At 43.4% G+C, this 144,179-nt stretch overlaps 4 protein-coding genes across 15 annotated transcripts; 1 reads left to right on the top strand and 3 right to left on the bottom strand.

Moving 5' to 3' along the window:
* Positions 1–14,742: 14,742 nt before the first annotated feature.
* Positions 14,743–26,464, bottom strand: LOC139575680 (BTB/POZ domain-containing protein 1-like). 3 transcript variants are annotated; one of them, XM_071400884.1, is made up of 9 exons: positions 25,875–26,440; positions 24,336–24,492; positions 20,426–20,531; positions 19,335–19,532; positions 18,751–18,943; positions 17,910–17,997; positions 17,288–17,434; positions 16,666–16,857; positions 16,556–16,634 (listed from the first exon to the last, which is right to left on the bottom strand). In XM_071400884.1, exons 1-8 carry the CDS (start codon positions 26,291–26,293, stop codon positions 16,699–16,701), a joined length of 1,467 nt encoding a protein of 488 aa, XP_071256985.1. In that variant the 5' UTR covers positions 26,294–26,440; the 3' UTR covers positions 16,556–16,634; positions 16,666–16,698. The 3 variants fall into 3 exon arrangements, with proteins under 3 accessions (XP_071256984.1, XP_071256986.1, XP_071256985.1); XM_071400883.1 differs by having other exon boundaries at positions 14,743–16,857; positions 25,875–26,464; XM_071400885.1 differs by having other exon boundaries at positions 14,743–16,857; positions 18,751–18,880.
* A 3,086-nt stretch (positions 26,465–29,550) lies between these two features.
* On the top strand, positions 29,551–43,800 carry LOC139575679 (transmembrane 6 superfamily member 1-like). Of its 3 annotated transcripts, XM_071400881.1 has the most exons (11): positions 29,551–29,691; positions 29,970–30,074; positions 30,299–30,402; positions 30,836–30,937; positions 31,200–31,299; positions 33,089–33,171; positions 33,379–33,497; positions 33,953–34,057; positions 34,372–34,464; positions 40,321–40,440; positions 42,448–43,800. In XM_071400881.1, the coding sequence occupies exons 2-11, from the start codon at positions 29,983–29,985 to the stop codon at positions 42,640–42,642; spliced, it is 1,113 nt and encodes a 370-aa protein (XP_071256982.1). In that variant the 5' UTR covers positions 29,551–29,691; positions 29,970–29,982; the 3' UTR covers positions 42,643–43,800. The 3 variants fall into 3 exon arrangements, with proteins under 3 accessions (XP_071256982.1, XP_071256981.1, XP_071256983.1); XM_071400880.1 differs by having other exon boundaries at positions 29,551–30,074; XM_071400882.1 differs by lacking the exon at positions 34,372–34,464 and having other exon boundaries at positions 29,551–30,074.
* Positions 43,801–43,881: 81 nt separating this feature from the next.
* Positions 43,882–60,252, bottom strand: hdgfl3 (HDGF like 3). Of its 6 annotated transcripts, none has more exons than XM_071400906.1 (8): positions 60,139–60,252; positions 59,455–59,555; positions 58,523–58,599; positions 51,364–51,502; positions 50,594–50,761; positions 47,349–47,480; positions 47,024–47,103; positions 43,882–46,706 (listed from the first exon to the last, which is right to left on the bottom strand). In XM_071400906.1, exons 2-8 carry the CDS (start codon positions 59,536–59,538, stop codon positions 46,694–46,696), a joined length of 693 nt encoding a protein of 230 aa, XP_071257007.1. In that variant the 5' UTR covers positions 59,539–59,555; positions 60,139–60,252; the 3' UTR covers positions 43,882–46,693. The 6 variants fall into 6 exon arrangements, with proteins under 6 accessions (XP_071257007.1, XP_071257008.1, XP_071257009.1 ...); XM_071400907.1 differs by lacking the exon at positions 60,139–60,252 and adding an exon at positions 59,889–59,907; XM_071400908.1 differs by lacking the exon at positions 60,139–60,252 and having other exon boundaries at positions 47,349–47,477; positions 59,455–59,963.
* A 7,752-nt stretch (positions 60,253–68,004) lies between these two features.
* Positions 68,005–142,766, bottom strand: bnc1 (basonuclin zinc finger protein 1). Of its 3 annotated transcripts, none has more exons than XM_071400879.1 (5): positions 142,617–142,766; positions 76,369–76,471; positions 75,244–75,479; positions 72,031–74,093; positions 68,005–71,699 (listed from the first exon to the last, which is right to left on the bottom strand). In XM_071400879.1, the coding sequence occupies exons 1-5, from the start codon at positions 142,623–142,625 to the stop codon at positions 70,898–70,900; spliced, it is 3,213 nt and encodes a 1,070-aa protein (XP_071256980.1). In that variant the 5' UTR covers positions 142,626–142,766; the 3' UTR covers positions 68,005–70,897. The 3 variants fall into 3 exon arrangements, with proteins under 3 accessions (XP_071256980.1, XP_071256977.1, XP_071256978.1); XM_071400876.1 differs by lacking the exon at positions 142,617–142,766 and adding an exon at positions 100,262–100,654; XM_071400877.1 differs by lacking the exon at positions 142,617–142,766 and adding an exon at positions 95,714–96,070.
* Between the last annotated feature and the right edge of the window lie 1,413 nt (positions 142,767–144,179).

The following is a 144,179-nucleotide window of genomic DNA, read 5'->3' as shown; positions in this document are numbered from 1 at the left end:
ATCCTACAATCTAAGCTTGATGCCCTCAATCTCACTCAAATTATCAATGAACCTACCAGGTACAACTCCAAATCTGTAAACACGGGCACCCTCATAGATGTCATCCTAACTAACTCGCCCTCCAAATACACCTCTGCTGTTTTCAATCAAGATCTCAGCGATCACTGCCTCATTGCCTGCATCCGTAATGGGTCTGCGACCAAACGACCACCCCTCATCACTGTCAAACGCTCCCTAAAACACTTCTGCGAGCAGGCCTTTCTAATCGACCTGGCCGGGGTATCCTGGAATGACATTGACCTCATCCCGTCAGTAGATGATGCCTGGCTATTCTTTAAAAGTGCATTCCTCACCATCTTAAATAAGCATGCCCCATTCAAAAAAAATATTTACTAGCGTGTTCAACCTCTCTTTCGTATCGTCTAAGATTCCCAAAGATTGGAAAGCTGCCGCGGTCATCCCCTTCTTCAAAGGGGGTGTCACTCTAGACCCAAACTGCTACAGACCTATATCTATCCTACCCTGTCTTTCTAAGATCTTCGAAAGCCAAGTTAACAAACAGATTACCGACCATTTCGAATCCCACCGTACCTTCTCCGCTATGCAATCTGGTTTCAGAGCTGGTCACGGGTGCACCTCAGCTACGCTCAAGGTCCTAAATGTCATCATAACCGCCATTGATAAGAGACATTACTGTGCTGCCATATTCATCGACCTGGCCAAGGCTTTCGACTCTGTCAATCACCACATTCTTATCGGCAGACTCGACAGCCTTGGTTTCTCAAATGATTGCCTTGCCTGGTTTACCAACTACTTCTCTGATAGAGTTCAGTGTGTCAAATCGGAGGGCCTGTTGTCCGGACCTCTGGCAGTCTCTATGGGGGTGCCACAGGGTTAAATTCTCGGGCCGACTCTCTTCTCTGTATACATCAATGATGTCACTCTTGCTGCTGGTGATTCTCTGATCCACCTCTACGCAGACAACACCATTCTGTATACTTCTGGCCCTTCTTTGGACACTGTGTTAACTAACCTCCAGACGAGCTTCAATGCCATACAACACTCCTTCCGTGGCCTCCAACTGCTCTTAAACGCAAGTAAAACTAAATGCATGCTTTTCAACCGATCACTGCCCGCACCTGCTCGCCCGTCCAGCATCACTACTCTGGACGGCTCTGACTTAGAATACGTGGACAACTACAAATACCTAGGTGTCTGGTTAGACTGTAAACTATCCTTCCAGACTCACATTAAGCATCTCCAATCCAAAATAAAATCTAGAATCAGCTTCCTATATCGCAACAAAGCATCCTTCACTCATGCTGCCAAACATACCCTCGTAAAACTGACCATCCTACCGATCCTCGACTTCGGTGATGTCATCTATAAAATAGCCACCAACACTCTACTCAACAAACTGGATGCAGTCTATCACAGTGCCATCCGTTTTGTCACCAAAGCCCCATACACAACCCACCATTGGGACCTGTACGCTCTCGTTGGTTGGCCCTCTCTTCATACTCGTCGCCAAACCCACTGGCTACAGGTTATCTACAAGTCTCTGCTAGGTAAAGCCCCGCCTTATCTCAGCTCACTGGTCACCATAGCAGCACCCATCCGTAGCACGCATTCCAGCAGGTATATCTCATTGGTCACCCCCAAAGCCAATTCCTCCTTTGGTCGTCTTTCCTTCCAGTTCTCTGCTGCCAATGACTGGAACGAACTGCAAAAATCTCTGAAGCTGGAGACTCATATCTCCCTCACTAGCTTTAAGCACCAGCTGTCAGAGCAGCTCACAGATCACTGCACCTTTACATAGCCCATCTGTAAACAGCCCATCTATCTACCTACCTCATCCCCATACTGTATGTATTTACTTATCTTGCTCCTTTGCACCCCAGTATCTCTACTTGCACATTCATCTTCTGCACATCTACCATTCCAGTGTTTAATTGCTATATTGTAATTACTTCGCCACAATAAAATAAATGCCTTGACACACCTACAACTTGTTTATTCATCAAAACTCAACCCTTTCACGCCACCACCAGCTACTGCGCCCATAACTCTGCGCTAAGATTTCCCATTGTACGAGATTTGTTCAAATAGAGCCCTCAGACTTTTGCATAAATAATGCAATGATGTCAACAGGAGATTTTGGCATAAAATCCAGTTAGGCACAACGACCTCCAGATTTGGACCTCACTGACCCTTTGTGCTGGGAATGTGGCTGTGTATTCTCCTATGGTAAATCACCATGTCTGTCTAAAAAATGGCAACCTATTCCCCATTTAGTACACAAAGAAGTGCACTATATAGAGATGAAGGTGCTATTTAGGATGCAGCCCATCTTAGCTTTCAACAATCACAGACCCTGAGTTGCCTAACATTGGGAGCATGAAGTTCACTGGAAGAGGATTTGTATGTTGTATTCACTATCAGCACATTGCTCCTTGAGGAGAAAATGTGCTCTGCTGTTTTCGACTGGGGTTATCCTCCTATTAGCCTTGTATTTTGTCCTCTTGCCCTACTTCACTTGTACCCTGAGGATTGTGTATGTGCATGTATGTTTGTGTATTCGTTCGTATGTGTGCATCAGTCCATTCAATACTGTCCTTGCCCATGAACTAATCTCACCCTCTTACAGTAATTTCCTCTCATCATGGATTCCCCAAGATTTGACAGCTTTCAGATTTCCATAACGTTTAGCAGCCTGCGCCTGTTGACAGAACGACCAACAGTTATCACATATTTTTGCATCCAGTATTGTTTACTTGCCAACACACACAAAGGAGTCAAGCATATTGAGGAGAAACAGCTGGCTTCTGGTGAACGACCAAAGGGCTAAGAAGTCTTGACCTGACCAGAATAACTGTTGCTCATGTGCTGGTGGAGAAACGCCACGTGTCCCACTGCTGCTGTTTCCCATCACTGCTACTGTTTCCCATCACTGCTACTGTTTCCCATCACTGCTGCTGTTTCCCATCACTGCTACTGTTTCCCATCACTGCTACTGTTTCCCATCACTGCTGCTGTTTCCCATCACTGCTACTGTTTCCCATCACTGCTACTGTTTCCCATCACTGCTACTGTTTCCCATCACTGCTACTGTTTCCCATCACTGCCACTGTTTCCCATCACTGCTACTGTTTCCCACCACTGCTACTGTTTCCCACCACTGCTACTGTTTCCCATCACTGCTACTGTTTCCCATCACTGCTACTGTTTCCCATCACTGCTACTGTTTCCCATCACTGCTACTGTTTCCCATCACTGCCACTGTTTCCCATCACTGCTACTGTTTCCCACCACTGCTACTGTTTTCCATCACTGCTACTGTTTCCCATCACTGCTGCTGTTTCCCATCACTGCTACTGTTTCCCCATCACTGCTACTGTTTCCCATCACTGTTACTGTTTCCCATCACTGCCACTGTTTCCCATCACTGCTACTGTTTCCCACCACTGCTACTGTTTCCCATCACTGCTACTGTTTCCCATCACTGATGCTGTTTCCCATCACTGCTACTGTTTCCCCATCACTGCTACTGTTTCCCATCACTGTTACTGTTTCCCATCACTGCTACTGTTTCCCCATCACTGCTACTGTTTCCCCATCACTGCTGCTGTTTCCCCATCACTGCTACTGTTTCCCCATCACTGCTGCTGTTTCCCATCACTGCTACTGTTTCCCATCACTGCTACTGTTTCCCATCACTACTGCTGTTTCCCATCACTGCTACTGTTTCCCATCACTGCTGCTGTTTCCCATCACTGCTACTGTTTCCCATCACTGCTACTGTTTCCCATCACTGCTACTGTTTCCCATCACTGCTACTGTTTCCCATCACTGCTACTGTTTCCCATCACTGCCACTGTTTCCCATCACTGCTACTGTTTCCCACCACTGCTACTGTTTCCCATCACTGCTACTGTTTCCCATCACTGCTGCTGTTTCCCATCACTGCTACTGTTTCCCCATCACTGCTACTGTTTCCCATCACTGTTACTGTTTCCCATCACTGCTACTGTTTCCCATCACTGCCACTGTTTCCCATCACTGCTACTGTTTCCCACCACTGCTACTGTTTCCCATCACTGCTACTGTTTCCCATCACTGCTGCTGTTTCCCATCACTGCTACTGTTTCCCCATCACTGCTACTGTTTCCCATCACTGTTACTGTTTCCCATCACTGCCACTGTTTCCCATCACTGCTACTGTTTCCCACCACTGCTACTGTTTCCCATCACTGCTACTGTTTCCCATCACTGATGCTGTTTCCCATCACTGCTACTGTTTCCCCATCACTGCTACTGTTTCCCATCACTGTTACTGTTTCCCATCACTGCTACTGTTTCCCCATCACTGCTACTGTTTCCCCATCACTGCTGCTGTTTCCCCATCACTGCTACTGTTTCCCCATCACTGCTGCTGTTTCCCATCACTGCTACTGTTTCCCATCACTGCTGCTGTTTCCCCATCACTGCTACTGTTTCCCATCACTGCTGCTGTTTCCCATCACTGCTACTGTTTCCCCATCACTGCTGCTGTTTCCCATCACTGCTGCTGTTTCCCCATCACTGCTACTGTTTCCCATCACTGCTGCTGTTTCCCATCACTGCTACTGTTTCCCCATCACTACTACTGTTTCCCATCACTGCTGCTGTTTCCCCATCACTGCTGCTGTTTCCCATCACTGTTGCTGTTTCCCCTCACTACTACTGTTTCCCATCACTGCTGCTGTTTCCCCTCACTGCTGCTGTTTCCCCTCAGTGCTGCTGTTTCCCATCACTGCTGCTGTGTCCCATCACTGCTACTGTTTCCCATCACTGCTGCTGTTTCCCATCACTGCTGCTGTTTCCCATCACTGCTACTGTTTCCCATCACTACTGCTGTTTCCCCATCACTGCTGCTGTTTCCCATCACTGCTGCTGTTTCCCCATCACTGCTGCTGTTTCCCATCACTGCTACTGTTTCCCCATCACTGCTGCTGTTTCCCCTTACTGCTACTGTTTCCCCATTACTGCTGCTGTTTCCCCTCAGTGCTACTGTTTCCCCATCACTGCTGCTGTTTCCCCATCACTGCTGCTGTTTCCACTTACTGCTACTGTTTCCCCATTACTGCTGTTGTTTCCCCTCAGTGCCACTGTTTCCCCTCAGTGCTACTGTTTCCCCATCACTGCAGCTGTTTCCCATCACTGCTGCTGTTTCCCTGTCACTGCTCAAAACTACCCAGGCATTTAGTTAACCACACCAGTGGCTGTTTGGGAGCTAGGTCAAGTTGTTAACAGAGTGCAGAATTTATATTAATTATAGGCTATCTGTCTATCTCCCCCTATATTGAAGAGTATCTGATGGTTTAACCCTTTGTACAACAACACTAAATATATTGTTTCTGTGCAACACTCTAAATATATTGTTTCTGTAAAACAACAAGCTAAATATATTGTTTCTGTAAAACAACAAGCTAAATATATTGTTTCTGAACAAGAACACTCTAAATATATCCTTTTTGTACATCAACACTAAATATATAGTTTCTGGACAACAATACTCCAAATATATTGTTTGGGGCACATGGATTGTTGCCTTTGATTATTTGATAGTATGACATTTAAGAAACATTTTTTTTATGCCGGTCCAGGGCCCAAGGGATAGTACTTGGTTTCCTAGGTGATCTAATGACCTGCCTAGCTGATAGAGAGACGGGTGTTCTGAGTTATTTTTAATGTGGAACCTATATGAAGGTGTGGGGCAGTCAGACCAGGGTTCAAATGCATGTATATTAAATCAATACTTATTTTCTGTGTATTTGAGTATTTTCAAATAATGTGGCGGAATCAACTACTTCTAATTTAAGTATAAGCAATTGTTTTCTAACAATTTCCTATAAATACTATTTTCAAACTATTTTCAAATAGTTGTTTCCAAATAAGTACATGTACGTGACTGTTTGGCTCAGTTAACAGAGCGTAGAACTTGTAGGTTCGATCACTAAAGGGGTACAGCGTATCTGAAAAGAACACTCTTTGGCCAGACTTTGCATGCACTAAGCCCACTGTAACTAGCTTTTGATGAAAACCCATGTTGAATTGCTAAAGGCCTATTAGATGACACCTGAGAAGTTGATTCTCTGAGCGGAGTTAGACCAACCTATATTTGCTATACACTAATATTGTAGAACAGTGTAGCCTGCATGTGAAAGTTGACACTTGTTTGTTTTGTGCATAATATCAAATATTTCCTAAATAGGCAATAAGAATATCAAAGAGGATCATATTTATTTGCCTCTTTTCTCAAATATCATATCAGAAAACTATGATACAAATCATCACTGATCAAGAACTTAGCAGTAGACTACTGAGTATCAACAAGTTCCACCAAGTAGGCCGATGTTTGACTAATAGAATTGTATTTTGAACTGCCAACATTGATTTGATTTCGGTTTAGTTGCTTCACCAAATAAAAAGGAGGTGGGCGATTTGCATTTTAATAGTTGATTCTTTAATTAAAATCAGACTGATAAATAATATGACTTTATAATATTGAGCATGGAAAAGTGATACCTCTTGTTGGTATTCCTTCTCATGGTTCATACATGACAGCTCTTTCCACGTTCATTCTCCACGTAGCCGTATAATCCATCAGTACTAATGAACCGTCAGTATCACCACACCGGTCCGGGCAGACTAGATCTAGACCAATCAACACGCAACCATTTCTGGGCCAAATCAAGTCCGGACCAGCCCCGAAAATATACCTATGATTGGCCCATATTTAGTCCATCCAGGCTGGCCTTGTTTGGGGGCGGAGCTCATTAGAATAATACCCAGTGTTCAGTTTACGTAACCATTACTGAGAATATTGTTGTAGTTAATATGTTCTGTTGGTTATTTTAACATGATCACTACCTGTTCTAAAGCTTTTGAAAAGGCTACCATAAGTGCAAGTGACGAATAGGAGCAATAAAATATACTTCAACTTTGAACTTGACACGCAGTAATGCTTTCTTCATTGACATGTAGAAAGACATTCAATTATGTGGGGTTGAAATTTGGCCGTAGAAACATTGACCAAAAATGTTTCACCAGTTACTTCAAATGGTGATATAGTAACTGGTGAAACCTTTTAGGTGGATGTTTCTACGGCCCTAGACTAATAAGGAGAACATCCAATGCTTATACTATATTCTTCGATAGACATAGAAGTATGCTTTGTAAGCTTACTCTGTGTTCCTCCCAAACAGGACCCTATGCCCTATAGCAGAGATGCACAATTGGCGGACCTTGGTCCGGGTCCGGACCGAGAGAAGGTTTTATCTGGACCTCGACACATTTCTCATAAATAATTGTTAAATTAAATAATGATGAAGCAACACTTTTTTTCAATGTACACATACTGCACTGGCTCAGCGCAGCTGGGAAGGTCCCAGAGAGCGCCCCATACTACTGTGTGTTGTCCACTCACGTGCGTTATTTAAATCACTTCACGAAACTCAGCCAATGTAAGCGAATGTTTACAATGCATGTTAGGAGACTGATGTTGTCAGAGAGAGAGAGACAACGAGAGAAGCAAAAGCGGAACGAGAGGAGAAATTATAGAATGGCGTGCGCAAAAGTCAGGAAAGTTGATGCAGAAAATCAAGCTTTCAAAGAGGAGTGGGCAGACAAATTTGACCATGTTTGGCTCCATGTACAGTTGTGAGTCTTATTTCTCCACTATGAATGATGTATTCAGAATAAGTACCATTCTAGACTCACCAATGAGCACCTACATATGTGCATGAGAATGGCACAGACTCCATTCCAGCCAAGGTTCAAATTACTGGCAGGGCAAGAAACAGCCCATTTCTCTCACTAAAGAAGAGAGATGGAGAAGTGAAGTGTGAGAGAATAGGAAACCTGTGGTTTCTTATGTGTTCAAAAATCAAAGCATTTTTTTCAGAAACAGGCACTTTTGTTATTTTTGTGTGAAGATGCGGCCTTGTTTTGCTTGAAATGAGAACACTTGTGATAGGCCTACTTTTATGTATGATTTGGCTGCATATTTATTTTACCTCATGTTTAATGTGTCTGCATTGAAAATGTGCAATAAATATTGTTGAAATGTTATTGAAATGTAGTACTTTGTTGATTAGCTATACAGCTATAAGAACTACATATGCCACCAAATCATAACGCACGTTAGACATTTTAATACTTTGGACCTTTGGGGGGAGAAAATGTTAGTCGCTGGACCTCTTTGAATTCTAATTGTGTACCCCTGCCCTATAGGGTTCTGGTCAATAGTTGGCCTAGTGCACTATATAGGGAATAGGTTGTCATTTGGTGATGGAAATAAAGGCCATGGGTTAAGCTCTGTTGAGAAAACGCTCAGTCCTCTCCCCCTCTGGAGCTCCAAACATGAAAGGCTACTTTAATCTTTCAGAGCACAAATTCATTGTCTGACCCCATTTGTCTTCTCTGACACTCCATCCTTACCCATTCTCCTTACAAGCCTATTTAGCCAGCGCTAACATCCAAGCATAGCATATGAATCATCACTCAGTGTGACTTTTATATCTTTTTCAAGCTACCCGTGCTCCTCAGCTCATTGTTTTCTCTGCACTGGAGACAGGTTACTCATGACTGCAATTGCCCAGAACCTTGTTCTTGATGTGGCTGTGTCGCTGTGTGGAGGTGATTACTGCTCTACAGCAACGGCAGTATGGCTCCGCGGTGACCCATTTCTCAGACCGATAAGCGTGTATGATTAGGAAACTTTCCGAGGTGCAGCATCATTCTGGGTGTGAGTCGCAAATCCACTTCTACGGAGACGTCTGGCCCCATATAGGGAGGGAAGAAGAAGGGGATAGACGTTTCCTTTTGATGGACCTCCCTGTCTTTCCAGGATAACAACAAAGTGTAGATCAGTGTGATATCAGAGAAGATTGGTTTCTGTTGCAAAAGTGCCTTGTCTAGACATGAAAACCACTATATAGTTCAGAATCTGACTGATCGCATCAGTTCTTTCTGTGTACTGACACCTTATGTACCAATCTGTTGCAGACTACCTGACTGCTAGTATGATGAATAGCTTAATTTGACCTCACACACTCTTAAAACAGTAAAACAGTAAAAACACTTTCTTTGGACTTGATAAAGGTGTGATAGTCTTGTGCAGGGCTTTCTCCTATAGAGCTAAGTAAAAAAAATATGGAATGTTCTGCCAGGGCAAGAAACAGCCCATTTCTCTCACTAAAGAAGTGAGAGAAATGTGACAGATTCAGATTTGGTCTCAACCTTTAAAGGGATACTTCAGGATTTTGGCAATTAAGCTCTTTATGTATACTTAACAAAAATATAGATGCAACATGTAAAGTGTTGGCACCATGTTTCATGAGCTGAAATAAAAGACCCCAGATATTTTCCATACGCACCGAAAGCTTATTTCTCTCAAATGTTGTGCACACATTTGTTTACATCCCTGTTAGTGAGCATTTCTCCTTTGCCAAGATAATCAATTCACCTGACAGCTGTGGCATATCAAAGGCTGATTAAGCAGCATGATCATTACACAGGTGCACCTTGTGCTGGGGACAATAAACGGCCACTCTAAAATGTATAGTTGTGTCACACAACACATTGCCACAGATGTCCCAAGTTTTGAGGGAGTGTGCAATTGGTATGCTGACTGCAGAAATGTCCACCAGAGCTGTTGCCAGAGAATTTAATGTTAATTTCTCTACCATAAGCCGTTTCCAATGTTGTTTTAGAGAATTTGGCAGTACGTCCAACCGGCCTCACAACCACAGACACGTGTAGCCACACCAGCCCAGGACCTCCACATCCCGCTTCTTCACCTGCAAGATCGCCTGAGACAAGTCACCCAGACAACTAATGAAACGGTTTGTTTGTACAACCGAGGTATTTCTGCACAAATTGTCAGAAACCGTCTCAGGGAAGGTCCTCACCAGGGTCATCGTTGTCCTCACCAGGGTCTTGACCTGACTGCAGTTCGACGTCATAACTGACTTCAGTGGGCAAATGCTCACCTTCGATGGCCGCTGGCATGCTGGAGAAGTGTGCTCTTCATGGATGAATCCCGGTTTCAGCTGTACCAGGCAGATGACAGACAGTGTCTATGGTGTCGTGTGGGTGAGCGGTTTGCTGATGTCAACGTTGTGAACAGTGCCCCATGGTGGGGGTGGGTTTATGGTATGGGCAGGCATAAGCTACGACAAAGAACGCAATTGCATTTTATCAATGGCAATTTGAATGCACAGAGATACCGTGACGAGATCCTGAGGCCCATTGTTGTGCCATTCATCCACAACCATCACCTTATGCTTCAGCATGATAATGCACGGCCCCATGTCAGAAAGATCTGTACACAATTCCTGGAAGCTGAAAATGTCCCAGTTCTTTCATGTCCTGCATACTCACCAGACATGTCACCCATAGAGCATGTTTGGGATGCTCTGGATCGATGTGTAGGACAGCGCGTTCCAGTTCCTGCCAAGATCCAGCAATTTTGCACAGCCATTGAAGAGAAGAGGGACAACATTTCACAGGCCACAATCAACAGCCTCATCAACTCTATGCGAAGGAGATGTGTCACGCTGCACGAGGTAAATGGTGGTCACACCAGATACTGACTGGTTTTCTGATCCATGTCCCTACCTTATTTTTAAGGTATCTGTGCCCAACAGATGCATATCTCTATTCACAGTCATGTGAAATCCATAGATTAGGGCCTAATTTATTTATTTAAATTGATTGATTTCCTTATATGAACTCTTAGAAAATGTTTCATGTTGCGTTTATATTTTCTTTCAGTGGACTTCCCCAGAGTCAGATGAACTCATGGATACCATTTATGTCTCTGTATCCAGTATGAAGAAAGATAGAGATAGTTTTGTGAACCAATGCTAACCAGTGTTAGTGCAATGACTGGAAGTCTATGGGAAACACTAGTTAGCAATTTCGCTAACACTAGTTAGCAACTTCCTTCAACCTGCTTGCAGAGACATAAAAATGAGTTCATATGACTATGGGGAAGTAGATGAAGGGCTTCATTGCCAAAATCCTGAAGTATCCCTTTAAATCTTTACTGAAGACGAATTAATCTCTTCAGTAGGTCCTATGATTGAGTGTAGTCTGGCCCAGGGGTCTGAAGCACGAACCACCCTTGCTGTCTCTGCCTGGTAGGCTCACCTCTCTCTACTGGGATTCTCTGCCTCTGACCCTATTACGGGAGCTGAATCACTGGCTTGCTCACGCTCTCCCATGCCGTCCTTAGGAGGGGTGCATCACGTCTAGCCAGGCTTTTTCGCTATACTTGACCTGAGTGGGTTGAGGAACTGACGTGATCTCCCTTTCTGTCCTCAGGCTTGTGCAGTGAGCGAGATTTTTGTGGGCGATACTCTGCCTTGTCTCAGGGTAGTAAGTTAGTGGTCTGTTGATATCCGTTTGGTGGTGTGGGGTATGTGCTTTGGCATCGTGGGTGGGGTTATATCCTGCCTGGTTGGCCCTATCCGTGGATAACTTTGGACGGGGCCACAGCGTCCCCCGACCCACCCTGTCTCAGTCCCCAGTATCTTTGCTTCAATAGTCTTTGCTTCAATAGTCTCTCTCTCTCTCTCTCTCTCATCATTCAAGTCCCCCACATACGCAAGGTAAGTAGTTTTGTAAGTTATGAGACTCTGCTATTTCTCTCTGAGATGTCCTCCTCTTCTTCACAGCCTGACTTTCCATTCCAGCCTCCTCTTCTCTCGCTCACGTATGAATCAACTGGAGCTTTCAAATCCCCCTCAGTGAACCCTCGGAGGCAGATAAGCATTTGAAGGAAGAAAAAGACCAGGGATGTGGAGAGCTGTGCTGAATTCTACAGAGCTATAGCGTATATGCTGGAGACACACACTCACTCATGCATGCATGTACATGCTCGCACACACACACAGGTGGAATTAGATCCCCCCCCCAAGCCAGACTGAGATCTGAGTCTGTGGGTACCTCAGGTTATCACCTACCAGCAGCACAGGGGTAGTTGGAGCTATCGCTCATGCTCCCAGAGAGGGGAAGTACTCAAGACAAGTCGAACAAGGCAAACGTGGGCTTAGCATGATAACAATAACTAAGGTGGTTAAGTTTTGAAGAATTAAACTTTGGAGAAAGTAAAGTTATGTGACGTTATCTGGAGGGATGGATTCCAAAGTTGCTAAACAAGATAGGAGTAGTGTAATATGGTAATTTAGCAGATGATTCAAAGTGATTTACAGTTGACACATGGTATTCAGTACAGTATTTGTATGGCAGCTGCCTGTGGGCATTGCTTGGAGATAGGGATGGGGAAATCTAATCCTCAGGATCTGAATTCCTGCTGTTTTTCTGAAGTATTCGTGTCACTGATTGGCCAGAGAGTTTTCTCACCTGGGACATGTTCAGAAGTAAAACATTGTTGAACGTTGCAGATAGAAATGTCATGAATAAGAGACAAAATGATTCATTATTCTACATGTCATAGTCAGGCATGTTTGTTCTACAGTATATATTTCTACCCGAATGTTATGCCCCTGATGTCCCAGGTCTCTGACGCAATGGGAAGGGTGAACACCAGCAATGCTGGCGACTTCGACATCTAAATTAGTGTACCCCTGGCTTATGTGATAGCCTACCATACCTTTAGGCTCACCTCTATTTCCCTCCTACCGGCAAGTTGTAAAGATCCCATCCTCTTTTGTTCTGTCCAGTCTCACAGTCCCAAAGGAGGCGCGAAGACACTGTGCTTTCTGAAGCAGAAAAACCACAGTGCAGAAAAACCCATTACCTTTGGAAAATAAGACGCCGCTGGTCCACAGAGCAGAAATTGCTTGAACAATCCCCCCTGATCTCAGTCCCAGAAAAATAAGTAAAGACGATTCTGAAAGTCAAAAACATACCAGGTAAATAATAATGTGAGAAAAGGGCGAGAAGAATGCCAGCCAGGCAGTCCCCATGTGTCCATGTGCAGAGAGGGGCTTTAGACCTTACATACCCCAACAGGTCGGGGGGGGGGGGGGGGACATGCAGAGATCAATGCATTTCATTTACAAATGTCCTGGATTTATTCTGGATATGGATATGGCTCAGTTATGGATAGCCAACATTCTCTACTAATATTCTCATTTGGATTGCTGAGAATTTGGTAATAAAAGGAATACAAAGGCTAATTACCTCATGCATAATCATCTTTAACCATAGGTGGTTTTTATTGTCTTCTGAATATAACAAGTGCAAACAAAAGGTCAGAAATACACATACATAACTTCCTACATTTGGTTATTGCTTTTAATAGTCTTTGAAGACTCATCACAAACCCCTAATGTGCACACATCTGTTTCAAAATAGCTATTCAGGGAATCACTGTTCAACCAAAGTGCTAACTTATTCAGAGATAGCACACTGAATATTCATTAGGAAGAACACAAGTTGGTTGGATTTTGGTAGTTTCATAATTTTGATCAAATAAGCAATAGTTTGTCTATGGATATTTGTGTTCAATAGGTATACTGCTACTTACCTCTCTGCTACTGTCCATGTTGTGTGACAATGTGTTTGCAAAATATTGATATTGATATTTAATGGGTCTACTATTCAACAATAGCTGCCTGGAATAAGTCTACTATAACTATTACTTATCTGCCTTATTCAAGAGCTATGTTGTGTTTAGATGTTTGTAAGAGACAGTAAGATGATTTATCTTTGCAGATTCTGAGAATTCAGCATGGTGGAATGGCAACATTTCTTCACCAGCCCAGAGAAGAACCTCTCAAACCCAGCCCCAAGTATGATTCTGGAAAATATTGCCAATTTTTACACCGTTTGGCAAATTGTTTTTCACAACATTTATTTTGCACAAAATATATTTATTTCAGTAAGATTATTTCCTGCGCTTGACAATTGAACACATTTCTTTCCAGTAAAGTATGCCTAATGTGGAAGTGATGTAACTTTTTTTTCTCACAGGCCAATGTCTTGCCGGAGTGGCATTTCGCATTTAACAACAACAAAAAACAGCCGCTGCATCTTTGACAGTCTAGCAAGCAACCAAAGCAATTCAGCATATGAAACAAAAAAACAAGCACATCCCTTTCTCTCTCCTCCATTACCTACAAGGCAGGCCAACTTGTCCAGCATGTTATCTGATGTATATTACCTTTGATTTTGTAGAAAACATTTGAAAAACCCTATTTCCATAGCATGGACAAGAGAGACCAGAGGTGACTGGTTTTAGATCTGTAACTCATGCAGATACAAAGCTATTTAAAAGTATGCCTAGAAGCAAAACACTTGATTCAGTTAATCAACTATTAATCAAAGCCTTTGGTTGGTTGAATCAAGTATTAATGCTGGGATGGAACAAAAGCCTGCAGCACAGCGAGTGGGTCCAGGGTCCCTATGAACTGGTTTGAAGATAAATTGGAGCAGGTGTTGTTGGAGAGCCATTGATTTAACTTGGAGTTCCACCTACAGGAACTATTGTAGTATTACAACTACTTGTTACATTGCCATTCCCCCCCATCTTTCTGTATAGTCCTACATTATGTATGAGAGCATTAAATCTGAAGCATTAAAGCATTGTTGAACAGTTTCCCAGAATATAGGTGTTTTTGAGAGCATTAAATCTGTGATGGATTGTTGAACAGCTTCACAGATCCCAGACTGTAGCTTTAATGACACACTACACTGAATCATTTCAGAAGGTATCACACAAATACATCATTGGTGTCAACATACTTTATTGCAGAGAGATAAAAATATACATTTCCACTTGTTTCAGCAATTAACAGTCACAATATTATCCTGTCTTATTCTTAGATGACGTGCTAAGGAAACAAATTAAAGCATGTAACATACATTGGCAAACTTTCACATACGCACAAATACTCAGACGTCACTAGTTAAGATTTGCACATGAAAAATCCCACCTGCAAATATAATCAATGAAGGTTATGCACGAAAATGGTGGAACTTTTTCCACGTCAGCATTCAAACTACGAAATGACATTGATCGAACGGTGAAGGGCACTCTGCGATTTTACACTACATGGGGTGTATTCATAAGTGCACACCATAGCTAAACGTTTTGCAATGAAAACGAGTTTCTTACTGGACAAGTTCAGGTAGTCCCTTCCCGTTTCAGTGTCTAGTGAATACACTCCAGACAACAGCACTGTAGTGGGTGATTCCCTGATGAAGGTACGGACCACAAAAAGCCAGTAGAAGATAGAACATTTCCAACTGTGTCATTGTCTACCATCACCCGGATTCCAGCCAGTCCACAGTCCTATTATACATCTCTACATGTAACAATCCATTTAGAGTTCCAGTTCTATTACCTCAAATGTCTCACACAGTGGAGGCTGGTGGGAGGAGCTGTAGGAGGACAGGCATACATTTAACGGTATCAAACATATGGAAACCACATTGACTCCTTACCCTTTATTCCATTCCAGCCATTACAATGAGCCTGTCCTCCTATAGTTCCTCCCACCAGCCTCCACTGGTCTCGCACACATCCGAGTTCACAAACCAGCAGACTAGACCTACACTACTCCACTCCTTTTGGTTTCCGAAAGTCTTTGTATCCATTCCTGAACAGCAGAAGGCACATTCCCTCTAACCCGGGTGTCGGTCTGTTTCTGCCCTCTTGCCAACTCCTTATGGAATCGTCTTAGACAACGACAGCAATGGACTCAGCCAGAGCACAAACAGATCTGGGACCAGGCTACAAACCTTCCTGAAGTCTGCCATTCCATTCCACTCTCAGGCTTACCCAACCTCATAGGCTCATTAGAGCACACCATAGCAAAACATTTTGTAACAGAAAATAAGTGCTTCTTATTGGACAAGTTCATGTAGTACCTCCCTGTCGCACTCCATTTTCCTCCATTCTATGCCTACAGAACATGGCCACCTGGTTTAGGTGTGGTAGATGGTGTCTACCTGATCCAGGGCATTGATCAGCATGGCACAACATTGCGGAACGTTCAGATAGAAATACATTATCTAGAAAAAAACATGCCGCAATGAGGCATCACGTCATCTCTATTCATGACGTTTCTAGCTGCAACATTCTAAGTTTGCCTACTGAACAGAACCCAGTCGTGGTTACTAGGGAGTCATGTTTAATAGTGCAAGCAACGGATTTTTTTTAATTTTTTAAGTGCTGCAACGGAAACCAAAATGCAAAAATGTTTCACGGACGGGTCCTGGTAGGACCGCCCCAGTTTCTACAAGACCCAGGTGTGGACCGCCCCAGGTTCTACAGGACCCAGGTGTGGACCGCCCCAGGTTCTACAGGACCCAGGTGTGGACCTCCCCAGGTTCTACAGGACCCAGGTGTGGACCGCCCCAGATTCTACAGGACCCAGGTGTGGACCGCCCCAGGTTCTACAGGACCCAGGTGTGGACCGCCCCAGGTTCTACAGGACCCAGGTGTGGACCGCCCCAGGTTCTACAGGACCCAGGTGTGGACCGCCCCAGATTCTACAGGACCCAGGTGTGGACCGCCCCAGATTCTACAGGACCCAGGTGTGGACCGCCCCAGATTCTACAGGACCCAGGTGTGGACCGCCCCAGGTTCTACAGGACCCAGGTGTGGACCGCCCCAGGTTCTACAGGACCCAGGTGTGGACCGCCCAGATTCTACAGGACCCAAGTGTGGTGAGGAGGTGTCTAGGTGTAGTAGATGATCTCTGGGATCTGTCCGTCCTCCACTGACGTGCCGTTGTTGTTCCCAGGAGAGCTGAAAAAGAAAAAGGTGGTCTTGGTCCCCGTGGCGGACTCCTGGCTCACTTTCTTTAACCCTTTAGTGCCGTAGTGAGAGTCCGGGCCCTACAGGACACCAGTGGATTGTTAGGATAGAGAAATGATGCACAAAACTCAGTTTTTGCTATGTACTGAAATGATCCACCTTGAAAGCTTGACATAAAACATTCCTAAAAAATTGTAACAGTGGACTAATGGACATAAATACAAAAATACTTGTTTATAGTTTTGTTTGAACAATCCCTTTAAGATGAGCTGACGATTAAAATGTTCATACAAAGTCAACTGTGGTCACACACAGGGTTGATGATCTAGTAGAATACAGACCAAAACTAGTTTGCATCAACATTTGATTCAAGTCTACAATAAACATGCCGCTGTTAGCAGCAGAGGCAAAGTTCAAACCCAGAAAAATAAGACACAATAGCCTATTTGTTTGTAAACATGCACCAGAGTACTCAGTATCACAGCTTCTGTCGTTATGGGGTGAGCGTACCTTTAAGGTTGCACAAGCGGTGTAGCTAACGTTGGGTAAAATCTCCACAGGCTCCTTGAACATGACTCTGAACGTGTTGGCTGTTCCGTCACAGCTGAAGCCCGTGTCGTTAGTTGCTAGCGTTAGGCTTTTGTCACTCTCAATAATCTGAAAACAATGATGTAAATAGGACCATGTCTGTTTCTGTCCTTTGACTCCTCCCACTTACACAAACCTTGTTATAAACAATTATTGTCAATTACTGTTTGCACTATAGCTTAAAAAAAAATATATATATATATTTTTTTTTTAAGGTTTTCTGAACAAATTCACTATAATGGCCTGGATCGTGTTCAGTTGGCACCAAACAGGGGAAAAAACATTTTGAAACAGAAAGGTACTACCTGACCTTGTCTAATAACAACCCAGGTTTTTGCTTTTCCATTGCAAAACGTTTTGTTACTATGTGCCCTACTTGACACAACCCTGGTGACCAGATCTCTTAGTGCTTCATACAGAGATAGGAACATTGGAGAAGTTATCGTGTGACTGAAGCACTAACAGGACACATTTGGCCTGGCTACCAGGCTGATAACGAAGCACAGGAGATAACATCATGAGCTCATCATTATTAAATGCTTACCTGTATATTAACCTGATAGTCCGTAGGTCCGTGGATCGAGCCATACAGTCCGAACCCCACCACTGATATTCTTCTATTTACATTAAATCTACAGGAGATGGAAATTACAAGATACTTTTAGAAATCTTAAAACGAACAAACACTGCCTACATTAAATCACATGCAATAGAATATCCACCAATGGGAGACGAACACTGCCTTTATTAAAACACATGCAATCATCTCCACCAATGGGGGTGTGGTGAGGAGGTATGAGGCTGGAGGCTCCTTTAACAGCACACGTTGCAATAGAAGAACAACCAGCTCAAACTTTTCTGGGGGTGTTGATTTGCATTGAAATGTTCCACCACTGTAAAACAGTGATATGGCTGTTTTTTATGGCTCTGCCAGAAGCAAACCCCCTCCAACAATATGTTGAACCGACTTAATATTTGTACATTTTGTCATTTATCAGACGCTCTTATCCAGAGCGACTTACAGGAGTAATTAGGGTTAAGTGCCTTGCTCAAGGGCACAACGACAGACCCTTGTCGGCTCTGTGTTTCGAAACAGCAACCTTTGTTACTGGCCCAACGCTCTAACCACTAGGCCACCTGCCGCTCATAAGTGTTCCTCTCCACGAGGTCTGTAGAAAAAGGCTTATAGGTTATTGAAGGACAAACCAGAGTTGTATGGAGGCTGCTTTTGACACACCATCATCTGAATAATTTGCATGTCCAAAAAATAAATACGAGCCAAATAAAAAGTAATTTCTGTGCAAGGGCTTTTAGTCATTCTAATTGTATAGTGTGGGGCCGGTAGGACATTGTCACGTTGTAGACAAGCAGGTACACAGTCTCACCTGATCCTGTCACTGGTGCCACTGTATCCCCAGCGACTTTCAACCTGCTGGAACCTACTAATGCTGCCCTCCTTTCCTCGGAGGCAGCAGCGGGGCCTGTCAATGTAGTCTACCCGCGGCTTGGGGTTTACTGTAAAGTGTAAAAACAGATTTACCACCTCCCGATCGAACAATATTCCAGACTGGGCAGGCCCTGTTGCACAAGAAAGAATATCAAACTGGTTTCAGACTGGGCAGGCCCTGTTGCACAAGAATGAATATCAAACTGGTTTCTAGAGCTGGGTTCATTGGACAGCAGAAACACAAACACATTTATAAAATGATTATACACCGTTATGTTCAATATGAATTCTAGGTTACAAGTATGTTCAAGTATTTACATTATACAAAACTGAGCTTGATGAAAAGCAGTGCTTACTCGTATTAAAAAGTAATAACATTTAGGATATGTGAAATCTGACAAAGCAGAGTCCTAACTTATTTAGCATTTTAAACTACAACTTTAGAGTGTATGTGTGTTTGTCTTTCTGTTCACGTGCATCTGTCTCTGTGTGTATGTATGTCTCAGACAGAGAGATGCCCACCCGCAGCAAACTCCTCCACAGTCATGAGTGGGAAGCGGATCAGGGTTAGGGCCTTGCCCAGAACCTTCTGTTTGTTCTCAGAGGTGAGGGGAAGCTGTTGCCTGTAACACTCGGCATCCGCCCAGCGCACCACCGCACCAAATAGACGGTTTTCGCGAATCCCCAGGGTGTCTCTCTCCAGCACTGCACACAGCGTATCTATAAAAACAGGCTCAGTGTTAGGCCTAGTCTACACAGTATGACAAAAAGGGAAGGGTTTAGGCTCAAAGGTTAAACTCAATTGCCTCCAGAATGCACCCAGAAACAAACATACACTTAAAGTAGTGCATTTCTTCTACTACCTCGATGATGGGGATCCTAATAAAATACTGATGGATTCTATTAAAACGTAACATGTTTCAAGTTAAACTGTAGTTTGTATCCTGTGTAGTGAATGATTACTGTGAGTATTAATGGAGTTTAGGTCATGAAACTGTGTGGATGCTCATTTAGAAACCGACATAATGAGCAGGGCCAGGCCCAGAACAGAAGATGGGACGGGGTGGGATTCTGACATCTGGCTAAACAAAGAGGACCATGGACATCCCACAGGGGAGCCAGAGGGAAACTCATTGGGGTCAGAACATGTATAGCTGGGGAGGTGACGCCTACAAGGGAAGAGTATAAAATGTGTTGTGAGCTTTCTAAATGGATGCACTCAGCTGACTGTATCCTTGGTATTAAACACTTGAAACTTCTCTTGAGCTTTTGGTCTCAATTCCTTATTGCAATAGCATTTTTCTAAGTTTATTGGCGGTTCATGAATAAACTGAAAAGATACATAGCACCACATACTGTGCTGAGTGCGTTGGTCTTAACAGGTATAAAGCCACGGTTGGTGACGTAGCTACTACCACCTGCAGTTATGGGATGTTTGCTCAGGAGTCATTTGCTGACCCCTCCTGTTGTCCTGGAAGGAATTATGTTCTTCCCACCCAGTTGACTACATCAGAAGCACGCATGATGGCTAACCCCCTTCGTTTACCCAAATCATCCACTGTATATCATTGGGATATGTTCCTGTGTGAATAATAAGCCATACTGATGCATACCTAGGTCAATGTCAGTGAATCCTTCTGCGTTTATGGCATCACCGGTGCTTTTGTCTATTGTTTCCAAACAGAGGCTGGCAAGCTGAGGCTCATCGAATAGTCTGGCCTGCAGAAAGAATGAGCACGGTACAAGATGACACATCAGCATGACATGGAGAAGTTGTCTGTTCAAGCACCGCCTCGGGAATTTCCACCTGATTTGATAAAGGCATAACTTGATATACAACATTTTAGGATCAAACTTGCGCGCTCAACAGAACAAAAACAGGAAACGAGAACTCTTTAATATACCTTACATTTTTTTTAATATGTTTTGTTTAGGAAGCACATTGGCCTACGCAAATACTTTTGACAGTGGACATGGACACTGTGGGATGTGACCTGTGTTTAAGCTAGTTTATTCTGTAGTACTACCCAAGTCATCTAAGTCGGTGTATTATCTTCAGTCATGGCTTAGTTTTGCGGGTTTTGTATACCCTGTTCTGAATTGTTACCCAAGAGGAATTGGCAGAGATGCCATCTTGGCTATTCTTTCTATGTGATGAACTACAGTAGTCTATTCTATTTAGTGAAGAGCTGGCATATTCTTTAGTACCCACATGAGGGTTTTATGTATTATAGTTAATGCTACCAGTTCTATATACTACCTGAGTGAGTAGTAGTATTATAGTTAATGCTACCAGTTCTATATACTACCTGAGTGAGTAGTAGTATTATAGTTAATGCTACCAGTTCAATATACTACCTGAGTGAGTAGTAGTATTATAGTTAATGCTACCAGTTCAATATACTACCTGAGTGAGTAGTAGTAGTATAGTTAATGCTACCAGTTCAAAATACTACCTGAGTGAGTAGTAGTATTATAGTTAATGCTACGAGTTCTATATACTACCTGAGTGAGTAGTAGTATTATAGTTAATGCTACCAGTTCTATATACTACCCGAGTGAGTAGTAGTATTATAGTTAATGCTACCAGTTCAATATACTACCTGAGTGAGTAGTAGTAGTATAGTTAATGCTACCAGTTCAATATACTACCTGAGTGAGTAGTAGTAGTATAGTTAATGCTACCAGTTCAATATACTACCTGAGTGAGTAGTAGTAGTATAGTTAATGCTACCAGTTCTATATACTACCTGAGTGAGTAGTAGTATTATAGTTAATGCTACCAGTTCTATATACTACCTGAGTGAGTAGTAGTATTATAGTTAATGCTACCAGTTCTATATACTACCTGAGTGAGTAGTAGTATTATAGTTAATGCTACCAGTTCTATATACTACCTGAGTGAGTAGTAGTATTATAGTTAATGCTACCAGTTCTATATACTACCTGAGTGAGTAGTAGTATTATAGTTAATGCTACCAGTTCTATATACTACCTGAGTGAGTAGTAGTAGTATAGTTAATGCTACCAGTTCAAAATACTACCTGAGTGAGTAGTAGTGTTACGTAGAATAGTTCATGCAATAGGAGTTATATTACCAGCCCTATATACCTGAGTGAGTAGTAGTATTACGTAGAATAGTTCATGCAATAGGAGTTATATTACCAGCCCTATATACCTGAGTGAGTAGTAGTATTACGTAGAATAGTTCATGCAATAGGAGTTATATTACCAGCCCTATATACCTGAGTGAGTAGTAGTATTACGTAGAATAGTTCATGCAATAGGAGTTATATTACCAGCCCTATATACCTGAGTGAGTAGTAGTATTACGTAGAATAGTTCATGCAATAGGAGTTATATTACCAGCCCTATATACCTGAGTGAGTAGTAGTATTACGTAGAATAGTTCATGCAATAGGAGTTATATTACCAGCCCTATATACCTGAGTGAGTAGTAGTATTACGTAGAATAGTTCATGCAATAGGAGTTATATTACCAGCCCTATATACCTGAGTGAGTAGTAGTATTACGTAGAATAGTTCATGCAATAGGAGTTATATTACCAGCCCTATATACCTGAGTGAGTAGTAGTATTACGTAGAATAGTTCATGCAATAGGAGTTATATTACCAGCCCTATATACCTGAGTGAGTAGTAGTATTACGTAGAATAGTTCATGCAATAGGAGTTATATTACCAGCCCTATATACCTGAGTGAGTAGTAGTATTACGTAGAATAGTTCATGCAATAGGAGTTATATTACCAGCCCTATATACCTGAGTGAGTAGTAGTATTACGTAGAATAGTTCATGCAATAGGAGTTATATTACCAGCCCTATATACCTGAGTGAGTAGTAGTATTACGTAGAATAGTTCATGCAATAGGAGTTATATTACCAGCCCTATATACCTGAGTGAGTAGTAGTATTACGTAGAATAGTTCATGCAATAGGAGTTATATTACCAGCCCTATATACCTGAGTGAGTAGTAGTGTTACGTAGAATAGTTCATGCAATAGGAGTTATATTACCAGCCCTATATACCTGAGTGAGTAGTAGTATTACGTAGAATAGTTCATGCAATAGGAGTTATATTACCAGCCCTATATACCTGAGTGAGTAGTAGTATTACGTAGAATAGTTCATGCAATAGGAGTTATATTACCAGCCCTATATACCTGAGTGAGTAGTAGTGTTACGTAGAATAGTTCATGCAATAGGAGTTATATTACCAGCCCTATATACCTGAGTGAGTAGTAGTATTACGTAGAATAGTTCATGCAATAGGAGTTATATTACCAGCCCTATATACCTGAGTGAGTAGTAGTATTACGTAGAATAGTTCATGCAATAGGAGTTATATTACCAGCCCTATATACCTGAGTGAGTAGTAGTGTTACGTAGAATAGTTCATGCAATAGGAGTTATATTACCAGCCCTATATACCTGAGTGAGTAGTAGTGTTACGTAGAATAGTTCATGCAATAGGAGTTATATTACCAGCCCTATATACCTGAGTGAGTAGTAGTATTACGTAGAATAGTTCATGCAATAGGAGTTATATTACCAGCCCTATATACCTGAGTGAGTAGTAGTATTACGTAGAATAGTTCATGCAATAGGAGTTATATTACCAGCCCTATATACCTGAGTGAGTAGTAGTGTTACGTAGAATAGTTCATGCAATAGGAGTTATATTACCAGCCCTATATACCTGAGTGAGTAGTAGTGTTACGTAGAATAGTTCATGCAATAGGAGTTATATTACCAGCCCTATATACCTGAGTGAGTAGTAGTGTTACGTAGAATAGTTCATGCAATAGGAGTTATATTACCAGCCCTATATACCTGAGTGAGTAGTAGTATTACGTAGAATAGTTCATGCAATAGGAGTTATATTACCAGCCCTATATACCTGAGTGAGTAGTAGTGTTACGTAGAATAGTTCATGCAATAGGAGTTATATTACCAGCCCTATATACCTGAGTGAGTAGTAGTGTTACGTAGAATAGTTCATGCAATAGGAGTTATATTACCAGCCCTATATACCTGAGTGAGTAGTAGTGTTACGTAGAATAGTTCATGCAATAGGAGTTATATTACCAGCCCTATATACCTGAGTGAGTAGTAGTATTACGTAGAATAGTTCATGCAATAGGAGTTATATTACCAGCCCTATATACCTGAGTGAGTAGTAGTGTTACGTAGAATAGTTCATGCAATAGGAGTTATATTACCAGCCCTATATACCTGAGTGAGTAGTAGTGTTACGTAGAATAGTTCATGCAATAGGAGTTATATTACCAGCCCTATATACCTGAGTGAGTAGTAGTGTTACGTAGAATAGTTCATGCAATAGGAGTTATATTACCAGCCCTATATACCTGAGTGAGTAGTAGTATTACGTAGAATAGTTCATGCAATAGGAGTTATATTACCAGCCCTATATACCTGAGTGAGTAGTAGTGTTACGTAGAATAGTTCATGCAATAGGAGTTATATTACCAGCCCTATATACCTGAGTGAGCAGCATGAATGCGTTGTCTGCCCTGAGGTGTTTGGTAAGGAACTCCACACACTGAGTCTCTAGAGCAGGAACGGCATATTTCTTCGCCGTGTACAGAGTGGTCATCACCGTCTCTGGTCCTATGTGGACCTCGTCAGAGTACAGGAACCTGCACACACACACACACACACACACACACACACACACACACACACACACACACACAGTAAGTGGTCAAAGAAGGTGGGAGGGACAGGCTTCCAGAACACCAAAATGTCTGTCTTCTAAAACAAAAGCTTGACATTGCATATAGAAGAGAAATACATTTCTTTTTTTTTAAAGAAGAGGTAATTAGGCATAGTAATTTGGAATAGCTCAGGCAGGAGCCTTGTTTGATATCAGTTTCATCAACTCACATCAAATCAAATGTTATTGGTAACATACACGTAATTAGCAGATGTTATTGCAGGCGTCACAAAATGCTTGAGCTTCTAGCTCCAACAGTGCAGTAATATCTAATAAATTACACAACATATACCCAATACACACCATTCTAAGTAGGAATCAATTAAGACTATATACATATGGACGAGTGATGACAGAGCAGAACGGACTAAGATACAGTAGAATAGTATAGAATACAGTATATACATATGAGATGAGTAATGCCAGATATGTAAACATTATTAAAGTGACTAAAATACAGTAGAATAGTATAGAATACAGTATATACATATGAGATGAGTAATGCCAGATATGTAAACATATAGAATACAGTATATACATATGAGATGAGTAATGCCAGATATGTAAACATTATTAAAGTGACTAAGATACAGTAGAATAGTATAGAATACAGTATATACATATGAGATGAGTAATGCCAGATATGTAAACATTATTAAAGTGACTAAGATACAGTAGAATAGTATAGAATACAGTATATACATATGAGATGAGTAATGCCAGATATGTAAACATTATTAAATGAATGAGATACCATAGAATAGTATAGAATACAGTATATACATATGAGATGAGTAATGCCAGATATGTAAACATTATTAAATGAATGAGATACCATAGAATAGTATAGAATACAGTATATACATATGAGATGAGTAATGCCAGATATGTAAACATTATTAAAGTGACTAGTGTTCCATTCCTTAAAGTGGCCAGGGATTTCTAGTCTATGCCTATAGGCAGCAGTCTCTAGTGTGTCAATAATACATGAATATTATCATACAGCAAATGCAATGTCTGCACTCATAACATAAGGGCAACAATATAACTAACTAGTATTTATTTTACCTTTATTTAACTAGGCAAGTCAGTTAAAAACAAATTATTATTTTCAATGACGGCCTAGGAACAGTGGGTGAACTGCCTTGTTCAGGGGCAGAACGACAGATTTGTACCTTGTCAGCTCCGGGATTTGAACTTGCAATCTTTCGGTTACTAGTCCAATGCTCTAACCACTAGGCTACAACACCTCGCTATAAATATATTAGATCGCAATGCAGTGCATGATCGGTCAATAGATGTTACCTTAGCAAGGCTAGGAAGGCTGCAGGTTCCACATCAGGTAACTCTATCTCGGCCGAAGTGGTGGCCATTCCCCCGTTGAACATGGCGTCAAATACTGCACTACCAGCAGCTAGGACGAATTTATGCGCTGGTATCCTCTGCGCCTGTCTACCTTTACCGACAATAAACCTAACGTCACTGAGCAGTTCGTTATTGAAGAGAAACGCGAAGCGCTCTTTTACTGAGCTCTTCGTGGCCTGCCAGTTGTACATAGGCTCCCGGTGAAGGCCACCCGACGGGGGTGAGATTGGTGCTGCGACCACGGGGATTGGCATATTCGAGGCCACTCCAGCATTTCTTCCCGCTCCAGAATGTGCGAAATTTGATGCTCGTCCTTCAAGATTGGACGGTGGGCCGATGCCACCACCCCCAGTCGCCATTTCGTACCGTTGTCCTTATTGGCTTTTACGATTGATAACCGTGGAAAATATCAATGACGCATATTTGCGTTTTATTGCGAATTTTTCACCAACGAACGGGCCAGTGTTTGTTACTGCTTTCTTTCTCGCTCTCCAGGAATGACGCACACTTCCGCGGTTTACGTCTCTTCCTGTGAATCCTTCTTGTTGTTTTCTTTTAACCCTTTAGGTGGCGCTGTTTTCTGGTGTCACGTCAAGCAGACAGCATCGCTGAATACCTTTATTTTGGAATTACCACAAATCTGTCTGGACCATGCATATTAGACACTAGACACGAAACACGACAGCACACAGTTGATCATTTCCACACAATCCGAATGCGGCAGAGCAAAACTGGTTTGCAACAAGCCAAGCATTCTTGAATAGTTTATATACTCGTTTTTTAGTTAATACTTTCCAGCTAACTTCTGGATAATTGTCAAATCTTTGAAACAAAGCTCCACCCCCTCCTTGCAGATAGACAGCCTCTGGTCCCATCCTAGACAAAATGTACATTTGTAGTGCTTTTAATAAGTTAGGCTTCAGCTGGCCACCTGCTTGAAAGGATAGTCTCTGAAAGAGGTAGTCCTTTAGTCGCCTCAACAGATTGTAAAGAATAATGCTCTAACAGACTCACATTTGATATCTGTGATGTACTAAGAGCCTTTCTAAAGATCGATGTAAAAAACATCCACAGGTGCTGATTCACTTGACCCCTTCTTATTACAGCTCTCTGTCCATAGTCGCGGGAAGTAGGGTTGCTGAGGGTGTTGCAGCTCCCCCTGAAAAATCTGAATAAATATATATGTATATATTAATGTAATATTCATCTCTCTCTCTCTCTCTCTCTCAATCTATATATAGATAGATAGATAGATAGATAGATAGATAGATAGATAGATAAATAGATAGATAGATAGATAGATAGATAGATAGATAGATAGATAGATAGATAGATAGATAGATAGATAGATAGATAGATAGATAGATAGATAGATAGATAGATAGATAGATAGATAGATAGATAGATAGATAGATGTGATGGTGTCAAGTCTAGTTTTCTCAGTATTACGAAAGGTGAACAGCAGGGGTCGGTATTGGGACCTGTTCTTTTTAATGTTTATATAAATAATATTGGTCTATGTATTAAATCCTGTAATATTCATCTGTATGCAGACGATATGGTTATGTATGCCATTGCACCGACTGTTGACCAAGCTATGTTAGAGCTGCGATCTGATTTTGTTGCATTACAGAAAGCCCTTGTTGATTTAAAACGTGAACTTAATGCAGGCAAAACTAAATATATGTTGTTCTTTAATTCACTGAAAAATGTCTCAGATCGGCTACATATTCACTCATTGGATGGCTCTCTCTTCAACCAGGTTCCCGCCTATAACTATCTGGGCTTTGGATTGATAAAGATGTCACTTTTAAAAACATACTGAGGTTAGTTAAAAAGCTAATATTTAAAGTGGGCATATTTTTTAGAAATAGATCTTGCCTCTCCATGAACAGCAGGAAGCAGATTGTACAGTCAACTTTCCTGCCAGTTCTTGAGTATGATGACACCATTTACCTGATTGCAGCAGCCACTACTCTTAGTCTTAAACCTTTGGATGCCGTCTACCATATCACCCTTCACTTTATTACAGGTGACAGTTTTAATACTCATCACTCCATCCTTTATCAGAAGGTCGTCTAGACCTCACTAAAATCCTGTAGATCACTTCATTACTCCCTTCTTGTTTACAAAGCTCTGCTTCACAAGCTTCCAACCTACCTCACTTTCCTGTTGAAATATAAAAATATGAGATACCAAACCCATTTGCAACTCGAGGTTCCACTTGTCTCCACAAAGTTGGTGAAATCTGCCTTTAATGTGAACGCACCACAGTTATGGAATAACTTACTAAACAAATTCCACCTGGATTCCCTGGTACCAATAGGGCAGTTTAAAAGTCTGTTGTTAAATGAGTTCGCTGAAGTGTGCAATTGTTCCAATTGACTATTATAACTTGTTGTAATAACCTGATGTCATGTATTTATATCTGTCTTGTAGTTTATTTTTTATCTTTTGTTGTTGTGTTGATGGGTTTTTGTCCCCGGGGCACCATTGCAAATGAGTCACTGGTCTCAATTGGGCTCTCCTGATTAAATAAACGTTTTTTTTTTAAATTGTAGGCCATGGAAATATGTTATCTGATGGATTTATATTACCATACATAGAGTAGGCCTATGGCATTTAAATAGCCTATATTCAAGATGGCCATATAGCTCATCATCACTTTGCTCAGTGGTTTCCAACCTTTTTCAGTTACTCTACCACCAACTGAATTTTGCTCTGCCAGGACCAGGGGTCCTAGTATCTACAAGCATTGAAAAGAAAACACTAGCCTGCTATTCAGTGGAGTGGCTGTGTGGTCCCAAATCTGGGATTAAGGGGCTCTTTTCCAAGTTTAAAATGATAAACATTCAACATTGGCCATGCTGTCAATGAATCATGATTTGTGCCACGTACAAAACAAGAGTTAACTTGGAACTGCTAAAACTTGACTTCGATGAATTCAAAAAACCTGGGAAATCGGGATTAAATGAGCTCCGACTGGGAAAATACGTTTTGAACGGTCATCCAACTCGGAGTTGTGAATCTGGCCTCTTTCTAGAGCTACGACCTTAAGATCATTGACGTCATCATGATTCAACCGTTTTTTTCAGAGTTCCCAGTTGTTTTGAAAGCACCATAAATTCAGTGAATGCCAGACTTTGATGACAAAATTTGCCCACGAAGGACCATCGCGCCACCTTCCTCTTCAGGTGAGCACAGCACAACAAGGTGAGTCCAAAAATATAATGTATGCTGCTGCATAAATTATGTAATATGCCAGGGAGATATGTATACTGTAGCTAAGAAAGTAATACTAAGTGTATGTTGTGTAGTAAGATGTTAGTAGCCCATGTGCCTCAGCCTAATTATTTGGTCTATTTACCCCTCTTAATTTCACCTACTATTCTGACTTGGTTGTGCACATGTGGCCTATAACCTGTTTTAGAGAAATGTAATCATAGAATGTTGTAAGAGCTTTCATTGTCTGTTTATATACCCCCCTTATTTATTCTACAGTTCTGCCTTGGTGTACAGGGAGAACACAGCATCCCACTTTTTTTTGTTTTGTTGCCCCAACCAAGATTTACATGATAAAATGCCATTGATCACGTGTCATGTTCAGGGACGTGAACTCCACTTGTGGGATCATGCGTCGACGACAGCAGTCAAAATAGAATTTAGCGCCATAGGAAAGGGGATTTCAATGCTTTCCAGTCGCTTCCTCTCCTTGCTTCCTTCTCTTCATCCATACTGACCTGTGACACATAGACAGGTAAAAGCAGATAACCTAAGCCTAGGTTTCCCTACTTCTGCATTGTCAATTAGGCAGAGAGAGAAGGAAGCCTTATTATACGATTGAGATGCGCACACGGTGCTGGCAGAATAGTAGTACGGCGCAGCACGCGCCCAATAAAAAATGCATTTGCTAGTTCTCTAAACATTTTCCTGTATCACATGGTCTGAATGGAGCAACATGTTCTAATGTTTTTTAGCAGATATAATTTTGTGTTTTATTTTCAGTAACAAATAATTATTTATGCGCGTCGACAGTGTAAATAGAGCAATGAACACGTCTGCTGGGACGGGAGTTTTTATCTTGTCCTTGACATCAATACCCATTTCCTTTTTCTTCAACTCTCTGATCTACACTAACAGGTGAGTAGGGATATTGTCGATAATATAGTTGTCATGTGTTTTATTGTAGCCGTTAATAAACCTTATAATGCTAGATAGTGGATGATGCTATAGCCTAGTAGTTTTGTATGCAGTCTTGTATGCAATCTAGTTTAAAGGCATTAGTAATATGTATCCTAGTTGATTTGATTCTTAGCAGGTTATTTCTGTTTAGGCCTAATTAATTGAGTATTTTTTATTTCTAGCATTGAGACAGTCTTTTTCGCTGGATCTACAACTGTTCTTATCTTGGGTATTTCTGCATGCTTTCTATTCAAGAAGAAGGCACCCAGAGACCCTCTATTCTATGGTGAGAGTTTACACTGGTTTCCTATACATTCACCAGTGCAGGTATCCTCTATTTTAACTAAGACTTGTAGGTTTAGGCTAGTTTTTCTATACATACAGTATATCCAAAGTGACTTACAGTAGTGCATACATGTTGATATGGGGGGCCCAGTGGGAATGGACAAGCGACGGTCCTGGACCTGGTGTTACAGGCGCTATGCTCTACCAACTGAGCCACAACGGGCTCTAACTGCGCTGTTGTACCTGTCTTTGCTACGCACACTATACCACTCATTTTGCAGATTTTTGATGAAGGTTTTACTTTGCTATGATTTTGTTATGTGTTTGTTAATTGAAGGAACTGATTGTAAGCGCGTCTGCTAAATGACTAGAATAACTAAAATAAGTCAAAGTAAAATGGAACTGTATTATTCAGTGTTCTCTTGTTCTGCCAGTGTTTGCAGTGTATGCATTCCTGAGTGTGGTAAACCTGATCATTGGTCTGGAGCAGGACAGTATCATCGATGGTTTCATCACCTTCTATCTCAAAAATGCAAGTAAACATCCCTGTGGTACACACACAGACGGACGCACACACACACACACACACACACACACACACACACACACACACACACACACACACACACACACACACACACACACACACACACACACACACACACACACACACACACTACCTACAGTCCATGCCAGTGAATACAGAAATGAAAACTGACCCATGGAATGAGGAACCCAATGAAAGCAGACTTTAACAGTGTTATAGTAATATATCTTTATCATGTCCATTACAGGCAGACCCCTACATTAACACGGCCCATGGACACATGATCTCCTATTGGGATGGATGTGTCCACTATCTCATGTACCTGCTCATGGTTGCAGCTATAACCTGGGGGTATGTGCTTTACATGTAGCCGTTTATAGCCGTTTAGGAGACACATCCAAAGAGGTTTAGAAAAATAACATTTAAGTGAGTCTGTTAAGACTGTATAAGTAAGTTTAATGGAGTCTATTAAGACCGTATAACTAAGTCAGTTCAATGGAGTCTGTAAAGACTAAAGTCAATGGAATCTGTTAAGACTATATAGGTAAGGAAGCTAAAACAATCAGTTTTTTATTTATTTAACCAGGCAAGTCAGTTAAGAACAAATTCTTATTTACAATGACAGCCTGGGAACAGTGGGTTAACTGCCTTGTTCAGGGGCAGAACGACAGATTTTTACCTTGTCAGCTCGGGGATTCGATCTAGCAATCTTTCAGTTACTGGCCTAATGCTCTAACCACTAGGCTACCTGCTGCCCTACATACATTTACATTGATAGTAACTACCACTCAACTGTATTTATCTGGGGGTAATAACTCCTAAATAAGTCCTTATTAGGTTGTCTCAGCCTTTGGCTCATGCTCACACAAAGTTAAGACCATATAAGTAAGTTCAATGGAGTCTATTAAGACCATATAACTAAGTGCAATGGAATCGTTAAGACTATATAAGTAAGTTTAATGGAGTCTATTAAGACCATATAACTAAGTGCAATGGAATCGTTAAGACTATATAAGTAAGTTTAATGGAGTTTATTTACGCAATAAGGCTTGAAGAGGTGTGGTATATGGCCAATATACCACGGCTAAGGGCTGTTCTTATGCACAACGCAACGCATAGTGTCTGGATACAGCCCTTAGCCGTAGTATATTGGTCATATACCACAAACCCCTGAGGTGCCTTATTGCTATTATAAACTGTTTGCCAACGTAATTAGAGCAGTAACAATAATTGTTTTGTCATAGCCGTGGTATTCGGTCTGATATGCCACGGCTGTCAGCCAATCAGCATTCAGGGCTCGACCCAACCCAGTTTATAAAAGGTCTTTAAAGGTAAGGAAGCTGAAACAATCATACATTTACATTGATAGCAAATACCACTGAACTGTACGTATCTGGGTGTAATAACTCCGTAATAAGTCCTTATTATGAGGTTGTCTCAGCCTTTAGCTCATGCTCACACATTAACAGACATAACCCATGTCAGTATCAGACATGATGACTTGGGGTGCCATATTATATACAGTGAGCTCCAAAAGTTTTGGGACATTTGACTAATTTGTTGTTGTTTTGGCTCTGTACTCCAGCAATTTGGATTTGAAATTATACTCTGAGGTTAAAGTGCTGACTGCTAGCTTTAATTTGAGGGTATTTTCATCCATATTGGGTGAATTGTTTAGAAATGAAAGTACATTTTGTACATAGTCCCCCGATTTTAGGGGACCAAATGTATTGGGACAAGTTAACTTTTGGTCCCATATTCATAGCATGTAATGACTACATCAAGCTTGTGACTCTACAAATTTGTTGGATGCATTTGCTGTTTGTTTTTGTTGTGTTTCAGATTATTTTGTGCACAATATAAATTAATGGTAAATAATGTATTGTATTATTTTGGAGTCACTTTTATTGTAAATAAGAATAGAAGTATGTTTTTACCTGAATGTGGATGCTACCCTGATTACGGATAATCCTGAATGAATGGTGAAAAATTTTGAGCGAGAAAGTGATATAGTGTAGTGCACTAATTCTGACCAGTGCTCATAGAGGGCCTAGTTATGGGCTACAACAAGGAGCCACAGTAATGATGTGTGATGTCTGTGTTGTGTGTGTTGGGATGTGTGTGTTGCCTGTTTTTGCAGGGCAAGCTACAGAGCCACCGGCCTGTACTGGGTGGGGTCCATTCTCATGCGCATCATCGTCTACATTCCTGGAAATGTTGTGGGTGGGTACACTCAAACGAATGGATAAAATTAGACCGTTACTTTATTGAACATGCATGGCTGATATGCTTTATCCCTGAACACAATGCAAATCAGTCTCAGCACGGATCTAGTGAGATTTACACCTGGACAGACGGACACAACATGTATTGTAAATCCTCAGAGAGGAACATTATTTTCACACATGCTTTTTGATCTCTCCCCACCAGGGAAGTATGGTACCCAGCTGAGCCCTCTGTTCCTGGTCCACATGCTCTACGTCGTGGTGTCGGTGTGGGCCTGCTTCCGCGTCTTCAGCCAGTCCGCCACCAGACAGGCTCGGACAATGGTAAGAGCCCAATCCTTCAGGGTCAAAGGTCATACGATATTGCGTTGTAACCAGATGCCATAATGCAACACTGCAAGTGACATAGTCACTCTCCATTTATCAGTAACAGGGCTACTTGTTTGAGCAATGATACATCCACCATGATTGACCACCAGGGAATTTGGTTAAAGATGCCACAGTAAAAATAGATGTTCCCAGATATTATTAGACAATTCAATGGGAATTGGCTCCTCTTGCAGAGGCCAAGCGTTTTTTGACAAAATGTTTTCATGTCAGTCTGAAGCATTTCAATCTGAAGCAATTTTTATTTTTATTTTGTTCACTCAATCCTGCAAAGCTTTTTTGGTGTGCACACATCGAGCTACAAATCCTGACTTGAGCAATATCACTATCCATTAAAACAGAGAGACATTGCTGATGTTGGTGTATTTTTCTATATATATTTTTTCTGTCAGAGTATCAATGAGGCCCAGAGGACTACGCTGGTGGAGAGGCCCCTAGACTTTCTGTTTGTCATCTACCTCGTCCCTGCTACATTTTTCTGTGTCTTCAGAGGCCTGGTAAGAACCACAGAGACATTGCCAAACTACAGATGCCAGCCAGTTGTATTTCGAATGGATCAATGGGTTACAGTGGCAGCTGCCATGTCCCCCTCGTAAAAGAGGGTTAAATAAAGGTCAAAACTACATGAGAAGGATGATGGATGAAAATGTTAGAGCATGGTACTGAATGTCACTCTGAGCTGAATAAAAGCTTCTCTTACAAAATGACCTCATCATTATAGTTATACTCATTGCTGAAGAAAGGTTTGAGGCCCATTTAGCTGTTTAGAACTGGGTCTGATGTAACACTCATTGAACAGTGTCTGGCCTAGGTGGCCCTGGACTGCCCGACAGAGTGGTGTCAGGAGTACACACAGCTATATGAGCCTTACCTGAAGGACCCCTCATCTTATCCTAAAATACAGGTAAGGAATGAAAAGACCAAGCCATGGAGCACACTGTTATATGGATGATGGACTCATACGTTTGTCATGTCTAAAATAGAGGTGATATTTTCCTCTCACTAAAACAGCTGTGCCATAAACCAAACACAACATTCTAAATAACGGAAGCTTTGATACTTTAACTCTTGATTGCATTTGCATGTGGTGCGTGTCGCGCGCTGTTTAATACTAAATGTCTGTTAAACTTAACTTTTTCCTCACGGAAATTGTTAAAGAAAAGTTACAATTTATTTTCACTTATGGGAGTTAGCTAACAAAGAAGGTGTCTTAGCAAGAGAAATATAGCACCGTCTTATCATTAGATCGGATGAGACGGTGTCAACCTTTACATTCATATGGGATGGAGGCCTGCTGATTTCTCCTAATGCTTTAGTAGGATCTACACAGCAGATAGACTAGCACATAGAATATATAAACAGCTTGACTTTAGATCACTTAGTAATAGGGTATGGAAATATCTCAACAGGTTTGAGGGTTTAGGGATGAACCATCCCTTTAAGAGGGCCCAGGTAATTATAAGCATGAGTAACTCCATACTTGGAGTGTGTCTGAAAGTGGGCGTTGCAAAAGAAGTGGGTGGATCAACAGCGATGGGCGTAACATCAGTAGGTGGATTAACAGCGATGGGAGTAACATCAGTAGGTGGATTAACAGCGATGGGTTTAACATCAGTAGGTGGATTAACAGCGATGGGCGTAACATCAGTAGGTGGATTAACAGCGATGGGTTTAACATCATTAGGTGGATTAACAGCGATGGGTTTAACATCAGTAGGTGGATTAACAGCGATGGGAGTAACATCAGTAGGTGGATTAACAGCGATGGGTTTAACATCATTAGGTGGATTAACAGCGATGGGAGGAACATCAGTAGGTGGATTAACAGCGATGGGAGGAACATCAGTAGGTGGATTAACAGCGATGGGTTTAACATCAGTAGGTGGATTAACAGCGATGGGTTTAACATCAGTAGGTGGATCAACAGCGATGGGCGTAACATCAGTAGGTGGATTAACAGCGATGGGTTTAACATCAGTAGGTGGATTAACAGCGATGGGAGTAACATCAGTAGGTGGATTAACAGCGATGGGAGGAACATCAGTAGGTGGATTAACAGCGATGGGTTTAACATCATTAGGTGGATTAACAGCGATGGGAGGAACATCAGTAGGTGGATTAACAGCGATGGGAGTAACATCAGTAGGTGGATTAACAGCGATGGGCGTAACATCAGTAGGTGGATTAACAGCGATGGGTTTAACATCATTAGGTGGATTAACAGCGATTGGCATAACATCAGTAGGTGGATTAACAGCGATGGGTTTAACATCAGTAGGTGGATTAACAGCGATGGGAGTGACATCAGTAGGTGGATCAACAGCGATGGGTTTAACATCAGTAGGTGGATTAACAGCGATGGGTTTAACATCAGTAGGTGGATTAACAGCGATGGGTTTAACATCAGTAGGTGGATTAACAGCGATGGGTTTAACATCAGTAGGTGGATTAACAGCGATGGGTTTAACATTAGTAGGTGGATTAACAGCGATGGGTTTAACATCAGTAGGTGGATTAACAGCGATGGGTTTAACATTAGTAGGTGGATTAACAGCGATGGGTTTAACATCAGTAGGTGGATTAACAGCGATGGGAGTAACATCAGTAGGGGGGTTAACAGCGATGGGCGTAACATCAGTAGGTGGATTAACAGCGATGGGTTTAACATCAGTAGGTGGATTAACAGCGATGGGTTTAACATCAGTAGGTGGATTAACAGCGATGGGTGTAACATCAGTAGGTGGATTAACAGCGATGGGTTTAACATCAGTAGGTGGATTAACAGCGATGGGCGTAACATCAGTAGGTGGATTAACAGCGATGGGTTTAACATCAGTAGGTGGATTAACAGCGATGGGTTTAACATCAGTAGGTGGATCAACAGCGATGGGTTTAACATCAGTAGGGGGATTAACAGCGATGGGTTTAACATCAGTAGGTGGATTAACAGCGATGGGTTTAACATCAGTAGGTGGATCAACAGCGATGGGCGTAACATCAGTAGGTGGATTAACAGCGATGGGTTTAACATCAGTAGGTGGATCAACAGCGATGGGAGGAACATCAGTAGGTGGATTAACAGCGATGGGCGTAACATCAGTAGGTGGATTAACAGCGATGGGTTTAACATCATTAGGTGGATTAACAGCGATGGGTTTAACATCAGTAGGTGGATTAACAGCGATGGGAGTAACATCAGTAGGTGGATTAACAGCGATGGGTTTAACATCATTAGGTGGATTAACAGCGATGGGAGGAACATCAGTAGGTGGATTAACAGCGATGGGTTTAACATCAGTAGGTGGATTAACAGCGATGGGTTTAACATCAGTAGGTGGATTAACAGCGATGGGTTTAACATCAGTAGGTGGATTAACAGCGATTGGTTTAACATCAGTAGGTGGATTAACAGCGATGGGTTTAACATCAGTAGGTGGATCAACAGCGATGGGCGTAACATCAGTAGGTGTATTAACAGCGATGGGAGGAACATCAGTAGGTGGATTAACAGCGATGGGTTTAACATCATTAGGTGGATTAACAGCGATGGGAGGAACATCAGTAGGTGGATTAACAGCGATGGGAGTAACATCAGTAGGTGGATTAACAGCGATGGGCGTAACATCAGTAGGTGGATTAACAGCGATGGGTTTAACATCATTAGGTGGATTAACAGCGATTGGCATAACATCAGTAGGTGGATTAACAGCGATGGGTTTAACATCAGTAGGTGGATTAACAGCGATGGGAGTGACATCAGTAGGTGGATCAACAGCGATGGGTTTAACATCAGTAGGTGGATTAACAGCGATGGGTTTAACATCAGTAGGTGGATTAACAGCGATGGGTTTAACATCAGTAGGTGGATTAACAGCGATGGGTTTAACATCAGTAGGTGGATTAACAGCGATGGGTTTAACATCAGTAGGTGGATTAACAGCGATGGGTTTAACATCAGTAGGTGGATTAACAGCGATGGGTTTAACATTAGTAGGTGGATTAACAGCGATGGGTTTAACATCAGTAGGTGGATTAACAGCGATGGGAGTAACATCAGTAGGGGGATTAACAGCGATGGGCGTAACATCAGTAGGGGGATTAACAGCGATGGGTTTAACATCAGTAGGTGGATTAACAGCGATGGGTTTAACATCAGTAGGTGGATTAACAGCGATGGGTGTAACATCAGTAGGTGGATTAACAGCGATGGGTTTATTATCAGTAGGTGGATTAACAGCGATGGGCGTAACATCAGTAGGTGGATTAACAGCGATGGGTTTAACATCAGTAGGTGGATTAACAGCGATGGGTTTAACATCAGTAGGTGGATTAACAGCGATGGGTTTAACATCAGTAGGTGGATCAACAGCGATGGGTTTAACATCAGTAGGGGGATTAACAGCGATGGGTTTAACATCAGTAGGTGGATTAACAGCGATGGGTTTAACATCAGTAGGTGGATCAACAGCGATGGGCGTAACATCAGTAGGTGGATTAACAGCGATGGGCGTAACATCAGTAGGTGGATTAACAGCGATGGGTTTAACATGAGTAGGTGGATCAACAGCGATGGGAGGAACATCAGTAGGTGGATTAACAGCGATGGGAGTGACATCAGTAGGTGGATCAACAGCGATGGGTTTAACATCAGTAGGTGGATTAACAGCGATTGGTTTAACATCATTAGGTGGATTAACAGCGATGGGTTTAACATCAGTAGGTGGATTAACAGCGATGGGTTTAACATCAGTAGGTGGATTAACAGCGATGGGCGTAACATCAGTAGGTGGATTAACAGCGATGGGTTTAACATCAGTAGGTGGATTAACAGCGATGGGTTTAACATCATTAGGTGGATTAACAGCGATGGGCGTAACATCAGTAGGTGGATTAACAGCGATGGGAGGAACATCAGTAGGTTGATTAACAGCGATGGGAGGAACATCGATAGGTGGATTAACAGCGATGGGTTTAACATCAGTAGGTGGATTAACAGCGATGGGCGTAACATCAGTAGGTGGATTAACAGCGATGGGAGGAACATCAGTAGGTGGATTAACAGCGATGGGAGGAACATCAGTAGGTGGATTAACAGCGATGGGTTTAACATCAGTAGGTGGATTAACAGCGATGGGAGTAACATCAGTAGGTGGATTAACAGCGATGGGAGTGACATCAGTAGGTGGATTAACAGCGATGGGAGGAACATCAGTAGGTGGATTAACAGCGATGCGTGTAACATCATCGCTCCATTATCGGTTAGACCGGCCATAGCCAGGCGCACCGCGGGTCAGTTTAATGTTTACATAGCAGGATAGGTTAGGATAATTAACGTAGCATGTTAGGAGAATTAACGTGGTGTAACAACCTTAGGCGTAGTGGGTGCGGAGTCAGGTGCAGGAGGCAGAAAGTTCTGAATAGCGCTTTAATCAGCACCGGGCAAAATAGTACATACAACGAAACTGAGCGTCATAAAACAAAATGCCCAAAACAAGAAACAAACCCAGATTGCACTACCCCACATACAAAGTGGGAATAAACAAGCCCGCACGAAGAGCAGGCGGGCCTACCGACTTAAGTATCCAAACTAAAAGTAAACTAGAAACAGGTGAAACAAATCAGACCAAACCAACAGAAAAGGGAAAAAGGGATCGGTGGCAGCTAGTAGGCCGGTGACGACGACCGCCGAGCACCACCCGAACAGGAAGGGGAGCCACCTTCGGTAGGAGTCGTGACACGTGGCAGGTTAGGAGAATTAACGTGGCAGGTTAGGAGAATAAAAGTGGCAGGTTAGGAGAATTAACGTGGCAGGTTAGGAGAATTAACGTGGCAGGTTAGGAGAATTAACGTGGCAGGTTAGGAGAATTAACGTAGCAGGTAAGGATAATTAACTTGGCAGGTTAGCAGAAATAACGTGGCAGGTTAGGAGAAATAACGTAGCAGGTTAGGATAATTAACTTGGCAGGTTAGCAGAAATAACGTGGCAGGTTAGGAGAATTAACGTAGCAGGTAAGGAGAATTAACGTGGCAGGTTAGGAGAATTAACGTGGCAGGTTAGGATAATTAATGTGGCAGGTTAGGAGAATTAACGTAGCAGGTAAGGATAATTAACTTGGCAGGTTAGCAGAAATAACGTGGCAGGTTAGGAGAAATAACGTAGCAGGTTAGGAGAATTAACGTGGCAGGTTAGGAGAATTAAAGTGGCAGGTTAGGATAATTAACGTAGCAGGTTAGGAGAATTAATATAGTAGGTTAGGATAATTAACGTGGCAGGTTAGGATAATTAACGTGGCAGGTTAGAATGAGGTTAAGGTTAGGAAAAGGGTTAGGCTTAGCTAAAATGCTACAGTTATCAACAATCAACTCGTCGTGCCGCCCAATCAGCCACACAAAACGGTCTTGAGTGGCAACAAATCTGCCCTATTTGCTGATTCGCTTTCCACACACCCACTTCTGTTAATTCTCCCACTTCTGTTGACACGCCCACTTTCAGACACACGCCATGTATGCAGTTACCCATGACTCACTACTTACCTCAAACTATATAGTAGGACCCCTTTTAACCTCTATAGCTGCGTTTACACAGGCAGCCCAATTCTGATCTATTTTCCACTAATAGTTTTTTTTGACCAATCATATCAAATCTTTTCACATATTTTTCAGAGCTGATCTGATTGGTCAAAAGGCCAATTAGTGGAAAACAGATCAGAATTGTGCTGCCTGTGTAAACGCAGCCTATTATGTCTCTGCTGTGTCCTAGATGATAGTGAACATGCTTTACTCCGGTCCGTACTACATCATTGCGCTCTACGGGCTGCTCGTGCCTGGGTGTGAGTGGATGCCTGACCTCACTCTGGTCCACTCTGGGGCAATAGCACAGGTGAGTGGGGAGCTTAGAAATATAACTGGAATGAAATTACTATTTTTATTCTAGTCGTTCTATTTCTATGTTGGGGGAGTAGACCTGGTTTAAAACAGTATTTGTTTGCTTTTAAAATTGCTTTCATAGTTTGATTGAGCCTACCTGGAGTGCTAGATGAGTGGGATTTGCACTTATGGGACTGTGGCTTTGGTTTCATTGTCAGGGAAGTTCAATGAAGCTCAATTTCAGTTTGACAGGTGATACAAATACTATTTGAACCCAGGTCCTATGGTAACTATTGCAGCTTTGAATATTAGCCAGTTTTTCTCTCTCTGGCACAGAAAGCAGTGACAATTGCCCGCTCTGTGCTATAAAAAGAAGTAGGTTCCCCTTCCTACATGCTGATCTTGGGTGAGAGGATCCTAGAGCTATACCTAGGGGATATTTCAGCTATACAAATTCCAGTGTTGTCTTAGATAAATTATGTGAATGACTGTGGCTCTGCCCATGGTTAACTCATCTGTATTCCTGTGGACAAGCTGTAGTACTGCAGAGGCCAGTGCACGCACACACACACACACACACACACACACACACACACACACACACACACACACACACACACACACACACACACACACACACACACACACACACAAATACACACACACACACACACACACACACACACACACACACACACACAAATACACAAATACACACACACAAATACACACACACACACACACACGCATACGCACGCACACACACACATACACACGCACATACGCACACACACACGCACACACGTACGAACACACATACACACAGACACAGACACACACACACACACACACACACACACACACACACACACACACACACACACACACACACACACACACACACACACACACACACACAGAGTCTGATTAGTGCTATAAATACCTGGGACAAGGGCTCAGGGAGCGCGCTGTGTATGGCCGGTACTGATGCATCCCCAAGGACCGGTGATATTTGCTGAAGCAACTGACCCACAGTGTGCAGGCTTTTGTTCCATTATTGTGCTAAACAACACACCTGATTCAACTGATCAACAAATCATCACACCGTGTCTTGATGAATTGAATCAGCTTTTAGTCACACACAGACATTGGACCGACACATTCTTTCTCAGGTGGATTTACCTTGCTTGCAGACCTATTTCCCTTCGGGTACAATACATTTTGGTTGGTTGGTTGATTGATTGGTTGATCGCTCAAAATGTGTGTATGTGTACCACTAAAAGCTTATTTAAAGATCACGTGTGTAGTTGGAAGCATCAAACAAAACAGTGAGTGGCTGTCATTGCTTTGTTGTGAAGCCAGTAGGCTGTCCTGTGCCATCAGTCCCAAGAGAGACAAAAGCTGAGGCCATCTTTAGACACAGCAGGCACGTTGCCTAGCCAGGCTAAATATAGAGGTAGAGAGAGGCCGAGTGTACGTACAGACAGACAGACAGTCAGACAGACAGACAGACAGACAGACAGACAGACAGGAATACGGGCAGGTAGACAAGCAGGAAAACAGGCAGACAGACAGACACAGACAACCAGACAGACAGACAGGCTCATACATCTTGTTTCAATGCCTCTCCATGCTAGGAATGACAGCAGTAGGCTAAAGGGAAATAGGCCCGGTACAGAGATTGATAGTGGAGAGATATTCCACTCATGATACTGACAGAATATGACAGTGAACAGCTCAGGAGAGTGTAGGTCTATGCTATGGTACAGGGTTCATAGAAGACGTATGGTATGCTTGTACAGTATATAGAAGAAAAGTTTCTGAATTTATTCAACACCAGATGCGTACCAAGAAATCCAGCTATTCTAGTGTATCTTCCAGCTTTCATGTTGAGATTGTCAAGCGGATCCTTCATTTTTTCCCCTTCTTTCTCTTCCTCATCTTCTCCCTCTTTCTTTCTACCCCTCCACTTCTTGTTCTTATACTCTCTCTGTCTTATCTTGTCTTCTCTCCTCCTCAGGCCCAGTTCTCCCACATCGGTGCATCTCTCCACACGCGGACGCCGTTCTCCTACAGAGTACCAGCTGACAGCCAGATTGTCTTTCTATTAGTCAACGCCCTGTATGCCATCGTACCCCAAGCCTTCTGCTACCGCTGTGTCACTAGCCCTGCCTTCTTCTTCAGAGACCAACAAAATGACAAGAAGACTGGCTGACTGACCAACTGGCTGACTGACCGGCTGGCTGGCTGGCTGGCTGGCTGGCTGACTGGCTGACTGACCGACTCAGGCCCTGACTACACAGAAACCAGTCCAAAAGTATCTGTCACGTTCTGACCATAGTTCTTGTGTGTTTTACTTGTTTTAGTGTTGGTCAGGACGTGAGCTGGGTGGGCCTTCTATGTTGTGTGTCTAGTTTGTCTGTTTCTATGTTTGGCCTAATATGGTTCTCAATCAGAGGCAGGTGTTTTGTGTTGTCTCTGATTGGGAATCATATTTAGGTGGCTTGTTTTGTGTTGGGGTTTGTGGGTGGTTGTTTCCTGTCTTTGTGTTCGTTTCACCAGAGAGGACTGTTTCGGTTTGCCACGTTTGTTATTTTTGTATTTTGTAAGTGTTCACGTTATTCGTCTGGATTAAATCATGTTGAGCACAAACTACGCTGCGTCTTGGTCCGATCCCTGCTACACCTCCTCTTCAGACGAAGAGGAGGAAGGCTGCCGTTACAGTATCTCTCTGCCTAGCATAACCTGGTGGCCAGTTTGTTTCATGTTCTGCACGGGCCAACTCCAAGTGTAGTATATTCAATACTCACAACTGTACTCTTTAGTGTACACTACTGTAGTCTCACTGCTGTACTCTACTGGCAGCAACACAACAGAGATGAGACTTAAAACAGCATTCAAGCATATCTTGCTCAGTGGTACATTCCTTTACATAGAAAGAAAACTTGATACCTTTACTCTTCATTTCTGTTTATCAGTGACTAGTCTTAGCTTATTATGGAACTGATTTAGGATCAGTTTAGCCTTTTAGATTGATAACAATAACATGGACGGGGGGACCTGACCCTAGATCAGCAGCACTCCTACTCTGGGATATGTTATGAATACAGAACTGTTCTAAATGTGTTTTTAGCTAAATTACTTCTTGTATTCTCTGGTTCTGTCAAGCATTACAATGTTTACTTTTAAATAAAACAAAAGGTTTGTTGTCATAAAATGCTATATGGTGAATCAAAATAGATTGTGTTATGTTCAAAGGTGTTTGGAGAGGATTCAAAGACTAGTTTTGTGGACGCAATATTTTGATATTTGTGTCTAATTTAAATTTTCAAGTGTTAAAAACCTGAAATAAATCTTGATTTGTAAAATCTGATTTGTGTTTTCTGGCTCTGTTGGTGCTCTTGCATGTGAGATGTCTGTGTTATCCAAATAATACGTGTTTGCAAACACTGAGTGCATTCCAATGAGTTTATTCTGTAAAAGTCTTGTCCATAAACAGCAAAAAACAGTTTACTTTAAACTACAAACCTTTAAAATGTAAAACATGTTCTAATTCCGAGCATTAACAAAGATTGAAAGGTTTAAATAAATGTTTTTAAATGTATGAGTTTACATTTCACACAGTATTATAATCAACTATCATCAAAAAAATAAATATAATATATTTTTCATAAAGACATAGGAAGGAGAGCAGGCTACTGGCATACCATTGATGGGAGTGTGTAACAGTAAGTTTGGATGCTGAACCAAGGCAGAAAACACAATTTTCCAGCATGCCAGACGCCAACTTTACACCAAACACTAAAGCTGCATTCATGACAAGTCGGAAACTCTGAAAATATGACTTGTAAACTCGGAGCAACGAGTTGTGTGCATTCACGTGCCTTGAACTCGTTGAGAACGCTGATTGCTCAATGGCAAACAAGCTGCGCCAATCATAAACGAAAGTACAGCTATCAAGTTTGTAAACAAATTATAGTGTTAAAAAAACAACATAAATAGCCTGTTTAAAAAAATAAAATAATGGTTTGTTGTTACATTTAACTGCCAAAAATGTAGTTATCGAGGTAATTTCCTTAGTAGGTGATGTCAGAGGTCAGCACAGGAATGATACCCGAGTTTCCCACTTGTAAATAGTTGGAGGGTAGTTCAAATGTTGTTTTTTTCACTCGGAAGCTTGTATTTCTGAGTTTCCAACATGTCATAAATGCCTCAGGATGAATATATCGTCTGAGAAAGGTGCTTGCAAACATGGTTGTGTTATGTCCTTTTTTCTCCTTCACTGCACTGTGGAAGAAGTGTGAATGGAAAAAAAGCAGGAATACTGAACAAATATATAAACGCAACATGCAACAATTTAAAAGATTTTACTGAGTTTATATAAACGCAACATGCAACAATTTCAAAGATTTTACTGAGTTACAGTTCATATAAGGAAATCACTCAATTTAAATTAATTAATTAGGCCCTAATCTATTGATTTCACATGAGTGGGCAGGGGCGCAGCCATGGGTGGGCCTGGGAGGGCATAGACCCACCCACTTGGGAGCCAGGCCCAGCCAATCAGAATTAGTTTTTCCCCACAAAAGGGATTTTTTATAGACAGAAATACTCCTCAGTTTCATCAGCTGTCCGGGTGGCTGGTCTCAGATGATCCCGCAGGTGAAGAAGCTGGATGTGGAGGTCCTGGGCTGGTGTGGTTACACGTGGTCTGCGGTTGTGAGGCTGGTTGGATGTACTGCCAAATTCTCTAAAATGACGTTGGAGGCGGCTTATGGTAGAGAAATTAACATTAAATTCTCTGGCAACAGCTCTGGTGGAAATTCCTGCAGTCAGCATGCCAATTGCACGCTCCCTCAACTTGCGACATCTGTGGCATTGTGTTGTGTGACAACTTTTATTGTCCCTAGCACAAGGATCACCTGTGCAACGCTAATTTAATCAGCTTCTTGATATGCCACACCTGTCAGGTGGATAGATTATCTTGGCAATGGAGAAATGCTCACTAACAGTGATGTAAACAAATTTGTGCACCAAATTTGAGAGAAATAATGTTTTTGTGCGTATGGAACATTTCTGGGATCTTTTATTTCAGCTCATGAAACATTTTACATGTTGCGTTTACCTTTTTGTTCAGTATAATTGAAAACGTTAAGAAAATAACTAGGTAGTTGTGTACAACAGTTGAGCATGCCACTATAGAAAGCTTTTAAAATATACCATAGCCCATTCTACTGACACACGTTAAAACCGATTCATCACTTCCCATAGAAAGATGAAGGCAGCATAGTGCACTACAGAATGTAGGTGGTAGGGTTCCATTTGGGATGCGGACGAGTAGTTAGCTAGATCAGTCAGGTAGAATACTGGCCCTATACTCTACAGCCAAAGTCAAATATATAGATAGAGAGATAGAAAGTTAGAGAGTCGGTTTGTGCACAACACTTCATACATTTATCTATGTCTTTTTCCATTCATCTTTTGCGGGTTACATAAAAGAGCAACATACAGTGCTGAGTGATATGGATATGTTATACAGTCAGTTAAACACACATTTCAAATTTCCAGTAACTTTCCCCAAATTCTCAGGTTTCCCATGAATTCCAGTCGTATGATCACCGGATTTCCTGCTTATTCCCTCCTGATCGCAGGAATATTCCAACCAGGATTTCTGGAAAACTGGACATTTTTGAAAATGTACTGGAAATTTGCAACCCTAAGCATTGTTTTATAAAAGCAAATCCAAGATACAACTAGTATGATCAGAACACTGCAATACCCAACATATATCAATCATCATAAACCACAAGGGAGTATATTATACTGTATATTCATAGAAGTTTTATCAAACATAGCTAACATGTTTACCTATAATGACATCATTGATGGATTAATCAGATAGTGGAGGCTAAGGGTCAATATAAATATTGATTGATGCTTATTTTACACTGTTTTGATATGAAATGTGGTGTTCTGATTTTGAAAGAGACGGGGACACAAGTGTGTGTGTATGTTGTTTTGAAGCTAGTTACCTTGGCTCTAGTCTAGCCTGGGCGCCTATTGGCTGAAGCAGAGATGTACAGATTTAGTGATATACTGTAGTAGATGTGTGTTATTTTCTACATAGAGATAGACGTGAATCGCCCATTACAGTTAGTGCTAGAGGTGGTGATTATGGGAGTTTGACCATTCCAATATCACGTGACAGCAACAATGAATACCTTCCCTTCCCTCTGCAGGTGTCCACAGCACCTAATGTTCTTCTCTCAGCAACTGGTTCTGGAACAGAAGGAATACAAATATTCGAATTGAAAAATATCCTATTAAACAATTAGAATACACCTCAGAAACATAAGTATCTGACAGTGACACAGGACACAATGAAGTGATATAATAATGCTGTTTGAATGATACAAGAGAATCAGAACAATAATTTTGCTACCATGCCCCCTGGTGTCAGTATTCATGCATTGAATTAACAATATCTGCAACATTTTCACCTCCATTTTAATCTTTGCTAAATCAAATAAATTAGTAATCAAGTGTTGATCATGCAACACTATCACTTTGCGGTACTAAGGAAGGAATAAACATACCTGTGACTGAAATGTGTCAGCAATGTCTTGTCAACTAGGGTCAATGTCACGCCAAGCATACAAACAGATCTGGGATCAGGCTACATCCACCATGGTTGGGGTCAATTCAAATTGAAGACAGTCAATTCAAGAAGTAGACTGAAATTCTGACTTAATTGTTGTAATTTTTTTATATTTTATATATATATAATTTTTTTTATAAACTGAAAAGGAGAACCTATTTATTTAAAAAAATATATATATATTTTAAATTCAAATCTTTTCCTGATTTAACTGACTTTAATTAAAATTGTCCCCAACCCTGACACCTCCCCGGGCGGCTCACCTTGCTGTCGGCAGTGTTCTGGATGATGCCGTTATCGGGGTCTCCCCCCTCCGATCCACTCTTCTGATCCTCCTCTTTCCCGTCCTCCAGATCCTCCTCTCCAGACGAGATCCTGGACAGCTTGGACGACTTCTGGGGACAACACACACAGATCAGCACTATTTATTTATTCAGTGAATGCAAAAAAATGTGGTGCATTATTTTCTCCACCCCACAGGCCATAAGGGGCTTGCTTTTATGCCCCATCGCTGGAGGTTGGCGAGGCATGGGCCGTGGCCAGTTCTGAACCTATTGAGGACCACTACTTCCTGAGGACGTTGAAACCAGGGAGTTGTTGTGTGCAGGTAGTGATAAGGTGCTTATTTGTCAGAACAGCACTCACGCAACACTAAATGGACGTGCTTTGCTAGTGGATAGCTAGAGTCCATGATACTGTATCAATAAGTATTTCATAACATTTCACAGATATGATTTGCTGTCTTGCAATATGTGGGAAACATAGAGTCTCATTGAACAATAAAGTAAGTACTTAATGAAGTTTAATGAATGCATCCATTGTCAACAGTGTGCGCAACTGGTGAACTGAAGTCAGGTGCAGGAGAGCAGAGGTGAGTGAACAGGCACACTTTATTTAGCAGAAGGAAAACAGTCGGACGCAAATGCGTAACGACACTCCCGCCAAAGGCAAAAGCGAATAGCGCACTCGTCACACAAATAATGTACAGCATACAATACCATGGGTTCCAAACAAGACCCGGCGAAAAACCAGCATGAAGCGTGACACATGACACGTAACGAACAATTACACACACAGACATGGGGGGAACAGAGGATAATATACACGTAGAGTGATGAGGGGATGTAAAACAGGTGTGCGGAAAAACAAGACAAAACCAATGGAAAATGAAAGGTGGAGCGGCGATGGCTAGAAGACCGGTGACGTCGACCGCCGAGCGCCGCCCGAACAAGGAGAGGAGCCGACTTCGGCGGGAGTCATGACATACATTATTCTTTGAACTGGACAATTTTTTAAATAATTTCTGGCCCCAAAATGTTCTGTAGGTATCTGAAAAAGTGAGCATGGCTAATGATGTTTCAACCAATCCCCAGTCAGGCTTCATCAGATCTGCTCCTTGTTAGAATGTCATAATGTATTAACATCTCTTTTAGAGTATCATAATGTATTAACATCCTGTTAGAGTATCATAATGTATTAACATCCCTGTTAGAGTATCATAATGTATTAACATAACATCCCTGTTAGAGTATCATAATGTATTAACATCCTGTTAGAGTATCATAATGTATTAACATCCCTGTTAGAGTATCATAATGTATTAACATAACATCCCTGTTAGAGTATCATAATGTATTAACATCCTGTTAGAGTATCATAATGTATTAACATCCCTGTTAGAGTATCATAATGTATTAACATAACATCCCTGTTAGAGTATCATAATGTATTAACATCCCTGTTAGAGTATCATAATGTATTAACATCCCTGTTAGAGTATCATAATGTATTAACATCCTGTTAGAGTATCATAATGTATTAACATCCCTGTTAGAGTATCATAATGTTTTAACATAACATCTCTTTTAGAGTATCATAATGTATTAACATCCCTGTTAGAGTATCATAATGTATTAACATCCTGTTAGAGTATCATAATGTATTAACATCCCTGTTAGAGTATCATAATGTATTAACATCCCTGTTAGAGTATCATAATGTATTAACATCCCTGTTAGAGTATCATAATGTATTAACATCCTGTTAGAGTATCATAATGTATTAACATCCCTGTTAGAGTATCATAATGTATTAACATCCCTGTTAGAGTATCATAATGTATTAACATCCCTGTTAGAGTATCATAATGTATTAACATCCCTGTTAGAGTATCATAATGTATTAACATCCTGTTAGAGTATCATAATGTATTAACATCCCTGTTAGAGTATCATAATGTATTAACATCCTGTTAGAGTATCATAATGTATTAACATCCCTGTTAGAGTATCATAATGTATTAACATCCTGTTAGAGTATCATAATGTATTAACATAACATCTGCTCTGCATAGCTCAGTTCAACTCTGTGTGTGATGCTGATCTGTTCAACTTTCACTACACCACACTACACATATAAAGAACACAGGTCAAATGATATGTGCGTTTAAACAAAACAGTAAAAGCATAGCCAGCACTTTGAAGGACAAAAGCAAGAAAATGTTAATCTGTGTAATGCAAGCACGAGTTAGACTATTCCAATTTGAGAGGCTGAGGTCGGTCTTCTGGAATGCTACATTCCATCGAATAGATGTGCGTAATAGAACCCAGTTGCTAGGCAACAGTGGTTGCTAAGCGAGGATGGGGTGGAGGGGGCTGTGGGTGACTTTTTCAACCCAGGCCTCAATGGACACCACAGTAACATTACCTACAACCACCCTGCCTCTGTATGGGCCCATAGGCTTTGTGTTGTCCTGATGAAGGAAATACCATTCAAATGGAACTATCAGCGTTTCTCAACCCTCCTAGTTCACTTCATAAGCATTATTTTTCAAGATATGCTGACGACTTGGAATGTATTGTATCAGTAGGCTCATGATAGCGCCCCCCCCCCCCTCCCATTGCTCACCTGAACATACGCACCTGCACTCTGACCTCTCACCTTTAACCTATAGGTTAGCTACAGCTCCGGAGAGACTAGAGATAGAGCTCAATAGTCTCACGTGGCTTCCTCTCATCTTATCGTTTGCTTCATTTAGCTGACATTGCTAAACAAGTGAAGACAGATACCTGGTTGGAAGGCATCCGTCATATTGCTTTCACCTTGTCCGGTCAGTGCAGATGAAGGAGAGGAGGCAAGGAGAGGAAGCCTCTTGAAAGTTTTTAGATGCACTTTAGAGATGCCCCTGAAATGACCCTGTTGGCAACCATCTCATAAAAAAAAAAAAAAAAACACAAGACCATCGTGCCACTTATGTTAAGCCAGTGTTCTTCAACCCTGTTCCGGGGTTCCCACAGGCTGGGCAGGCTTTTATATAGCCCAGCACTAACACAACTGACCAAACTAATCATCTATCAAGTCTTTGAACCAGCTGCGTTAATGCTGGGTTGGAACAAACATCTGCACACCCTGTGGGTCTCCAGGACTATGGTTGAGTTCTACAGGTTTACAGTGTGATAGAGTGTAATAACAGGTTTGAGTCTGATAACTAGTTTGTGATAACCTGTACCTTAGAGGAGGCGGTCTTTTTCCGTTTGGACCCGGCCCTGTCTTCCTTCAGTTTGCCTTTGTCATCTTCCACCTCCTCTATGGAATCTCTCTCCTCTCCTTCACTGCTCCCGTCTGCCACGTCTCCTCCTTCTCCCGCCGTCTTGGAAAAGCTCTGCTGCTGGATGGCCTGAGAACGTAGGATAGAGTAGAATAGAGTACAACTTTATTGTCCACACAGAGTGGCAAATATACCTTTGGCTTCATAGTGACATGAGAAGAATCTACAGAACAGTACAGTGAGCAGACACTATTCACTGATGTGATATTGAGATCAACTGAGAAAATATTGAGAGCAAAACAAATAAAAAGGAAGTCTCTTCTATAAGGAATTCTCCAGGAGAGGACTGCACCAAGGTCAAGCAGCAGCCCATAATATGTAGACACTGGACTATGACAAGCAGTTATGAGACATCAGCAACTAAGAAACAACTCTTGTGTGTGTGTGTGTGTGTGTGTGTGTGTGTGTGTGTGTGTGTGTGTGTGTGTGTGTGTGTGTGTGTGTGTGTGTGTGTGTGTGTGTGTGTGTGTGTGTGTGTGTGTGTGTGTGTGTGTGTGTGTGTGTGTGTGTGTGTGTCCTTGTTGCTGATGGCTTAGAAGTTATTAGTTATGAGTTTGGCTTATAAGTTATAACTGCTATTCAGAATGCACTGTCCACATATCTTGATTACTTTTGTATACTTCTGTATGTGCCGGCCAATCCACAAAAATGGACTGAGGAGCACGACGGACCTGATAGCCGGTGAATTTGACCCCTGCGTTGTTCTCGATCTCCCACAGACCCTCGTTGAAACCTTTCCTCTTGTTGGACTTGCCAAACTTGTCCTTGTACTCCTTGTATGGTAGGAGATCCCTGGGGCCCAGGAAGGCCCTGTGGTGGGACAGAGATGGTGAGCAGTAATACCAACATGACCAGAACCAAACCACTAACATTCATCTGTCATCACAAAAATGAAACTTACACTGAGTGTACAAAACATTAAGAACACCTTCCTAATATCAAGTTGCACCCCCCCTTTCCCCTCAGAGCAGCCTCAATTCATCGAGGCATGTACTCTACAAGGTGTTGAAAGCGTTCCACAGGGATGCTGTCCCATGTTGACTCCAATGTTTCCCACAGTTGTGTCAAGTTGGCTGGATGTCCTTTGGCTGGTGGACCATTGTTGATACACACGGGAAACTGTTGAGCATGAAAAACCCTGAAGCGTTGCAGTTCTTGACACAAAGCGGTGCGCCTGGCACCTACTACCATACCCGTTCAAAGGCACTTCAACCTTTTGTCTTGCCCATTCACCCTCTGAATGGCACACATACACAATCCATGTGTGGGTTGAGTCACTGACGTGATCTTCCTGTCTGGGTTGGCGCCCCCCCCTTGGGTTGTGCCGTGGCGGAGATCTTTGTGGGCTATACTCGGCCTTGTCTCAGGATGGTAAGTTGGTGGTTGAAGATATCCCTCTAGTGGTGTGGGAGCTGTGCTTTGGCAAAGTGGGTGGGGTTATATCCTTCCTGTTTGGCCGTGTTCGGGGGTATCATCGGATGGGGCCACAGTGTCTCCTGACCCCTCCTGTCTCAGCCTCCAGTATTTATGCTGCAGTAGTTTATGTGTCGGGGGGCTAGGGTCAGTTTGTTATATCTGGAGTACTTCTCCTGTCTTATCCGGTGTCCTGTGTGAATTTAAGTATGCTCTCTCTAATTCTCTCTTTCTCTCTTTCTTTCTCTCTCTCGGAGGACCTGAGCCCTAGGACCATGCCTCAGGACTACCTGGCACGATGACTCCTTGCTGTCCCCAGTCCACCTGGCCGTGCTGCTGCTCCAGTTTCAACTGTTCTGCCTGCGGCTATGGAACCCTGACCTGTTCACCGGACGTGCTACCTGTCCCAGACCTGCTGTTTTCAACTCTCTAGAGACAGCAGGAGCGGTAGAGATGCTCTTAATGATCGGCTATGAAAAGCCAACTGACATTTACTCCTGAGGTGCTGACTTGCTGCACCCTCGACAACTACTGTGATTATTATTATTTGACCATGCTGGTCATTTATGAACATTTGAACATCTTGGCCATGTTCTGTTTTAATCTCCGCCCGGCACAGCCAGAAGAGGACTGGCCACCCCTCATAGCCTGGTTCCTCTCTAGGTTTCTTCCTAGGGAGTTTTTCCTAGCCACCGTGCTTCTACACCTGCATTGCTTGCTGTTTGGGGTTTTAGGCTGGGTTTCTGTACAGCACTTTGAGATATCAGCTGATGTAAGAAGGGCTATATAAATAAATTTGATTTGATGTCTCAATTGTCTCAAGGCTTAAAAATCATTCTTTATCCTGTCTCCTCCCCTTCATGTACACTGATTGAAATGGATTTAACAAGTGACATCAATAAGGGATCATAGCTTTCACCTGGTCAGTCTATGTCATGGAAAGAGCAGGTGTTCTTAATGTTTTGTACACTCAGTATATGTACTACATATACTCCGTCATGTAATTTATATACTCAAGTTGTGCTACTGTTTTGTGAAGTGAGCGCTCATGTTTATAACTAGAGTGTGTGTGCGAACAATAAACATATTTGCTATAAAGTACCCAAGTTAAGATAGTGTTATATTTAAGCAGTGAGGCACAAGGGAATGTAATATATGGCCAATATACCACGGCTAAGGGCTGTTCTTCCGTACGACACAACATGGAGTGCCTGGGCACAGCCCTTAGCCGTGGTATATTGGCCATAAACCACAAACCCCTGAGGTGCCTTATTGCTATTATAAACTGGTTACCAATGTAATTAGAGCAGTAAAAATAAATATGTTGTCATACCCGTGGTATACGGTCTGATATACCATGGCTGTCAATCAGCATTCAGGGCTCAAACTTTCCAGTTTATAATAGGCCTATATTCTCTGCTGATCACTATAATACAGTGTTATAACGGGTTCCCGAGTGGTGCAGTGTTCTAAGGCACTGAATCGCAGTGCTAGCTGTGCCACTAGGGATTCTGAGTTCGAGTCCAGGCTCTGTCGCAGCTGGCCGCGAACGGGAGACCCATGGGGCGGCGCACAATTGGCCCAGCGTTGTCCGGGTTAGGGGAGGGTTTGGCCGGCAGGGATGTCCTTCCCCCATCGCGCACTAGTGACTCCTGTGGCGGGCTGAGCACAGTGCACGCTGACACGGTAGCCAGGTGCACGGTGTTTTCTCCGACACATTGGTGCGGCTGGCTTCCGGGTTAAGTGGGCAATGGTTGGGTTGTGTTTCGGAGGACGCACGGCTCTCGACCTCTCCTGAGTCTGTACGGGAGTTGCAGCGATGAGACAAGACCGTAACTACCAATTGGATACCATGAAATTGAGGAGAGAAAGGGGTAAAAGTACAAAATAAATAAATAAATACAGTGCTATAACAGTATAACAGCATAGGCCTCAGTGTAATAACATAGGCCTCAGTGTAATATCATAGGCCTCAGTGTAATATCATAGACCTCAGTGTAATAACATAGGCCTCAGTGTAATATCATAGGCCTCAGTGTAATAACATAGGCCTCAGTGTAATACCATAGGCCTCAGTGTAATACCATAGGCCTCAGTGTATTACCATAGGCCTCAGTGTAATATCATAGGCCTCAGTGTAATAACATAGGCCTCAGTGTAATACCATAGGCCTCAGTGTAATACCATAGGCCTCAGTGTAATAACATAGGCCTCAGTGTAATACCATAGGCCTCAGTGTAATACCATAGGCCTCAGTGTAATATCATAGGCCTCAGTGTAATAACATAGGCCTCAGTGTAATAACATAGGCCTCAGTGTATTACCATAGGCCTCAGTGTAATAACATAGGCCTCAGTGTAATACCATAGGCCTCAGTGTAATAACATAGGCCTCAGTGTAATAACATAGGCCTCAGTGTAATAACATAGGCCTCAGTGTAATAACATAGGCCTCAGTGTAATATCATAGGCCTCAGTGTATTACCATAGGCCTCAGTGTAATATCATAGGCCTCAGTGTAATAACATAGGCCTCAGTGTAATATCATAGGCCTCAGTGTATTACCATAGGCCTCAGTGTAATAACATAGGCCTCAGTGTAATACCATAGGCCTCAGTGTAATAACATAGGCCTCAGTGTAATAACATAGGCCTCAGTGTAATAACATAGGCCTCAGTGTAATATCATAGGCCTCAGTGTAATAACATAGGCCTCAGTGTAATATCATAGGCCTCAGTGTAATATCATAGGCCTCAGTGTAATAACATAGGCCTCAGTGTAATAACATAGGCCTCAGTGTAATATCATAGGCCTCAGTGTAATAACATAGGCCTCAGTGTAATAACATAGGCCTCAGTGTAATACCATAGGCCTCAGTGTAATACCATAGACCTCAGTGTAATAACATAGGCCTCAGTGTATTACCATAGGCCTCAGTGTAATAACATAGGCCTCAGTGTAATACCATAGACCTCAGTGTAATAACATAGGCCTCAGTGTATTACCATAGGCCTCAGTGTAATACCATAGGCCTCAGTGTAATAACATAGGCCTCAGTGTAATAACATAGGCCTCAGTGTAATATCATAGGCCTCAGTGTAATAACATAGGCCTCAGTGTAATAACATAGGCCTCAGTGTATTACCATAGGCCTCAGTGTATTAACATAGGCCTCAGTGTAATAACATAGGCCTCAGTGTAATAACATAGGCCTCAGTGTAATAACATAGGCCTCAGTGTAATAACATAGGCCTCAGTGTAATAACATAGGCCTCAGTGTAATACCATAGGCCTCAGTGTAATACCATAGGCCTCAGTGTATTACCATAGGTCTCAGTGTAATAACATTGGCCGCAGTGTAATATCATAGGCCTCAGTGTAATAACATAGGCCTCAGTGTAATAACATAGGTCTCAGTGTAATACCATAGGCCTCAGTGTATTAACATAGGCCTCAGTGTAATAACATAGGCCTCAGTGTAATAACATAGGCCTCAGTGTAATAACATAGGCCTCAGTGTAATAACATAGGCCTCAGTGTAATAACATCGACTTCAGTGTATTACCATAGGCCTCAGTGTAATAACATAGGCCTCAGTGTATTAACATAGGCCGCAGTGTAATAACATAGGCCTCAGTGTAATAACATAGGCCTCAGTGTAATACCATAGACCTCAGTGTAATAACATAGGCCTCAGTGTAATATCATAGGCCTCAGTGTAATAACATAGGCCTCAGTGTAATAACATAGGTCTCAGTGTAATACCATAGGCCTCAGTGTATTAACATAGGCCTCAGTGTAATAACATAGGCCTCAGTGTAATAACATAGGCCTCAGTGTAATAACATAGGCCTCAGTGTAATACCATAGGCCTCAGTGTAATACCATAGGCCTCAGTGTAATACCATAGGCCTCAGTGTAATACCATAGGCCTCAGTGTAATACCATAGGCCTCAGTGTAATACCATAGGCCTCAGTGTAATACCATAGGCCTCAGTGTAATACCATAGGCCTCAGTGTAATACCATAGGCCTCAGTGTATTAACATAGGCCTCAGTGTAATACCATAGGCCTCAGTGTAATACCATAGGCCTCAGTGTATTAACATAGGCCTCAGTGTAATAACATAGGCCTCCGTGTAATAACATAGGTCTCAGTGTAATAACATAGGCCTCAGTGTAATAACATAGGCCTCAGTGTAATAACATAGGCCTCAGTGTAATACCATAGGCCTCAGTGTAATAACATAGGCCTCAGTGTAATATCATAGGCCTCAGTGTAATAACATAGGCCTCAGTGTAATAACATAGGTCTCAGTGTAATACCATAGGCCTCAGTGTATTAACATAGGCCTCAGTGTAATAACATAGGCCTCAGTGTAATAACATAGGCCTCAGTGTAATAACATAGGCCTCAGTGTAATACCATAGGCCTCAGTGTAATACCATAGGCCTCAGTGTAATACCATAGGCCTCAGTGTAATACCATAGGCCTCAGTGTAATACCATAGGCCTCAGTGTAATACCATAGGCCTCAGTGTAATACCATAGGCCTCAGTGTAATACCATAGGCCTCAGTGTAATACCATAGGCCTCAGTGTAATACCATAGGCCTCAGTGTATTAACATAGGCCTCAGTGTAATACCATAGGCCTCAGTGTAATACCATAGGCCTCAGTGTATTAACATAGGCCTCAGTGTAATAACATAGGCCTCCGTGTAATAACATAGGTCTCAGTGTAATAACATAGGCCTCAGTGTAATACCATAGGTCTCAGTGTAATAACATAGGTCTCAGTGTAATAACATAGGCCGCAGTGTAATAACATAGGTCTCAGTGTAATACCATAGGCCTCAGTGTAATACCATAGGCCTCAGTGTAATACCATAGGCCTCAGTGTAATACCATAGGCCTCAGTGTAATAACATAGGCCGCAGTGTAATAACATAGGTCTCAGTGTAATACCATAGGCCTCAGTGTAATAACATAGGCCTCAGTGTAATAACATAGGCCGCAGTGTAATAACATAGGTCTCAGTGTAATACCATAGGCCTCAGTGTAATACCATAGGTCTCAGTGTAATACCATAGGCCTCAGTGTAATACCATAGGCCTCAGTGTAATACCATAGGCCTCAGTGTAATACCATAGGCCTCAGTGTAATAACATAGGCCGCAGTGTAATATCATAGGCCTCCGTGTAATAACATAGGCCTCAGTGTAATACCATAGGCCTCAGTGTAATACCATAGGCCTCAGTGTAATACCATAGGCCTCAGTGTAATACCATAGGCCTCAGTGTAATACCATAGGCCTCAGTGTAATAACATAGGCCTCAGTGTAATACCATAGGCCTCAGTGTAATAACATAGGCCTCAGTGTAATACCATAGGTCTCAGTGTAATACCATAGGCCTCAGTGTAATAACATAGGCCTCAGTGTAATAACATAGGCCTCAGTGTATTACCATAGGTCTCAGTGTAATAACATAGGTCTCAGTGTAATACCATAGGCCTCCGTGTATTACCATAGGTCTCAGTGTAATAACATAGGCCTCAGTGTAATATCATAGGCCTCCGTGTAATAACATAGGCCTCAGTGTAATAACATAGGTCTCAGTGTAATACCATAGGCCTCCGTGTAATACCATATGCCTCAGTGTATTACCATAGGTCTCAGTGTAATAACATAGGCCACAGGAGATGCTTTTGGTAATATGCTTAACAAAAAAAAGTTGCAAAGAAAAGGTGTGCATGTGTCCCAAATATTCCCTATGTAGTGCACTACTTACCCCATTGGTGTAAGTAGTGTGTAGTGTGTAATACCTCAGTGTAATACCATAGGCCTCAGTGTAATACCATAGGCCTCAGTGTAATACCATAGGCCTCAGTGTAATACCATAGGCCTCAGTGTAATAACATAGGCCTCAGTGTAATATCATAGGCCTCCGTGTAATAACATAGGCCTCAGTGTAATACCATAGGCCTCAGTGTAATACCATAGGCCTCAGTGTAATACCATAGGCCTCAGTGTAATACCATAGGCCTCAGTGTATTACCATAGGTCTCAGTGTAATACCATAGGCCTCCGTGTAATAACATAGGCCTCAGTGTATTACCATAGACCTCAGTGTAATAACATAGGCCTCAGTGTAATATCATAGGCCTCAGTGTAATACCATATGCCTCAGTGTAATAACATAGGCCTCAGTGTAATACCATAGGTCTCAGTGTAATAACATAGGCCTCAGTGTAATACCATAGGTCTCAGTGTAATAACATAGGCCACAGGAGATGCTTTTGGTAATATGCTTAACAAAAAAAAGTTGCAAAGAAAAGGTGTGCATGATCTGATCAAAGGTAGTGCACTATACAGGGAATAGGGTGCCATTTGGTACATAATAGTAGTGTGTTGGCTTACGTTTCATGCGTGCCAAAGAAAAATATGGGATATTTATTAGCAGGTGGCTTGACAGCTCCCTCTGGAAGTTCATCAATCTAATGGGGGTAGAGAGAGAGAGTGATGTAGAGTGCATGAGAGAGAGAGAGAGAGAGAGAGAGAGACTGTTATAACATGCAAGTCAGATGTATCTGTTCATGGGATCTCAAAAATTAACCCATAATACAAACGGCAACAGTGTATGTGAACTGCATTGTTAATTAACACACTTTAATATTCCAGTAAACAGTAGCATCATATCTTCCATGCTGTATATTGGCTACATATTCCAAACAACAGAAATAAGAGTGTAAAGTGTCAGTATCTTGAAAATGTTGCAGATGCTAGAACACTTGAGGCCAACAGTGTAATCAGAACGCTTACAATGTAACATTGTTGTTGGAAAGGGCTCACGCTCACCCGGTTACCTCAGGTCAAGTCTGACTGACTATAAAGGCTAGCTCTAGTAGGCTATACCAAATCGCTGCTACACTAGCTAATTACTCTATAGGCCTATACAATTACAACCGCTTTGCATTCAAGGGAATTTGTGGAATGTTGAAAAGTAAAAACAGTACGTAAGGAAAAGACGGATTCAAAAATAGACGTAGTAGCACACCATTCAATAGCGCCCTCATTTCCTGACTGGGAAACACAGGGAAAATGTAAAGAATGGTAAACATAAGAATGACTGGTTATTGTGGTTTGCAGCGTATCAAAATAGCGACCCGCAATAGCTGAATATGTGATGAAGGAAGGTACACTGTGAACTAAGCACTTTGCTGCGAAAGACAAACACGCATGGTGAAGAAGGTGGCGGCAAGAGCCCATCGCATATATCCCAAAGCATCGGCGTTATTGTCTCAGGCAACCCCGCCTCCCTGCTCTTCAGCTCGGCTGCATCACCTACTCACCCTCGCTGGCCAGTGTGGGTATCCCTTCATCTTCGCAAAAACCAAATCTCCTGCCTTGTACTCCCGCGGCCGTGGACGAGCCATAATGACTGTGTGCCAGCCTACTCCAATTTGAGATGAAAATAAATTAAGGTGTTTTAGTTCGGCCCTCAACAGAGATGGGAATTATCGACCATCAATGTTTTGATAGCAAGACTGCAGTTTACACGTAAATAAATAATTAAAGCAAAGAATAAGGCCTGGAAACGGTGCCTCATGCACGAAAATGTGTAGATCAGCGCAAGAATACAGGTACAAAACCTAAATCCCAACGTCGAGAAGCTGTCACTGTAGTCCTTAGAGAGCGTTAATAATAATAATAATTTTAAAAACGTCCTCAATAGTGGATGTATTAATTTAAAAAGGACAGCGGCATGGAGAACATGGACTCTCACCCAAATTATGCTACTCCTCAAATAGAGACAGAAAATATGGGTAATTCCTACTACATGACTAATTTCTTGCCTGTCCTTGCAAAGAGGCACAATTTAAAATGCTGTATTGTTTTCAATTACAGCCTACATTTTGAGTAGCCTGCAGGCTACTTAAATATGCTAAATAAATTATGGCAGAAAATAGGTCTGCCAGTGCCATAGGTGTCAAACTAACTCTAATACTGCCAAAGTATATGCAGCAATATACTACCTTGTGCAAAGAACACCGCGATTAAAGAGTCTGTAAGGAACTTTTGCTTCTGGGGAAGCTATTGATCCAAAAGGGGCCACTTAAAGAAATTCTGCCCAGATTATCTCATTGGATAGAAAGGGGCACACCTTCCCATGTACATGAGCAAAAACTACAGTATATAGAGTGCCACAGTATGAGTCATAATACCCATAAAACCTAGCGGTCAAACAGGGAAATGGCTCCAACAATTTTCCCACCATTTATTTTTCCCTTGGGGTATGTAGAAACACTTAAAATAAGGGCTGTGTAAATCTCTCTAGGACAAAGTGACTTTTATCAATATATTTGCCTGTATTTACCCCCAAAAATGAAATGCTAATTAGCTATCATAAGAACTACAAATGCCATGATTTGTAAGTCGCTCTGGATAAGAGCGTCTGCTAAATGACTTAAATGTAAATGTAAATGTAAATGATAATCTGGACAAGACTGCCGAATCAAGGTAAAGGTACGAATCTCTGGATTAACTATCTAATGTTAGCTAAGTGTAGTAATGAATAATTTAGCTACATTTCTTTAAATGGACAATTCTTTGAACTGTTTTGTGCAAGTTTTAAATTGACACAATACCTGTTAGCAAAGGTGTCAGCTAGAGATGACGTGCAGGAGTTTGCAGGGATTTGTAATCTTGCATGACGTCTACTTTGATGCTAATTAGCATGTTCAAATCTGAGAGGAAATAGAGCCCCAAAAATATATTGATAAAAGTCACCTTGTCCGATAGAGATTTACATGGTTATCAAAACGTCACGCCAGGGTAAGCCTACACAAAACACAGCCCTTATTTTAAGTGTTTCTAACATCCCCTATGGAAAAAATGAATGGTGGAAAAACAATTGGATCCATTTCCCTGTTTGACCGCTATGCTTTATGGGTATTATGACATCTCCACTGTGGGGCTCTACTGTTAGCATAAATATTCAGATTTTATGAGTTAATGAACCATGTAGACAATACTAAGGCCAAAATTGAAGGTTCACATTTAGCCAGCAACTTCTGTATACCCTCTTTTAACAGATATTGATTGCATTTATCTGATTCAGGGGCTTGTTTTAGTTTTTTTATTCCAGATTAAAATTATCCTGTGATTAGGTTGGGTTTTTGGTTAAAGCATGTATTGTGCTTCGGATTTAGGCCTATTCTGAATGGTTTAAGTGCTATAAAGAAAAGTGTTTATATGTAGAGTTTACAATGAACTATAACATATGTCCACATATGTTGTGTTTAATGGGGAAGGCACATGTACATCTAGCCATATAAAGATTAAGAGAGGAAGTCACACTCATCGAAAGATGTTCACTACAATCCAAGGTTACATAAATTCATGTTCAAACTCAAGAGGAAAATGTGAATCATGTGCATATATGTTTCAACCAGCAGATGGTGGTAAAACCTAAGCAATGCCAGAGAACCAAACCCTCATGGACAGCCAGCGCAGTTTCCCAGGAGTGTTTCAGTTCGATTCAACATTTACTACGTTGCGTGACGGTTTGTACTGAACGACACGTTTCCCCAAAACGTTCGTCAACTTTCTTGAACATACTTTGAGGTATATTTGCTCAGTTTGGTGGGTGTATCGGAGTGGGGCTTGAAACAATGAGTGACGTATGCCTATTTAAAAGGCAGCGGTGCATTTTGAACCCACAACCCAACCACTCCAGTTTTTTAACTGGCCATACAGAACAGTAACGTTTCCGTTTAATTGAACGTTGCACTACGTTTTTTGTACTGAACACAGCCCAAATGATAACGGCGCGGTTCCCGGACAGATTAAGCACAGTCAAAGATTGTCTATTATATTGACAAGATAGTTGATTGAACACTCTAACAATGGAAATACATGTCCTCAAATATGGAAGGCAGGTAGGCAGGAGGCGAGATCTGGTGGGACCATTCTAGCCAATGAGAGGGCAGATACGTGTGCACACAGTCAATAGAGATAGAGGAAACTGAGCTGCACTTCCTAACCTCCTGCCCAATGAATGACCATATTAGAGACACATATTTCTCTCAGACTACACAGATCCACAAAGAATTCGAAAACAAACCCGATTTTGATAAACTCCCATATCTACTGGGTGAAATACCACAGTGTGCCATCACAGCAGCACGATTTCTGACCTGTTGCCTCAAGAAAAGGTCAACCAGTGAAGAACAAACACCATTGTAAATACAACCCATATTTATGCTTATTTATTTTCCCTTTTGTACTTTAACCATTTGTACATCGTTACAACACTATATATATATAATATGACATTTGTAATGTCTATATTATTTTGGAACTTCTGTGAGTGTAATGTTTACTGTTAATTTTTATTGTTTATTTCACTTGTGTATATTATCTACTTCACTTGCTTTGGCAACGTTAACATATGTTTCCCTGCCAATAAAGCCCCTTGAATTGAATTGAGAGATAGAGGACTCATGTTTGTATCTGTGTCATTATAGCGTCTGTGACAGCATGGGCAGCATCATTGAGGCTGTCTTCATTTTATAGTACTCAGTTTTCTTCTTCTTCATTGGCTGATTGCGCCCAACTCATAGGAATCCCCACCCATTTGACTAATTCAAAATGGTCGAAGCCCTCAATGGCAATGGCAATATTAAAACAAGTTATATCAATGACGAATCCTCTATCTCAGGGGTGTCAAACTAATTCCACGGAGGGCCTAGTGTCTGCAGGTTTTTGTTTTTTCCTTTCAATAAAGCCCTAGACAACCAGGTGTGGGGAGTTCCTAACTAATTAGTGAAGTTACTTCATCAATCAAGTACAAGGGAGGAGCGAAAACCCGCAGACACTCGGCCCCCCGTGGAATGAGTTTGACACCCCTGAGATAGAGTCTATCTCTATGACAACAGGCACAATTCTGATATAAAGTTGTTTTTCTTAAAGTTGCCAGAATGCCACGTGCGTCCACTTATATCAGTGCATTCCTCGTAACAACCTAACCATAACAAAACGTATATTCGATCAAATAAGCCATACATAGCTAAATATATATATTTTAACCAAATTCGGCACTCTCTCATTGACCCCCATACAAAAATGTCTCACTTCGTGGATTCATTTTTCGTGGACAGATTTTGGGCAGAGTAAAACCTCTCATGTCTCCTCTTCCTCTCTGGCATAGTCCTGGACCAACCCTGGAAGTGTTGTTTAGTCCATAAACTAGGTGTAAACTGTGACTGTGAAAACGGCTCCAAATGTTTAGCTTTATACTGAACAAAAATATTTACGCAACATGCAACAATTTCCACAATTTTACTGAGTTACCGTTCATATAAGGACATCAGTCAATTGAAATCAATTCATTAGGCCCTAATCTATGAATTTCACATGACTGGGTAGGGGCCCAGCCAGTCAGAATGAGTTCTTCCCCACAAAAGGGCTTTATTACAGACAGAAATACTCCTCAGATTCATCAGCTGTCCGGGGGGCTGGTCTCAGACGATCATGCTGTTTCATCAGCTTTCTTGATACGCCACACCTGTCAGGTGGATGGATTATCTCGTTGAAGGAGAAATGCTCACTAACAGGGATGTAAACAAATTTGTACACAAAAATATAGAGAAATAAGATTTTTGTGCATACGGAACATTTCTGGAATATTTTATTTTAGCTCATGAAACATGGGACCAACTCTTTACATGTGTTTATATTTTTGTTCAGGAGAGTTATCACATTAAGCCTCACACATGTACTGTATACCACATTCAATATTGTTTTAATGGTTTATACTTGATCATTTAATCAAATATTTTGTTCCATGTTGTGTATGGTACATATATGAAGACTTAAGTTAGTAAAATATTTTGGTAAGGCTCTTGGCAGGCTATAAACTGGTTAAGGTTATCATACTGGAAAGTGGAAATAATAAAATATTTTAAAAAAATAATAACTTCAAAGGTGTTTTAATCTATTTGGGTTCAAAATTATTTTCCTCAAAATACGTGTTAACATGTGGATCAGGTTTTGTTACATAATAATACATTGAATTATAGAACCTCTATAGTGACAGTCGGATAAGGGTTGTCATTATAAAAAATAGAACATGATGTAATTTGGTGATTATCAATGTAAAGCCATTTTCACAAAGAAGACAGTATTTTACCTTTAAAAAGAATGTTATTACTATATGACCTCTATTCAAACAGATCGTTATTCGTTTGTTTTTCGCAGCTATACCCCTTTTTATACCTATTAGTGCATAACTGGCAAACTGGGAGAGGTGGGAAGTGGGGTTGTTGTTCATCCACAAGGGCTGTTTGCAATTCAAACTAGGTTGGTGCTAAACCATATGGAGTTGTTAAAGGTCAATATCAATGTCACGGCTGTCGTCGGAAGGAGGTGAAGACCAAAACGCAGCGTGGTAAGTGTTCGTCATTTTAATGGTAAACTGAACACTACAAAGCAAAAACAACAAAGTGACAACCGAAAACAGCTCCGTCAGGTGCAACACACACTAAACAGAAATGAATCACCCACAACACAAAATGGAAAACAGGCTACCTAAGTATGATTCTCAATCAGAGACAACGATCGACAGCTGCCTCTGATTGAGAACCATACCAGGCCAAACACAGAAATACAACAACATAGAAAAAAGAACATAGACTGCCACCCTAGTCACACCCTGGCCTAACCAAAATAGAGAATAAAAAACCTCTCTATAGCCAGGGCGTGACAATCAAATCATTTCTGGGTAACAATTAAGTACCTTACTGTGATTGTCTTCAATTAAAATGATGTATTTTTTTTACAAAAATAGCTTCTTAGGAAAGAGCAATTTCTCAAGCAAGAATTTTGCTTGGACTGTCTGGGAGGGGTCTGAGTGGGGAGGGGAAAACTGAAAACGATCTGTTATTGGCAGAGATGTTTGGAACTCTTTCTTATTGGTCTATTAACTAATTTACCGCCTGGTGATGTCACCAGGCAGGTCAAAACACCATCCCACCAAAACAGGCTGACATTTCAGGCGGTCTTTTTAAACAGCTCTTACACTACCATGGCATTATCATCATTTTCACAATTTCACAGTATTATTCCAATCTCATAGTGTGGAAATATCTCAAACTGTGTTTTTAGTCGTCAAAATGTGCCATGTTTTTTACCCTCTACCCCTTTCAAATATACTAAAAAGGTTACATTCATTTTTTTATTTTGTTGGCATTACATATTTTTATTTCCTACATACAAAATTGGCCTACTTACTCCTAATACACAAGTTTTAGAATCCTTTACCTAAAAACACTATCAATGTCTGACATTGAATTTCTGTCTTTTTACTGTCACTGTTCTGCTGTAGGTCTTGACTAGAGGACAGAGAATATGGTGCTATCCCTGAGACAGAGTGGGTGATGTCAGTTGTCCAGCACTCCAAAATGTTCCTTCTTCCTGCCCCCCCCCCTCCTCCCACGCCTCCCCAGACTAGAGTATTAGTAGGAACAAAAGTCATCTGCTGTCCATCTGGCTGCAGTGCCGGTGTGGTAATACCCCATCATATTCAACAGCTTCCCAAGCCCCTGTGGACAATCAATTTTACCCTCTGCCTCACCCTCCTTCTTTCTCCCCCTCTCCCTCTCTATGGCCTCCTCCTTTCTCCCCCTCTCCCTCTCCCTACCCTCCTCCTTCCCCCCCCTCTCCCTTCCCTCCTCCACCTCCCGTCTCCCCTTCTCCCTGCACTCCTCCATAGCCCAAGACTGTGAGGTGGGATCTAATGTCAGTGCCCCCAGAAAATCCCCCCCCCCCCTCTCTGGAACATGTGAGGCTCAAAAGCAGCAGCAGTGCTCATGAGGGTCTGTTGTTACAGTGGTTGGACTCATAGTGGTGTAGTAGGCTATAGAGCTGAAGAGAGAAGGGAGAAGACTATAATCTAATCACAGGAGGCTGCTGAACGGCTCATAATACTGTCCGGAACATAGAAACCACGTGTTTGATGTATTTGATACCTTTCCACTTATTCCGCTCCAGCCATTACCATGAGCCTGTCCTCCCCAATTAAGATGCCACCAACCTCCTATGAATCTAATGTAGAAAGAATATGTTGATTTGGTAAACAACAGTTATCTGTAGTTGTCAGTCATGCAAACTATTAACTTTTTTTCTTCTAATAAATCATTATTTGGGAACATACGTCTCTTTGTGGATATGGTTTCTGCTGCAGTTGTTCCTAAACTTATGTTGTGCCATGATTCATCACCTGAAGCTGATGCATAATTTTCATTCCAACCTCAAGATAAACAGAACAACGTTTCTAGCTATACCGCCTAACCTTCGGTTGCGACTCAGTAGGAATTGGCTGCGATCCACCAGTGGGTTACATCCCACCAGTTGGGAACACAGGATACCAGAAACAAAGATTCCTCCTCAGGCTATGTAGCCAACGAATATCACTCCATCACCACTTAAAAAGTTGGATACAAATGTTTAAATTCTGCTGTAAACAGTGTGTGGAGTGAAATGAACAAGTGATCCACCTCCTACAAGGTTTTCTATGGTTACTGTCGCCTACATACAGTGCACTGAGGGGACGGAAATAACCGTCGCACCCCCTTTGAGTGGTACTACATTCCCACACCAGCAATAAAGGATCGAGGCACTTGTCGGAACTGGGCTTTTCAGCAGCAGCCAAGTGGTAATGGCCAGCTCTGTGTAAAACATGTAAATGCAAGCTGTGGGTTGACTGAAAATGAAAAGTTACGCAATCAGCGCTTTCATCCTCTGTTTTGCAGCATTAGTTTTAACGTACACTTTGTTTCATTGCGCAACAGATTCATCCTCCTCACTTGGGAGTGTGGACGTACTGGAACTACTCCTACCATCAGAACTACTCCTACCACCAGAAATACTCCTACCATCAGAACTACTCCTACCACCAGAACTACTCCTACAATCAGAGCTACTTCTACCATCAGAACTACTCCTACCACCAGAACTACTCACCAGAACTACTCCTACCACCAGAACTACTCCTACCATCAGAACTACTCCTACCACCAGAACTACTCCTACCATCGCTGGTCCATTTCTGTCTATACCCTCTGACAATGGCTACCTGCCACCCCAAGTTAAGGTTAGGGTTAGGTTAAAATCCCATTTTAAGAAGATCAATAGAAATAGGCGTGGTTTATGGCTTTGTGGCTGTGGTAACTAGTGACGACCCCTCATAATCAATAACAACACACTGCATGGTGACCTCACAACAGTGAATCTTTTTTTATTTGACCTTTTATTTAACTAGGCAAGTCAGTTAACAACAAAAAAGGTGCCAATATGTCCCAAATGGCACCCTATTCCCTATATAGTGCACTGCTTTTGACCAGGGCCTATAGGGCTCTACTCAAAGTAGTGCACTATGTAGGGAAAAGAATGCTATTTGGGACACATTCAGTGTTCTACCTGGTATGGAACACTAGTAGGCCTTAGGAGATAGACGGGGGCACAAAACGGGAGAAAACGCTTTGAAACAGAAGAGGTCCAACAAGAACATTCATTTCATTTGTACCGTTTCAAAGCGTTTCTTACCTACTGAACATGATTTTACTATGCAGTCATTTCTATTATGTAGTTATGTATAAAACAAATACTCCTGTAAGTGTAGCTTTTATATAATTGAGGATGAAGTAGTGTTTTTTAATTCCCAGCACCACAAAGAGAAGACAATGTAATAACTGTGTGTTAATATTACTAGAAATTGGCACTGAAAATATTGTGGATAAAGCAGATTCATATTTTGTTACAGGTGGCTAATCGTATGATAGTATTTACTTGAAGAAAACGAAATAGATAAATATTATATATGAAATGAGACCAAAGCGTGCTAACAGATATGGCTTTTTATTGAGTAGGAACGAATATTGTAACATTAAATCAAAAAACACATATTTTATTTTTACAAATCCATACAACTTCACAAAGAAATTGATATTTTATCTAGCTCAATGTAATTAAATACATAAGGTCAAATATACACTGAGTGTACAAAACATTATGACAGACTGACCAGGTGAATCCAGGTGAAAGCTATGATCCCTTATTGATGTCACTTGTTAAATCCACTTCAATCAGTGTAGATGAAGGGGAGGAGACAGGATAAAGAAGGATTTTTAAGCCTTGAGACAATGGAGACATGGGTTGTCTCTATGTGTGCCATTCAGAGGGTGAATGGGCGAGACAAAAGATTTAAGTGCCTTTGAGCGGTGTATGGTGGTAGGTGCCAGGCGCACCGGTTTGAGAGTGTCAAGAACTGCAACGCTGATGGGTTTTTCACGCTCAACAGTTTCCCGTGTGTATCAAGAAGGGTCCATCCCCCAAAGGACATCCAGCCAACTTGACATAACTGTGGGAAGAATTGGAGTTAACATGGGCCAGCATCCCTGTGGAATGCTTTCGATACCTTGTAGAGTCCATGCCCGACAGATTGAGGCTGTTCTTAGGGCAAAAGAGGGGGGTGAAACTCAATATTAGGAAGTTTTTTTTAATGTTTGTACACTCAGTGTATATGCAGAATACCTAAACCAAAAAACTATTGTGAAATAATACAAGAACGTAACTTTGGAGATCTTTTCCCTCCCAATAAACATCTCTTAGGATGCAGAATGAGTCCAGTAGAATTAGCATATTTGATACAGTATACGTGTTTTTTTTTTTTTTAGATTACAAATGACTATTCACAAAATATACAATTCAATAATTATTTAGGTACCATATGTTTTGAAGGGTGTGTGTGTACATTGGGCCCTGGCTACTTATCTTTCAGTTAGGTTTTGTTTTTCTCAGTGTTTGACTTGTTCACAGTACAATATCATATGATCCAACTCTTGGAGACAATGACCGTCTGTATGTCTAGAATGAGGCCCTCACCCACTCTAGTGCACAAGATGTGAGCAGACTTTATTACAAAAGACCATGAAAATATATAAAAGTTCTTCCAATAAATGTTTTCTTCCAAGAGTTGTAATAGCTTTTTAACAGCCCAAGTCTGAATACGGACTTTTCTGTCTGTGATGCGTTTTCAGATAAGAGCGTCAAGAGAAGGCTGTTTTAATACTGCAAGCCTCAAATATACGGTGTCCATATTAGGACAGCCTCAATCTCGGCCCAAGACTGAGGCTATCCTAATAGGGACACCGTACTGCATGAGGCGGTTGGATTCGTATGCACCTCGGGACTGAGAAATCTTTGGTCAACGTTATCACGCTAGCATAATGCAACATCCAGAAACAGCAACGATAGGAGAGGAACAGAACCACACGTACAACATCAAACAATAACTTATATCGATCAAGTTCACAATACTTATAAAACATTTTTTTTTTAAACAAAGATCTTTACAGACCACAGTCCAAAGAAACTAACGTACGCCACACTTAGAATGTCACAGACGCTTTTGATTGGAACGATACGTGTAAACTCACAGGGAAAGTCGACGATAACTACCAAGAAGAACACCGAAAATATTTAACTTGTTATAGTTGATAACCAGTGGTGTAAAGTACTTACGTAAAAAATACTTTAAAGTACTACTTAAGTAGCTTTTTTGGGGGGGATCTGTACCTTAATATTTATATTTTTGACAACTTTTACTTTTAATTCACTACATTCCTAAAGAAAATAATGTACTTTTTACTCCATACATTTTCCCTGACACCCAAAAGTACTTGTTCAATTTTGAATGCTTAGCAGGAAAGGAAAATGGTCCATTTCACGCACTTATCAAGAGAACCTCCCTGGTCATCCCTACTGCCTCTGATCTGGCGGACTCACTAAACACAAATGCTTAGTTTGCAAATTATGTCTGAGCTTTGGCGTGTGCCTCTGGCTATCTGTAAATTAAAAAAAAAACAAATGGTGCCCCCTGGTTTGCTTAAGAGAAGGAATTTGAAATGATTTATACTTTTACATTTACTTTTGATATTTAAGTATAATTAAAACCAAATACTTTTACTCAAGTAGTATTTTCCTGGGTGACTCACTTTTACGCGAGTCATTTTCTATGAAGGTATCTTTACTTTTTCCACCACTGTTGATGACTGGAGATAAGTGTCACTTGAACAGTATGTGATTTAGAAACTGGCAGGTGATCCTAAACTGGATGTGAGTGAATTATACTAGACTGTAAGGCAAACTATTAACTATTTAGAATTAGTGCATAGAAATAAAAGAGCTAGAGAGAGGGGTTGAGATGCACAACGTTTTAAAAGATGATGCATGATTTTTAAGTGTTTTAAATCAAGACAAAAATACATGATAGGAAAATGACTTGTCAATTTCGTGTCCAAAATAAATTGCTGTTTTTCTACATTTCTGTCATCAATAAATATCAATTTAAAAGAACATATTTCAAAAATGTTGCCAGGGGAAAGGAAACATAATTAGTCTAAAATGAGTGTCCAAGGAATGGAATGCAGAAGGTCTTCATGTGTACCTCAGAACAATTTGAGGTTGCTGAACTTGATATACCTGGAGAAATCCACTCAACATTGAGGGAGATATACTGTCCTGTAACATTTGCAGATACAATCTGCCATAACAAAGAAAATTGCAGCTAGATTCCACAATCCCAAGCTCACTACAGATATTCCCCCCAAAAAACAATGGATTTTATTCAAAAAGTGCTAACCTGCAAGCCTGTTCTGGTGTCAAATAAACAAAGACTAAAGAATACAGTGAGAGTAAATCAGGGTCTGTGTGAGCTGAAGCTCGGGCAAGGCCCTACTCCTGGTCTAGAGTGGTGCCGCCGCCACTGCCAGTCAGGTTGCGGTGCAGGTTGGGGTTCTGGCTGTGTCTATTGCGGCTCCGTACTGACGAGAATGTGGTGTCGCAGCCTGGGACTTTACACTTGTGCAGCAGGCGCAGGTGGACAGTCTTGTAGTGGGCTCTGAAAGTCCCCTTGTTGCTGTATACCTTCTGGCACACGTGGCAGGTAATGGGTGAGCCACCTCCGCCCCCCTGCGGCCCCACCTGTCCTCCCCCCACACAGCCCAGGGTCCTCTCCCCGCCCGAACCTAATCCTTCCCCACCGGGGCCTCCTAGACCAATCTCGTCACAGCTTTCCCCATCGCTGTCCTCCTCCATTGGCAGAGGCTCCTCCTCTAGCCCCTCCCCTTCCTCGCTGCCTGCCCCATCCGAGTCCCAGGAGGAACGGGCGCTGCCGCCCCCACGAGGAGGTACAGACGATGACGTACTTAGGTCCAGTACCGCCCCCTCCTCCACCCCTCCTCCTCCTCCTCCCAGCTCCTCTCCTGCATTCTCCGCTGTCCTTTGGTTGGCCATCTTGCTCATGGGGAAGACCAGGCCCATGCGGTTGTGTCCTCTGAAGATGACGGACGTCTGGCTGCCTGGGTCTCTCTGGAGCTCTCTATCCCTCTGGAGGTCTCTCAGGTCCTGGCGGTAGTCCAGGCTGACAGGGTCTTTGTCCCTGCAGAGGGAGGCTGGGGAGTAGAGGGAGCGGGGTGATGGGCTGTACAGGTCTTTGGTCAACAGCTTGTGGTGGAGGTTGAGGTTGGAGCTGTGCCTGGAAGACACAAAATGTAGGAAAAGTTGTTTCTTGGTTGGTGTTTTTTCAAAGGTACCTTTAGCAATTATTCTATCTTTAATTGACCATTCATCTCTGTTAAATAAGTCTGTAACTGACCTATTTGTGGTTGCTGCCAGTTTGATGTGGTTTTATTATATCATTTGAAAAGACATACTAACCATATCACTTCAACAGAACCTCTGACATCATATGCTTAAATATCCTATATTGTGCTAGAGAATGACAAATCTCTTTCATAAATCGCTGACAGACTATACAACTAAATTACAGAGTATTAACTGACTGAAGTATGTTTGTTCTCTCTCACCTGTCTCTGCTCCTGCGGGAGGGGAAGGCAGCATTGCAGCCAGCCACCGTGCACATGTGCATCTCCTTCAGGTGCACGTTGCGGTAGTGCATCTTCACACTGTACTGGTTGTTGAACGTCTTGCTGCAGATTTCACAGTGGTGTGGAAGGTCATCCCTGTCCAGTGGCCCCTCCTCAGAGTCCATACGAGACTGCAGGAGGCTAGAGTCGGTGTAGTCTTCCATACAGCCCTCTGGTCCATCCTTCCCTATGTCGCCTAGTCTGAACAAACCGCCGTTGGTCAGTCGGTGGTCCATGTCGTCGCACGGCTTGTCTTGGTGCCGGGAGGTTGGTTGATCGCCCTCCTCTCCCTCTGTCTCTGTGTGGTCTCTGTCCTCCTCTTGTTTTTCGTCTTTGTCCTCCTCTTGTTTTTCGTCTTTGTCCTCCTCTTGTTCCCTGCCTCCACACACATCTCTCTCCGGGCTGTGGGACCTTGACCGCTTCACCCCCTCCCTCTCTCCTCTCTCCCCAGCTAGAATGACTCCTCTCTCCTCTCTTTCCCTCTCCCACTCTACACCCATCTGTCTCGTACACAAATCCCCCCCTCTCTCACACTCCTCCTTGTCCCTGCCCTGTTTAGGGCTCATGTCCTCTGAACCGCTGTCCTCCCCCATTCTTCCCTCCCTCTCTACCGCTTCCTTCTCGATCTTGATGGGCATGCTCGACTTCCGCGACTTCTTCTTGGGCACAGGGTCCATGATGGCACCGCAGGCGTCTGGGGCGGTGATGGAGGTAGGTTTGAGGGGAAGAGAGGAGGAGAGGACGGGGAGGGAGGGGAGGTGTTGGCCGGGACTGTTGGCCAGCTCGGCAGGGGTCACCAGGCTCCGGTAGAAAGGCAGCACAGGCTGCACTGTCTTCAGGTTGGGGAAGAGGATGCCGTGGCCCAGGTGCCCCATGCTGGGGAAGGAGCTGCTGTGGTGCAGCTTGGTGCTGCTGGTGGTGGAGTCCACATGACTCACCATGTAGCTGGCAACCGACTTCTGGCTGTCGGGGGATGAGGTCAGGGACACCGGGATGGATGAGTGGGGGTACTCAGACCGCGGTTTGTCGCTTGCCTCGGAGTCTTCGTCGCCCGAAAGGCTCCCGCCGCCTCGCAGGTCCTTGTCGCGGTTGTTGCGGTTCATGGGCATGTGCAGGCGCGGGTTGGGGTTGGCGCTGTGGCGGTTGCGGCTGCGCAGCGAGCTGAACACCATGTTGCAGCCGTCGATGGTGCACTTGTGCTTGATCTTCAGGTGCACAGCGTTGTAGTGGATTTTCAGCGTGCCCTTGTCGTAGAAGGTCTTGTCGCACGCACTGCAGTACACACGCCCCTTCTTGAGACTTCCTCCCCCACCTCCCCCGTTCCGGTCCATGGAGCGTTGGAGCTTGCTATCCGGGGACATCTGGGTAAAGTCAGAGTTCATCATGGAGGGGGTGCAGGGTGTGGAGCGGCCGTCCGAGTAGTTGTCACTGGTGGGGAAGTCCTCAGCCTCCATCTTGGGTGTGGCCGAGAGGCCGTCCATAGGGTTGTCTCCACCCCTGTCCAGGTCAGAGGTGAATGAGGCGGAGCTAGAGCCCACCAGGCTGCTCTCAGTGGGAGGCGGCCCGAGGAGGGGGAGGACGTTGGGGTTCTCGTCCCCCCGTCTCTGCCCCTGTGCCATCTGCCGCCCTTGCTGCTGCTGCAGCGCCCCCAGTGGCGACCCCAGGAGAGGCGCTGGCACGGAGCCCAACAGTTGAAATGGTAACATAAACGCCATGCTATTAATAAAGTTCTCAAAGTGGTGCGCTTTGGACAGTTTCTCCACCTTGGGGGTCAGGACGTTGTTGCTGGTGGCAGTGCGCGGGGTGCTGCGCTCGATGAAGGTGCGGATATCTGAGTTGGTGCGGGTGCTGGGGACCAGCACGGCCTGGCCCTCCTTGTCCTGCAGCGCCATCAGCTCCACAATGGACTTGGTCTCACCGAAGCGGAGGAACTGCTGCAGCGTAGCAATCTCCTCCTCGAACGTCATGATGGCCCAGCGGTCCAACACCTTCCCTGCTATGTCCTGGAGAGGGTGTGAGGGAGGGAGAGGGGGAGGAAAGGAGGGTGTGGTGGAAGAAGAGGAAAGTTGATGGTGTGGGGGAGGGAGATGGGGTAGAGGGAGGAAAGGAGAGGGGGTGGGTGGAGAGGGGGGGAGAGGGAGAGAGCGAAAAAGCGATTGATATGCAGAGAGAAAGAGAGAGAGAGCATTTCATCATTAGCATTATACATCTGTATTAAGCTCTATTCCTGTATATTCACACACCAAAGACTGACTGTGTCTAAATAGGTGTAGGGTGAACTTGTCCTTAGACACTGATCTTGGGTCAAATGAGCATTTTCCCCACTAATGGCTAAGGTGAGGATTGGGGGAGGGGAAGTTGATCCTAGATCTGTACTTAGGGGAACTTCACCCCAGAGCGTCTAAATAAAGGGTTCAGTTGTAAAGTTAATGCAGAGAGGAGGGAGCCCTCATTACAGCGCTGCCTTTCATCTTGCCTGTCATTTCTCTTCATTTAAATCACGTGGATTTTCCCTCTCTCCATCAGCATCAGAGAGGACATGTGCACACACACACATACAAATGAATGAATACACACACACACACGAATGCACACGCACGCACGCACACACACACGCACGCACGTTAGGGTGGAGTGAGATCAGAGAGGAAGGAGAGAGGAGAATGAGGTTCCTCCACCCAGCCCAGTAGTAATTACATAGGAGTTGTGGTGTCTGTGAAAGTCAGACCACGGCCTCTTCATACAGTAACCATGATCAATATTTCATCACACAGCATTCGCTTGGCTCTGCCTGTCGAGGATTCTGTCTCTGTGTTCACCATTAGAGGAGCTAACATTAAATGCAGAGAGAAAGCTGAATAGTTGATGACGGACTAATCGAAGTGAGCAGCGGCTGGCTGACACTGACTGTGTGCCGGGTGGTTCAGCCTAGCTCAAGTTTGAGACGGAAATCGTGGAACTAAATAATATTTACAAATCTCCCCTCCATCAGTCTGGAGACCTCCAGAGACGAGGATGAGGAGAAGAGGAGCGTTCCTATAGAGAAGCTTTGTTTCTCCCCCTCTCTCCTGTGTTCCTCTCTCTCCTCCTCTCCTGTCCTCCTTTCTCTCCCCTCTCCTCGTCCTAAAGTAAGAAAGAAGAGCTCCCCCCCACCTGTAGGACGTATCCTCGGATGTAGTCCTGTAGGGTCCAGTCCAATGCGTTGAGGATCTGGATGACCTCCTCCTGTTTCAGGACACTGAACAGCCTGTCCAGCAGGATCTTTAGTCTGACCGGGATTGCCTGGGTCCCGTAGAGCATCAGGCTGCAGATGTCAAAGACCACGTTGGAGTGGACGATCTCCACCTGGCTGCCCTGGTACATGTGGTGCAGCTTCAGCTTGCTCAGAGCTGCAGGAAGACGGAGGGGTGGAGGACGCACAGGAGTGAGAAGAGAAAACACAGGCGAACCCCCACACACACAGACATGAATATAGAAAACAGCCCCCCCCCACACACACAGACATGAATATAGAAAACAGCCCCCCCCACACACACAGACATGAATATAGAAAACAGCCCCCACCCACACACACACAGACATGAATATAGAAAACAGCCCCCCACACACACACACAGACATGAATATAGAAAACAGCCCCCCCCCCCCACACACACACAGACATGAATATAGAAAACAGCCCCCCACACACACACACAGACATGAATATAGAAAACAGCCCCCCACACACACAGACATGAATATAGAAAACAGCCCCCCACACACACACATGAATATAGAAAACAGCCCCCCACACACAGACATGAATATAGAAAACAGCCCCCCCCCACACAGACATGAATATAGAAAACAGCCCCCCCCCACACAGACATGAATATAGAAAACAGCCCCCCACACACACAGACATGAATATAGAAAACAGCCCCCCACACACACACAGACATGAATATAGAAAACAGCCCCCCACACACACAGACATGAATATAGAAAACAGCCCCCCCCCACACACACACACACATGAATATAGAAAACAGCCCCCCACACACACACAGACATGAATATAGAAAACAGCCCCCCCCCACACACACAGACATGAAAATAGAAAACAGCCCCCCCCACACAGACATGAATATAGAAAACAGCCCCCCCCCACACACACATGAATATAGAAAACAGCCCCCCCACACACACACACTACATGAATAATGACACACCTACCCCCCCACCCCCATAGAAATGTACACTAAGTAAAGTAACGATTGAATCTTCTGTGCTTACCGTGCGCTACCCATCCATGCTTGCAGTGCTCACACAGCCTTTTCTTCAGTTTCCCAGGTTTGAAACTATCACAGGTACAGTTCACCAAGGTGCAGCAGATCGCCTGGCAGAGAGACACAGAAGTTCAGAATATGAGGCAGGATTCACAAATGGAATGATCAGAATGCCTGGTGTTGGTGAAGTAGGGGTATAGCTTTAAAACACTGAAGTGGAGTGTGGATAACGTAGTAAGTTAACTTTTGTTTTTGATGCAATTGTTGTGTGGAGGAGATGTATGGGAACTGTGAGCCACGCTCGTTTTGCTCCATTAGCCTGCTATTTTATTTAGTCATTCAGACTACCTCACATAGTGTACAAGTTTAATAAATGTCAACTACTTCAGTGGAATTTCAGACTAACTCGTCATTGGCAGCAGATAAGATCCCCAAATGTGGGAATTACCCCAGAGCATCCATAAATTGCACTGGCCTTGGAGCTAGCAAGTGAAGGCTCCCCTGAGCCGTCCTGACTACGGTCTGGAGGGGAGGAAGTAAAGGTAACATTGGGTTCCATTAGAGAGCCACACAGGACAACATAAAACAGTGTTAACTCAACTTCGGTTTTCAAGTACCACTAACACACATTTCTGTTCAAGCCCCTCACTAGCACAGCTGATTCAACAACTCAACTAATCATCAAGTCCTTTAGTTAGTTGAATCAAGTGTGCTGGACTAGAACTGTTTGGAGTTCTTTCTCAACCATAAGTTGCCAGTTGAGAAACACTGACATAAAACAAAGCTGGACTCAGAAGAAAGGGAAAGTATAACAATAGATTAATCAGGAGAAGAAACCAATATGCAGTTTGATCACATGGAGAACACTACCTATCATTCACTTCTACAGCGAAATACACATTCAGCCACAACCAACGGAAACAGCTTCTCTTCCCACCTAGAGCTGAGGGAAACAGATCCACTATGTTTCACAGGGAGGGAGTTATCTTTTGTACATGAATAAATGCACAGGGAGTTATCTTTTGTACATGAATAAATGCACAGCCTTTACACCTCTCTCTCTTCTGGATATATAGCTGCAGAGACAGAGACAGAGATTGCCTGCAGTCATCTGTTCTCCCATTGTGAATAAATCATCCCTGCCCTGGGATGAGCATTGCATGTGAGAGAGACCAGGCAAGCTTCTCACACTAACACACAGACACACACAGCAGTGCTGCGGGCCTGTTCTCCCCATGCTAGGATCATCTACAGCAGGCCTGCCCTGTTCCCCCCATGCTAGGATCATTATAGATCCAAGATGGCGTAGAAGTCAGACATCTTTGTCCTGTCGTGTCCCATGTATATATCTTTTTATATATTTTTCTTCGCATATATTTTTAAATATTTTTCTAAGCCTCAACTTCAAAATACTCTTCTGCAACCCGCCTCACCCAATGTGGTGTGGATCTGCTTTTTCTAAAGTATTTTTCTTACTTCAGAACCGGAATCCCACAACAGAAGCTAGCCAACTAACTTGCTACTAGCTAGTAGTCAGCTAACCACTGCTAGCGGTCATCAGCTAACTTTTAGCTCGGAAAACTCTTGCCAATTTGCACAACGCGATTCAAACCACAGCATACCGGAGCTATTTTCTCTCCATATCCCCGGATTCCTATCGCAAACTCTGAACCTTTTCACCTGGATCATCGCAGTTAGCTAGCTGCAATCCGAGTGGCTACTCCCAGCTAACGTCTCTGTCCCGAAGCAAGCACTAATTAGCCTGGAGCTAGCCCATGCTAGGCCCATCTCCCGACTAGCTGAAGAGGTCCATCAGTCACTCTACAATACCTATTTTGCCAATTGGACCGGACCCCTTTTACTACGGAGCTCCTTCACGACAGGACTACCGACGTAATCTGCCCAAGGGGGTTATTCAACTGGCACCTATGTCGCGACGTCCCCTGAATGCCCATCTGCTAGCCGCGGCCCGCTAGCTGTCTAGAGCATATTGGACTGTTAGCTGAATAGGTCCAGCGGCCAATTTCTTGGGCCACTATACCTATTTTGCCAATTGGACTGAACCCCTTTGCTATACAGAATCCGAATACTCCATCACGACAGGTCTATTCGACGTAACTGCACGAGGAGGCTATAACAGACTGCCTCCATCGCAACGTCCATCTAAGGCCATTCTGCTAGCTTTCTAGCCCCGGCCTGCTAGCTGTCTGAATCGCCGCGTCTCCAGCCAGCCTAACTACTCACTGGACTCCAATGATCACTCGGCTACACATGCCTCTCCCTAATGTCAATATGCCTTGTCCATTGCTGTTCTGGTTAGTGATTATTGTCTTATTTCACTGTAGAGTCTCTAGCCCTGCTCAATATGGCTTAGCCAACCCTTTAGTTCCACCTCCCACACATGCGGTGACATCAGCTGGTTTAAATGTTTCTAGAGACAATATCGCTCTCATCATCACACAATTCCTAGGTTTACCTCCAATGTATTCACATCCTACCATACTTTTGTCTGTACATTTTGCCTGGAATCTATTCTCTCGCGCCCAGAAACCTGCTCCTTTTACTCTCTGTTCCGAACGTACTAGACGACCAGTTCTTATAGTCTTTAGCCGCACCCTTATCCTACTCTTCCTCTGTTCCTCCGGAGATGTAAAGGTTAATCCAGGCCCTGCAGTGACTAACTCCACTCCTACTCCCCAGGTGCTCTCAATTGTTGACTTCTGTAACCGTAAAAGCCGTCGTTTCATGCATGTTAACATGAAAAGCCTCCTCCTTAAGTTTGTTTTATTCACTGCTTTAGCACACTCTGCCAACCCGGATGTCCTAGCCGTGTCTGAATCCTGGCTTAGGAAGACCCCTGAAATTTCCATCCCTAACTATAACATTTCCCAACAAGATAGAACTGCCAAAGGGGGCGGGGTTACAATCTACTGCAGAGATAGCCTGCAGAGTTATGTCTTACTATTCAGGTCTGTACCCAAACAATTCAAGCTTCTACTTTTAAAAATCCACCTTTCCAGAAACAAGTCTCTCACCGTTGCCGCTTGCTATTGACCACCCTCTGGCCCCAGCTGTGCCCTGGACACCATATGTGAATTGATTGCCCCCCCATCTATCTTCAGAGCTTGTGCTGCTAGGTGACCTAAACTGGGACCTGCTTAACACCCCAGCCATCCTACAATCTAAGCTTGATGTCCTCAATCTCACACAAATTATCAATGAACCTACCAGGTACAAACCCAAATCCGTAAACACAGGCACCCTCATAAATATCATCCTAACCAACTTTCCCTCCAAATACATCTCTGCTGTTTCAACCAAGATCTCAGCGATCACTGCCTCATTGCCTGCATCCGTAATGGGTCTGCGGTCAAACGACCACCCCTCATCACAGTCAAACGCTCCCTAAAACACTTCAGCGAGCAGGCCTTTCTAATCGACCTGGCCCAGGTATCCTGGAAGGATATTGACCTCATCCCGTCAGTAGAGGATGCCTGGTTATTCTTTAAAAGTGCATTCCTCACCATTTTAAATAAGCATGCCCCATTCAAAAAATTTAGAACCAGGAATAGATATAGCCCTTGCTTCACTCCAGACCTGACTGCCCTTGACCAGCACAAAAACATCCTGTGGCGTACTGCATTAGCATCGAATAGCCCCCGTGATATGCAACTTTTCAGGGAAGTTAGGAACCAAGATACACAGGCAGTTAGGAAAGCAAAAGGTTAGCATTTTCAAACAGAAATTTGCATCCTGTAGCACAAACTCAAAAACGTTCTGGGACACTGTAAAGTCCATGGAGAATAAGAGCACCTCCTCCCAGCTGCCCACTGCATTGAGGCTCGGAAACATTGTCAACACTGATAAATCCACTATAATTGAGAATTTCAATAAGCATTTTTCTATGGCTGGCCATGCTTTCCACCTGGCTACCCCTACCTCGGTCAACTGCCCTGCACCTCCCACAACAACTTGCCCAAGCCTTCCCCATTTCTCCTTCACCCATATCCAGATAGCGGATGTTCTGAAAGAGCTGCAAAATCTGGACCCTCTCTTTCTAAAATGATCTGCAGAAATTGTTGCAACCCCTATTACTAGCCTGTTCTACCTCTCATTCATATCGTCTGAGATTCCCAAAGATTGGAAAGATGCCGCGATCATCCCCCTCTTCAAAGGTGGAGACACTCTAGACCCAAACTGCTACAGACCTATATCTATCCTACCCTGCCTTTCTAAGGTCTTCGAAAGCCAAGTTAACAAACAGATTACCAACCATTTCGAATCCCACCGTACCATCTCCACTATGCAATCTGGTTTCAGAGCTGGTCATGGGTGCACCTCAGCCACGCTCAAGGTCCTAAACGATATCATAACCGCCATTGATAAGAGACTTTACTGTGCAGCTGTATTCTTTGACCTGGCCAAGGCTTTCGACTCACCACATTCAATCACCACATGTCAATCACCACATTCTTATCGGCAGACTCAACAGCCTTGGTTTCTCAAATGACTGCCTCACCTGGTTCACCAACTACTTCTCTGATAGAGTTCAGTGTGTCAAATCGGAGGCCCTGTTATCCAGACCTCTGGCAGTCTCTATGGGGGTGCCACAGGGTTCAATTCTCAGGCCGACTCTCTTCTCTGTATACATCAATGTCGCTCTTTCTGCTGGTGATTCTCTGATCCACTTCTACGCAGACGACACCATTCTGTATACTTCTGGCCCTTCTATGGACCATGTGTTAACTAACCTCCAGATGAGCTTCAATGCCATACAACTCTCCTTCCGTGGCCTCCAACTGCTCTTAAATGCAAGTAAAACTAAATGCATGCTCTTCAACTGATCGCTGCTCGCACCTGCCCGCCCATTCAGCATCACTACTCTGGATGGTTCTGACTTAGAATGTGTGGACAACTACAAATACCTAGGTGTCTGGCTAGACTGTAAACTCTCCTTCCAAACTCACATTAAGCATCTCCAGTCCAAAATTAAATCTAGAATTGGCTTCCTATTTCGCAACAAAGCCTCCTTCAATCATGCTGCCAAATATACCCTTGTAAAACTGACCATCCTACCGATCCTCGACTTCGGCGATGTCATCTCCAAAATAGCCTCCAACACTCTACTCAACAAATTGGATGCAGTCTATCACAGCGCCATCCGTTTTGTCACCAAAGCCCCATATACTACCTACCACTGCCACCTGTACGCTCTCGTTGGCTGGCCCTCGCATCATACTCGTCGCCAAACCCACTGGCTCCAGGTCATCTACAAGTCTTTGCTAGGTAAAGCCCCACCTTATCTCAGCTCACTGGTCACCATTGCAGCACCCACCCGTAGCACTCGCCCCAGCAGGTATATCTCACTGGTCACCCCCAAAGCCAATTCCTACTTTGGTCGCCTTTCCTTCCAGTTCTCTGCTGCCAATGACTGGAACGAACTGCAAAAATCACTGAAGCTGGAAACTCATATCTCCCTCACTAGCTTTAAGCACCAGCTGTCAGAGCAGCTAACAGATCACTGCACCTGTACATAGCCCATCCAACTACCTCATCCCAATACTGTATTTATTTATTTATTTTACTCCTTTGCACCCCAGTATCTCTACTTGCACATTCATCTTCTGCACATCTATTCACTCCAGTATTTAATTGGTTATTGTAATTACTTCGCCACCATGGCCTATTTATTGCCTTACCTCCCTTATCTTACCTCATTTGCACACACTGTATATAGACTTTTTCTACTGTATTATTGACTGTATGTTTGTTTATTCCATGTGTAACTCTGTGATGTTGTATGTTGAACTGCTTTGCTTTATCTTGGCCAGGTCGCAGTTGTAAATGAGAACTTGTTCTCAACTAGCCTACCTGGTTAAATAAAGGTGAAATATATATATATTTTTTTTAATCTACAGCAGGCCTGCCCTGTTCTCCCCATACTAGGATCATCTACATCAGGCCTGCCCTGTTCTCCCCATGCTAGGATCCTCTACAGCAGGCCTGCCCTGTTCTCCCCATGCTAGGATCATCTACAGCAGGCCTGCCCTGTTTTCCCCATGGTAGGATAATATACAGCAGGCCTGCCCTGTTCTCCCCATGCCAGGATAATCTACAGCAGGCCTGCCCTGTTCTCCCTATGCTAGGATCATCTACATCAGGCCTGCCCTGTTCTCCCCATGCTAGGATCCTCTACAGCAGGCCTGCCCTGTTCTCCCCCTGCTAGGATTATCTACAGCAGGCCTGCCCTGTCCTCCCCATGCTAGGATCATCTACAGCACAAAAGAGGTGTCCTCCACACCTGGCCCACCAACTCCATGTCAGCCAATCATATCCTGGACATAATACCCTTTACACAACACAAAGATGATGCCTCTGTCTCTGGTTGTGGCCCAAATGGCACCGTATTCCCTTTATAGTGCACTACTTTTGACCAGGGCCCATTGGAAATAAGGTGTAATTTGGGATGCAACCTCTATTTCCCACTAATGGTCCTTATCTCTCAGGACAAGCACTCAGCAGCGAGTGTGTGTGTGAGAGATTCTAGTCACTGATGCTACTAGTGCTGTTGCCCTGTGTGTGTGTACAGTGTGTGATGCTATCTGATGCGTTGTTTCCTGCTCGCTGTACAGTGCTGTGTTAAGTGGTTGGGGTGAGAGAGAGCAGTAGAGTGACTGGGCTGAAACAGAGCTCTCCAGACCACCTCTACACAACACTGAGTCAATCACAGCTCTCCAGACCACCACTACACAACACTGAGTCAATCACAGCTCTCCAGACCACCTCTACACAACACTGAGTCAATCACAGCTCTCCAGACCACCACTACACAACACTGAGTCAATCACAGCTCTCCAGACGACCACTACACAACACCGAGTCAATCACAGCTCTCCAGACCACCACTACACAACACTGAGTCAATCACAGCTCTCCAGACCACCACTACACAACACCGAGTCAATCACAGCTCTCCAGACCAGAGTCAATCAGAGGCCCAAAACAATACTTCACACACTTTCATTCTCTGAACGAAGCATATTGTATTCCAGGGTTCCAGGTTTTATATTCAAAAGAGTGTGTGTGTGTGTGTGTGTGTGTGTGTGTGTGTGTGTGTGTGTGTGTGTGTGTGTGTGTGTGTGTGTGTGTGTGTGTGTGTGTGTGTGTGTGTGTGTACGTGCTTGTGTTGATGCTCATTAGATTGTGTTGAGAAGTTGGTGTGAAAGTGATTAATAAGATTCTGTTTCACCTGACAGTAAGAATCAACATTTTATGTGTCATAAAATAAGTGTATAAATCACAGCAACAAACAGGGTTTCCGTAACATCAACAAGAACAGTATGCATGCCATTTACCACTAGCCGATTACTAACTAGCATCCCTTGAGAAGAGTCATCAGATGTGATCAAAGCGACTTGTGTTAGCGCTACATGCTACCCCCCCGTGCTGCGCTAGCACCTCTCTCTCCCCTGCCATCTATAATGTATCAACAGCATGTGTTAGCATACATGAGTAGCATGCTTAATGGTTAGCAATTACTGCTGCTGTAGCACTAACCCCCTCAACAGGGGGGAGGAGGAGACTGTCTCTCTCCCTCTTAATTAATCACACAGTCAACTCCTCCCACTGGTTGTTAGCAGGACTGGAATGTGGGCTGTCTCTCTCGCTCTCTCTCTCTTAATTAATCACACAGTCAACTCCTCCCACTCGTTCGTTAGCAGGGCTGGGTTCCATTCCAAAAATATGTCCCCTTGTTCTCTTCCCTTCAGTCTGACAGGACAGGATATGCTAGAGTAAAATGGAGGAAACCGGGTAAAACGTGCTTGAACTACTCAGTCATCTCAGTTATTTTAGATGTACAACGGGGAGTGAACATGGACAGATGGGAGACCACAACTTTCTGGAATGCAATGCAGCCGATTATGCAGCCGATTAACGCTCCGATGCATCCTTCCTGTTCTCTGTCCTCTCTTTCCATTTCTTTCCTTCTCTGTCTCTGTCTTTTATCCTCTCGTCTCCTCCGTCTCCCTCTCTCCTCCGTCTCCCTCTCCTCAGTCTCCCTCTCCTCAGTCTCCCTCTCCTCCGTCTCCCTCTCCTCCGTCTCCCTCTCCTCCGTCTCCCTCTCCTCCGTCTCCCTCTCCTCCGTCTCCCTCTCCTCCGTCTCCCTCTCCTCCGTCTCCGTCTCCCTCGTCATCCGTCTCCCTCGTCATCCGTCTCCCTCTCATCCGTCTCCCTCTCATCCGTCTCCCTCTCATCCGTCTCCCTCTCATCCGTCTCCCTCTCATCCGTCTCCCTCTCATCCGTCTCCTCATCTTCAGCTGATCTTCTCCTGTGGGACTGAGGTGACGTGGAAGAACCTCTTGGTCACCTCCGACCACCATAATCCCATCATTACAGGGCCCAACCAACACGGCCCAATTACACTAATCCCATCACACAGAGGCACACACACACACACTCTTATGTGCTCGCACACACGCAAACGAACGAAGGCACACCTGCACACACACAAAGACAGACAACTGCACAGACACAAATGCGCACACACACACACAGCCCTTTGATGTTTCCTCTAGTGTACAACTCAATCTGTTCCTCTGGACAATCAAAGGGCACACACACACAGAAGCACACGCAGCAGGCATTGCTCCGCTCAGTCCTCCCTGTCGTTCGTTTGTCTTAATTAGCTATTCATTTTAGCATTAGTCCCTGAGATTAAGAAAAAAAACTGTCACTTTCACAGACCACCGCTGGGCTGGCTAAGTCTGCTGCTGTGACCATGACCGAGCGGACAGACAGACCACCGATGGGCTGGCTATGTCTGCTGCCGTGGCCATGACTGAACGGACAGACAGACCAGCGCTGGGCTGGCTAAGTCTGCTGCTGTGACCATGACCGAACGGACAGACAGACCAGCGCTGGGCTGGCTAAGTCTGCTGCTGTGACCATGACCGAACGGACAGACAGACCATCGCTGGGCTGGCTAAGTCTGCTGCTGTGACCATGACCGAACGGACAGACAGACCAGCGCTGGGCTGGCTAAGTCTGCTGCTGTGACCATGACCGAACGGACAGACAGACCAGCGCTGGGCTGGCTAAGTCTGCTGCTGTGACCATGACCGAACGGACAGACAGACCAGCGCTGGGCTGGCTACGTCTGCTGCCGTGACCATGACCGAACGGACAGACAGACCAGCGCTGGGCTGGCTAAGTCTGCTGCCGTGACCATGACCGAACGGACAGACAGACCAGCGCTGGGCTGGCTAAGTCTGCTGCTGTGACCATGACCGAACGGACAGACAGACCAGCGCTGGGCTGGCTAAGTCTGCTGCCGTGACCATGACCGAACGGACAGACAGACCAGCGCTGGGCTGGCTAAGTCTGCTGCTGTGACCATGACCGAACGGACAGACAGACCAGCGCTAGGCTGGCTAAGTCTGCTGCTGTGACCATGACCGAACGGACAGACAGACCACCGCTGGGCTGGCTAAGTCTGCTGCCGTGGCGATGACTGAACGGACAGACAGACCAGCGCTGGGCTGGCTAAGTCTGCTGCCGTGACCATGACCGAACGGACAGACAGACCAGCGCTGGGCTGGCTAAGTCTGCTGCTGTGACCATGACCGAACGGACAGACAGACCAGCGCTGGGCTGGCTAAGTCTGCTGCTGTGACCATGACCGAACGGACAAACAGACCAGCGCTGGGCTGGCTAAGTCTGCTGCTGGGACCATGACCGAACGGACAGACAGACAGACAGACCAGCGCTGGGCTGGCTAAGTCTGCTGCTGTGACCATGACCGAACGGACAGACAGACAGACCACCGATGGGCTGGCTAAGTCTGCTGCTGGGACCATGACCGAACGGAATAACAGACGGACAGACGGAATCTGGTAGAGTTAATGAGTTGTTAGATCAAGGGTGATATAGTCACAATCAAAGTGTCATGATTTATTGGTTATTCAGTTTGATTTCTGAATACTTGGTCAATGTCATGATCACAGAGGCTTTTATTTAGTTATGCATTTATGATAACCTTGATTCAGACAGGAATTGGGAGCATGTTTTCATTCACAAATGGATCGTTCGTCTTCCACAGTCCACAATATCAGGATAACACCAATTAACACTTTAATGAGAAATCTCCATAAACTACCATTAACACCAGTCTCTACAACTTGGGATGGAATATTTTCCTTACACAATATTTCTGACAATCAAAACACTGTGCAGGATTGCTGAATTCTGGTAACTTTCCCCAAATTCCCAAGACTCCCAGATATCTTGATCGGAGGATTCCCTGATTTCGTGCTTATTCCCTAGCAATTCGAGGAATATTCCTACTTGGAATTCTGGAGAACCTAGGAATTTTCACTGAATTTTGCAACCCTACAGTGTCTACTTGATTTTCAGAAATACCGTAAGGGAAGATTTCCATTCCAAAATTGAAGAGACTGGTAACCGTAATTTTGCAACCTTATAGACCACACTATTAGTCTTCACAAAATCATTGAGAATGCAGAAAGGAAGGAAGACCACCAGAAAGTGGAATGGAAACTCTCCTCATCTCCTGTCTCTGTCTTCACGCTGGTGTTAATGCTGTCACTCAGCACCTGGATCTACTGGGCCACAGGCTGGGAAATGGAAAGCAAATGTCTCAGAGTCTCTATCCCTCCCCCTCTCCCCTTTCTCTAGGTGCTTTGGTCTTTCTCCCTCTTTTTTTCTTTCTCATTTTCAATCTCTCTCTATGTGGGGTTGGCTCCTTTTCTCTCCCCCAGGTGGAGATTTGGTATTTCTCTCCACATTGGTAAACAAAATAAAACTATGCAAATTTCTCTGTCTTGATTGGCCAAACCAGCAACTACAGTGCCTTTGGAAATTATTCAGACCCCTTGACTTTTTCCACATTTTGTTACATTACAGCCTTATTCTAAAATTGATTACATATTTTTTTTCCTCAGCAATCTACACACAATACCCCATAATGACAAAGCAAAAAAAGCTTTTAGAAAATGTAGCAAAATGTAATAAAAATACAAAACAGAAATACCTTATTTACATAAGTATTCAGACCCTTTGCTATCAGCTCAGGTGCATCCTGTTTCCATTGATCATCCTTGAGATGTTTCTACAACTTGATTGGAGTCCACCTGTGGTAAATTTAATTGATTGGACATGATTTAGAAAGTCACACACCTGTCTATATAAGGTCCCACAGTTGACAGTGCATGTCAGAGCAAAAACTAAGCCATGAGGTGGAAGGAATTGTCCATAGAGCTCAGAAACAGGATTGTGTCGAGGCACAGATCTGGGGAAGGGCACCAAAACATTTCTGCAGCATTGAACACAGGTGCCTCTATTATTCTTAAATGGAAGATGTTTGGAACTGTCACGCCCTGGCCTTAGTATTCTTTGTTTTTTTTATTATTTTAGTTAGGTCAGGGTGTGACATGGGGTATGTTTGTGTTTTGGGTGTTTATATGGTAAAGGGGGTGTTGGGTTTAGTGTATGGGTTTGTGTTGAGTGTATGTGTCTAGTTATGTCTATGGTTGAGTGTAGGTGTTTAGAAAAGTCTATGGTTGCCTGATTTGGTTCTCAATCAGAGACAGCTGGTTATTGTTGTCTCTGATTGGGAGCCATATTTAAGGTAGCCATAGGCTTTAGGTATTTTGTGGGTAATTGTCTATGTTGAACGTTTGTAGCCTGTGTGTGTGCACTACGTTATTTAGCTTCACGATCGTTTGTTGTTTTGTATAGTTTGTGTAAGTGTTTCGTTTTGTGTTCATCTTCGTCGTTAATAAAAAGAAGATGTATTCATATTCCGCTGCGCCTTGGTCCGTCTCTCCACACGAGCGTAACAGAATCACCCACCTAACTAGGACCAAGCGGCGGGGGAGAGCTCAACAGAGCAACCAGGACTCATGGACATGGGAGGAGATCCTGGACGGCAAAGGACCCTGGGCTCAGCCAGGGATAATATCGCCGTCCCAAGGCGGAGCTGGAGGCAGCGAAGGCAGAGAGGCGCTGGTATGAGGAGGCAGCGCGGCGACGCGGTTGGGAGCCCGAGAGTCAGACCCAAAAATTTCTTGGGGGGGGGGCACACGAGGAGTGTGGCAAAGCCGGGTAGGATACCTGAGCCAACTCCCCGTGCTTACCGTGGAGTGAGAGGGCGTCGTACTGGTCAGACACCGTGTTATGCGGTAAAGCGCACGGTGTCCCCAGTACGCGTGCTTAGCCCAGTGCGGGCTATTCCACCTTGCCGCACTGGGAGGGCTAGGTTGGGCATCGAGCCGGATGTCATGAAGCCGGCCCAACGTATCTGGCCTCCAGTACGTCTCCTCGGGCCGGCGTACATGGCACCAGCCTTACAGGTGGTGTCCCCGGTTCGCCTGCATAGCCCAGTGCGGGTTATTCCACCTCGCCGCACTGGCAGGGCTACGGGGACCATTCAACCTGGTAAGGTTGGGGAGGCTTGGTGCTCAAGAGCACGTGTCCTCCTTCACGGTCCGGTATACCCGGTGCCACCTCCAAGTACCAGTCCACCGGTGGCAGCCCCCCGCACCAGGCTGTCTCTCCGGGTTCTCTCTCCAGCTGCTCCCACCTGTCCAGCGCTGTCAGAGCTTTCCTCCTCTCCAGCGCAGCCAGTGCCTATACCACGCACCAGGCTGTCTCTCCGTCTCCTTCCTACAGGTGTGCCCGTCTGCCCAGCGGCGCCTGAGCTGCCCGTCTGCCCAGCGGCGCCTGAACTGCCCGTCTGCCCAACGGCGCCTGAACTGCCCGTCTGCCCAGCGGCGCCTGAACTGCCCGTCTGCCCAGCGGCGCCTGAACTGCCCGTCTGCCCAGCGGCGCCTGAACTGCCCGTCTGCCCAGCGGCGCCTGAACTGCCCGTCTGCCCAGCGGCACCTGAACTGCCCGTCTGCCCAACGGCGCCTGAACTGTTCGTCTGTCATGAGCCTGCAAAGCTGCCCGTCTGTCATGAGCCTGCAAAGCCGCCCGTCTGCCAAGAGCCTACAGAGCCGTCCGCCAGACAGGAGCCGCTAGAGCCTTCCGCCAGACCGGATCAGCCAGAGCCATCCGTCTCCCCAGCGCCATCTGAGCCATCCGTCTCCCCAGCGCCATCTGAACCATCCGTCTCCCCAGCGCCATCTGAGCCATCCGTCTCCCCAGCGCCATCTGAGCCATCCGTCTCCCCAGCGCCATCTGAGCCATCCGTCTCCCCAGCGCCATCTGAGCCATCCGTCTCCCCAGCGCCATCTGAGCCATCCGTCTCCCCAGCGCCATCTGAGCCATCCGTCAGTCAGGATCTGCCAGAGCCGCCAACCAGACAGGATCTGCCAGAGCCGCCAACCAGACAGGATCTGCCAGAGCCGCCAACCAGACAGGATCTGCCAGAGCCGCCAACCAGACAGGATCTGCCAGAGCCGCCAACCAGACAGGATCTGCCAGAGCCGCCAACCAGACAGGATCTGCCAGAGCCGTCAGCCAGCCATGAGCAGCCAGATCCGTCAGCCAGCCATGAGCAGCCAGATCCGTCAGCCAGCCATGAGCAGCCAGATCCGTCAGCCAGCCATGAGCAGCCAGATCCGTCAGCCAGCCATGAGCAGCCAGATCCGTCAGCCAGCCATGAGCAGCCAGATCCGTCAGCCAGCCATGAGCAGCCAGATCCGTCAGCCAGCCATGAGCAGCCAGATCCGTCAGCCAGCCATGAGCAGCCAGATCCGTCAGCCAGCCATGAGCCATACAGCCAGGATCCGCCAGAGCCGTTCAGCCAGGATCCGTTCCTCAGCCTGGTGCTGCCCCTTATCCTGGTACTGTCCCTTATCCTGGTGCTGCCCCTTATCCTGGTGCTGCCCCTTATCCTGGTGCTGCCCCTTAGTCCGGTACTGCCCCTTAGTCCGGTGATGCCCCTTATTCCAGTGGGTTTAGGAAAGCGGGTAGTGACTATGGTGGGGTGGGGACCACGACCAGTGCCGGAGCCGCCGCCGTGGACGGACGCCCACCCAGACCCTCCCCTAGACTATGTGCTGGTGCGCCCGGAGTTCGCACCTTAAGGGGGGGGTTATGTCACGCCCTGGCCTTAGTATTCTTTGTTTTCTTTATTATTTTAGTTAGGTCAGGGTGTGACATGGGGTATGTTTGTGTTTTGGGTGTTTATATGGTAAAGGGGGTGTTGGGTTTAGTGTATGGGTTTGTGTTGAGTGTATGTGTCTAGTTATGTCTATGGTTGAGTGTAGGTGTTTAGAAAAGTCTATGGTTGCCTGATTTGGTTCTCAATCAGAGACAGCTGGTTATTGTTGTCTCTGATTGGGAGCCATATTTAAGGTAGCCATAGGCTTTAGGTATTTTGTGGGTAATTGTCTATGTTGAACGTTTGTAGCCTGTGTGTGTGCACTACGTTATTTAGCTTCACGATCGTTTGTTGTTTTGTATAGTTTGTGTAAGTGTTTCGTTTTGTGTTCATCTTCGTCGTTAATAAAAAGAAGATGTATTCATATTCCGCTGCGCCTTGGTCCGTCTCTCCACACGAGCGTGACAGGAACCACCAAGACTCTTTCTAGAGCTGGCCGCCCAGCCAAACTGAACATTCGGGGGAAAAGGGCCTTGGTCAGGGAGGTGACCAAGAACCCGATGGTCACTCTGACAGAGCTCTAGAGTTCCTCTGTGGAGATGGGAGAACCTTCCAGAAGGACAACCATCTCTGCAGCACTCCACCAATCAGGCCTTTATGGTAGAGTTGCCAGACAGAAGCCACTCCTCAGTAAAAGGCACATGACAGGCCGCTTGGAGTTTGCCAAAAGGCACCTAAAGACTCTCAGACCATGAGAAACATGATTCTCTGGATGAAACCAAGATTGAACTCTTTAGCCTGAATGCAAAGCGTCACGTCTGGACGAAACCTGGCACCATCCCTACGGTGAAGCATGTTGGTGGCAGCATCATGCTGTGGGGATTTTTTCAGTGGCAGGGACTGGGAGACTAGTCAGGATCGAGGCAGAGATGATCGGCGCAAAGTACAGAGAGATCCTTGATGTTAACCTGCTCCAGAGCCCTCAGGAAATTCAGACTGGGGCGAAGGTTTGCCTTCCAACAGGACAACGACCTTAAGCACACAGACAACACAGGAGTGGCGTCGGGAACAAGTCTCTGAATGTCCTTGAGTGGCCCAGCCAGAGCCCGGGCTTGAACCTGATCAAACATCTCTGGAGAGACCTGAACATAGCTGTGCAGCAATGCTCCCCATCCAACCTGACAGAGCTATAGAGGATCTGCAGAGAAGAATGGTGTGGGCCACTCGTCATACCAAAGAAGACTCAATGCTGTAATCGCTGCAAAGGTGCTTCAACAAAGTACTGAGTAAAGGGTCTGAATACTTATGTAAATGTGAATTTTTTTGTCAATTTGCAAACATTTCTATAAAATTGTTTTTGCTTTGTCATTATGGGGTATTATGTGTGGGGGTAACTTGTTTTCTCTCTCTGTCTAATTCAAGGGGCGTTATTGGCATTGGAAACATATGTTGACATTGCCAAAGCAAGGAAATGGATAAACAAAAGTGAAATAAACTAAAGGTGAACAGTAAATATTACTAACAAGTTCCAAAATAATAGAGATATTTCAAATGTCATATTATGTCTCCCTCTCAATTAAAATCTGCTTATCTGAGAGTCAGGTAGGGTGAGAGTAGGGTGAGAATAGGGTGAGGCTGAGAAAGGCTGAGAAAGCAGCAGCAGCATACCATGACACCCCAAACCTGGGTGATAACATGGGTCTGTCGGTGTGTGTGTGTGTGTGTGTGTGTGTGGAAAATACCTCTCCACACACTGACTCAAACCCACAGAGGGGAGGATATGGTTGAGCAGAATCACAGAGAACATATCATAAATCATCAAGCTAAGAAATACTTTGCGTGAGAAAACTTACAAGAACTATTTAATCAGATGGAATAGTACATTATTGGAGCTGGAGTTGCTATTCTATTAAAAAAATGACAGTTATTTTGCTCACGCAAACGGTGTGAGGAAAAAGTCTCCCAACATGTTGTACACTTCATAGAGGTTTAATGGAGGTTTCATTTCATCATGTTTCATTGACAGTGATTCAAGGCAAAACAAAACTTCCTATAAAGACCCATGCAGGCCAGAGTGTTAAATCATCCAGTATGTCAGTTATTCACTATATTCAGACCCATGCAGGCCAGAGTGTTAAATCATCCAGGATGTCAGTTATTCACTATATTCAGACCCATGCAGGCCAGTGTTAAATCATCCTGGATGTCAGTTATTCACTATATTCAGACCCATGCAGGCCAGAGTGTTAAATCATCCAGTATGTCAGTTATTCACTATATTCAGACCCATGCAGGCCAGAGTGTTAAATCATCCAGTATGTCAGTTATTCACTATATTCAGACCCATGCAGGCCAGAGTGTTAAATCATCCAGTATGTCAGTTATTCACTATATTCATACCCATGCAGGCCAGAGTGTTAAATTATCCAGTATGTCAGTTATTCACTATATTCAGACCCATGCAGGCCAGAGTGTTAAATCATCCAGTATGTCAGTTATTCACTATATTCATACCCATGCAGGCCAGAGTGTTAAATTATCCAGTATGTCAGTTATTCACTATATTCAGACCCATGCAGGCCAGAGTGTTAAATCATCCAGTATGTCAGTTATTCACTATATTCAGATCCATGCAGGCCAGAGTGTTAAATCATCCAGTATGTCAGTTATTCACTATATTCAGACCCATGCAGGCCAGAGTGTTAAATCATCCAGTATGTCAGTTATTCACTATATTCAGACCCATGCAGGCCAGTGTTAAATCATCCAGTATGTCAGTTATTCACTATATTCAGACCCATGCAGGCCAGTGTTAAATCATCCAGTATGTCAGTTATTCACTATATTCAGTGTCTGGGAGTTCAGGGTCTATGTCCCTAGTGGAACCTTATTTCTAATGTAGTGCACAGGGCCCTGTTCAAAAATAGTGCATGATCTAGGGCCCTGTTCAAAAATAGTGCTCGATCTAGGGCCCTGTTCAAAAGTAGTGCACAATCTAGGGACTCAGAAATGGTCTCCAGTCACTTCTGCGTCACAGCCATAACATCCTTGACAGAAACATTTAAATTGTTCCTCTCTGGCTCGTAAAATAAATCCTGCCATATGTCCATAATATCCACACTGGTTTGGTTTATAGAGTCAACAGCAGTCAGTGGTTCAGAGCAAGACCGGAGAGAAGGGAACAGCTGTGGGGTGTGACAGTGTGTATTGACTGGGCCATGTTGGAATCATTTAGTGGAAAGCAAATCAATTAGGAGAGGATTGGTGCAGATTGCCACACAATGTGAAACTAGCGGTGCCTGTGCCAAGATGGTAAAGACTGGAATGGAATGGGATAAGAAATTCAACTGGCTGGCAAGGAACTGAGTGTACTAAACATTAGGAACATTAGGAACTTTCCTAATATTGAGTTGCACCACCTTTTGCCCTCAGAACAGCCTCAATTCCTTTGTGTGGTGGACCATTCGTGATACACACGGGAAACTGTTGAGCGTGAAAAACCCAGCAGCGTTGTAGTTCTAGACACACTCAAACCGGTGCGCCTGGCACCTACTACCATACCCTGTTCAAAGGCACTTCTTTAACCTGTCTCCTTCCCTTCATCTACACTGATTGAAGCGACATCAATAAGGGATCATACTGTAGCTTTCACCTGGTCAGTCTATGTCATGGAAAGAGCAGTGTTCCTAATGTTTTGTACACTCAGTATGTGTATGTAGTATATTTATGGAGGATCTTTCTCTCCCTCTCTCATTTCAAAAGTGATAATGCACACAGACCAAATGCCCATTGTAGACCTAGGATTATAGGATTAGGATTATATATTTTTTATCTCAAATGTGCAGAATTGTTTTTAAAGTTACAAGTTAACATTAAACAATCTATATGTGTTCAGTAATAGAAATGCAGAGTGTTAGGCAAAACAATTAAGAAAAACTTGAGTGTAATGTTTCTGTTCAAATCTCTTCATATCATTTAACGCATGACACCATAAAAAATGGATAAACCACATCACCTATTTGCATCAAATAAGACGCACTTTTAATTTGAAAGACATTTATTCAGATAAGATAGAAACATTGTAATCTATCACATTTATTTATACAGTGCAAAATAATCTATAAAAACCCAAAATATAGCACAGTGAAACCATCTGTAACAAACACTGACACACATATTTTCCTCATATCTTCATTCCAGGCCAAAACTGCAGCCAAAATACAGAGCAGCCTGGTAGTACCAGGAACTAAGAAAGTCCTGCAGAATTCCTCTAATAAAACCACACAGACTAGCACGGAGCAGCTACAGGAAATAGGATTTAGGAATACAGCAGTCTAGGAGGTCGCTGCGTGTAAAAAAAACTACCTGTAGCATTAAAACAAGTGGTCAAAAACCAGGAGCTAAAACCAGGAGCTAAAACCAGGAGACAAAACCAGGAGACAAAACCAGAAGATAAAACCAGGAGATAAAACCAGGAGATAAAACCAGGAGATAAAACCAGAAGCTAAAACGAGGAGATAAAACGAGGAGATATAAACCAGTAGCTAATGGTTCACAGACAGAGGACTTCCTGCTTCTGAACATCTCAGTGTGTGTGAGTGTGTGTTACACATGCACAGAACATGGCCACATTCATAAATCATACGCCACTGAAACACATGTACGGCTGTGTGGCAGTTATAACGCTAAGCTAATTGATGACAAGTGTTGAGCTACTTAAAACAGACTGATATAAAGCTGTTATGTATATAACACGACCCAGTGTGAACTTGAACACGTACGTCATCCCCTGTAAAATAAAAATAGCAGTAGTATTTCCGTGGAGTGTTTTTAAAGGAATGACCCTATATCACAAAGTGGCTGGGAAAACTGTGAAAGTCACCCACCCAGTTAAAGGACATCTCCTAGACATGTTCACCAGCCTTTCTATCTGACACACAACTCACTTGGTTTGAAATCCAATTTGGACTGAAATAAAACTTTTTTTTAAACTTCTTTTTTTTTTTACAGGATTCTGCTTTAAAAATAGGTTCAAAGATGAAAAGTGAGAGTTTGAACTCCTGTCCTGAGAGTGAAATGCGAGAGCAAAGCATGAGAAGCTAAGGCTCTGCTTGTGCAAGTAGTGACAGGCTGTGCTTTAGCCTATTAGGAGTCAATGGAGACCAAAGAAAGCGTGAAAAACTCATTATTCCTCCTAATTCAGCAGTCAATCAGAGCAAACACACACACACACACACACACACACCCGCCAGTTTCAACACAACACCTGAAAACAAAAAGTTACCTGAATCTCCATGAAAAGTGGGTTAGTCTCGTCTACGTAAAAAACACAAATCACAGATGAAGAAAAAGAAAAGCCACAACTATTATTACTGGCTCCCCAGCAGTTCTAGCCACCCGTTAGAGGAGAGGAGAAAGAGACATCGAGAGAGAGAGATAGCTGTGGGAGAGTAGCGGCGGCGAGAGAGAGAGAGAAAGAGAGGGAGCGAGGGAGTGTATAGTAAATGAGAGGAACATGTTAGTACACTGCGTCGGAGAGAGTTTAGCTCCCAGCTACGCTCTGATTAATATCATATCTCCCCTCTCTCTCTCGCCTGCCTCTTGACAATCTTGTCACATCTGGCTGACAAATCCTCACAAGCCTCTCGGTGGCAGCGCAGGGCTGGGGTGGAGTGGGGCTCAAGGGGGCTGTAGGAGGGGGGGAAGGCTGGGGCGCAGAGGGGCGGATCACGCCCTGGGACTGGCTGGAGGGGGTGCAGGCTGCAGCAGAAGCCCCTCGCTGACGGACCATCATGAAGCTAATGAAGCTGACTGGGCTGGCAGGCTGCAGCCGCTGCACACACACACACACACACACACATACAGCAGCCCCGCTCAGAGGAGCCCAGCCCTGCTCTGTTCTGCCCCGGGGCCCTCCAGCACTGAGACACACACTCACACCCAGAGAGAGAGAGAGAAAGCGAGAGAGAGAGAGCGAGCGAGAAAGAGAGTTAAGGAGAATGGGAACCAAGGGAAGAGAGGGAGAAAGAAATAGAGTATGAGAGACAAAGAAGGAATAGAGACAGAGACACAGGGAGATACAGAGAGAAAGAGATAGAGAGAGAGAGCAAGCGAGAGAAAGAGAGACACAGAGAGAGAAAGAGTGAGAAATAGAGACAGAGAAAGAGACACAGGGAGAGGAAGAGAGAAACAGAGATACAAAGAGAAAGAGACACAGAGAGAGACAGAGACAGAGAGAGAGGGAGAAATACACAGAGAGAGAGTCACATTATCATCCCACTCAGTTCAGAGGGTGAGGTGGAGCCAGTTCAGAGAGAGATAAGTCAACAGCCAGCTCACTAACACAGAGACAGAAATCTGTTTTCAATGGTTCCACTGAACATGTCAAGGAAATAAAAGGCATTTTCAAATACCATGGAGAGTAACTTGGTTGGCCTTGTCTTGTAATGATTAGATATGAACTCTGTTTAGAAACTATGTCTGTTTGTATACATGCCTTATTAATGCACATCCAAACATGTTATTCTGTAGACTGGAAGCATCTACCTGTGTCTACCTGGTAGTTGTACAGTATTCAACTATTTTATTCAAGCACATTCATTTGATGTTTTTTATTATTTGTTTTACCTTTATTTAAACAGGGAGTCACCATTGAGACCAGGGTCTCTTTCACAAGGGAGCCCTGCATATATAACTTCATAAGACACAATCAAATCAAAATCAGATACAATGTAAAACAAGTCAAATTAAAATACACCACAACACAAATATTCAAGAAAAACAGTTACATTCCACAGTATGAAGGTCCCCAATCAATATTTTCAATTGCCTGAGCGGCACCAGAACATCCAATTGTAATATATTTTGTACTTGGTTCCAGCAATGAGGTGCTTTAAACCTAAAGCGGATTTACCTGGTTCGGTGGAGACCCGAAGAACCTCAAGCGTTAACCAACCCTGTATCTCGTGTTTTTATACTTTAACAACAAAGTTAGGTAAGTTGGAAGCTTGTGCAGGAAAGCTTTCTAAACAAAAAGAGAGTAATGACGTGCTCTACGGGACTTTAATGAGGACCAGCCAACCTTTTACAGGATGCAGTGGCGAGTATTAAAACTGTCACCTGTAATCAAAAATAGTATATGCTTCTATGTCATGGCTTCAATATCATTTAGAGCAGTGATGTTTTTAATGAATAACCCATTCTTCTCTATTTAAAGTAGTGTCAAACATTTCTAACAGCCAAAGGATTCTCATAGCTTTTGTGTCCTGAGTGAGTCGTATTATTAAGTTATTTTCCTCGATTTACATCATATATGACAGGTAAAAAACTGTTACCAAAACAGGTAAATGAAAGGATGTGCCGCTGTAATTGCTATTTAAATGTGGTAGCACTTAACTGTGTCACTTTACAAGTTGATCTAATACATTTGTCGTATAATTATGCTAGTAACAACTGTGTTAATAACATGTTTTAGACATGTTTTATAACAGAAACGGCTCATGCTCAACAGAACACTGTACCAGTGACAGCAACATGCTGAGTTCTGGGTACAACATACATTTTAATATTAAAATTAGCAATATTAACTTAAATACAATAAACAATATACAGGCCCAAAAAATGATGTTCATCACAAAGAACTGTGGTAATGATACAATGCTGTTACTGTACAAACCAGTCTTGGATCAGGTGGGACATATTGTGTTAAAGAAGTCTATTGGAGAGTTCATTCTCTATCACAAAAACAAGGAGGAGATAGAAAAACACCAAGCATGTGAGTCGATAACAAAGACGGTATTAAATCTGCCGAGAAGCTTGAAGGACCTCTGTTTTTAGTTCTATATTCACCTGAAAGAAATTCATATAATCAAGATTCCATTAAATACCTGCCACCTAGATTTAAAGGTCAGAACACAACACACATACACACTCTGCAGAACAAGATGTGTTGTGGTGTGTTGTTCACACCTCCAAACACAGAGAGACAGAGAGAAAGAGAGTGAGTGTTTGCTCCTAACAGCACCACACAGACACTTGTGCTAATTGTTACATTATGGCTGCAACAAAACATTAGGCTGCTCTTAAATTACATTCCACTAGTGAGTGGCCAGAAGCTAGCACATAGAGACAGAGAGAGGCAGACGGGGCTAAAGCAAGCATGCCTTAGCAGTCTTCTATACAGGGCTACACAGCAAGACTGAGCATGCCTTAGCAGTCAGTCTTCTATAAAGGGGTACACAGCAACAGACTGAGCATGCCTTAGCAGTCAGTCTTCTATAAAGGGGTACACAGCAACAGACTGAGCATGCCTTAGCAGTCTTCTATACAGGGCTACACAGCAACAGGCTGAGGGAGAGAGAGTGCTGGGAAACACAGTAGTAATGAAACAAATGACAGGACCACTAAATAAACCCTCCACTGGGATAGACCAAATTCCAAGCAGCACCCAGTTAGAATAGAACAGAATGGAAACGTCTGTATATACCAGCACTAACTTGGAAAGGAATAGAAGCATCTGTATAAATCAGCAATTCGTTCAAATGGAACAGAATAGCTTAGACAAATACACACAGGTCCCGTGTGGCTTAGTTGCGGATTGTGGGTTCGATTCCAACGGGGGACCAGTATGAAAATGTACGAAAATGTATGCACTCACTACTTACTGTAAGTTGGTCTGGGTAAGAGCATCTGCTAAATTACAAAAAATTTAATATTGAGTTTGAATAGAATAGAACCATGTGGATAACGAGCCCCGAGTTTGAATATAATAGAACCATGTGGATAACTAGCCCTGAGTTGGAATATAATAGAACCATGTGGATAACGAGCCCTGAGTTGGAATATAATAGAACCATGTGGATAACTAGCCCTGAGTTGGAATAGAATAGAACCATGTGGATAACTAGCCCTGAGTTGGAATATAATAGAACCATGTGGATAACTAGCCCTGAGTTGGAATAGAATAGAACCATGTGGATAACGAGCCCTGAGTTGGAATAGAATAGAACCATGTGGATAACGAGCCCTGAGTTGGAATAGAATAGAACCATGTGGATAACGAGCCCTGAGTTGGAATATAATAGAACCATGTGGATAACGAGCCCTGAGTTGGAATAGAATAGAACCATGTGGATAACGAGCCCTGAGTTGGAATAGAATAGAACCATGTGGATAACTAGCCCTGAGTTGGAATAGAATAGAACCATGTGGATAACTAGCCCTGAGTTGGAATAGAATAGAACCATGTGGATAACGAGCCCTGAGTTGGAATAGAATAGAACCATGTGGATAACTAGCCCTGAGTTGGAATATAATAGAACCTTGTGTATAACGAGCCCTGAGTTGGAATATAATAGAACCATGTGGATAACAAGCCCTGAGTTGGAATAGAATATAATATATAACAGAGGAGGGCCTGTAGTCATATTGTCAGGTTAAAACAACTTCCTGCCTGGTTGGCTGCTTTAAAGTTCCTCCTTTTGTTTTAAGGGAGTTGCCGCAGTAAGTAAGCAGCGTCTTATGGCAGGTAAGGACAACCTCTACCTCCCTCAGCAAGCATGGACACAGCCCGACCAGGACGCATACATCAATCACCAAATGATTCACGTGGAAAAAAGAGACGAGAAATGATCTAGAAGTTACTGAATGCAAACCAGGCGTATTCTGTGAATAAACATGAATAATGACGGCATCAGCAAATGCTGGGAAACGACAGCGCTACAACGATACACGTTTTTCTAATTTCTACCTCAGGAGCATGTAGCAAGATTTGGCGAAAGAAGAGAAAAGAGGAGAAGAATGTGGAAAAGAAATAAGACAAGATGTTTCTCACCTCAGCCATTGTCATTAGAGATAGGTTTCCAGGGTTACCGTGTAGTTTGCCATTCCCTGCGAGTCCTACAAAAGAACTGCCTCCAACTCTCCCGTCTGAACAAGTACTAACGCAAAAGAGCCATCACACGCCAGCACTCTGTCACACACACTCATACACACACTGTCACACACACATACACACAGAGACATACACACACTGTCCTCAACGCTCACACCACATAAAAAAACAATAAACATACTACTCTTACTCACACACACACCTTTTTTCCACTCTCTCTTCCTATGTTGCTGAGGACTGGCTCTAAACTACTCAAGATGTGCTCTGTAGAGTGTGTGTGTGAGTGTGTGTGTTGAAACCGGGCACAGGGGATTGGAATGAGATCCTCCCACTCTCCCACTCGGCATTCTCACCTCAGCTGCCTGCTCCCTCCCCAGCCAGCAGAGCAATCGCACAAACACACGCGCACACACACACACACACTCCCACCCCCATAGTCACAGGGCAGCCCCCCTCACAGCTGGCTAGAAGAGGGCATGACACTCATCTTTCACAGAGATTTGATCAAAAGGAATCACAAAGGCTGGAGGCACTCCTAATGCAGTCAGGAGAGACTCTACCTCTCCCTCTCTCTTTCCTTTCCTCTCCCTCTCTCTCTCAGCCTGAGTAATGTTTTAAATCAATGCTGCCCCTCTCAGAGCAGAGAGCTCAGTCCAGCATGGTTGTGTGTGCTCACCTTAATGGAGCTCTGTGAACAGCCTCCATAACAAGTTGTGCCTTGTGCCGTCAGGAATGTGTCAGTCTCTGTGTTAAGTATTTCTTTAGGACAAAGTACATTCACAATACTTCTGAAACATTATTGTCCCTGCTCACTCTGACACATTTCTTCACACACCTTTCTGACAGAACACAAGGTAAAATAACTACAAGTATTGTTATCAAGTCTTAGTCAATTAACAATGATACAATTGACTCCCGCGCACACACACACCTTTGTTTTGACAGCGTATTGGACCTTAAGTCCACCTTATTCAAGAACATGATCATCCAAATAAATGTGCAGGAGTAAATTTATCTTTGTGGGAATAATCACATGCCTTTCTTTTTCAATTATCATAATGATAAAAACAGGGACATAATGTGTGTTCACTCATTCAGAAATGGCCCACAGTGACTGTTTCACATCAGTGTTTAGGGCTATTGTCTCATGGTGACACACTTAAACCATGTCAGAGAAAAATGCTAATGATGCATCTGACTGTTTCTTTTTTTGTTGCTTCAATTATGAGCCACTCACAGGGGTTAGAGGTCAGAGCACCCTGCAAAGTCTGCTATAAGCAGCAGCCTAATACTCTCTCTCTATCGCTCTCTCCTGTTTTTACACGTCTCTAATTCGCTCTTCCTCATTAACTCCTTCACCGTTTCAAATGTTCTCTCTCTCCTTTCTGTCTATCTCCTTTCATCTCTTTGTTCTCCTTTGTCAATGTATTTTATTTTACTTTGTCTCTCTGTCTGTGTCTGTGTCTGTCTCTCTCTCTCTCTCGCTCTCAGAGAAAGCTCTCTCCTGTTGTGGATCTTAGCCATTAGGGGCGTCTGCTAATCCACAAATTACACAGCAAGTTTAAACAGGTATGCTGTTGCTGCCTCTGTCTGTCTGTCTGTCCTACCTGTGCTTTGTTAGCTACCAGCGGAGGAGAGGGTTTCCACCAGGAAAATAAATCACTCAAATGTTAAACATCTCAGGCCGCATTTTTTTAATAATCTAAGTATTTACAGAATTTGCAGAGAGCGTCTGGGACGGTAACTGATAAAAACCTATCTAATAACCCTTGAAGTTGGATATTAACCCTCCATTACTTTCACACATGACATCAAAGCTTTTCTGATTTGTGAATAAGCCCAAATGTTATGAGGTTATTACACATGGATCAGGAGAGATAGTCAATCAGGCATGCAACGTGGGGTGGAGGCGCTTCAGTCCTTCTTCCCCATCAGGGAGATACATACGCCTGGAACTCTTCATTTATTCCTTACCTAGGGGATGCATACCAAACAGACAGACAGACGGACGGACACAGAGACCTGGGTTGGATTATGAGGTCCTGCTGGTTGGTTAGATTGCTGTTCTACGGTAGGCTAGAACCGCTGTTGCCGTATGCACGCCCCAAGGGCGGCGGAACGGAGGAGGCTCCCGCTAAAACCACAGTAAATAAACACCATGTGCAGAGAAAGAGGTCACGCTGTTATTTATATGTTGGCGTTTTGGTTTCCGAAAATAATCATAATAATGCTTGAGGATGAGTTGTGTTGGTATGAATGTTTGGCTTGGACTTGGACTTGGAAATATCAATGGTTTATTTGAAACAACTTGACCATAGCCTTGTTTTTGTACAAATAAAATAAAATAAACCCATAAACATTTAAATCAGTATTAGATTTAGTTTGTTAAGGTGACAGAATCTTTGTACATTTTTTCAGCGCTGGTTTTATAAACAATTTTTTTTTTGTTTCTCCTCATAGTGAAACATTGAAAGTGGATTACCTAAGTGGCATCTTACTGTGAAAAGCTAACAAAATGTCATTTTTTTTACATGGCAAAAATATAACTAATTTGACATGAAATGTGAGGTGAAATAATTCACGTGTATGATTCAATGAAACAATGATTACTGACTATTCTCTCTCTGCTGTATCATAATGAGCCAAAACAGAAAGAAAGTGCCTATCAGAAGACCTCGGTCTCAGGTTTTGGTCAGCTGTGTTATAGAGTGCTCACCAGGCTCAGAAAGTCTACGTTGTCTGTCTCAGATGTTGAAAATCTCTCTCTTTCGCTCTGTGAAGCGCCTGCTTATGGGGCGGTCAATACAACAACGTCAGCTTGTGGGAGCTGTCTATAGAATGTGTTTCCTGTCTGATTATGGGAGCTGTGTATAGAATGTGTTTCCTGTCTGATTATGGGAGCTGTGTATAGAATGTGTTTCCTGTCTGATTATGGGAGCTGTCTATAGAATGTGTTTCCTGTCTGATTATGGGAGCTGTGTATAGAATGTTTCCTGTCTGATTATGGGAGCTGTCTATAGAATGTGTTTCCTGTCTGATTATGGGAGCTGTGTATAGAATGTGTTTCCTGTCTGATTATGGGAGCTGTGTATAGAATGTGTTTCCTGTCTGATTATGGGAGCTGTGTATAGAATGTGTTTCCTGTCTGATTATGGGAGCTGTGTATAAAATGTGTTTCCTGTCTGATTATGGGAGCTGTGTATAGAATGTGTTTCCTGTCTGATTAAGGGAGCTGTGTATAGAATGTGTTTCCTGTCTGATTATGGGAGCTGTGTATAGAATGTGTTTCCTGTCTGATTAAGGCTCTGTATGTTATAAAAGGCAGGTTGTGTCCTCCGGTGGTCACTAGATGACCATGTCTGAAGGAACTGAAACGTCAGTAGTCCTTCTATAAAAGACAAAAGTGGCAATAGATGAGCTATTTATACCTAAACTAGGGTTAGACTTCTGATTATTAGTGGGATGAAGGTAAATACTAGAGGACGGGTTCTCAGTGCCAAAGTACTTCCCTCCTCTCTGGAATGACCAGGTAGTGACGACCGTGTCGTCCTGACCCAGGCTGGACCTGTCCAGACACAGCCAGGTGGAACGAACTGGAGGGGTTTGTTGTGAAGAGCTGTGTGTGTGGGTTGTGTGTGTGTCCTTGTGTGTGTCTGCAGTTAACGTATCTACCCTGTGTATCTATCCTGTGTGTGTGCGCGTCTGCCTTTACTTTAGCTGACAGTAAAAAGGGTAGAGGAGAAGCCATTACCCACAGCCACTCAGCAGGACTGGCCTCTGGCTACATCCAGCAGCCTCTGTGGTACCAGGCCCCGACCGTCACCTCCCCAAATGGCAGGCGTTTACCTGTCATCCCCGGTCATTACTCAATAAACACTCTCGCATCCACGGTCACTTTAAAATCACATTACAGAGGACAGAGAGAGGCTAAGAGAGCCTGGGTGTCTCCCAAATGGCACTCTATTCCTAGGGGCCCTGGTCGAAAGAAGTGCACTATATAGGGAATAGGGTGCCATTTGGGCCGCAGACTAAGAGAGCCTGAGTTCACTTCAAATTAGGCTTTAAACAGACGTGTCAGTGGTTGGGCTGGGAGATATTTAGTGGGGAAACAGGGCATGTGTATGAGCGTGTCCAATACAGCTTAGTTTGTTGAATGTTCGGTGAGTGATAAGATGGGTTTAGTCGTGAACAATCACTCCATGTATGCAAAAGAAACAATGCAGAATCGTTTTTTAGAGGGCCATTTTGACTCAAAGTAAATTATGCTAGCGCAACACACTGGTGTAGGTGTGTGTGGACGGTTTTAAAGTGTATTTGTGTGTGTGTGTGTGTGTGTTCATGGTGGTTTAACGAAGACCAGTTTAGTCTAAAGCAGTGAGAGTAAAAGCATGGATGGTGTCTAAGTGCACTTCAAATGTAGTTTTAGAGCACCTGTTTTAACATTCAACTAGAGAAATATATCAACTACGTGAGTTGCTTCAGTGAAAGGGAAGAACATTCTGATAGATCTGATACTTCTTTCAATATTTTAGACTAAATGCAGCACAATTAAACTCTCTAAAGATAAATAATACTATTGATTACTGTCAACAATGTAATTGTAACAGAAACGTCAATTACTATTAAACACTTGCTATTTAGCATCTATTCTATAGTGCCAACCACCTTGTTTGGAGAACAAAAACGCTCTTACAATAATGTTCCCCTCGCTGCTAATCAAGGTTTTGGACTGGAACCCTCAGAGAGCTGTGGACAGCGGTCTGGCTCATATGTGAGGGTGACTGATGCAAACCATGTGTCTGTCTGTTCTATCGGCCGTTGAGAGAGTGTGAAGGGATCCTAACATGGGGCTCACCTGCAGGAAAACACATTAGCAGAAACAAAAACAACTCGCAAGCAGAGAGAGAAAGACAGCGAGAGTGAAGGGAGAGAAAGAGAGAGTGAAGGGAGAGAGAGAGAGAGAGAGAGAGAGAGAGAGTGAGTGAGTGAGAGAAGAGAGCTGGCTTCATTGTCTATTATTGTGTCAGATTAAAAAGCATTACTTGGCTGAAGTGGAACCATTGCGCTCCAAACCTACTGTTGCGAGAGGTATATGGAAACTGGAGTCAGCGCTCACTTTTCTCTAACATTTTACTCTAAGCATCGTTGTTTCTTTGTTTGGGGGTAATACTCACATGTGAGTGATGCCCGATCCTAAATGTAGCCCTATACCACCGATGTACCCTATGTTGTTGTTGTGATTGTTGGCTGCATGGATGCACCTCATGTTGTTTGAAGTGCTTCCTACTCCTCTCCTCTATAGTTAGTTTGTTGTCCCATGTTAGAATCAATCTCACAGACCCCCCCGATCAGGTCACGAAGGAGAATAGAGAGAGATTAATAAAGCTACTCCCCGTCCTTCTCATCCCTCATCTCTCCATCCTTCTATTTCTCCATCCCGTGAGTCTAGTATTGATCAGGCTTGTGGGGCATTAGAGGCAGGGGGAAGATGCTTTTATGATAATCTCTGTCAGGCGCAGCGAGCACCGGACAGTAATGGCTGCATTAGACCCCCATCCCCTTTCCACCCGACACCTGGCCTGTTCTCCTAGGACCGGCTGTTTGCATTACAACACTGTGTTAATGGGCTCTTTAGTGGCCGGGGGGTGGGGGGTGGTTGGGCTTGTTGAGAGACATAGGAAACTTTACAGGAGTTTCCAGTACAGGAGAAGAGCAGAGAGCAAGGAGCCATTGGGAGTGTCCAGAGAGAGAATGAGTGAAGTGCATTATGGGAGGGAATGTTTTGCCTGCGATGCCATTGGTTGATGGGGAAACTGGGAAGTGGCTGAGTGGAGAGGGGAGGATATGTCTGGATCAGTGCAGACCCAGACAAACGGCTGATCAATATTTCCCTCCCTCCGTTCATTGCTTTCTCACTCTGCCCCTTCTCTTTCTCTCTCTCTCAATGCTGTCCACTCAAGACATTCCTGACTCTTTGCAATGGGGCTTTGTTTGAAGCGTTTAGAATCTGAAGGTAAAGCTAAATGGTGTCTGTGGTGGACTGTTAATAGATGAAGAATAGTCATTCTTGCTGGCTTGTTTAGTGGATTAACTTAAAATCAATAGTATGAAACCTGGATGTTTGCATAAACCAATCAGAGAATTTTGGAGAAGAAAAAGGAAGTTACCCAAAAAATACAAGTTAGGAGCTGGCCCTAAAAGATCTGGGACCGATTTCATAAAGCATCTCAGAGTAGAAGAGCTGATCTAGGATCAGGTCCCCCCTGCCCATATAATCTTATTCATGATGACCTAAACGGAGAAACCGATGCTACATCAGCATTCCTACTCTGCGACTTTGAGAATACGGGCCCTGGGGAATTTTTTTCTCCCTTTCACCCTCACATATTTCACCAGGCAGGTCTTAGGGGGTGAAGCCTGGGGAAACCTTCCCTGCCCTACCCTGCCTGACTGCTTGGCTGGAGGGAAAACAGACTACTGGGGGAAAAGAACGAGAGAAAAAAGACAGAAGAGAGAGACACCTGGACACCATCAGTCTCAGCCAAGGTAAACATCTCCGACATTCCTCCTGGCACACTGGCCTGCCGGGGTTAAAGGTCATGATGACAAACGAGTGACCCAGGAGCCCTGAGAGGCCGACAGAGGGGAGAGGCAGGAGAGGGGAGCCTCTGGAATCTCTCAGTAGGGGGACGGCCAGGGAGGGGACGGGGGACAACAAGTAGCATTCATAGGGCCAGGGATTTAGGGGTTAGGAGCCAGGGTTAGGAACCAGGACAGGGCGACATAGTCTATAGGGGCCAGCACTCAGGGGCTTAGCCTGTGACCTTCACACCTCAGACTGACTTAGCCACCTTTATATATCTCTCTCTTCCTTACACTCTCTACTGTAGGGGCCTGTGGCCCTCAGAAAGTCTCTCTCTCACACATCTCCATCTCTCTTTCTACCTCTGTATTTTTTTCCTTATGTCCCAACCTTCCTCCCTCCTCTCTCTCTACATCCCACACAGTGATGTGGACCTCCAGGCAGGGATGGCTCTCCCCTTGTGACATCACATACGGCCTGGGGACTGCAATGGCAAGTAGTTTAACTATGCTGGTCTCCTGCAACTTCACGTTAGGGCTCCTTTGTTAACTCTTCTATATGTAAGTTACCACTACACGCAAGCTATACTATTAATCAGGGGTTGCACTTATGAGTTTAATGGAGACTCTTTAAAACTGTCAAGGTTGCCAAGGGAAGAAAGTATTGTGAGAGTAAATCACAGAGATGTGGAGGAAAGAGAGGAAGAGGGTGTCAATTTGAACCAACGAGACACATTTCAGCCCGAGTGCTGATCTAATATGAAGTCAGCTACAGCTTGGCAGCGTGTAACGACAATATTTAATGAGAAAGGAATGGTGAATATGTGCAGGAAGGCAGGGTGGTGATAAGAACCAACTGGAAACAGACAGGCTTTCCTCCACACAGGTGCCAACCATCCATGGAAACAGGCAGGCTTTCCTCCACGCAGGTGCCAACCATCCACATGCTAGCTAGCTAATCACATCTGTTAGCGTAAAGCTAAGATGCAGTACTGGAATGGCTAACGGTATGAGGCTCGCATAAAGCACATGATACTGTAATAATAACTAATAGCATAAGGCTAAGGTACTGACACTTCGCATAAAACTAAGATACTGCAATTACTTTTAGCCTAAAGCTAAAAATTACTGTAGCCTAATTACTGTTAGCATGAAGCGAAGATACTGTAATAAGTGTTAGCATAAAGTGTAACTACTATAATAACTGTTAACTTAAAGCTAAGATACTGTCAAGACTATTAGCATAAAGCTAAGATTCCGTAATGTCCATTAGCATAAAGCTAAGGTCAGTGGTGTAAAGAAACTTAAGTCGTTTTTTTGTGGTATCTGTACTAGGGTTGTCACAATACCAGTATCGTGGCAAGGAAACAAAACATGAAGCGGACTGAATTTCCTGAGGAAAACAGTCCTAATGTTGGAAACAAGCAGCCTTATGTTGTCACCCAGAATCACATTTATTTTCCAAGCTGTAGCACACAATATTGTAGGAAAATCAGGCATCGTAGTATTGTGATACTGGTATCGTGATAACCCTGATCTGTACTTTACTATTTATATATTTTTTTTAACTTTTACTCGACTACATTCCTAAAGAAAAATTGTATTTTTTACTCAGATACATTTTTCATAAACCCAAAAGTACTTGTTGCATTTCAAATGCTTAGCAGGACAGGAAAATGGTACGCACTTATCAAGAGAACACGTGGTCATCCCTATTGCCTCTGATCTGGCAGACTCACTAAACACCAATGCTTTGTTTGTAAATTATGTCTCAGTGTTGGAGTGTGTCCCTGGCTATCCGTAAAAATAAGAAAAATATAAAATTGTGCCGTCTGGTTTACTTAATATAAGGACTATTAAATTATTTATACCATTTACTTTTACTTTTGATACTTACATATATTTTTGAATTCACTGTTACCTTTGACACTTAATACCAGAGAACTTTCTCTGAGTTAAATTGCTGAGGATTTATGATATTGTAGGCAACCCCCCCCCTCCTCCTCCATCGCAGTGACAGGAACATGGCAGGGACTAGCAGTAGTATTATCTGAATAATTTAGCCCAGATGTTCTGTAGACAGTAAAGATAAGGTATTATCAGTGAAGATGAGGTGAACAGTCCAGCTGAGTGATGAGTCAGTTGTTTAGAGTGCTCTGTGGTGAGGTATGCCCACTGACTTACAGCAGGAGTAGAGGGTGTACTGTGACCTCTCAACTTTACCCTTACGCTGAACCACACCCTGCCTCACCACACAAACACACAGTTTCCATGTAAACACATTTTCCAACAAACTCTCCCCACTCATTGATATAGTTACTCACACAGGGGCTTCTGCAGCTTCTCACACACCCTCTCTCTACCTCCCTTTCCCTCATAAGAGCTTTCTCTCTACCTCCCTTTCCCTCATAAGATCTCGTTCTACCTCTCTCTTCATCCATTTATTTCTCTAATCCCTCTCCCCCTTTAAACCATTATATTACAGTATCTCTCTCTCTCTCATATTGCTTTACTGGAATGAGAAACATTGCATAAATACTAAAAACATGATAAAAAATAACAACAATAGAATGACAACAGTGGATAGTAATATCCACTGTCTTTCAGAGCAGCTAGGCTTTTATGATGCTGAGTTACATTCATCTACCACCCTGACTCCACCCCCATCTGATGCTGATTTACATTCATCTACCCCCCTGACTCCACCCCCATCTGATGCTGAGTTACATTCATCTACTCCCCCTGTCTCCACACCCATCTGATGCTGAGTTACATTCATCTACCCCCCTGTCTCCACCCCCATCTGATGCTGAGTTACATTCATCTACCACCCTTTCTCCACCCCCACCCGATGCTGAGTTACATTCATCTACCCCCCTGTCTCCACACCCATCTGATGCTGAGTTACATTCATCTACCCCCCTGACTCCACCCCCATCTGATGCTGAGTTACATTCATCTACCACCCTGACTCCACTCCCATCTGATGCTGAGTTACATTCATCTACCCCCCTGTCTCCACCCCCACCCGATGCTGAGTTACATTCATCTACCCCCCTGTCTCCACACCCATCTGATGCTGAGTTACATTCATCTACCCCCCCGTCTCCACCCCCATCTGATGCTGAGTTACATTCATCTACCCCCCTGTCTCCACCCCCATCTGATGCTGAGTTACATTCATCTACCCCCCTGTCTCCACACCCATCTGATGCTGAGTTACATTCATCTACCCCCCTGTCTCCACCCCCATCTGATGCTGGGTTACATTCATCTACCCCCCCGTCTCCACACCCATCTGATGCTGAGTTACATTCATCTACCCCCCTGTCTCCACACCCATCTGATGCTGAGTTACATTCATCTACCCCCCTGTCTCCACACCCATCTGATGCTGAGTTACATTCATCTACCCCCCCGTCTCCACACCCATCTGATGCTGGGTTACATTCATCTACCCCCCTGTCTCCACCCCCATCTGATGCTGAGTTACATTCATCTACCACCCTGACTCCACCCCCATCTGATGCTGAGTTACATTCATCTACCCCCCCGTCTCCACACCCATCTGATGCTGAGTTACATTCATCTACTCCCCTGTCTCCACACCCATCTGATGCTGAGTTACATTCATCTACTCCCCTGTCTCCACACCCATCTGATGCTGAGTTACATTCATCTACCCCCCCGTCTCCACACCCATCTGATGCTGAGTTACATTCATCTACCACCCCTGTCTCCACCCCCATCTGATGCTGAGTTACATTCATCTACCACCCTGACTCCACCCCCATCTGATGCTGGGTTACATTCATCTTTGTCCCCCCATCTGATGCTGCGTTACATTCATCTCTGTCCCGCCATCTGACAGCCATGTGATCTGCTCAGTGAAATCTAAATGTTACTACACCTGCACCTGGCAGCACTGGGCTGAGAGCTGAGGGAAACACACAAAGGGAATAATTCAATCCCTGGAGAGCACCTTCCATATGCTCCCTCCTGTTCCATGTCATCACATCAAACCACAGCAGGGTGTTACTTCATGGGACAGCAGACCGCTGGATTTTGCCTGAGCCTACATGGAGCGGTGAAGTATTTATATATTTTTACCTTTATTGAACTTACCGTTACCGGCAAACCAGTAAAGCAACAAACCAGTAAACAATGAACCAATGAAGCAATGAACCAGTAAACAATGAACCAATGAACCGGTGAAGGAACGAAGTAAACATTGGTGAAGGCTAAAAATGGACACCTTTACTGAATTGTAGTGCTGCACACTGCAACAGCCCGTATCACAGAACCACGGCCTTGAATGAGCACAACACAAATTGTTCCATTACATTATCTAAAAAGCAAACCATTTTGTTCACTTCAAAGGTAACTGAAAAAGAAATCAAGATTTTGGCCAAATAGTCTTATTTTGTTCCAAACCACTGCCAGTTGATTTGAGTTCCAGCTCGTTGTCCTGTGGGGCCGTCTCTCTCTCTCCCCTCAGGTGGTGGCAGCGGTGAGGCACTGAGACTTGAGGGGTTATTTACCCAGAGGGCTTTGCTGTGGTGACACAACGTGACCTCCTCTGGGCTGGGTTAGGGGTGGGCTCTGGGCGCAGGAGGAAGAGAGCAGGAACAGAGTGAATAAGTGAGGGGACAGATTAAAGAGACGAGGGCCTGGAGATTGTTGTGGGTCTGTGCGTGTCTTGGCTGTGTTTAGGTGTCATTAAGACCAACACAAACACTCACTCTGGTGGCTCTTACTCTATAGGACTCTCAGTGGTGGGTTTGTCCTCCTGTGTCCACCGTCTGACCCTGCACTGGAACACACACACACGCACACACGCACGCACGCACGCACACAGTCATTTAGTTGATGCTGTTATTCAAAGCGACTTACATTAGTGCAGTCACACAAACACCCTACTTTGAGACACTCTGACACACTCAGACACACACATTGAGACACTCTGACACACTCAGAAACACACATTGAGACACACTGAGACATCCACAGCGTGGCCCAGGGCTCTAGGGCTGTGTTAGGGCTTGTAGGGGCCCGAGTGAGGCTTTGCTGTGGCACTACAGGAGCCTGTTTGTGGACAAACATCACTGGGTGAAAGCTCCAGTCATCACATGTTTAAAGGAAGAGAGAGTCAAAGCTGTCTGGGTCAAACACCTGGGTCATGGTTTAACACACACACACACACACACACACGATAGCATTTTAAAACAGAGAAGTTATTAACTGAACAAGAAATCTCATTTTTATTTTCCGTTTCAGAAGATTTTGAGCTGCACTTCGTGTTTCCTAGTAAACATAGCCTACAACCCAGCCAGGTGAATTGGAAGGAGTTTTTTATTAAATAACATCTAAAGGAAAACCTCTCTGAAAGATGTAATTCAAGTCTGATCAATGCTCACACCGCACAAAAAGCCTTCTCTGGGGCTATCCTTTTATTAACATGAGAGAAAGGTGATTCAGACATGCTTCATCTTAAACACATTGGCTTACAACACAAAACTACACCCATCACCCAGTGGCACCTTATTCCATATGTAGTGCACTATGTAGAGAATAGAGTACAATTTGAGACGGACCCACTGATACAAGCCCATTCCAAGCCAGTCAAATGAGAGACCAAACCCAGCCCAGTTTTCTGCCGAGTCAGCCACGGCCCAGAAACAGCTCAAGCAGCCAGAAACAGTCACTGTAATGTAATGAGTGTTTTCTCTCTTAAAATGGTCTTCTGTAGACAGGCCCTATCAGAGACAGTAATAATCACCACAGTGGTGTGTGTTGTGTGTGTGTTGTATGTGTGTGTGTTGTATGTGTGTGTGTGTGTGTGTGTGTGTGTGTGTGTGTGTGTGTGTGTGTGTGTGTGTGTGTGTGTGTGTGTGTGTGTGTGTGTGTGTGTGCGTGTGTGAGACACTCACAGCTAACGTAATTTATTAGGCTTCCAGATGATCCACTAAACTCTTGCAGGTCGTCACACACAAATACACACACAAAACACACACACACACACACACACACAGAGAGAGAGAGAGAGAGCACTAAAGCTGTTCAATATTTAAACAAAACAAGCGTGACACGGTGTCTCACACGATCACAGACAACATGGGCCTCAACCACTGGGGTGACTTGTTTTTCCCCTCTCTCTCCCTCTCTCTTTCGCACTCTTTCTCTCCATTTCTGCCTCTTTAGTGAAATGTGAGACCCCAGCAGCGACATTCCTTTGTGAAGAGCAGGGGAGAGAAATGCTCCCCGTCTCTGTCGACTCCAACCACACAAATAAAGTATGTTTCCAAACTGGTGGGAGAAAAAAACAATTCTATTCTTCATTCATGATCTCCATTTAGATATTATTCTAGAACACTAGAACAAAGAGCAACATGGCTATGTGTTGTAGTACTAGGCTAAATGACAATGTACCATCATCCACCGGCACAATGTAACGACAGGGACACAGGATTATGTCAAACAGAGTCACAAAGACAGTATTAGGCTAGCTGACAATGTACTGTCAATGACAAGTATTTAAACACAGGGACACAGATTTGTGTCAAACGAAGATACACGTGTACAGGATCGGTGCTGTCTCTGAGCTACTTGACATCTCCTTGGGGACTTAGTAGTTAATCAGAGCAAGATGTTGATTTTCAGTTTTAATGATCAGAATGGGCCGATTCCACACAGACACAGACATGTTTCCTCCCCACGTACATCTGTTTGTGTCACAATCAATCAGCGCTGACACACACACACACACACACACACCACTCCCACCGGTCGGCCCGGACACACACACCGGGGCCTTCCCATAAGGCATGGGGACATAATTACCCAGCCTGCCCATGACATTCCTGTTTAAGGGTCACAGAGAATACCCCCCCACCTCCCACGCACACACACTTCATCCATGGCTGGATTAACCACGTCACCAGGAGTGAGTAGTGAGTAGAGAGGGGTAACAGGGTTGGGTAGAGAGGGGCAAGGGGGCATGGTGGGGGAGTGAGGGCGGATGAAATTGGAAAAGCATGTGGGAGATGGAGCTTTGTGTGTGAGACGGATCCAGACACTTCCAGATGCCCGGGCTGGGAGGCAGGCTGAAGCCAGGGTTGAAGGGGGGTTGAGGGGGGCTGACTGAGAGCCACCTTCCCCAGGGTCGTGATTCACCTGGAAGGAGGGCCAAGCACTGCCAGATGTGGAGGAAGCTGCCTGGGACCCACACGCTAACACTGGCCCGATTGTGCGGCAGCATATGCTTCCAGTCAAGGGTGAAAAATGCAGGCACCAGCACATGCCAGAAGTCTTTCAAGCATGGCCCAGCAGTCAGCCCCGAGCTCTAGCACACTGATCCATACACACACACACACAGCGATCCTCCCAGTCATCCAGTCAGTGCAGGCATGTCACCACACAGCAAGTCAAGGCTGGTTAAACTATAAAATAGCTAAGGGACTTGGTCCAGACACCCAACCCTGGCTATAGCACTACACACACACACACACACACACACGTTGAGGGAGAGTAAAAGTGAAAAGTAGAAAGACAAAGACAGATAAAGAAATAAAAGAGAGAGAAAGCGACAGAGCGAGGGAAGGAGTGATAGATCCACAGCTCAGAGGAGTGCAGTTTGAGGTAAAACAAGTCAAGGTGCTGATCCAAACAAACCCAGATGCCCACAGTTCAGATGCTGACTCTGAGAGATGACTTCATATGAGAAAAACACACATAGTCTCTTCTAACACTACAGTACATGTTCTACCAGGAGACTGGTAACATTTGCACTATACACACACAGATTTAGTACTGTAGATATGTGGTAGTGGTGGAGTTGGGGCCTGAGGGCACACAGTGTTGTGAAATCTGTGAATGTATTGTCATGTTTTTAAAATTGTATAAACTGCCTTAATTCTGCCCTGGCAGCAGCTAAATGGGGATCCATAATAAATACAAATACAAAACATTTCCCAGGAGACTGGCCCCATTCACATTACCCAGGAGACTGGTCCAATTCTCATTACCTAGGAGACTGGCCCCATTCGCATTACCCAGGAGACTGGCCCCATTCGCATTACCAAGGAGACTGGCCCCATTCGCATTACCCAGGAGACTGGCCCCATTCACATTACCCAGGAGACTGGCCCCATTCACATTACCCAGGAGACTGGCCCCATTTACAGTAACCGAGAAGACTTGCTCCATTCCCACTTGGAAAAGGAATAACGTTGTAGACAAATCCATGACATGTTCCAAAATCATTAGACTACTGAGCACTCCCACTAGCTGAGCACCCATTCACTTAAGTCACAAGATGAAGATTATGAGTGTGTGTGTGTGTGTGTGTGTGTGTGTGTGTGTGTGTGTGTGTGTGTGTGTGTGTGTGTGTGTGTGTGTGTGTGTGTGAGTGAGAGCGAGCGAAAGCGAGAGAGTGTACAGGGGCACACAACTGGCGAGCACACATCCCCTGTCATACTGTACATCTCATCCAAATCCTCCTAACCTGGACACACATACGGACAAACACACACAGACACACACAACACACATGGACACACACACATGCAGATGGCCACCTCCAGCCCTGTAACAGTCTGAGGCCCTTGCTGAGTGAGGAATGTGTGTGTTCCACAATGACCTCATTGTACCGTGATATGGCTTGTCTGAGCCGAGCTCTCTGTGGCAGAGTCACACCTGTTCCACCTATGCCAAAGAGCTGACAAAGCCAGAGCTACATCAATCAGCATTTAAACACAGGCACACACACACACAGAGGCACAAAACCACATGCACACACACGCATAGACACAGAGACAGACAGAGAAACACACAGACATGCAGAACGGACATATACGCACGGGCAAGCACTCACACACTGCTGATGTGGCTGTCTGTCTGTAGCCCCAGCCCTCCTGACAGGGTGGCTCCATGACTGCAGGCAGGTACGTTGTTAACCCTTTGTGAGCAGAGATGAAGACCGTCATTCCACTGCTCCTCTCTTCAGAGTTGTGTCCTCTCTGTGTTTTAATCTACCCCAATGTTTCTCGACATCACTCCTCGGGACCTAGGCATCATTAATGACAGATTTTTACTGATAACTGATAAGGTGCATGTAATATGTACAGTTGAAGTCAGAAGTGTACATAAACAACTTTAAATGACTCCAACCGAAGTGTTTCAACCACTCATCACATCTCTTGTTAACAAACTATAGTTTTGGCAAGTCGTTTAGGACATCTACTTTGTGCATGACACAAGTAATTTTTCCAACAAATGTTTACAGACAGGTTTATTTCACTGTATCTCAATTCCGGTGGGTCAGAAGTTTACATACACTAAGTTGACTGTACCTTTAAACAGCTTGGAAAATTCCAGAAAATGATGTCATGGCTTTAGAAGCTTCTGATAGTCTAATTGACATAATTTGAGTCAATTGGATATGTACCTGTGGATGTATTTCAAGGCCTACCTTCAAACTCAGTGCCTCTTTACTTGACATCATGGGAAAATCAAAAGAAATCAGCCAAGACCTCAGAAAAAAAATTGTAGACCTCCACAAGTCTGGCTTCATCCTTGGGAGCAATTTCAAAACGCCTGAAGGTATCACGTTCATCTGTACAAACAATAGTACGCAAGTATAAACACCATGGGACCAGGCAGCTGTCATGCCGCTCAGGAAGGAGACGCGTTCTGTCTCCTAGAGATGAACGTACTTTGATGAGAAAAGTGCCTATCAATCCCAGAACAGCAGCAAAGGACCTTGTGAAGATGCTGGAGGAAACAGGTACAAAAGTATCTATATCCACAGTTAAACGAGTCCTATATCAACAAAACCTGAAAGGCCGCTCAGCAAGAAAGATGCCACTGCTCCAAAACCGCCATAAAAAAGCCAGACTACGGTTTGCAACTGCACATGGGGACAAAGATCGTACTTTTTGGAGAAATGAAACACGATGAAACAAAAATAGAACTGTTTGGCCATAATGACCATCGTTATGTCTGGAGGATAAAGGGGGAGGCTTGCAAGCCAAAGAACACCATCCTAACCGTGAAGCACTGGGGTGGCAGCATCATGTTGTGGGGGTGCTTTGCTGCAGGGGGGACCGGTGCATTTCACAAAATAGATGGCATCACGAGGAAGGAAAATTATGTGGATATATTGAAGCAACATCTCAAGACATCAGTCAGGAAGTTAAAGCTTGGTCGCAAATGGGTCTTCCAAGTGGACAATGACCCCAAGCATACTTCCAAAGTTGTGGCAAAAAGGACAACAAAGTCAAGGTATTGGCGTGGCCATCACAAAGCCCTGACCTCAATCCTATAGAAAATGTGTGTGCAGAACTGAAAAAGTGTGTGCGAGCAAGGAGGCCTACAAACCTGATTCAGTTACACCAGGTCTGTCAGGAGGAATGGGCCAAAATTCACCCAATTTATTGTGGGAAGCTTGTGGAAGGCTACCTGAAACGTTTGACCCAAGTTTAAATTGTTTAAGGCAATGCTACCAAATACTAATTGAGTGTATGTAATCTTCTGACCACTGGGAATGTGATAAAATAAATAAAAGCTGAAATAAATCACTCTCTACTATTATTCTGACATTTCACATTCTTAAAATAAAGTGGTGATCCTAACTGACATAAGACAGGGAATTTTTACTCTGATTAAATGTCAGGAATTGTGAAAAACTGAGTTTAAATGTATCTGGCTAAGGTGTATGTAAACTTCAGACTTCAACTGTAAGTATCCATGAAGTAGTAAATAAGCCATATTGGGTGAACAAATCGAATCAAAGTGTATTTGTCACGTGCGCCGAATACAACATGTGAAGACCTTACAGTGAAATGCTTACTTACAGGCTCTAACCAATAGTGCAAAAAAGGTATTAGGTGAAAAATAGGTAAGTAAAGAAATAAAACAACAGTAAAAAGACAGGCTATATACAGTAACGAGGCTATAAAAGTAGCGAGGCTACATACAGACACCGGTTAGTCAGGCTGATTGAGGTAGTATGTACATGTAGATATGGTTAAAGTGACTATGCATTGAACAGAGAGTTCAATGCATAGTCTACAGAGAGTAGACTATGCATTGAACAGAGAGTAGCAGTACCGTAGAAGAGGGGTTGGGGGGGGGGGGGCACACAATGCAAAGAGTCTGGGTAGCCATTTGATCACCTGTTCAGGAGTCTTATGGCTTGGGGGTAAAAACTGTTGAGAAGCCTTTTTGTCCTAGACTTGGCACTCTAGTACCGCTTGCCATGCTGTAGCAGAGAGAACAGTCTATGACTGGGGTGGCTGGGGTCTTTGACAATTTTTAGGGCCTTCCTCTGACACCGCCTGGTGTAGAGGTCCTGGATGGCTGGCAGCTTAGCCCCAGTGATGTACTGGGCCGTACGCACTACCCTCTGTAGTGCCTTGCCGTCGGAGGCCGAGCAATTGCCATACCAGGCAGTGATGCAACCAGTCAGGATGCTCTCGATGTTGCAGTTGTAGAACCTTTTGAGGATCTCAGGACCCATGCAAAATCTTTTTAGTTTCCTGAGGGGGAATAGGTTTTGTCGTGCCCTCTTCATGACTGTCTTAGTGTGTTTGGACCATTCTAGTTTGTTGTTGATGTGGACACCAAGGAACTTGAAGCTCTCAACCTGCTCAACTGCAGCCCCGTCGATGAGAATGGGGGCGTGCTCGGTCCTCCTTTTCCTGTAGTCTACAATCATCTCCTTAGTCTTGGTTACGTTGAGGGATAGTTTGTTATTCTGGCACCACCCGGCCAGGTCTCTGACCTCCTCCCTATAGGCTGGTCTCATTGCTGTCGGTGATCAAGCCTACCACTGTTGTGTCGTCTGCAAACTTAATGATGGTGTTGGAGTCGTGCCTGGCCATGCAGTCGTGGGTGAACAGGGAGTACAGGAAGGGATTAATGGTGTTGATGTGAGCCATTACCAGCCTTTCAAAGCACTTCATGGCTACGGACGTGAGTGCTACGGGTCTGTAGTCATTTAGGCAGCTTGCATACGTGTTCTTGGGCACAGGGACTATGGTGGTCTGCTTGAAACATGTTGGTATTACAGACTCAATCAGGGACATGTTGAAAATGTCAGTGAAGACACCTGCCAGTTGGTCAGCACATGCCCGGAGCACACGTCCTGGTAATACGTCTGGCCCCGCAGCCTTGTGAATGTTGACCTGTTTAAAGGTCTTACTCACGTTGGCTACGGAGAGCCTGATCACACAGTCGTCCGGAACAGCTGATGCTCTCATGCATGCCTCAGTGTTGCTTGCCTCGAAGCGAGCATAGAAGTGATTTAGCTCATCTGGTAGCCTCGTGTCACTGGGCAGCTCGTGGCTGTGCTCCCCTTTGTAGTCTGTAACAGTGAAAAATCTAAATCTTTCTCCATTTGTGTACGCCACTATAGATTCAATACATGATGTATTCAGGTATGTAGTGGAGGGTACATGTAAATGCTGTTTACACACCTTTTTACTCTGCATATAGTTTTTTTTGCCATATTAGCATAGTTAGCATTAGAAAGCCATCTTGACCCACGTAACTACATTCCTGGATGTATCATACTGGACCTAGTACATCCTTTCTAGTGCTCTGTTGAAGTCATGCGGAGTCGGTCCATTCTAGAACAGGGTAAAAAAAAACATGCATAGCATTGTATGTCTATAGGTACAAGTAGCTGTTCAGTTCTGGGACAGGGAAGGGCAACTCCAGTCCTCAGGGGCCTGATTGGTGATACACTTTTGTCCCAGGCCTAGCTAACACACACCTGACACCAATAATTAACTTATCAAAGTCTCCAGTTTAGAATATAATAAGTTTAATCAGGCGTATTAGTTAGGGCTGGGGAAAATGTATGACACCAATCAGGCCCCCTAGGATGCAGAATCACATTATTGGAAACGAAGGCTGTTCTGATGGCAGGCCTGGTTGTGGCTAGATATGTTTGAGTTGTGTCAGATACAATTGTAGAATTTTAGTTTAAGCCTAACCCTTTTCCTAACCTTAACCTAATTCTCCCAACCTGCTACACTAATTCTCCTAACCTGCTACGCTAATTCTCCTAACCTGCTACGCTAACTCTCGTAACCTGCTACGTTAATCATCCTAACTGGCTACGTTAATCATCCTAACCGGCTATGTTAATTCTCCTAACCTGCTACGTTAATTCTCCTAACCTGCTACGTTAATTCTCCTAACCTGTTACGTTAATTCTCGTTACGTTAATTCTCCTAATCTGTTACAAAAAGTCACTTCAGCTGTACTCCATCTACTCAGAACCGGTAGGTCCGCCCGCAGAACAGCGTGTGTTTCCAATAAAGCGATTCACCCCCAAGGACTCGAGTTGCCAATCCTGTTCTAGGATGTTTTGCTGAAGTCCATTTCAGTGGGCATGTCCTAAAGTCATTAGGTGGCACCCTATTCCCTATATAGTGCACTACTTTTGACCAGAGCCCTATGGGGAATAGTGTGCCACTTGGGATGCAGACATTGTCATACGATCCATTATCCATCAGTCCAGTCCCTAGGCCGGAAGAGTGAAGAGTGCACTGACGAAGGCGCCGATGGTTGTGTGTGATTGTGGCTAAAGTGATGTTTGGGAGTGCAGTGAGGAAATGGCCGTCTGTTTGTCACATTAACAGGGTCATCCCACTGAGTCTTAATCAATAACCCCATACACTGTATGACACTCAACTGGGGCCCTATAAAATCTGTGATGCGGAGAACGCGAACGGAATCATGGAATCCAGACATTAAGACATCATTTCAACAATATTCAAAAATGTATTGAACTTAGTAGGAAATCGACTAAATGTATTGAACTTATAAGAACATTTATTAATATGCCCAAGATTATCATAAAACATGAACAAAGTTCAATGATTCGTATTTTCCTTTAACTTTCTGAAGAGGCAATGCAGGAATGCCCGTCTGTGTGTGAGTGTTTGTCTACCACTTGTAGCCGTTAGTGATGACGCTAACAATGATAACCTTCTTCTGGTAGATGGAAAGGCTTTCCCAAAAACGTTCTCAATTAAATGTTAACTACAGTATGTCTACCTGGTATCATAATATCATGATCATTTGCATCAATTCAGTGGCGATTTGTTTAGTAAACTCTGCAATGACATGTGTGCTACAAAAATAACCAAATTAGTCTCTTGTCGGACGCACAGCTGATTTAAAGGGCATCTCATATTTTTCCCAGACCTCAAAAGTGGTCTCCTGATGCGGTTTAAGCATTGTTGTGGACTTAAAACATCCAATGTTGTTGTTATTCAATTAAAAACGTGCGATTTTGAGAGCAAAAATCAGAGGGAAAAAAATGAAACCTGGAAAAACTAAAACGGAGAAAATTGAATTTAGGAAAAAACGGAATTAGGCAAAAAAAAATATTTCAATGGGCCCTACTACTAGCTACAGGTAACTGCCAAAATAATGGAAACACTTGAGTAAAATCAGGGATACAAAGTATAATGAAAGGAGGTGCTTCCACACAGGTGTTTTCTGCGTTAATTAGGAAATTAACATCCCATCATGGTTAGGTTAATGAATAAAAATGCTGAGCATGCCATTATTTTGGCTACCGTGGCTATGCCCCCATAGGATGACAATGCCCCCATCCACAGAGCACAAGTGGTCACTGAATGGTTTGATGAGCATGAAAACGATGTAAACCATATGCCACGGCCGTCTCAGTCACCAGATCTCAACACAATTGAACACTTATGGGAGATTCTGGAGCGGCGCCTGAGAGTGTTTTCCACCACCATCAACAAAACACCAAATGATGGAATATCTCGTGGAAGAATGGTGTCACATACCTCCAACAGAGTTCCAGACACTTGTAGAATCTATGCCTAGGTGCACTGAAACTGCCTCTGCATCTCATCTCTGGGGTTTTAGGCTGGGTTTCTGTAGAAGCACTTTGTGACAACTGCTGTTGTAAAAAGGGCTCTATAAATAAATGTGTTGATTGATTGTTCTGGATCATGGTGGCACAACGCCCCATTAAGACACTTTATGTTGATGTTTCTTTTATTTTGGCAGTTACCTGTATTAGGCCATTATCTGGAGGCCAGTAGTGTACTGTTTTCATCCGTGTTTCAAATCACTGTGGAAAGAGACACCAAAGCAACAGTGAAATTTGCCTTGTCATCACTGACAAATTTGAGCAGTCGGATATTCCAGGCTTTTATTCTCTGACAAATATACATTACCATCACTAAACACTGACAAATGAGAAGTGTTTAAACAGTAAAGAATTGGTTTGATACAGACACATTGACACAAGTGTGTGTATGGTACCACAGCATCTTGGCTGTGGAGCTATGAGGCACAGAGCCAGGGGCTGGATGGAGGATTGTGTCTGGGCTGAAAGGGATCCAGAGAAAGGGGTAGATAGGCTCACACCGACCCCCTCACTCCTGGAACACACCACTAACACACCGCCAAGTTCTCAGGATCCCACACACGCACAAGCACGCATGCACAAACACGCACACACACACACACAAACACATGGATGCACACACAAGGCACTCCTGACTCACAGAGAGCACACCAGATACCATTCCTATTACTTCCGTGATATTCCTTTTCCCCCAGAGGGAACGAGAAAGAGAGAGAGAAACTAAAACAGACAGAGAGAACACACTACTAACTGCCAAGTGCAGAGTATTATTTTGTGTCAGATCTGTCTTGTCCTTCTGCCTATGGTTCAAGGAACATAGGTCTCTCTGTTGCTCCACTATGAAGAAGAATACTGAATTAATCCATACGAGACACAAATGTGTCTTCTGCTCTATCCAAAACTCCGATACACACACACACACACAAAGTTGGAGAGGCTGGAGCAGAGGGCAGCCACCCTGCAGCGCCAAACTATGTACAGCTAGCAGATTTTACATTTTGCCTAATATAATGCAGGTTCTGATTCCGGGCTCCTGGTGTCCAGCTTCAGAGCATATCTAGCTATGGGAAACACTGGTTTGAGAATGACTGGAGAGTGGTTGAAAGGAATCCATCAAGCGTGCCATCACCCCCACCCCACTGTCCTAGTGATGGGATCCAGACTGGTTCCAGACCCCCTATCCCAGGTCCACCACCCCTTCTCCCCACCCGTCCATCCCCGCACATCATCAATACCCCTCAAACCCCTGTCACCCCACGCACACACACGGGCCCACACACACACACACACACACACCCAACACACACACACCCAACCCTACACAACCCCCCTCTGGAAGCGCTCACATGAAAGGGGACCAGCTTAACGTGTCATTGATCAGGCCAGCCAGGGGTCTGCAGCGCAGCACAGGGGGCTTTCTAGAGCTATCTGTCACTCTAGGGGAATCCCATCCCAGAGAATGCACATCACGCACACACACACACACACACACATGCAAAGGCATCCATCACAGCCTTCTTACTGTACTACATGTGCAGTTATCCGTCTCTAATACAAGTATATGTATTACATTTATATAGTATTTTTTCTCTGGTTGGATCTATATAGTTGTTTTATAGAGCTTTGGTCAGACACACACACAGACACACACAGACACACACAGGCACACACAGGCACACACAGGCACACACAGGCACACACAGGCACACACAGGCACACACAGGCACACACAGGCACACACAGGCACACGCGCATGCACAATCACACGTCCAAGTGTAGTAGGCCCCTCCCCCCAACTCCGTCCAGCTTTCAACTTGCTCTTGAAAGTTGTAATAGTAGAATGCACAAGGTGCAGATTCAAAATTGGGTAGTGCATCATCAGTTTTCCTCTTGTCATGTCAGTCATTATATACCTTAGAGAGATATTTATAACTTGTCAGAAATCCTCAGAACAACTAGCATAGTTTTTTAGCCCATAGATTTTGTAGTAATGTTCGAGTCACTCAAATATCATATGAATACACATTAGACATGGCAAAATGTATAGAATTGCAAGAAAATATGCTTTAAAAACAGCAAAACGTTCTTTGCACCCCTTGGCAAAATGTGTAGAATTGCAGGAAATAAGCTTTAAACCTGTTCTCTCTGCCAACAAGAGGGGTGTGAACAGTTTGTGTCATGAACAGTGCTTGTGCCCATAGGAATAGATATGGTGCGCACCCACGGCACCCTCGGGGGGGGGGGCTGAGTGAAAACGTTTGGGTATATAGGCCCCCAAACTACATACACCCTGATATATAGGCCCCCAAACTACATACACGCTCTCCCTACTTCTATTGCAACACATCTGGTAGTTAATTTACCTAAACAATGTATAGCAGGGTAAAACACCCTCCAACACAGACAATACCCTTACCTACACCTCAATGTCTAGACTTTGTCACCGTGGCGATGAAGATAATTGGCGTAATTAGATGCTTGCATCACAGACAATGATGTATGTCAACAAGCTATTAAGAGGTGATTATGCCTTGAGCAATGTCTTTTAGCACATGGTTTAAGCACTGTGTCCACGCGAGCACATGGACACACACGATCACACTCACAATCACACACGTACATGTAAATAATTGTAAATAGACACACACGGACACACACAGACACACACACACAGTGGGTTAGGGCTGGGCGATATGGCCTAAAGATCATATCATTATTTTTTTTCGAACTTATGGCCGATTAACAATATATTGTATATAAAACATTATATGTTCTCTAAATAAGCTTCTTTTTTTTGTTGCAATAATCACTGATCTGGCTTCCAAGTCTGTCTATGAAATTAATGTTTGTTAAACATTTAACCAGAACCATGCATAATGCACATCCACTAATCAAATCAAATGTATGTGTCACATACACATATTTAGCAGATGTTATTGTGGGTGTAGCAAAATGCTTGTAATAATGACTTCTGGTAGCAGGCATTATAGCAAATTAACACACATAAACAATCTCTCAGGCACAAGCCTACGTGCTAGTGAGTAACCAGCTAATCTTTATATTTGAAGTTCAGCCAACTTGGATCTACAGTATTTGCTATCTAACAAGGTAGAACAGTTGAATTATGAACACACCCTTCTGTCCGTCTCCAACTGTTTGAACAGCATGCTAGCCTGTCCACTTTTCAGGTGTTGAAATCAAGTGGCCTACCTTACAGTGTTGTGTCCAACACCACCTAAAGCAAGACCGATTCAAGACCAAGACTGGAGGAGGGAGACCGAGTCAAGACTAAGACAGGGAGGGGGGCAAGGTTTCTGAGACCGAGTCAAAAACGAGACCAGAAAAATGTCAGTCCGATTCAAGAACATGATTGAAATTGTGTCCACGGCTTAAAACTATGTATTTTTGTATACCAGCCACTGTGGCATGTAGACTTTAAAAATATACATCAAACAGCCACTTTTTGCCATAATTACACAAAAAATCCCCCAAAAAGGATGAACATGCTTAGTAATGTTTCTAAAACAAGAAATGTATTACTAGTAAGAAGTAACGTGGTATATTTAAGCAAAAAAAGACATACGTTTTGTCATACCCATTGTATACGGTCTGATATAACACGGCTGTCAGCCAAATCAGCATTCAGGACTCGAACCACCCAGTTTATAATGCGCAATTTAATCTAATATTATGTGAGTCTTTTAACCAAAATATCTGACAAAAATGTTCAGCTGCCCCTTTAAGGTTACCTTGGTAACGGGGCCATTCGAGTCATAATGTGAGCCTGTGAGAATCTCACTAGTAAAGGCCAACGATGTCTCTTTGCTAGAAATGGAAGCAAACTCAAACATTGAAAAGCAACCTAGCTTGTGAACAAAACAATGTAAATAGCCAAGAAATACGAGGACAAAGTCTCACTAGACTTTCGAGTGAAATAGACCAACTTTTATGCCTGCTTCTAAAAATAGATCTTTCAGGACTTCACCCAGTGCACAGCCCTCCAGACAGGCAGTGTGCTGGGCAAGGTGGGATAGCTATAACGTTAGGATTCGTATTTCTTTGTGTATTAACAGATATGAAACAAAAATGCTGAAATACTTTGAAAACAGCTACTGCAGCATTTATTTAGCATTTATAAATCACAACTTGCACATGTACCCATACTTGACTTTTTACTATTTTTATTAAATGCTCACACTGTAGAGCCTACGAGTGTGACCACCCGCCAACGTATCTGGTGAATTAGACAGTCTTACCAGTCAAAACCAAAATCTATCCGAATTTGCAGGTGGCGGTGTTAATTTTATGCCCTGATTGTGTCAAATTGCCACCATGATAAGAGTTCAAAATGTCCAGTATTTCTGTGTTCATACAGTATTTCAGAAGAACATATGGATTCTTTAGACCAGAGGTTCATAAACATTTTCAGCCTGGGACCCAAATTAGAAATTATGTGTTTTTCTGGGACCCAAGCTCATGAAAACATGCCACCTCTTAAGCAAGATTTGGTTGGGGGGCTCCCCCACCTCATGGGAAAAACTATTTAGTGGCCTCCGTCTTCACAGCGGAGAGAACAATGTACGTTTTAAAGTTAATTTCCTGCAATTTTACACATTTTACCATGTGGCAGAGATCAGAAAATTGCAGTTTTAAAGCAAATTTCCTACAATTCTACACATTTTGCCATGACAATATGATATCGGAGTGAGAGTGACTAACAAAATCCATGTGGGGCCCCTGCAGGTCAGGGCCCCTGGGCACGTGCTCTGCTTGCATGGTTGGTATTTGGTTATGATTACAACAAGTTTAGATAGCTGGCTGGACTAATTTACCAATCTAAAAATGTTTAGCTGACATGGCTAATTGAGTGACTGTCAGTGATGGACATAACAAGAGAAAAACTGCTGATGGACAACCAAATTTCCAAATTGTACGTATTTTTTTATTCTACATGAAATTTGTGGTCCTTTGTAGCTCAGTTGGTAGAGCATTGCATAATACCAGGGTAGTGGGTTTGATTCCTGGGACCACCCATACGTAAAATGTATACTTGCATAACTGTAAGTCGCTTTCGATAAAAGCATCTGCTAAATGGTATATATTATAACTCTCAACAGTAAGTTGAGACCTGACTGAGTACCCCCCCAAAAAATGTTTTACTTGTCCACAAACCACTTTGGGTTATATGTTCACATTTTAAAATGTTTTACATTTAGCCAACGCTCTTTTTCAGAGCAACTACAGGAGCAATTAGGGTTAGGTGCCTTGCTCAAGGGAATATCGACAGATTTTTCATCTAGGGGATGTCTCCCGGGTGGCGCAGTGGTGCAGTGGTCTAGGGCACTGCATCGCAGTGCTAGCTGCGCCACCAGAGTCTCTGGGTTCGCGCCCAGGCTCTGTCGCAGCCGGCCGCAACCGGGAGATCCGTGGGGCGACGCACAATTGGCATAGCGTCGTCCGGGTTAGGGAGGGTTTGGCCGGTAGGGATATCCTTGTCTCAGTATGTAAAAATGTAATAAAATGTATGCACTCTACTGTAAGTCGCTCTGGATAAGAGCGTCTGCTAAATGACTAAAATGTAAAAATGTAATTCAAACCAGCGCCCTTTCGGACTTGTCACGAGTTTGGGTGGGCATTCTATGTCTGGTGTTCTATGCTGTCTATTTCTTTGTGTTGTGTGTGGTTCTCAATCAGAGGCAGCTGTCTATCGTTGTCTCTGATTGAGAACCATATTTAGGTAGCCTGTTTTCCCACTGAGTTGTGGGTGAATATTTTCTGGTTAGTGTTAGTTGCACATGTCAGAACTGTTCGTTGGTCGTTTTGTTGTTTTTGTTCGTGTATTCATCTTGATTAAAAGTATTATGGATACGTACCACGCTGCACTTTGGACCTCCTCCCGACGACAATCGTTACACGGTTACTGGCCCAATGCTCTTAACCGCTAGGCTACCTGCGACCCATAATTTAATAAAGGCTGCTTTAGACATTCTGAATGGTGAAAGAATGCCAGCTGAGGGCTATTGAAGTGTGCAACTTCAAATAATTTCCCCCCACTCTTCCCTACCAGCCAATTAAGTAAGTTCTGACAAGTGTAACAGAGTTTGAGGATATTTTTCAACGAAAGTAAAGGACAGTAATGTTACGAGTAAAGTAGGAACCCTAGGATTTGATAGGCCATAAGATATTAATGTGTCATAAAAGAAGTGTGGATATTTGGTCTGGCAAAGCGGTTTTATGCACTGACTGAATGGGAGCTGATAATCACAGCTGGTCTCAGGAAGAAATTATGATTTCTTATTATCTAAGACCAAGTAAAAATGTATCAGACACCGAGAAGACCGAGACAATCAATATGTGGTCTACAACACTGCTACCTTATTTCTCAGAATGAGAACGAGTTTGTAATTCCTAATATAATTGTGTTTTATGCTTATTGCACATTTATAAAACACAAACTAGATAGCTAGTATGCTGCTAGCGGTACGTGGTACCGCAATGCTACGCGCAACAAACTGAGCGTTACATTTCCAGAATCAATGTTTATCGATACTCTCGTTTTAGCAGTGTCTGTTCCGCTCTCAATCTGAGTAGTTGAGACATAAACAGGGTATGGTTAGAAAGATTAACATCTCCTCCATTACAGTAATATAATGTCTCAATGTGTTTCAGTCTCCAGGTTAACATCTCCTCCATTACAGTAAAATAATGTCTCAATGCTTTTCAGTCTCCAGGTTAACATCTCCTCCATTACAGTAAAATAATGTCTCAATGTGTTTCAGTCTCCAGGTTAACGTCTCCTCCATTACAGTAATATAATGTCTCAATGTGTTTCAGTCTCCAGGTTAACGTCTCCTCCATTACAGTAATATAATGTCTCAATGTGTTTCAGTGTCCAGGTTAACATCTCCTCCATTACAGTAAAATAATGTCTCAATGCTTTTCAGTCTCCAGGTTAACATCTCCTCCATTACAGTAAAATAATGTCTCAATGCTTTTCAGTCTCCAGGTTAACGTCTCCTCCATTACAGTAAAATAATGTCTCAATGCTTTTCAGTCTCCAGGTTAACATCTCCTCCATTACAGTAAAATAATGTCTCAATGCTTTTCAGTCTCCAGGTTAACATCTCCTCCATTACAGTAAAATAATGTCTCAATGTGTTTCAGTCTCCAGGTTAACGTCTCCTCCATTACAGTAAAATAATGTCTCAATGCTTTTCAGTCTCCAGGTTAACATCTCCTCCATTACAGTAAAATAATGTCTCAATGTGTTTGTCTCCAGGTTAACATCTCCTCCATTACAGTAAAATAATGTCTCAATGTGTTTCAGTGTCCAGGTTAACATCTCCTCCATTACAGTAATATAATGTCTCAATGTGTTTCAGTCTCCAGGTTAACATCTCCTCCATTACAGTAATATAATGTCTCAATGTGTTTCAGTCTCCAGGTTAACGTCTCCTCCATTACAGTAATATAATGTCTCAATGTGTTTCAGTGTCCAGGTTAACGTCTCCTCCATTACAGTAAAATAACGTCTCAATGTGTTTCAGTCTCCATCTCCTCCATTACAGTAATATAATGTCTCAATGTGTTTCAGTCTTCAGGTTAACATCTCCTCCATTACAGTAATATAATGTCTCAATGTGTTTCAGTCTCCAGGTTAACGTCTCCTCCATTACAGTAATATAATGTCTCAATGTGTTTCAGTGTCCAGGTTAACGTCTCCTCCATTACAGTAATATAATGTCTCAATGTGTTTCAGTGTCCAGGTTAACGTTTCCTCCATTACAGTAATATAATGTCTCAATGTGTTTCAGTCTCCAGGTTAACATCTCCTCCATTACAGTAATATAATGTCTCAATGTGTTTCAGTCTCCAGGTTAACATCTCCTCCATTACAGTAATATAATGTCTCAATGTGTTTCAGTCTCCATCTCCTCCATTACAGTAATATAATGTCTCAATGTGTTTCAGTCTCCAGGTTAACGTCTCCTCCATTACAGTAATATAATGTCTCAATGTGTTTCAGTCTCCAGGTTAACATCTCCTCCATTACAGTAAAATAATGTCTCAATGTGTTTCAGTCTCCATCTCCTCCATTACAGTAATATAATGTCTCAATGTGTTTCAGTCTCCAGGTTAACGTCTCCTCCATTACAGTAATATAATGTCTCAATGTGTTTCAGTCTCCAGGTTAACATCTCCTCCATTACAGTAAAATAATGTCTCAATGTGTTTCAGTCTCCATCTCCTCCATTACAGTAATATAATGTCTCAATGTGTTTCAGTCTCCAGGTTAACATCTCCTCCATTACAGTAAAATAATGTCTCAATGCTTTTCAGTCTCCAGGTTAACATCTCCTCCATTACAGTAAAATAATGTCTCAATGTGTTTCAGTCTCCAGGTTAACGTCTCCTCCATTACAGTAATATAATGTCTCAATGTGTTTCAGTCTCCAGGTTAACGTCTCCTCCATTACAGTAATATAATGTCTCAATGTGTTTCAGTGTCCAGGTTAACATCTCCTCCATTACAGTAAAATAATGTCTCAATGCTTTTCAGTCTCCAGGTTAACATCTCCTCCATTACAGTAAAATAATGTCTCAATGCTTTTCAGTCTCCAGGTTAACGTCTCCTCCATTACAGTAAAATAATGTCTCAATGCTTTTCAGTCTCCAGGTTAACATCTCCTCCATTACAGTAAAATAATGTCTCAATGCTTTTCAGTCTCCAGGTTAACATCTCCTCCATTACAGTAAAATAATGTCTCAATGTGTTTCAGTCTCCAGGTTAACGTCTCCTCCATTACAGTAAAATAATGTCTCAATGCTTTTCAGTCTCCAGGTTAACATCTCCACCATTACAGTAAAATAATGTCTCAATGTGTTTGTCTCCAGGTTAACATCTCCTCCATTACAGTAAAATAATGTCTCAATGTGTTTCAGTGTCCAGGTTAACATCTCCTCCATTACAGTAATATAATGTCTCAATGTGTTTCAGTCTCCAGGTTAACATCTCCTCCATTACAGTAATATAATGTCTCAATGTGTTTCAGTCTCCAGGTTAACGTCTCCTCCATTACAGTAATATAATGTCTCAATGTGTTTCAGTGTCCAGGTTAACGTCTCCTCCATTACAGTAAAATAACGTCTCAATGTGTTTCAGTCTCCATCTCCTCCATTACAGTAATATAATGTCTCAATGTGTTTCAGTCTTCAGGTTAACATCTCCTCCATTACAGTAATATAATGTCTCAATGTGTTTCAGTGTCCAGGTTAACGTCTCCTCCATTACAGTAATATAATGTCTCAATGTGTTTCAGTGTCCAGGTTAACGTTTCCTCCATTACAGTAATATAATGTCTCAATGTGTTTCAGTCTCCAGGTTAACATCTCCTCCATTACAGTAATATAATGTCTCAATGTGTTTCAGTCTCCAGGTTAACATCTCCTCCATTACAGTAATATAATGTCTCAATGTGTTTCAGTCTCCATCTCCTCCATTACAGTAATATAATGTCTCAATGTGTTTCAGTCTCCAGGTTAACGTCTCCTCCATTACAGTAATATAATGTCTCAATGTGTTTCAGTCTCCAGGTTAACATCTCCTCCATTACAGTAAAATAATGTCTCAATGTGTTTCAGTCTCCATCTCCTCCATTACAGTAATATAATGTCTCAATGTGTTTCAGTCTCCAGGTTAACGTCTCCTCCATTACAGTAATATAATGTCTCAATGTGTTTCAGTCTCCAGGTTAACATCTCCTCCATTACAGTAAAATAATGTCTCAATGTGTTTCAGTCTCCATCTCCTCCATTACAGTAATATAATGTCTCAATGTGTTTCAGTCTCCAGGTTAACGTCTCCTCCATTACAGTAATATAGTGTCTCAATGTGTTTCAGTCTCCAGGTTAACGTTTCCTCCATTACAGTAATATAATGTCTCAATGTGTTTCAGTCTCCAGGTTAACATCTCCTCCATTACAGTAATATAATGTCTCAATGTGTTTCAGTCTCCAGGTTAACGTCTCCTCCATTACAGTAATATAATGTCTCAATGTGTTTCAGTCTCCAGGTTAACATCTCCTCCATTACAGTAACATAATGTCTCAATGTGTTTCAGTCTCCATCTCCTCCATTACAGTAATATAATGTCTCAATGTGTTTCAGTCTCCAGGTTAACGTCTCCTCCATTACAGTAATATAATGTCTCAATGTGTTTCAGTCTCCAGGTTAACGTTTCCTCCATTACAGTAATATAATGTCTCAATGTGTTTCAGTCTCCAGGTTAACATCTCCTCCATTACAGTAATATAATGTCTCAATGTGTTTCAGTCTCCAGGTTAACGTCTCCTCCATTACAGTAATATAATGTCTCAATGTGTTTCAGTCTCCAGGTTAACATCTCCTCCATTACAGTAACATAATGTCTCAATGTGTTTCAGTCTCCAGGTTAACGTTTCCTCCATTACAGTAATATAATGTCTCAATGTGTTTCAGTCTCCAGGTTAACATCTCCACCATTACAGTAAAATAACGTCTCAATGTGTTTCAGTGTCCATACGACCCATTCTGTTGGACCAAACCTCAAACACAAATAGCGAGCTTAAACCGCTTGTCAGAGAAGAAGAAGTGATCTCTCATCTTTGTTGTTGTGAGTGGCAGGAGGAGGGGCTTGGTGTGTGTAAATGGGAAGGTGCACAGAGAACAAAAGGAGCGAAGGAGACGAGAAAAAAAGACAACGTGACAACAATTCTGTACACGCTAAAACATACATTCAAATTAATCAAATGAATTGGATATATCGCCCAGCCCTAAAGTACATCCACTTAGACTACCCCTGTCTGTCACAACGTGCTCTCTTCGTGAATTCTGCTGTGACAATATGGAAAACAGTCATTGCTGCTGCACTGCTGGGTACTTGGACCATCCATGTAGAGGTTCTCTATATCTGTATCATGTTCCAATAGCATAATATCCACTTACACACGCCCACGCCAACAAGCTGTATATTCATGAGAGACAATGACACCAGGGAGTTTCACATTCGAGTCCCAAACGATGAGCTCTTCACACTGTAGCCATTATCTAACTCTGGCTGTGAACATGTACTCTTAGTTGACACAGAACTGCCACTGTGTAGAAGTGCTGCCATAGAATGTGCCTACAAAATCATCAGTGCCAGAGTCATCGATATTCAGTGTGGCCAACTATCCTCCATGTAGTCTCCAAGTGTTCAATAACAATAATGTACTAATTGGAAATCTCAATGGAATGTCTGGTATGTGTGTGTCCCCCAGAGGGGAGCAGTGGAGTGCTGTCTGACCAGACCCCCAAACGTCTTTCATCTTTGATTAGCGAGGCCTCTCTGGGGTGCTACACACCCCCCCACACACCTTACCTCAACACACCCCTCATCCCCCCAACTCCTTCAACTCTGAATACTGATCAGCCTGATCCAGCTCTTTCTCCTTTTCTCTGTCTCACTCTAACTCTCTTCCACTCTCTCCATCCCTCTCTCCCCCCAATACCACCTCCTCTCTTTCTGTAGCCCTTGGGTTATAGTCAGTGTAGGTTCTCTAAGGTCTCAGTAGAAATCAGTGGTGCTGTATGGGTAGGTAGGTAGTGAGGTAAAGAGCAGATAGGCTAGGCTAGGAGAGAGACCTAGGAGGCCTGGGAGCTCTGGCCCTGAGGAGAGGGTTGAGGGTTCTGCTCTCCTTCTGGCTGTTTGAAGGGGGGTAGAGTGGAAGGAAAATCAATAGGCATGGAGCGCCAGGCTCTGTGATGGCATTGGTAATCGGCTTTCTGCATTAATGTTTCAGAGGCTGGGAGAGAAGCCTAGCTGGCAAGGGGCGTGCGGCGAGCACAGAGGGCCCCAAACACACAAAAGCAAAAGTAAAAACTGTTACACATACATTCACCACCACTATCCCTCCTTTAGTTTCCTTCAAAACAGAATACTCAAGTATCCAGACATTGAAGCCGGACGGGAGGTTCCGATGTGAACCACGCTTTCGTGATGAGTAACTTAAACTGAGACCTGAAGACCTTTAGCTCCCCGGGCTAATGCTTAGCTCAGTGGGCTAATGTAGTCGTGTTACCAAGGTTCAAACCCAGTCGGGTGAACTGGATGCTTACACATGCTCACTACCATAAGACAGGAGGGCAAAGCTATTCACCAAACCATTGGAGAAAAATACTAATACACTGTAAAAAGATATTTGTTGTTTCAACTTATTATTTCCAGTCATGTACTTGCATGGTCTTTTTCAAGCTCTATCAATTTTACATTTCAAGCTATCCTAACTTACACCAAATGTGCTTTGACTGACAGAAGATAGTTAAGTCAACTTCACCATTTGTCAGAATAACGTATTATTCCAGGTTGAATCAATGTCAAATTTAAAATGTAGAGTTATCCTAACTAACACCAAATGTACTTTGACTAATATAAGAAAGTCAAGTCAACCTAATTATAGTTGAATCAATTTACATGTTAGTGGAGATAACAAGCCTCAATTTTTAAATGACTTTATATTTTCAATTCATCTAACCTACTATGAAGTTAAGTTCACAATATTCACATTGACTAAATAACCCTAACAATGATATAATAGAGATTACAGTAGGGAACTTTATACTCCCATCTGTCTCTTGCTCATGTGTGGACGTTGTTACCAGTTTCAAAACTGGCAGTGCACTCAGTAATGTTAACCAACCAACAAACCACTTTCACTACAACAACATTCTCAGTAGCGGTTACAGAAACATTTTTCATGTGGTTGTTTATCTACCTTTGTTGAATACACTAACTGAAGTCGCTCTGGATAAAAGCGTCTGCTAAATGACCAAAATGTAAATGTACAAATGAACGGTTGCAAAGCATGCTGGGTATTATTATAATGAGCCCTCCAAAATAATTTGGTCATCTGACATCTGTCATATATTGTCAATACAGCAGATACAGTTTAGTTTATTTGACTTTTTGGTTGTGAAATTCTAAGTTGAGTAAAAACGTTGATCTTTGTTGATTCAACTTAGTTACTGTCATGGCGCTGGTGTCAGTCCGTGACAATGTATTTCTGACTTTACATATTAAACAACCAGACATGGAAATGGTTTATGTGTTTATGAAATGCAAATTCCTTTATTGCATATAATATGTGTATGATGCCTCATCCTTCGGTGCTTCCGATGTAGCCTGTCAAGAGAGAAAAAATGGTTGAGAGTTCGCTGGCAATTCATTTGTTTGTGGTGCCGCATTTACTGTTTCTTATCATGCGTTTTCTGATCAATGTTGCCATTCAAGTGCACAGGTTTCGGTAATGAAATTTCTAGAAATTAAAAGAATTGTTTGCAAACATAGCCTAACTACTCCTCATAGGTTAAACTCCCACACTAGTAGAAAGCCACTTTTTAGAGCTGAAAGATGATTTCCAGAGCTTATCCATGATGTTACACAACGATGTAAGTCAATAAGTCCTCGTTTTAGTCAAAGTATGATATACTTGGGCTTGAAGTGCCAAGTCCGAATGTTTGACTTCTGATATTTCCGTGAGTCTTATGTTTCTTATCCTATGAGATGGCGTGCAAATTACTTTCATCCCTTGTTTTGTTTCAGGGTTGGGTTTTATTTCAATGATACCAACCACCAGCATGGAAATGTTTATTAATCAGAAACACCTGCTGCAAAGTTCTTCCGATTCGCAAGTTGTCTGAGAGTCAAACAGCTTTTTTTCTGTAGCCTACACTCGGGTTTCCACAAGATAAAACAGCCACAAAGTCAAAATGGGCTATATCGAAAAAATGAAAACCAAAATGAACAGTGTGGTTATGGTGAGAGTTAGGTTTAAAATCCTATTTTAAGAAGAGAAAATGTAGACAGGGTCTATGATTTTGTGGCTGTGTTAAATAGTGACGACCCTACACTTGGCCACCTTTCCATGGAGCAAGTAAAAATAGAGGGGTTAAACTAATCTTTTGGAACCTCCTTTTTTACAAGCAAATTATCATAATCCATTGGATAATTTGTCAAGTTTCACTTATTATTGAGCTAGTCTGCATAAAAAAATATATATGACAATTTTATAAACGCTAAAATTGCGTGATATGATTGCATTTTAGAACCCCGATCCCCCAGTCTCCCCAAGATTAATGGTTTTGTCACGACTTCTGCGAGGTCGGTGCCTCTCCTTGTTCGGGCGGTGTTCGGCGGTCGACGTCGCCGGTCTTCGAGCCATCACCGATCCATTTTTCATTTGTTTTGTCTTGTTTTCATTCCCTCATTAAGTGTTGTGAATTTAACCCTCTGTTCCCCCCATGTCTTTGTGCGGTATTGTTTATTGTAAGTGCTTGTGCACATTTGTTTGACTGGTGCGCGTCGGGTTACTGTCCCCATATTTTGTATTTCTTATGCCGTTGGTTTTACTATTAAACTGCTCCGGCAATTACCTAGTTCTGCTCTCCTGCGTCTGACTTCCCTGCCACTAGTTACGCACCCCTTGACAGGTTTTGACCGCTAACATTTCATGCAAATTCGTTTGCATGGCCCGGTGCCCCAGCGTTTGCTCATTTTCAACCATTCCATTGATCCAAAAGAGAAATCTCCACCCACCCAGGGCACCGGGCAATGTGAAACGAACATTGCTTCATCAATACACAATCCAAACCGTTCAATAGTTTGGCTATCCATATTAACGGAACTTATATTCATTATATTTCTATGGCGGATTCACGGCCACAATTTAAATAATGCATTGATATATAGCTAGCTAGCTTTCTGAAATGATAACAGAGAGAACAAAGAATATAGCTATTTGATCATGTCTGTGTGCATGTCTAAATATTAATGACATCTGGAATCCGACACGGTTTTACTGGAATTATCAAATGGCAAGAGTCAGACAAACGGCAACCCTCAAAATGTCAACAGCTCATATAGGCACGGTTTAGCTGAAACGCATCTCTTGACAGGTAGGCTGGTAGTCTTTTTCTGAAACTATTTTCACCTGACTTACAGTATGCCTGTCTTAACTGAAATGGTGCTCACATAACTTTCATTAGCTGGCTAAGGTTAGCATGATAGCTAGGTACACTGACAGCTGTCAGTCAGTGCCCTACATTCCCACCCGAACTCCTGAATATGTATTAGCAGCCTGCGTCAGTCTTCGAGCTGGAACCTAAACAGGTTTATACCGGGACCTACACAATTTATTGAAGTGTGCTTGTATTAAGGAATGTTTGATTCATTGCCTAAATATGTGTATTGTGCTGTTCAAGCTTTTATGTAAGAAAATTGTTACCATTTGTGATTTTTCTAAAATGGTACAGTCCAAGCTGAGGTCTGATTGGAAATGTACTTAAACCCTACCATTTCATTGTGGGCAGACAGGACAGGGGTAAGGTTGCCATGCTGGCTTTTTATTTATTTCCCAGTTTATGTTCCTGTCCAGTAATTGTTAAGTTTGTTTATTTATTGTTTCTTTTAGTTTGTACATAGTGCACAGTTTCACCGCTGTAAATAAACACCCTCATTCTCAGTTTGCTCGAGAGGTCCCTGACTGCAGCGTGCAGTTCGGGGGCGGGCTCAATGTGGGCGGAGTCAAACGCGTTTAACCGGAACCCTTCCCGTCTCCTTCAAGGTCACCCAAGTAGAGGATGACGTCGAAGGTATCGTCAACGAAAGCGAATCTTAAATCAAACCTAACCTACATGGATAAAAATATAAACCGTGGAAGTGAGACTGTCATTATGCATAATGTACTTTGTAATATTCATGTTATACCAGTGCAGTGGTATATTTTCATTTAACCAACTACCGCACCAATGTTAGCATAGCATTAATTAGCAACCATTTGCATGTGAGCTAGCTAATTAGCAATAGCACCCTTTTGCACGTGAGCTAGCTAAATGCTTACAATGAGGGAATCTTATTTGTTACTTTACTGTTATTCCTCTCTTTCAGAGTTAACAATCAAAGTGTGGCTTCAGTTGTAGAAATGTTGCTATTGCACGGCAACAATAAATCAACAGAGCACAGTTTCTGAAGCACCTGATATACCATCAGCATCCAGTGGCCCCTCAAGAGCACCCAGAGGCCCTTAAACAGCGGCCAGTGGCCTCTCAAGATAATAATTCCATCCTCCTGATTCCTGCTTACAAGCTAAAATTAAAGCAGGAAGCACCCGTGACTAGATCAATAAAAAAGTGGTCAGATGAAGCAGATGCTGAGCTACAGGACTGTTTTGCTAGCACAGACTGGAATATGTTCTGGGATTCCTCCAATGGCATTGAGGAGTACACCACGTCTGTCATTGGCTTCAACAATAAGTGCATCGATGACGTCAACCCCACAGTAACCCTACGTACATACCCCAACCAGAAGTCATGGATTACAGGCAGCATCCGCACTGAGCTAAAGGCTAGAGCTGCCGCTTTCAAGGAGCGGGACACTAACCCGGAAGCTTATAAGAAATCCTGCCATGCCCTCCGACAAACCATCAAACAGGCAAATCGTCAATACAGGACTAAGATCGAGTCGTACTACACCGGCTCTGACGCTCGTCGGATGTGGCAGGGCTTGCAAACCATTACAGACTACAAAGGGAAGCACCGCCGAGAGCTGCCCAGTGACACGAGCCTACCAGACGAGCTAAACTACTTCTATGCTTGCTTCGAGGCAAATAACACTGAAACATGCATGAGAGTACCAGCTGTACCGGAAGACTGTGTGATCACGCTCTCTGCAGCCGATGTGAGTAAGACCTTTAGACAGGTCAACATTCACAAGCCCACGGGGACAGACGGATACCAGGCCGTGTACTGAGAGCATGTGCTGACCAACTAGCAAGTGTCTTCACTGACATATTCAACCTCTCCCTGTCTGAGTCTGTAATACCAACATGTTTTAATCAGACCACAATAGTGCCTGTGCCCAAGAACAGTAAGGTAACCTGCCTAAAAGACTACCGACCCGTAGCACTCACGTCTGTAGCCATGAAGTGCTATGAAAGGTTGGTCATGGCGCACATCAACACCATTATCCCAGAAATCCTAGACCCACTCCAATTTGCATACCGCCCAAACAGATCCACAGATGATGCAATCTCTATTGCATTCCACACTGCCCTTTCCCACCTGGACAAAAGGAACACCTATGTGAGAATGCTATTTATTGACTACAGCTCAGCGTTCAACACCATAGTGCCCTCAAAGCTCATCAATAAGCTAAGGACCCTGGGACTAAACACCACCCACTGCAACTGGATCCTGGATCCTGGCACGACTCCAACACCATCATTACATTTGCCGCCTGATCACCGACAACAAGACAGCCTAAAGGGAGGAGGTCAGAAACCTGGCCGTGTGGTGCCAGGACAACAACCTCTCCCTCAACGTGACCAAGGCAAAGGACATTATTGTGGACTACAGGAAAAAGAGGACCGAGCACACCGCCATTCTCATCGATGGGGCTGCAGTGGAGTAGGTTGAGAGCTTCAAGTTCCTTGGTGTCCACATCACCAACAAACTAACCTGGTCCAAGCACACCAAGACAGTCGTGAAGCGGGCACGACAAAACCTATTCCCCTTCAGGACACTGAAAAGATTTGGCATGGGTCCTGAGATCCTCAAAAGGTTCTACAGCTGCACCATTAAGAGCATCCTGACTGGTTGCATCACTGCCTGGTATAGCAACTGCTCAGCCTCTGATCGCAAGGCACTACAGAGGGTAGTGCGAACGGCCCAGTACATCACTGGGGCCAAGCTTCCTGCCATCAAGGACCTCTATATCAGGCGGTGTCAGAGGAAGGCCCTAAATATTGTCAAAGACTGCAGCCACCCTAGCCATAGACTGTTCTCTCTGCTACAGCACGGCAAGCGGTACCGGAGCGCCAAGTCTAGGTCCAAGAGGTTTCTAAACAGCTTCTACCCCCAAGCCATAAGACTCCTGAACATCTAGTCAAATGGCTACCCAAACTATTTGCATTGCCCCCCCCTCCCCTCTCCACTGCCACACTCTGATGTCATCTACGCAGTCACTTTAATAACTCTACCTACATGTACATACTACCTCAACTAACCGGTGCCCCCGCACATTGACTCTGTACCGGCACCCCCCTTTATATATTGTTATTTTTTTACTGCTGCTCTTTTATCTTATCTGTATTTTTTTGAAACTGCACTGTTGGTTCGGGGCTCGTAAGTAAGCATTTCACTGTAAGGTCTACACCTGTTGTATTCGGTGCATGTGACTAATAACATTTGATTTGATGAGCACCTAGAGGCCCTTAAACAGTCCCCAGAGGGACTGTGTTATGTGTTGTGTTATTTAGTAAAGATGATGTAGAAGTCAGTAGAGTCTCTGATCTCTTTACTGGAGCTGGTATAACTTAATGTACAAAGCACATTCAGCTTGTCAGTATGTCTATATGGTATAGTCTGTCTCCATTCTCATGAGGAAAGTAAATAGCATTATAAATCATGATAGGTAGTAACTGTATATATATGCTCAATGAAATAATATCATTACGAAGTTAACATTTATCAACACAATATTAACAGTACATGACATACATAACAAGTCTGTTGTTCACTGCAACAATATCAGTAGCTTGTCTCAAATATAGCAGGCAGCAAAAAGTGTTACAACACATGTGCTGGTACCACTTTATATAATATTACTTACGATCTTCAAAAATGAAATACGTTTGTATCAACGTGTGCCTTGCACAAACGTGTGTGTTTGTATTCAGTATGTGAATGTCAAACCTCAGATGGCCCCCCCAAAATATGGGTGGGGTTAAATGTGGGCGGAGTCAAACGTTTGACCCCGCCCATATTGAGCCCCATTGCTGTGAGGGGTACTTGGTTCAAATCAAATCAAATCAAATTTTATTAGTCACATACACATGGTTAGCAGATGTTAATGCGAGTGTAGCGAAATGCTTGTGCTTCTAGTTCCGACAATGCAGTAATAACCAACAGTAATCTAACCTAACAATTCCACACTACTACCTTACACACACACACAAGTGTAAGGGATAAAGAATATGTACATAAAGATATATGGATGAGTGGTGGTACAGAACGGCATGGCAGATGCAGTAGATGGTATAGAGTACGGTATATACATATGGTTTGCGCCGTATTGAAGTGTCTGCCTCCTCACTGAAACCTCCACCACTACGGCAGCCTCTGTTACAGTTACATAAGTGTAGACAACTAGACAAGTCATCTTAACTTGACATTTTTTTGTCAACACAACTGTTATGTTGCTTCAGTAGATTTGACTTCATGGTTATGAATTTCTAAGTTGAGTCAACACAGTTCTTAGCTGATTCAACTTGACTTCATAAGTTAAGACAATTTGATAAGTTGTAGATATCTAAACTTGACATGTTTTGTCAGCACAACTGTTATGTTGCTTTAGTTGTTTTGACTTCATGGGTGTGAATTTCTAAGTTGAATAACTCAACTTGAATTAATGCGTTTCTATATTTTGAGTGAGTTTTTTGGCAACACAATAAATGTAGCAAATTTAGTGGACTTGGCTAGATAAAACAAGTCATTTTGACTGAATCTCAATATATAGCTTTATTTATTTTTTACAGTGTACAGTAATTCTAAAGATCGGTACTCCCCCTATCACCCAAGCCACAGAAATCAGGTTTTCAACTCCAGAGCAGAACAAGAAGTGATAAGAGAGAGTTCTGGACCCAGGGACAATTACCTAAAGCCAACACAGAGAGCAGGGAGGGAAGAAAAAAAGAGAGAAATTGGCCTAAAAAATGCAAGCTGCAGGTCACTGGCGAGATAACAGAAGCCCTCTCAGTGGTCGAGATTGCTCCTTTGTGTGCACATGTGAGTGTATGTGCTCTGTACAGCAGAGTGCGATCCTTTCCAGACGCTGAATCATAATCTCTGAGCTCTTAAGGTATTTGGTGTTTATGCCACAGTTTCCACATTGCTTACCCCTGACGTTAGTGTGTGTGTTTCCCTTGACATTAGAGTGGTATAAATCAGTAGGGGGACAGACAGCCCCCTTGTAGAGACTGGTACGGGAAGGGGAGCTGCCATAGGCAACACTCACGGCCCCCGCACCCCCCACCCTCCCTGCGTCTTTCTCAGCCAGATGTGCTCTCCTCTCTACAACACCTCCACCTACACACTGATACCAGTAGTGCTGAAACATTCACTTTCTGTCCCCTGTTCTACTTAGTTGAAATACTACTGGCTACTTTTGTTCTGCAAGAAAGCGCTTTATTAAGAAGATAGGTGACGTAGGCCTATTATACAATGTTAAAAGGTGAAATTAAAAGGTAGACATTCATTTGATTTGAAAATATAACTTATTTTCTCACTTCGATAATTGTGGCATTGATGGATAAGTTATATTAACCAAACACTGGAGCCAGCTCATTCTACCGTAAACACAAGGTTCACTCGCAAAGGCTCTGTTCTGTTTACTGCTGGAATTAGATCTGATGGGACTATTCTAAATTCAAACATTATTAATACAACCATTATTAATTTTCCCTCATTTATTAACCATCCCCTGCTTGTGCAGTTCAGTTTCATTATATCGTTCCTCCTAAAGACAATGAAGATTGCCATTTGTCAAATAAGCGCATTTAGGTAATTTATGACAAACCTGCGAATCTTTTCAATAAAATGCACTTCAATAATGACTACAGCGTTTAATGAAAACAAATAGGCCTATCAATAGCTCTTCATTCGTTTTTGGGCAACGAAAGTGAATTTGTTTTGCATTGTGCTAACCTGGTAACGTTACTCACCGAAGCCATCTTCCATATCTAACTTTAGGGACAGGACACGTCTACTCTTTTCCGTCGCAGTCGAGGTGACTTTCTATGTTTCTGGAATGACACATTGATAGAAAAACGTATCCTACAAAACCAGACTCTTGAATAATAAACCGTGTATTTTAGTTACACTCTACAAGCAAAAGTTGGGATATCGAAAACTCCTGAAATGCGACAGCAAACGTGTCATCTGTTGGATGTAACTGCGCGCCACTCATTCGGTTGTCACGAGATGCTTGACCACCTGGAGCTCATCAATATCGACAGGGTATTGGCGGTGGCGCGCGTGACAGCTACATTCCCGCCTTTATTGATGAAGTGACAAACTTGACTGATGGTTTTCACCTTGTCACCTCCTAGTCTTCTAATTATACATTTGTATATATATATCAGGCTATCCTAAAAACAGAATAGTCATGGACATTGAAGATTGTATTCTTACTTCTGTTGACATCGAAATATTTATTGATTTTCAGTTGGTGACGTTTGTTTTTCAGTCTTTTTATACTTTAATAAAAATATAAATACCACTACTGTAGATGTAGGCCTAGCTTATAACTTCAGATCTTACACAGGTGAAGTCACCTTTTTTGTTCCTCTTCCTTTGTAAGCATTCTGAGACCCCCAGGGACATCTTTATATCTCAGTGTGTAATCAAAACACTTTGTTGTGGCTGAAGATAGTTTGCAGACTCTTTGACACACACTTTCTATCTCCTGCAGCACTCTCTCTATGCTTACACACACACACTTGTGCACGCACGCACGCACGCACGCACGCACGCACGCACGCACGCACGCACGCACACACACACACACACACACACACACACACACACACACACACACACACACACACACACACACACACACACACACCTATTTTCTGAGTTGCTGTTGGGTCTTGTAGCAGTGCCATTCCTCAGTGACAGTATTGATTGTAGGGCCACTAGACAGACGGTATTATTTGTCTCAGTAGTTATCTATTGGACTCTCTGTGTGGTGATTTCTGCCCCTCAGGCTCCCTGCTATTTCCTGTCGGTCGCTGGTCAGTGTCTTAGGCTGAAGTTATGCTTCGGTCATGTACAATGGTGTACTGTAATTAGGACTTTTCTCCATGAATAGGTATGTAGTACGTAGCACTTGTAAGGACTGTGGACTACGCACAATGTAAGAGATTGAGTATTATGTAATAACAGTGACCTAGTGTTTGTGTGTATATGCGTGCATACCTGCATGTGTGTGTATGTGAGTGTGTGTGTGTTTGCGTGCGTGCGTACGTGCGTGCGTGCGTGAGTGTGTGTGTCTGTGTATGGGTGCATGCATGTGTGTGTGCATGCATGCGTCTGTGTGAATGTGTGTGTGTCTGTGTGTGCGTGCATGCATGTGTGTGTGCATGCGTGTGTCTATGTGTGTGTATCTGACCTCTTGGCTGCAGGGTAAAGGGTCATCAGCAGTGCACAGTGCTGGCAGTCCCACCAAAGGAGGGCTGCACTAATCCTCTCCTAGCCTAGGAATGCCACCTCCAGCTCAGCCT

The sequence above is a fragment of the Salvelinus alpinus genome, chromosome 5, assembly GCF_045679555.1.
Source record: "Salvelinus alpinus chromosome 5, SLU_Salpinus.1, whole genome shotgun sequence".
Classification (NCBI taxonomy): domain Eukaryota; kingdom Metazoa; phylum Chordata; class Actinopteri; order Salmoniformes; family Salmonidae; genus Salvelinus; species Salvelinus alpinus.
This window is presented reverse-complemented; position numbering and strand designations above follow the sequence as displayed.

Coding starts and splice junctions, on each gene's coding strand:
- LOC139575680 (XM_071400883.1), bottom strand. CDS start 26,293: ATGGCGACTGGGGGTGGTGGCATCGGCCCACCGTCCAATCTTGAAGGA. Junction 20,532..24,335: donor CATTCATGCTGCTCACTCAG/GTATATAGGGCT, acceptor TTCTTTCTGCAG/GCCAGACTATTCGATGAGCC. Junction 18,944..19,334: donor TGTGGAGGAGTTTGCTGCGG/GTGGGCATCTCT, acceptor CTTGTGCAACAG/GGCCTGCCCAGTCTGGAATA.
- bnc1 (XM_071400876.1), bottom strand. Junction 75,480..76,368: donor GCATGGATGGGTAGCGCACG/GTAAGCACAGAA, acceptor GTCTTCCTGCAG/CTCTGAGCAAGCTGAAGCTG. Junction 71,700..72,030: donor TCCCGCAGGAGCAGAGACAG/GTGAGAGAGAAC, acceptor TGTGTCTTCCAG/GCACAGCTCCAACCTCAACC.
- LOC139575679 (XM_071400880.1), top strand. CDS start 29,956: ATGCGCGTCGACAGTGTAAATAGAGCAATGAACACGTCTGCTGGGACG. Junction 30,075..30,298: donor TCTCTGATCTACACTAACAG/GTGAGTAGGGAT, acceptor TTTTATTTCTAG/CATTGAGACAGTCTTTTTCG. Junction 34,058..34,371: donor TCTGTGTCTTCAGAGGCCTG/GTAAGAACCACA, acceptor TGTCTGGCCTAG/GTGGCCCTGGACTGCCCGAC.
- hdgfl3 (XM_071400906.1), bottom strand. CDS start 59,538: ATGGCTCGTCCACGGCCGCGGGAGTACAAGGCAGGAGATTTGGTTTTT. Junction 51,503..58,522: donor TTCTTTGGCACGCATGAAAC/GTAAGCCAACAC, acceptor GTCCCACCACAG/GGCCTTCCTGGGCCCCAGGG. Junction 50,762..51,363: donor TCAAATTCACCGGCTATCAG/GTCCGTCGTGCT, acceptor CTACGTTCTCAG/GCCATCCAGCAGCAGAGCTT.